The sequence below is a fragment of the Stylophora pistillata genome, chromosome 10 (genome assembly GCF_964205215.1).
Source record: "Stylophora pistillata chromosome 10, jaStyPist1.2, whole genome shotgun sequence".
NCBI lineage: Eukaryota > Metazoa > Cnidaria > Anthozoa > Scleractinia > Pocilloporidae > Stylophora > Stylophora pistillata.
The window spans coordinates 17,144,299-17,266,155 of NC_142528.1; the positions used below are offsets into that span (position 1 = coordinate 17,144,299).

General features: G+C 38.0%; 10 protein-coding genes and 1 long non-coding RNA gene across 14 annotated transcripts; 7 read left to right on the top strand and 4 right to left on the bottom strand.

Moving 5' to 3' along the window:
• The first annotated feature begins 5,399 nt into the window (after nucleotides 1-5,399).
• On the top strand, nucleotides 5,400-32,034 carry LOC111329728 (uncharacterized). Its single transcript, XM_022934493.2, is given in 19 exon segments — nucleotides 5,400-5,463; nucleotides 6,532-6,597; nucleotides 6,786-6,854; nucleotides 7,095-7,165; nucleotides 7,274-7,475; nucleotides 7,876-7,929; nucleotides 8,400-8,456; nucleotides 10,265-10,333; nucleotides 11,306-11,356; nucleotides 12,321-12,374; nucleotides 13,539-13,598; nucleotides 14,252-14,317; nucleotides 14,546-14,599; nucleotides 15,532-15,693; nucleotides 21,058-21,135; nucleotides 21,310-21,377; nucleotides 26,089-26,181; nucleotides 28,452-32,015; nucleotides 32,017-32,034. Coding segments are annotated over 19 exon segments (4,920 nt in total).
• A 1,336-nt stretch (nucleotides 32,035-33,370) lies between these two features.
• On the top strand, nucleotides 33,371-34,050 carry LOC148722038 (uncharacterized). Its single transcript, XR_015992725.1, has 2 exons — nucleotides 33,371-33,536; nucleotides 33,647-34,050. It is a non-coding gene; the product is annotated as an uncharacterized LOC148722038 (long non-coding RNA).
• Nucleotides 34,051-37,393: 3,343 nt separating this feature from the next.
• Nucleotides 37,394-38,766, top strand: LOC148722039 (uncharacterized). Its single transcript, XM_088736676.1, has one exon. The coding sequence runs from the start codon at nucleotides 37,425-37,427 to the stop codon at nucleotides 38,742-38,744; it is 1,320 nt and encodes a 439-aa protein (XP_088592802.1). The 5' UTR covers nucleotides 37,394-37,424; the 3' UTR covers nucleotides 38,745-38,766.
• A 9,391-nt stretch (nucleotides 38,767-48,157) lies between these two features.
• LOC111329692 (large ribosomal subunit protein uL3) lies at nucleotides 48,158-54,763 on the bottom strand. Its single transcript, XM_022934457.2, has 7 exons — nucleotides 54,621-54,763; nucleotides 53,528-53,720; nucleotides 51,458-51,626; nucleotides 50,804-50,939; nucleotides 49,572-50,024; nucleotides 48,577-48,672; nucleotides 48,158-48,367 (listed from the first exon to the last, which is right to left on the bottom strand). Exons 1-7 carry the CDS (start codon nucleotides 54,621-54,623, stop codon nucleotides 48,197-48,199), a joined length of 1,221 nt encoding a protein of 406 aa, XP_022790192.1. The 5' UTR covers nucleotides 54,624-54,763; the 3' UTR covers nucleotides 48,158-48,196.
• A 935-nt stretch (nucleotides 54,764-55,698) lies between these two features.
• LOC111329700 (uncharacterized) lies at nucleotides 55,699-63,703 on the top strand. 2 transcript variants are annotated; one of them, XM_022934466.2, is made up of 3 exons: nucleotides 55,699-56,046; nucleotides 56,857-57,128; nucleotides 63,154-63,703. In XM_022934466.2, exons 2-3 carry the CDS (start codon nucleotides 56,870-56,872, stop codon nucleotides 63,213-63,215), a joined length of 321 nt encoding a protein of 106 aa, XP_022790201.1. In that variant the 5' UTR covers nucleotides 55,699-56,046; nucleotides 56,857-56,869; the 3' UTR covers nucleotides 63,216-63,703. The 2 variants fall into 2 exon arrangements, with proteins under 2 accessions (XP_022790201.1, XP_022790200.1); XM_022934465.2 differs by lacking the exon at nucleotides 55,699-56,046 and adding an exon at nucleotides 56,405-56,561.
• A 332-nt stretch (nucleotides 63,704-64,035) lies between these two features.
• Nucleotides 64,036-67,233, bottom strand: LOC111329699 (uncharacterized). 3 transcript variants are annotated; one of them, XM_022934464.2, is made up of 2 exons: nucleotides 66,911-67,233; nucleotides 64,036-65,436 (listed from the first exon to the last, which is right to left on the bottom strand). In XM_022934464.2, exon 2 carries the CDS (start codon nucleotides 65,430-65,432, stop codon nucleotides 64,290-64,292), a length of 1,143 nt encoding a protein of 380 aa, XP_022790199.1. In that variant the 5' UTR covers nucleotides 65,433-65,436; nucleotides 66,911-67,233; the 3' UTR covers nucleotides 64,036-64,289. The 3 variants fall into 3 exon arrangements, with proteins under 3 accessions (XP_022790199.1, XP_088591776.1, XP_088591777.1); XM_088735650.1 differs by having other exon boundaries at nucleotides 66,916-67,232; XM_088735651.1 differs by lacking the exon at nucleotides 66,911-67,233 and adding an exon at nucleotides 65,622-65,847.
• Nucleotides 67,234-68,176: 943 nt separating this feature from the next.
• LOC111329698 (small ribosomal subunit protein uS3mA) lies at nucleotides 68,177-75,945 on the bottom strand. The gene is made up of 3 exons (XM_022934462.2): nucleotides 75,805-75,945; nucleotides 71,775-71,976; nucleotides 68,177-68,664 (listed from the first exon to the last, which is right to left on the bottom strand). The coding sequence occupies exons 1-3, from the start codon at nucleotides 75,850-75,852 to the stop codon at nucleotides 68,405-68,407; spliced, it is 510 nt and encodes a 169-aa protein (XP_022790197.1). The 5' UTR covers nucleotides 75,853-75,945; the 3' UTR covers nucleotides 68,177-68,404.
• Nucleotides 75,946-75,952: 7 nt separating this feature from the next.
• On the top strand, nucleotides 75,953-93,626 carry LOC111329694 (TATA element modulatory factor). Its single transcript, XM_022934459.2, has 24 exons — nucleotides 75,953-76,255; nucleotides 77,831-79,231; nucleotides 80,027-80,124; nucleotides 80,461-80,564; nucleotides 81,668-81,785; nucleotides 82,389-82,444; nucleotides 83,843-83,919; nucleotides 84,509-84,605; nucleotides 84,974-85,059; nucleotides 85,230-85,291; nucleotides 85,825-85,889; nucleotides 86,433-86,484; nucleotides 86,867-86,971; nucleotides 87,810-87,902; nucleotides 88,731-88,785; nucleotides 88,934-89,035; nucleotides 89,303-89,495; nucleotides 89,790-89,859; nucleotides 89,967-90,050; nucleotides 90,419-90,493; nucleotides 90,823-90,987; nucleotides 91,366-91,491; nucleotides 91,669-91,779; nucleotides 92,254-93,626. Exons 1-24 carry the CDS (start codon nucleotides 76,126-76,128, stop codon nucleotides 92,281-92,283), a joined length of 3,555 nt encoding a protein of 1,184 aa, XP_022790194.1. The 5' UTR covers nucleotides 75,953-76,125; the 3' UTR covers nucleotides 92,284-93,626.
• Nucleotides 93,627-94,266: 640 nt separating this feature from the next.
• LOC111329696 (RAD50-interacting protein 1) lies at nucleotides 94,267-107,277 on the top strand. Its single transcript, XM_022934460.2, has 13 exons — nucleotides 94,267-94,453; nucleotides 96,654-96,895; nucleotides 97,121-97,294; nucleotides 97,877-98,011; nucleotides 98,474-98,615; nucleotides 99,017-99,130; nucleotides 99,713-99,938; nucleotides 100,048-100,185; nucleotides 101,104-101,303; nucleotides 101,427-101,674; nucleotides 102,153-102,333; nucleotides 103,097-103,215; nucleotides 105,999-107,277. The coding sequence occupies exons 1-13, from the start codon at nucleotides 94,304-94,306 to the stop codon at nucleotides 106,201-106,203; spliced, it is 2,274 nt and encodes a 757-aa protein (XP_022790195.2). The 5' UTR covers nucleotides 94,267-94,303; the 3' UTR covers nucleotides 106,204-107,277.
• Nucleotides 106,859-110,070, bottom strand: LOC111329697 (glucokinase regulatory protein). Its single transcript, XM_022934461.2, has 2 exons — nucleotides 109,276-110,070; nucleotides 106,859-108,708 (listed from the first exon to the last, which is right to left on the bottom strand). The coding sequence occupies exons 1-2, from the start codon at nucleotides 109,922-109,924 to the stop codon at nucleotides 107,585-107,587; spliced, it is 1,773 nt and encodes a 590-aa protein (XP_022790196.2). The 5' UTR covers nucleotides 109,925-110,070; the 3' UTR covers nucleotides 106,859-107,584.
• Nucleotides 110,071-110,332: 262 nt separating this feature from the next.
• LOC111329729 (ATP synthase peripheral stalk subunit d, mitochondrial) lies at nucleotides 110,333-118,901 on the top strand. The gene is made up of 6 exons (XM_088735654.1): nucleotides 110,333-110,537; nucleotides 110,982-111,078; nucleotides 114,137-114,208; nucleotides 115,764-115,826; nucleotides 117,916-117,957; nucleotides 118,673-118,901. Exons 1-6 carry the CDS (start codon nucleotides 110,416-110,418, stop codon nucleotides 118,760-118,762), a joined length of 486 nt encoding a protein of 161 aa, XP_088591780.1. The 5' UTR covers nucleotides 110,333-110,415; the 3' UTR covers nucleotides 118,763-118,901.
• Nucleotides 118,902-121,857: the final 2,956 nt, after the last annotated feature.

Consider the following 121,857-nt stretch of genomic DNA (forward strand, 5'->3'; position numbering starts at 1 on the left):
CCTTAAAAACTTCATAATAAAGTAACAATCTGCGAAATTATACATACCAGTCACATGACTTATATGGAAAAGTACCGTTGTTTTTATATCTCCTAGCAACCGTATTCCAGCTTTTATAGCCAGTCATTGTAAGTTAACGATCAATCGTTGAAATTACCTAATGAGTGTGGTCATTTTCGACCATACGAAACAGAGCTGTCGTAATAAAACGATGAACTACCTCTGAAGTCTTGAACAAGTTTGCTATAATTATCAATGCTACTCTAAGAGTTGAGCGCTCTTCGAAATACATTCAAATCAAGTTCAAGAGTATGTATATATATACACACACACAGTAGGCAGCGATCAAACAAGACGACACATGGTTTCTGTTACTCGGAGTTTCGTGCTTACGCACTCATCAGACAGATGAGTGCGTGAGCACGAAACTCCGAGTAACAGGAACCACATGTCGTCTTGTTTGATCGCTATCTACTGTATTAAGCTCTGCACATATGCATTGAGCACTATTCAACGGTACCGGCTACTTCCCACAGTGCTCAATTTGGACATGAAAGCAGAGCTTTGTATGCCAAAGAGCTATATCTAACTGCAGACAGTACTGTTTCGGCATTCTGGGTCTCATCGGTGCAGTGCTGATCCTAGTTATGTGAACGTTATTTTACGTTATTTGAACCTTTGATACTCGTTTATATATATATAAACGAGCATCAAAGGTTCAAATAACGACCGCGATACTTTCACCTTGAATATATGCCATTAGGCAGACAGAGCAGACGCGATATAGTGAATCCTGTGTTCCTGGGATGCTGTGGATTGAGAATGCAGCCATCTTTCGGTGATGTTTACCAAGGGGGGCGGTGGATTAAGATGAAGTTGGAGGAGCCTCAAAGAGGACTGGCTGGTTAACGCGCAAGTATCAATCTTATGCATACTTTTCGCCTTTTCAGTGTTCTTTCATTCAGCTCCGCTGCTGTTTAAGAAGCTTTCTCGAAACCACATCGTGCGGACTGCTATTGTCTTTCGCATCATGTACTTACAGTACCCATTTGATCAACGAGAAATAAAAATTTGCATGTCTAGAACTAGTAATCTTTGATTGGTCAGCAGATTTAGCTTTGGGAATACCTGGGTGCCATCACAGATTATAGCTGCTGTCAATCAAACAGTTGAGAGCGTAAGGTAAATCCGAAGGTGCCATAGAGTTAACAATAGCGCACTAATTAAAGGCGGGCTGTACTGCTAGCAAAGCGTCTTGTAAATTTGTGTGCAGTGATATTTTATTTGACTCATTGGACGACTAATTAACTCCCGTTGGACATGTAATCTGAATTATCGAAATCGTTTCATGTCGAACAGGCGGATTAGAAAGGTTAACCTGTGATCAGGCAGGTTTGAATGCAGGTCGCTCTTGCTTGGCGCATAAGGGATGGTACTCCAGCCGTCCCTGATGTTAGTTGGGTGAACTCAGCGATCAAATGATTTTCTTTTTTTTATTTTTTTACTTTTTTTATATAAATATTCACAGTATTCGACAGTACACTGTAATGCAATTCATAGCTCACAATACTGCTTACTCCCACTGTTAATAACACACTATATCACTTACGGCTAATTACATACATTACTTACAGTATTTACAATACTGGTTACTTACACCACCGGCAATTACAATACTTTTCTTACATTATTCGCATCTCTTTTTTTCCTTAATTGTTATTGTTATTTCGCAATAACACATGATGTGAACTTCAACAATAAAAAAAAGGTCACACGAAGAGGTTTGTTGATAATATTTATATTTGACTACCTTAAATTAAATTCTCAATTTTCCATTGCATTTTTATCTTACTTAAAAATTGTAAATTATTAAGATTTTTCTCATTAATTTTACAACTGTATATGTATCTTTTTGTTAGTAGGATAAGCAAATCCAGACGGCGTGGGAGGTCATCGCTAATAGCAGGAGGGGGCTAATTCTGAAGTAAAATTTGGTCAACAGATAAACTTATTTGGGTGTTATTCAAAGTATTGAACCACGATAGGATTTCTTGATAGAATTGAAAACACATAGGGCACTCCAAGAAGGTATGTTCTAATGAATCAGGATTTTTACACTGAAAGCATCAGTCATCATTTCTGATTTTGAATTACTTGAGTTCTTTATTAGTGACTAATATTCTGAGGAAAACCTTATAACAAAATTCTCTTAACTTTTTGTCACTCGTCGTTTTGTAAGTTTTGAATAAGATCTGTTTCCAGCCAGGGTAAAAGTTCACAAAACGTCTCGACCATCTTTTAACAGCGGTAGGTTCTGTCCTAATCTTTTCCTGAAGTAATATGTGCTAATCTTTACATCTACATTTAGTTAAAGAGATAACTTTGTTTTTAGACAGATAGAAAATATCCCATTTCCCTAATATATTTCTGTTTGTTACAGCAGTTGCCTGTGCTTTTCTCTTCAAATAGTTTGGGATTGCAGCAAGAAGTTGAAAATATTTTAAATAGTTTAGTTCAAAGTTATAATGCCTTTGAAAATTTTACGGAGATAAGAACTTACCGTCTCTATTTCATAAATCCTGTACGAAATAAATTCCTTTTTCAAACAAATATTTCCAGAAAATAGATTTGCTCTCTAGTGTAATTTCTTTATTATTGTTCCAAAGAATTAATTCACTATTGTAAATATCAGGATAACCAATGCGTAATTCCTTGAAATAGTCTAACATTTCACTATAAAAAAGAGGCATTTTCTCGTCCAAGTGCCAAGAGTTGTAATTATATTTCAATAGGAAAGATAATCCTCCATATTTATTAAAATAACTATTAGGGACAACTTGCCAGGTCTCATTTGTGCAATTTAGAAACCTACCTAACCAGCTCAAGCGTAGTGATTTTACCACAGTGTGGACATTTGGGAAGTTCACACCACCACGCGAGAATGGCTGATATACTACTGCTCTTTTTACTTTATCTTTTTTATTTTTCCACAAGAATTTGAATATGCTATCTTGCATATTCAAAGTAAACTTTGAATATGCAAGATAGCTGTTCCTGAAACAGTTATTCCATAACTGTTTCAGGAACACTAAGCATTGAGGCCGCATAAACTATCTTGGATATGCCTAGGGCTTTTGTGCGACCATACAAATTTAAGTCTCTCGTTTGCCACATATTTAACTTAGTATCCATCTTATGAATTTTGACAAAAAAAATTCAGATTATTATTTCTGTCTTGGTTATATGATAAAATTACCCCTAGTGACTTAGTTGGTTCTTGATGGGGTTGAAAGCCCAAAGGTCTAGTTTTTTAGATGATCCAATCAACATTGCTTTAGTTTTTTTCTTGTTCAATTTGAGGCCGGAAATTTCGTTAAATTTATTAAAACGTTCATGATTTCTCTGAGAGCGTTTACGTCCCTGCAAATAAGGCTTGTATCATCTGCAAATTGGATAATTTGGCTTCTACTGATTGCGGTAATTTTGATCCTTGACAGCTCATAGACTGCCTTATCTTTTGAGCCAGGATCCCTACACCCTTGCCGAATACTTGATTGCACTTGCGCACTTAGATGAATAATTGGCTACTGTAAACATGAAGAATCTGAGTGTGACTTGTTTTTTCTCAGTTTTTGAGGAAATTTCGAAGTTTCTAAGGCCGAGACTTGTACAAATTGATTTTCTAGACTTTACCCACTTTTTGTTAGTTTATACTCTCTTGTTTTTTTTTTTTGTTTTTTTTTTTTTTTACACTTTGCACGGTGGCGAGAAGGAGTCGTCCGTAAGCTTGGCCATGCTAGCTGTAATCATTCTTTGTTGAGTTTATGGTGGAGTTGCCGTCGGGTAAACACTGAGATGTGTGAAAAAAGAAAGAACCAGAGCCACACAAGATATTTGTGACGATAACAGGTCTATGTTTACAGCAGATACTGTGCAGCAAGGATGGAAGAAAGGTTCTGTCATTTGCTTTCATAAACGAAACGAAGCCTCTGCGTTAAAAACTGTCAGGATACCTCACACTAAAATAGGACCAAAGTTCAATCTTTCTCCAAAATCCTTCCTTCATTGTCTTATGCATCGAAATAGTAAGAAATTTCACTATTTCCTAATTGCTTTAAGCTAGACACACGTTCGCAAATCTCTCTTATTGTTTCTAAACTCTCGTGCATGTGCAATATTTGACCACTGGCTTTCACTGGCTTTCAAGTCGTGTAAGCATAGGTAATAACTCTCCGGTATTTTTGCTGACTTTATCATCGTGCGTTATTGAATTCCTTATTATCTTATTTAACCGCCTCCCTGTTAGCTCAATGGATAGAGCGCCGGACTGTTGAGCGGGAGGTCGAGGATTCGAGCCCCGGCCGGACCAACACTCAAGGTCTTAAAATTACTGAGGAGAATGTGCTACCTTTCTATAATATCAGGAAATAGATAGCCATTCTAGTCTTCTCGGATAAGGACGAATAAAGCGTAGGTCCCGTCTCCTGCGAGATCACTGTGTGGTGGATGTCCTCCGCTGGGGTGGGATGGGTCCGCAGTAATTGGCGCAAGCTGTTGCGGGGTCCCTGCCTGTCGGCGAAGCTAATAATAAATTAAATTACGATTTTTTAATAAAAAAGCTGGTAAAGTCGCTTGTGATATCTATCCGGCCTTCCCATATAAAACAGTTTTCGTTCCGGTGGTACAAAATTTAATTAGCCCAACAACGAAATAAAATCATGACGTACGAAAATAGAACATGAAGTTCTAACTTCAGTTTCCAGCTCAATTTTCTTCGAATGACATGCAACCTCCTTATGATTTCCTGTCTGAACACTGTGTATTACAGGTATAATTCGAGACGATTACATTTTCATCTAGAGTCACAACCAGATAATTTTTGATCGACGAAACATTCATTTAAGTGATCTTCTTTGGTTAACACGGTAATTAGAATCTCTTTGTAGAATTTGAGGTAAGAATTAAGTTGTCATATATTTTTGCGGCGTGATCCAACACAAGTGTGCGTCAAGCGTTAAATTCAAATTGCGACTTTCCCTGGAAATAAAGTGGCCCCATTTAATTTTTTTTCTCTATTCGCGATGGCGACCAAGACAATCACAACATAGAGTGCTTATGGGAAGATGCTTAATTTTGAAGATTGATTTTTCTCAACTTTAGTAATTTGTAACGTTTATATTTTATTTCATATTCAATGTACTCGGTCCAATAAAATATATCTGATGTCCATTATGCTTACTTTCTCGATAGATCTGAATTATTCAATAGAAAGGTCCATTTATAAACTTTCCCGAAGGTTTTTTGACTATGATGTGTTTTCTTGTTTTACCTCTTCTTTGAAAATCGTTTTGAAACAAATAACTCAAAGTAAACGACTTCGATCTGTTTTTATTTTAGTTATGATTGAAGATAAAGTTCCGCAATCAAAGGAAGAATTTGGTCTTAATGGCAAGAGTTCTTCAGGTGAGGATAACACATTTAAATAAATTATAGTATGCATTGTTGGCAAGATGGACAATTTGCGGTTTTTTGACAAGTCGATTCTCGCTGTGTCAGATTCTTCGAAGCCTTTTCCTACGAAACATGTGACATCTTTTGATTGGGCAAAAAAAAAAGAGCTGCCGTGAAACTATCTCTGGTTTAAGGTACTGACTTCTCTGAGAATAAATCAAGTTTGCTTGACCCAGAAGCGAGCTAGCTATTTAAGTCGATTTGTATCATGTTACTAACGTAGAAGGCATCTTCGTATTGTTTTTGTTTGTTCATATGTATGTTATGAAATGTTTTTAGCTTTGAACAACAGCGCGGAATGCACATCATCATATTGAAAACCAGTGGTAAAAAATCTGTCTTAACGCTTTGTGGAATTCCTTCGTTGTGTTTGGTTTTCGGAAGCTCTTACCTGATTAACGGATACATTTGGAAAAAGTACCATTCATTTTTTATTCTACTTCAATCGTCTTCATGAAAGTTATAAACAGTAACTACCATTGAATTTTCAATATCGACCAAGTTCCACAATGCATGCTAACACTCGGATAACTTAATTTCTAAACTAAGTAAAGAAAAAACGATGAAAACATAGAAAAAAAACCATTGAAGAGCGGAATCAGTGATAACTCTGCAAGTTCTGAGCCGCATCAAAAAGCCTTGAATTATAGAAAAACACTTTGAACAGTGACGTTACGCGTTTTGTTTTGAAATTTCATTTTCGAATCTTGAGAATGTCATTTGACTCCCTCCAAACTTTCCAGCGTAATTCTGTTGATGTCTTATCGTGTGCTCTGTTAACTTTCCGGTACACTTTGAGCCGAAATCCATGTTGTCTTCCCAATTAAGGTGTCTCGTTAAGTTCCCAATCGATTTAAATGTTAACTACTTGTAAAGAATGCAAGACAGCAAAAAGACAGCTTCAGCTGTTTCCTGTGGAATCCGAAAATTGATAATAAAAATGACGTACTAAAATATATTAACGTCGATGACAATTTATTATTGTAACGCAGTTGGTTTGATTCTGCTCTTCTGCTTTAGATATGTCAGAAAGTAAAGTTTCGGTAATCCAAGAAAAACTGGATTTGGATGATGAACTTTCTTCAGGTAACAGAAATAAAACAGCAAATGAATTGTAGCATCTCAAGTTTGTTACGTTTTCAGAAGGAAGATGACCTGTAGCAAGGAGCATATGAAAATAAAGACTGAAACAAATGATCATCAAGTGAGAAGCAAAATATAAACTAGCAAAAGCCGTGAGTGAGATGAATAAGTGTACTTTATATTTTGCTTAGTATCCCTAGACTTAGAGAAATGTCAAGTTGCATATAAGGAGTCAGATGACACTGGTCACGAATCAACAGGTACAAGTAACAAATGTTAGCTGAATGTGTAGGACCCTATGTCGTAAGGAACATTTCTGATAAATTTTTGCAAATTGGTGAACGTGAGTTTAAAACTAAACAAAATAATTCACATTCGAAGCGGCTACTTCGTGGGACAAATGATTATATTTTACTAAATGGATGCTCACTATGGTTACAGCAATCGTTTTTGTGATATGACAAGAAAAAAACAAATTATCCAACCTTTAAATTGTTCAGTTTTGATTGTATTTATCTTTTTGTTTTCCTTGGACAGTCTGGAAAGGACTGAATGGACTGAGTTAGTCGCAGTAGGTTCGACAATATTGATGCGAAAAATTTAGAAAAAAATTGTTAGCAAGTTCAAACTAGCAATAATCAAGAAATCAAAGGAACTTCGCACATTTTGATTTTTTCAGTTTCAAAAAATTTTTTCGGTATTTGAAATCAAAATATTCGGGAAAAAACCAACAAATATCTTAAAAGATCAAGAATACAAAAATAATCATCAAATATTCACATTCATAGCAAATGACACTCACTTGTTATTTTTAGTTAACAAAGCAGCAAAAGTTAAAGCAGCCGATGGAAACCAAGACTATTCTGACTACAGTTCATCAGGTGAAAATGAAAAAGAACAGTTGTATCTCTGTACGTACTGTATACTTTATGCTGTAACTCGCGACAAAAGTTCGCCCTTTTGATGACAATTAATTATCTTGTCAGTAGAAAGATCAAACATAGCTTTTTCCATAAAAGACAACACACGATGAAACACAAAACAACGGAGGAGGACCTGAGACTGATATCTGAAATCTAGTAACAAGAATGATAATAATAATACTAATAAAAATATATGACAAAAGTTACGATGACGATCATAATAGCAATGATTACTATAATGGTACATGTGATGATAATAATAATAATAATAATAATAATAATAATAATGACAATAATAATGATTGTAATGAAGATAATAAAACCTGCCTTTCTTTTCTATTTTTGGACGACGGGAAAGGTGAAGATTTGTCAGCAGGAAAATTAAAGGATTCAGAGATTGGAAGTTCAACAGGTACAGAATGGATTCATATGTACAGTTTAGAAGAATACTGTGATCATAAATCTGGTTCACTGATCGAATGTTAGTGTGAATGGAATCAACAGTCAACCGATCTATTTCAATGCTTTAAAGCCCCCAAAATTCGACAGGAATGAAAAAAGTACAAAAATTCCTCGATTATTTTTCTTAAGGTAGTGTATTGGACGTCATATTAAAGGTGTGGCATTTTGGTTTACCTTTCACCATTTAACAAGGCATCATCCATTTCAACCAAAAGAAAACACTTGATCACAACCGAGTCTTATGTTTCATTTCTATGTTTCAGGCACTATAGGAGGTAAAGTCTCAGTAATCCGAGTAAAACTGGATTTGGGTGGTGACCTCTCTTCGGGTGGGAGGGATAAATAAGTTAGACGAGATAACATTTCAAATCAGTAGCCATTGCGTACAACAATGTAAATGTTGTTCTTTCCTATTTCAAGGTCAAATCGTAATTAAGAAGGAGTCAGATGACGATGATGGAAACTCAACAGGTGCAGGTAATACTGAAATGTAAAGACGGTAAGAAAGTTTACAAGCTTAAATTTGAAGGAGGATTATAAAAAAAAAACAAAACAAAATAGTCATATGTATATGAGAACGATCCTTCGCAGTAAAGCACTATTTGAGCAATAGTGGAAATCACACCTGAAAAAAAAAAATTTCAGGCCTGTACGGGATTCGAACCACTGACCTCTGCGATACCAGTGCAGCGCTCTACCAATTGAGCTAACAAGCCAACTGGGAGCAGGCCATCATATAAATTCGATATAAACCCGTAGATGATAAATCAAACAACAACAAACATATGAAACATATGTGTGAACTGCGGTTATGAGACGTATATGAGAACGATCCTTCGCAGTAAAGCACTATTTGAGCAATAGTGGAAATCAGACCTGAAAAAAATTTCAGGCCTGTACGGGATTCGAACCACTGACCTCTGCGATACTAGTGCAGCGCTCTACCAATTGAGCTAACAAGCCAACTGGGAGCAGGCCATCAAATAAATTCGATATAAACCCTTAGATGATAAATCAAACAACAACAAACATATGAAACATATGTGTGAACTGCGGTTATGAGACGTATATGAGAACGATCCTTCGCAGTAAAGCACTATTTGAGCAATAGTGGAAGTCAGACCTGAAAAAAATTTCAGGCCTGTACGGGATTCGAACCACTGACTTCTGCGATACTAGTGCAGCGCTCTACCAATTGAGCTAACAAGCCAACTGGGAGCAGGCCATCAAATAAATTCGATATAAACCCGTAGATGATAAATCAAACAACAACAAACATATGAAACATATGTGTGAACTGCGGTTATGAGACGTATATGAGAACGATCCTTCGCAGTAAAGCACTATTTGAGCAATAGTGGAAATCAGACCTGAAAAAAAAAAAATTTCAGGCCTGTACGGGATTCGAACCACTGACCTCTGCGATACTAGTGCAGCGCTCTACCAATTGAGCTAACAAGCCAACTGGGAGCAGGCCATCAAATAAATTCGATATAAACCCGTAGATGATAAATCAAACAACAACAAACATATGAAACATATGTGTGAACTGCGGTTATGAGACGTATATGAGAACGATCGAATTTATTTGATGGCCTGCTCCCAGTTGGCTTGTTAGCTCAATTGGTAGAGCGCTGCACTAGTATCGCAGAAGTCAGTGGTTCGAATCCCGTACAGGCCTGAAATTTTTTTCAGGTCTGATTTCCACTATTGCTCAAATAGTGCTTTACTGCGAAGGATCGTTCTCATATACGTCTCATAACCGCAGTTCACACATATGTTTCATATGTTTGTTGTTGTTTAAAATAGTCATATCTTATAAAACTAAGCAAAATAACTATATTGCAATTTTGGCATTGCTCCACACAATTTCTGTAACTTCAAACCAAGTTATAATTGTAAGGACTTGTTACTTCACCTTTTCACGTGACGTGAGTATAATTGTTGAAGTGAGTAAGAAGCTGTTAAGAGACAAGAGGAGTGCCCATTGGATACCAGTTGCATGGGTGTGACAAGTTCAATGTCTGAAATGTGTACTTGATCACTGGTCTCCTATCTTCTTATTTCACGTACTATGACGAACTAAACGTAAATTTGTACTAAACTAAACTATATACAGTAATAGTTCTCACCACCTCTACCCCGTCTAAAACTAAACTTATACTAAACGAAACTGAGTTAAAGCGAATTAGGCAAGCAACCATTCAGATGCAGTAATTTAAACTTAATCAAGATTTCACTTAATTTAACTTAACAAAGACACATCTTTTCGTCGTCATTTTTAGGGGCAGACAAAAGTGAGGCTACCTCAAGTGATAAAGGAGTGGATTTTAAGGCTTCTTTTTCAGTAGCAGGTAAGTGAGAAAACCGAGTTAAATTATCGTCGGTAAAGGACTGACCTTCTTTAAGATAAAATACATTCATAGTAATAAAACATATCCGAAAGACTCCATGTAATTAGTTGCTACACGACCTGGGGACGGTAGGCAATCTCATGATAATGATAACAGTTAGTAGCACTAATATCGATGAAAATGGTGACGACGATTATTGAAACACTTATTCCTTTTTTTTAATTTAACCCTCAGAGAAAACTCAGGTTTCATCATCTGTAAAAAAAAAAAGATTTAGCGATCAGCAGTTTCACAGGCACAGAATTAATTTGTGTATATTATGGGAAGACATTAAAATCATAAATTTGGGTTGAAAATTTAAAGTTAGTTTTAAATGATTCAATGATCTAATTCTTGAGAACTCAAAGGTAATAAAAAGCAACAATATTTAGCGAGAACTGAGCCAATAGAGTACTTAATAATTTTTCCTGGTTTATACTATTTGACACTCCATGCAGAGTCAGGGGTCACATTTCGGCAATTTTTCATGCGTCATTGTTGCAATGCAAGATCATACATGCTTGTTTCATTTTTATTTTTTGATACCGCGGAGGGTAAAGTTGCACCAAGCCATAAAAAACTGGATTCGAATGACGAGCTCGCATCATGTGGGAGAAATGAGACAGCAAATGAATTTACCTCTTCAAATTTCTAACCTATGACTACAAAAATACGGTGGCTTCAAAGAGACATAAAGACTTAGCAGCTAAATAGCAGCTAGCTAAGTCGCAAAAAAGTAGCAAGTCGCTGCTAAGTCGCAAGAAAGTAGCAGCTAAGTTGCAAGTGAAAAAAAGAGAGAGAAAAGTGTGTGTCCCTTTGAAGCCACCGTTAAAAAAAGACCTAGTTTTGATTTGAATTAAACTCAAACAATTGAATCATCACGCCGGACTTTTATTGCGACTTATAGTAGATATTCTCCTTTACCATTTCAAGGTCAATTTGCATTCAAAAAAGAATCACATGACAATGATGGCAACTCGACAGGTACAAGTAATTATTTCAAACTCAGAATGTAAGCTTAAACCTGTAAGAAAGTAATGAGGAAAAATTTCACAAACTAGTAAAGTTTTCCTTAGTTTCTACTTAATACCACGCAAAATGACTATATTTCAATTGTAAAATTGTGCTGCACAATTCTTATAACTTCAAACCAAGCTATTTTTTTAGTATGAGACCTAATTACATTAAACAATTTCAAAGTCTTCCTCACAACTCGTTTCATGATATTACATGTGCATTTAAGCAACTTAAAGCCGACAAGAGAAACGTTGCAAAATCAAACAAATGAGCTCTTCGAAGATTGCAAAAAGACTGAAAAAGTTTCTTTGGGCAATATTTAGGATAGAAATAAAAAGGAAATCATTTTACAGCCTGAATCTGCATGATAACCACGCGTTTCAGTTTCTAAATTTATTTTAGTATTTGAAATTGAAATAACAAGGGAAAACCCCTTAGATATATGACAGGAACAAGTTACAACAATTTTTCCGTATTGCATTTTGATACCAATAATTCTTACTATTGCCCTTTTTTTTTCACCGAAGAGGGGCAAGCTGAATTAGCAGAAAAAAAACAACTCTTTCCCGAAAACAAACAAAAAAAAAAAAGAATAAATTAATTGTTATCAATATGATTTATTGATTAAGAGTTGGTTTGATCTGAATTAAACAGTCAGCTGCATCAAATTCATTTCCCTTTTTTCCTTTAATGCTGTTATGCTGAAGAATTCAACAGCAATAAAAAGGAAACAATAGGAAAACCCTGGGCAAAAAAAAAAAGCTACTGTTTTTGTTATCGTTGGTTTGTTGTAGCCATAGACATTTTATGTCGTTTAGACAAAGGCGGGTTGTTAGCTGTCAGAAATTGTCATCCTTCATTATTTTCAAGCAGTTTCCAAAGCATAACCTAATGTGTTTCATTCTTTCCTATTTTCTTGGTACATTGGAAGATAAAGTTACAGCTGTCCAGGAAAAACATGATTTGGATGATGAGCCTTCTCCAGGTGAGAGAAATAAAACAGCAAAAAGATGGTAGTATTCTAAGTGTGTAGCCACTCAGTTTTACATAAGCACCATAAAAACAAACACATGAACAAGCTGAACACTAAAAGAGTTCTGTGAAATTTCTGTTCTTAGCCATTTCAAAAAATCAATTTTCATGCAAAAACCAAAAGGTACAAAAATTAATTGTACAAATGAATGAGTATAAGCCTAAACAAGGGGCGGATCTAGGGGAGGGGTGTAATGGGTGCACACCCCCCCTTCCCCCTAAATGACCTGCGCTCTTACAATGTAACTCCACAGTAATACAAAATCTTCTGTATCGTTTACTCTGTATTCTAAGCAGTTCACATAATATTATTGTCTAGTGATAAGCCTGCTTCTTGGTTGTTCGCTTCTACAATTTTATTGCGTCACCCTTCAGTTACGTCATTCCGTAGTGGTACACACCCACCGAAGAGAAATCCTAGATCCGACCCTGCTAAATCTCCTCGAAATCTGTTTAACCAAGCAAAACAACTCAATATATTCCAAACGTAAAATTGTTCCGCAGAGTCTTCTTAACTTCTGACCTACCTATTAAGTTTCATTGCTTTCCATACACCTCTTATCGTGAGTCGATTGGATGACTTTTAACGTTGTAGTAGTAGTAGTAGTAGTAGTAGTCTTTATTTCCACAAGATAAAAAATACATATCTTATGTTACAATATTTGAGTAAAAAGTATATATAAAATATCTAAATATATCTAAAATATAAACTCACACAGCTAAATTGTATTTAAAAATTAAGCGATTAATGAAAGAGTTCTTGAATCTACAAAATAATTGATCTACAAAATAATTGATCTACAAAATAATTGATCTACAAAATAATTATTTTAGGTAACCCTTCAAAACTGAGATCAACTGGGGTTAAATGAGCAAAAATTTTGCAACACAATTTGGCCTTTCGACAGACTGAAAACAGATTGAGTGAGTAACAGAAGGTCAGTCTTTAAGATAGAGATGAGGAAGAATTCTTTCACATCCCACTGAGCTCTATTTCAGTATAAAATATTTCGACACTGTGGGAAGAAACAACATGGAATGCATTGGAGGATGAAAAACTGAAGTTACCACAAATCCCAACTGTTTTAAATGTTAACATGTATTGGTATCTTAATAGGCAAACAGGCCGATATGGTAACTGATGGTAACCTGTCTGTTGCTGAAAACAGTTCATTAGGTGAGAAGGAAAAATAATGCTTTATCAGACTTTATTTATGATTAACGACGACTAGAATAAATATTTTGTGAACTATAATGACTGTAATGAGTAATCCGAATACTTTTGGCATATCTACTGTCTAGAAGGCCAAATGTGCTATCATAAATTTAGTCCAAGAATTCTTCTTGTGATCCAATAGCACTGAATTTGTCTATCACGATAAAAAAAGTAGCATTACAGGACATTACAGACAAAATTTAAGAATACGTGACAAAACACCAATCTGTGAGAAAATTTTCGTTGTCATTTCTTTAAAAGACGGAAGTAAGGGTGCCTCCTACTACTAAAGTGAAAATGCATCGATCTTTTTTGCTGCAAAAGACTTGCAGGTGTTCTTTTGCACCGGGAAAGGAAGAGAACCATAAAAAAATAAAAATAAAACATTCATTCATGAACAAAAGTAAAATGGTGCGGTGTACAAGGTCAGCGACGAGAAGTGGTGATGCCAAAATCACAAATTTGAACATCGACTAACGAACCATTTTGTTTACCGGGACTCTGCTCTATATTTAACCTGTGACACGATTAACGTTATATCAGAGTGAGAGGAATAAAAAAAATGTTATAGATTATTAGTTATTATACCATTATCAGTACCCGATTTATTCTAGTTATCAAAGAGACACAAACTGGGGCAGCTGAAGGTAAGGCGGCCCTCCCTGACGACAATTCACCAGGTGAGAAATTGATTGTTCATCAGCTCTTTGCTTTTTCCATAAAAGTAGGAGCACAAAAGCTCGCAACAGCGGAGGAGTTTGTCCAAAAATCATTTCAATAAAATTGATACCCTGCTAGCCAAATCAGAACAGTTGTGGAGTAGCATATCAAAATATATAACCGGTAAGTGGAAAATTATTTTCTAAGACATGTAAAAGATATCTTTCATATCTTCGTTGTGATTTTAGAGAATAAAACTTCAGGTGATGAAGATGTGAATCCCGACGATGACCCCTTAGTGGGTAAGTGAAAAAAACTGATGTGTTCCACAAGACGTAAGATAAGACAATTTGTGGTCCGCCCGTACTTGTCCTCTTACACGTGGAAGTGAAACTTACAGTTCAACTGTAGCTATTGCGAAGCAAAACCAAAGCAACCACGGATTACTTTCGACATTTAATTGAAAGTTTCTCCGTCTGGACGTTACCAAAGAGGAACCAAGAGTTAGAATATTTACTTTTGTAGTAATCAGTCGTTGTAATATCTTTGGTTTTCTTATTGTCCTTTTTTTTACGGTATCATTGTTGTCTGTTTTTTTTTTTTTTTTTTTCAATTCCTCTTTCAATCAACAGTAACTACCCGTCTACTTGTGATTGCATTAGTATTTATATTTTCCTCCATTTCAACAAATTAGAGTCTAATGAATAGTTACAAGTAAAATAAAAGGATGGAGAAGGGCATAACATAGCAAGCTAATTAGATGCCCTTTACTTAAAGTAAAGGGCATCTAATTAGCTTGCTATGTTATGCCCTTCTCCATTTCTCCAATCCCTTCTCCAATTGCATTTTTTCATGCAGTAAAAGGAAGCGATACAAACCTAAGATACAAACATTAGATACAAATATAAGAGAGGGAATAGGAATCACGCCTTAAACAACAAATATGTAAATAAAACATGGTCAGAGGAAGACATTAATCAATACTTAGAAAGGAAATTTAAGAAAAGTACTCTTTTAAAAGTTTTTAGTGGGCTTCTCCCTTATAGATATAGGAATATCATTACAATAGTAGGACCCTATAACTGTTGGAAAGAATTTCCTTACATTTATTCTGATGGGGCAAGGGTCCATAAAAGGAGCTTGTCCAGACTTTTCAAATTGCGAAAAAATATGCAGTGTCTAAGAAGTTAGTGGATCATAAACAGTAATATTGTGGTGTTCCTTGCATTTTTAGTGATCGCAAAGAATTTTCTGAAGCAGGGCAACAAAGAATACAGACAAGGAGTTTCTCATAGTGCTTTACAACTCTACACCGAAGGACTTCAGCTAAACTGCAAAGATAATCAGTTGACGGCCAAACTCTACAGTAACAGGGCAGCAGTTCATTTTCATTTAGGTATGGGATTTTAACGTAAATTAATTCATTGTTCAGACAAAATTTCTTCCGTGAAAGGAGTCATGTGGTCTCATTTTAGTCTAATTGTTCTGAACGATTATCTATCGCTTCAATTGAGTTACAGGACATCCAGTAACGCCGATTTCTTGGGAGCCACTGACGAAAATTGCAAAATTTCGTAATTCATTTTATTTTACCTAAAAGACAACTTTGATGAACCTTTAGATGAAAAATTTATATTGAAAAGGTCTGTTGCACTTAGCCTTCTCAGAAAAAATTTAAAAGTTTAAGATAATGCCTTCTTATAACCCTTTATATCTGTCGCGGCAGCTGTTCAGCGGTTCGCATTGCATTTATATCATAATGGCCCGAACTCTTTTCAAACTGGAAACGCCGTTAATGGTGGTCCAAAATAGAGAACCAGAGGAATTAAACTACAAGGATAATGCTTCAAGAGAATGTGTCTTATAATTTATAAATATATATATGGCAGACCTTGCTATGGGCCTCTCTCTCCTTTGTCCCCTTTATTTTACCTCTGCGAAAAATTCACTATTCAGACTCAAACTTTACAACATAACAAAAAATTTATATTTTCAATGAGATAAAAGGACGATTTCATAGCAGATTACATTTCAAATCGTGATTGCTTCACGTTGTGGTATACGAAGTTACCGAAGTAGAGATGCCGCGGTGTAAACTGAATGCACTCCCGATGGTTATAAGCTGTATGCCGTACATAGACCCGGCCGTAATGGTGGAGGTACAGCTTTGATTACTCGCTCAAATATAACTGTCAAGCAGGTTGTTACTCCTACGTGGTGCTCTTTTGAACTCTCAGAGTGGATTGTCATCAATGGATCTTCTCGCATACGGCTTGCCATCATTGTTACGACAACGCAGACCATTTAGAGTTTCCTTTAAAACAAATCGGTTCAGAGATACTTTCATTCCAGCAAGCGCAAGACATTTTAACTAACATTTATTACAATTGTATATGTAAATTAGTTCCCTTTTAGGTTTGATTTTATTGTATAGTTCTATTACATAATTTGTACACCTTTGCAATTCAGCCTCCAGCTGCTATTAAGGTATTCTTCTCAATAAACGTCTATCATCCATAGACCTCCTTACTCTACAAAGCATCCTGTAACAATTTCTTCCTTTGTTTCCGAATTCTCCCAGTACCTTGATTCATTTGTCTTATACACAGAGCCCATATTGTTAAGCGGTGACTTTATCATCCGTGTTGATGTCCAGGATAATCCCAATGCGGAATCGTTTCTGGATCTTATCGATTCTTTTGGACTTGCTCAACATGCGCACTTTGCAACTCACGTTCAAGGACATACACTGGATCTAGTTATTACCAGAAAAACGGACAGTATCATCCAAGACTCACCGAATTCTGGCTCTTTTTCATCCGACCATGCGACTGTATTGTTTAACTTGAAAGGTTTCAAGTCAGAATCCTCTGCCAAGGCAATGTGGTTTCGGAAAAGTAAAATCGATTAATCTTCCCAAGTTTAAGAACGATCTTCGAAACTCAGAATTGTTGCTAAACACTCCTAAACACCTTGCTGGTCTCGTTAACTGTTTCAATACTACTTTGAAGTCCATCATTGACAAACACGCTCCTTGGCGGAAGAGAACCATGATTCAAAGAGCTCAAGCTCCATGGTTATCCCGGACTAGATCAGATCTGTGAAACGTGACCGGAGGATAGCCGAGCGTAACTGGAGGTCTACAAAGTCTGCATCTGATAGGAAAACATTCAAACCTCTTGGGAATAAAGCTGTCTTTCTTATGAATAAGTCTCGTTGCGAATTCTACACAGATTTCATCAGTAACATTTCTGGCAATCAACGCAAACTTTTTGCTGCTACAAAGAAACTGTTAAATCAACCAGCTGAAACGCCCTTTCCAGTACACGGCGACAAGTTAGCCTTAGCGAATGACATGGGGTCGTTCTTTGTCTAGAAAATATTGGATCTTCGTGTTAACCTTGAAGCAACTAAGAATTCTTCCAGCTGTATCAAACACCATTCTTCTCATTGTTCTTCGTCCTTGACTGCCTTTTGCCGTGTAGACATAGACTATTTGAGGAAACTTGTGCCTAGAGCGCCAACAAATCTTGTTTACTTGACCCTGTTCCTACTGTAACATCATGAAAGATTGCCTTGATGAGTTACTTCCGATATTATCAACCATGATAAACTCGTCGCTTGAATCTGGATCTTTCCCTGACATTTGGAAAGACTCAGTTGTTACACCATTCCTAAAAGGACAAGGTCTTGACTTGGTCTTTAAAAAATTTCGACCAATCAGCAATCTTTCCTTTATTTCAAAATGGGTTGAGAGAGTGGCAGCCGATCAGATCCAATCCTACTTAAATGAACATGATCTTTTTCCCTCACTGCAATCAACCTATCGACAGCACCATAGTACAGAAACCGCCCTACTTAAAAGTCAAGAATGAAATTTTGACGAACATGGAAGATCAGTGAGTCACGTTGCTTATGCTTCTTGACTTAAGCGCCGCGTTTGATACCGTTGACCATCAAATTCTCTTACATCGTCTCCAACCTGATTTTGGAATTTCAGACTCTGCACTTAACTGGTTTGAATCATTCCGCTCTAACAGAACCCAGCATATCTGGAGTTCTATCGAATATCTTCAATCTTAAATTTGGAGTTCCACTAGGCAGCTGCCTCCGGCTATTATTATTTTCTCTCTACGCCAGCAAGCTTTTTAAGACCGTAGAATCACATCTTCCTAATCCCCATTGTTAGGTAGATGACACACAACTGCAAAGGCGTAGCCAGGGGGGTCCTGGGGTGCCCGTGATCCCCCTTGGTAGGCCTTCTTTGGAGCAAACAACCTACAACATTCAGGTGATGAAAACGCCATGACAATATCTTGGCCTGCCCACTATACTCTCACTGCTCATCCCAAAACTGTAACATTAAGTAAAACATGCACGGTGTGGAGGTCGACATGACAATCTGGTGAGTAGCCTCTGTGACCCCCCCTTTGAAAACTCCTGGCTACACCCCTGCAACTGTACATCGCGTTTAGACCAGGAAATGACATGGAGGAAATCGCTGCCTTAACTGCCATGGAATCGTGTATTGCTGATATTAGTCAGTGGAAGTATACGGATAAGTTAAAACTGAATTCGGAACTGACAGAATGTCTTTTGATTGAAACACGACAACAACTTCAGAAAGTCAGTAACATTAGTAACTTATCGGTTGGCAAGTCCCAAATGGCTCCATCAAATGAAGTTCGAAACTTAGGAACCTAGTTTGATTCGAAAATGAGTATGCTAAGTCATATCAACAGAACCTGCTCATCTGCATTCTATTATCTTTACAACATACGTAGAATTAGAAATTATTTAAGTCGTCCAGTCACTGAATCATTAGTTCATGCTTTTATAACCAGTAGAATAGATTATTGTAACAGTCTACCAGATGGCCTCCCAAATTCACATATCATGAAACTCCAACGGATACAGAATGCCACTGCTCGGTTGGTCACTGGATTACCAAGATACTGCCACGTTACGCCATTGCTTTTCCATCTTCATTGGCTCCCGATTAGTTACCGTATAAAGTTTAAGATTTTACTTTTGACATTTAAGTGTTTATATGGTCTGGCTCCTAATTATTTGATTGATTTAATTAGCATCAAAAAGCAATCCAGGTACTCTCTTAGGTCAAACGAGTCTTTATTACTCGAATTACCTAGCACCAAGACCCGTCCAACCCTTGGCGATCGTGCCTTCCAGTCAGCTGCACCTTATCTCTAGAATGTATTATCTTCCACAATTCGCAACATAAAGACATTGGACACTTTCAAGACTGCTGTCAAAACTAATTTTTTTAATTTAGCTTTCAAATAGGTTTAACCAATTTTTACTCGGTAATTGTTCCCTTCGAGTGCATAGGTTCGTAGGTTTTATAGTTCTTATATTTTTAGTTACTTTTAACATAAACTTACCTTACGATATTGTGAAGCGCGACTGAATATATCCACATAGAGGTCTGCGCTATATAAATTTAAATTATTATTATTATTATTATTATGAGGTAGCAAGATTTTTTTGCGCGGGGGAAACGGCCATCTAGGCGTATTTTGAACTTTTCGATTCTTAAGAGAGAGCAAAGTGCGAGAGAACTTTTTGATATAGCTTTTAAAGAATTTTAATCAAAAGTGTCCTTTAGGGAAAATAAAAAGTAATTACGGAATTTTGAGACTGTCGACAGATTCTCGATATTTACGGTCAGTGGCTCTTAAAGACGCCAAATCTTGTAACCTTCATCGGACCGGAAGCCACAGAAAGAGCTGCACATCACTCACGTCTCTCATTTAACGTCAGCGGCTCAAGGTATATGTCCTAATGGTTAAAAAGGGTACAACAAATGGACCAATCATCATCATTATCATCATCATCATCGTCATCATCATCAGTTATTTGCCTTATTTTAACAATAAAAATATTTAATTACAGCGATAACAGATAGAAGGCGAGGAGAACCAAGAAGCCACCGGGCTTATAGGAGAGCCACCTCACTTACAATAATAAATCAAATAAAGAAAAACTGCTGCGAATGTGCGGCTTGGCCAATTCAGTGATCATTTAAGTAAAACCTCTTGAATTTCGTCATAAAGCTGAGAAAGTTTGACGAACGAGTGACTGAAATAGGGAGAGAGTTCCAAATTTTAGGACCTTGGTAGAGAATTGTAAATTGCTTGAGATTTGTACGGCACAAATGCGTTCGATAATTACTGGCTGTTCTGGTACCATAGTTGTGAGTCTGGCTTTTCGTTACAAAAAGATTGAGAAGCAATGGAAAATATCTAAAATTCCTAGCTTGGGGAATAAAAGAGCAGAATGGGCTCGATAGTCTGAGTTGGTGATAGCCCGCACAGCTCGCTTTTGCAAATAATAAATTCTATTTAAGTTAGATAAGCATGTGGACGCCAAGGCGGAGTTACAATAGACGATATAAGGATAAACTAAGGTGTAGTACAAAGTGAGTTTGGTTGTAGAGGATAGGGAAAAGCGGGACCTAAATATAATACCTATTGATTTAGCGATTTGTTTACATACATAGCTGATATGGTGTTTCCAGTTGAGATGATCGTCAATATAGACCCCATTATTATCAAAACTTTATCCGTATATTCACTCCCTTTCCGTAAGAGGAGATTCGCATTCGTATCACTTAGCCGTAAAGGACAAACCCGTAACAGTCGTAAAGAGGCCGGTTGAAAACCAAGCAGAAACTTTCTTTGTCATCCTCATTAAACTAGTCTGACATGAAATGACCAGTCAGTTTCGATTTCCTCTTTAGGGAATTTTAAAGACAGCCTATATGATGCCACAGTTGCTGTTCAATTGGAGCCAACTGTTTCCAAAGCCATAAAGAAAGGTGATTAATGTAGCCATCAGCGAGTATCAATTGTTCTAGCGACGTTGATATAACATTTCCTGCCCCAAATTTATGTAACAACACATCAACATCATTCATAACTCGAAAAGGTCAATGTTTTGTCTTCTCAAAAAAGGCGAAGAACTACTTCTCTGAAAATATCGTTTTTTGTAGGAGCCGAAGCTTGTGTGCAGCTTAAGTTGTATGGTGAAGCAAAGATCTGGTGTCACAAAGGACTGGCCGTATCCTTTGACAAATGCAATTCAAAGTTGATTCATTCAATGATTAAATTGATAAAAATGTTTTCTTAGCTCGACTGATGATTTAATGGATGAATGTTCGGTGGTCTCTCTTAATTTGTCCGGGAGCTCGATACTTTTTCTTCACAAACGCATGATAGGGCAAAGAATACTAAGGGCAGTAGTAGCTTTTGCCACTATTTTCATAGCAAATATAGAAGAGGGGCATTAACTCCCAGAGCACAACTAACTTTGGAAAAAGCCGTCTTTCGCTAATTTTATGCTTTTAAATTTGATCTAGTAAGCCATATAACTAGTTCTTATTAACCGAGCGGGAGGTCTGTATGGGAGAATCTTGACCTAGGTCGCCAGTGCAGACCGAAGGCAGTGAGGTCTGTACCAGCGACCGAGGTCAAGATTCTCCCATACAGACCGACCTAGCTCGGTTAACAAGATCTTTATTATATGGCTGTCTTATATGCCAATTTTTTACATTCTTTGCGCCTTTTTTTCTAGACCGGTCTAGATGCTAGTCTCCTCGCACCCGTTTTTTTGGATGTCACGCAACGCTACCCCAAAAGAACGGCTGCTGACAACCGAACTACATTCCTTTCTCCGAATTGGCCAATCACAGCTCGGGTTCCATTTTCAGGAACCTTTTCGCGCCAGACTCACTTTTTGGGACTCGTCCAATCAGATATCGTTTTCTATCGCGATCCTTATGTGGAAAACACAAGACAAATGGCGGTGCTTGAAGGAACTTTTCGCAAAGCGTCGTCAAAGTTCATAATTTTCGAGCTGAATGCTCACTAGAAGCTTGCAATTAAAAAAGTTTTAGTCGAGAAAGAAGATGTTTTTGTTAAGTTGCCTACAGGATCCGGGAAATCGTTAATATATCAAGCACTCCCGCTCGTGTTTGACCATGTTACCGATGAAAGTGATCATATTATTGTTATTGTTGTTGCGTTGTACCAACGTGCAAAAACACTCGATAATTCGAGCCGATTTCCTGTACCGGTGATAAGAAGCCACGAACATAACTAATCGGGTTCGCTCCAGCTAGCAGCGGACTGGCAAATGAAGAAGTACAAGTAGTGTAGGAGACGTTGGCCGACCTAAATTGCAGTGTTCTCGAAGCTTCGCCCGGTTTGTTGACGGCAAGCAAGTGCTTTTTTCCTCCTCAACTCCATCTGTAGGTCGAAGCAAGCGTTTAGCCCTTGGTCTAGATTGAAAGGCGTCTTGTATTTCCTTTTGTTTATTGATGTAATTTACTGTTTCTTATATATTCTGACTTTTATAATCTGTAGTAACCTCTTGAAATAGTGCGAATAAAGAGTTTCAGTTCAGTTTTTAGCTTCTTCCACTTTCTCAGTTGCTCGCTGAAACTTTAACAACCGCTCAAACAATCTAGCGTTCGTGTCGTTGGCGTAACAGTTGACGTCTATGTTAAGCGTAGATTCTATAATTTCAACCAAATTGTGAGAAGTTTTCCCAAAAATATAGACTCTATCTTTACCAGGGCACAACGATGAACATGTGAAACATTTCGAGCTCTCATTGACAAATTTCTTCAGTGTTTCTCCCGACATGATAGCTAGATCATCTGCCACATCCACATTTTCGCGTGAAACATTACGTCATTCAGATTTTCTGGTATGTCATTGGTCTGTTCAATAGACCGCGACCAAACCGCAAGGACAATGAGAAAGGAATGCAGTTCGGTTGTCAGCAGCCGTTCTTTTGGGGGAGCGTTGCGTTACATCCAAGAAAACGGCTGCAAGGGAGACTAGTCTAGATGCCGGCCAAGATGGGAAAATCTAGACCGCTTTCAATATTGATGTCAGCCAATCAAATTCGTAAATTCGGTAGTTCCCAGTCCTTGAGAGACACAGCCATGTAATAATATGGCATAATAACGAATTATGATGATCAGTTGAAGGGTATCTGTCAAGGGACAATAGATTTTCTCGCCCGACAAAAACTTTTAGGCCACCAAAACTAGTTGACGGTATCTTTGAAGTTTGGTGGCTCTTACTACGTAAATTTTGGTGGGTCAAAAAAATCGTTCGCACTAAAAATGGTTTCACGTTGACAGATTTGTTTGCAAAACAAACGGAAGTTCGCGTAGTGCGAACAGGCCCTTAGGGAAAGATACTCTGGAAAAGCAAACAGTTAGACAGCCTAAGAAATATGTGACCTAATCAAACTGCACAAGAGATCAATTCTAAGCCCAGTTATCAAGATTGGCAACTTGTTTATAGGAGAGGTTTCATCATATTCCCAAAAAGGCACTCCGCATGGCAAGCCGTATTTCAGTCTCTAATGGCCCGTTTCCAAATTACTTCTAGCCTCTTTTTCAAAGCGAGTCCTGGTTCTCATCTTTTCATATGCATATGACAATAAGGGCCTATACGCACTAGCAGACAAAACTAAAATTGCCCCGAAAAAATCAAAGGACAAATTTTGTCAAGACAAATTTTTGTCTCCTCTGTTGCATCCGCACTAAGAGTTTCGAAGTTGTCAAAGCTGTAAAACTCGGTCAACAGCTAAAAATTAACACCGATACTATATTTCATTGTAATTTATTCAATGAAGCTTTTCCTTTCCCTTTGCTTCGAGTGGGCAGTTTTGGATCCTGTGCCACATCTAGCGCTTCATTGATGGACTGGTAAAGTGGCGACTGGATAATCACTCCACCATAAGGTGGGACGTTCCGGCGCCAAACCTGCTCATGAAAGTGGCGGCTTTAATTTTCACATGGATTTAAACTCTAGTTACCAGGATTCATCTTAATTTGTCTGAATTTGTAAAATACGCGCGTTTCGCAACGAAAGACAATTACTGCAATCTTTTGGTAAACTGAACTCAGTTCAATTGCAACACTGGCGTTAGCGTTTACGGCAAATGATTGACAAGTTTATCACAGTTTTATTTATTTAGTCGATTTTGCCAAGGTTTTACCCACCGACAAAATTTTGTCGGCGGTGCGTTTGAAAATTTGTCCGCCAACCTCGTTCCCAGAGTCTCTCATCTTCCCGCCCCCTGGAGCGAGCAAGGAGAGACCCTGGTTTAGGCTGGTCACGTGTTTATAGAGCAAAAGAATTCCTTAGGGACGAATCGTTTGTTTGCTCGATTTTTGCCTCATATCCTTTTTCATCTTCAAATCGATGCTATCGTTGTTCAGGTAGCCATGTTTTATAGCAGCCTTCAAGTCGGCTATATCTTGGAGTTGATATTATAACTTTAATTTAAAACCCAAAAAAGTCCAGTGTTCAGAAGCGATATATTCGGGCAGAGATGTTACGGCCGTTTTACCTATAGGATATGGTAAATCTTTGATTTTTCATCTTCTTTCTTCACTCTTCTTCAAGAAGTTAAACAGTCAAAGACCTGTACCTTCCTTGTCATTTCGTCCAGTTGTTATTGTTGTTTCGCCTTTGAATGCCTTTATTAAAGATCAAATAAGAACGACCACCGGCAGCCGTAAGTTTTTTTGTGACTAAAGTGAACACTGGCACGTCAAATTATGTAAACAAAGGAAAGCGAACAGTTACGCGCAATCACGTGCATATATTTTTCCTCTTCTGAAGGAAATAGGCACTAGAAAAAGAGAGATCGGTTAGACGAGCACAAAAAAAAGTCTGTACGAATTTTCCTAGTCATGGACAACATCTTCGCAAACACATCTGACAGCGGCTGAGTCAATCGAAGGTAGCTCATTCTGAAAGAAGTTTGTCGCACTATCGAAGATACAATTGTTTACCCCTTTTCCAGCCAAAGACTGCATTTTCGTTGGTGCTCTTACGAAATTTAGACCGCGACGGCTTCTCTCAGATTCCCTTACATCATAGCCAGGGTGCGTGGCACAGATTGTGATATTTCTGTACATCGCTTCACCGTTTCGATTTAACTCTGACTTCCACTGATCACCGTTTTGAAAGAAATGAAATTTTTCAAGCGTCTTTTCAAGGCCTACATAATAGATGTGGAATAAAATTTTTATTTTCTCAACTGCCGGCCATAAATGTCCTCGGCGGCGGTGAGCGATGCGCGATTTCCTTTTGCATAGATGTTCTTCGAGCAAGATATGTCTCCAACTAATTTAGAAAGCCCGCAACAATTGATATTTACCGTAATGGAAGATTTACTGATCTTTTTGGGCGTCTGCTGAATATTCTCAGTTGACATTAGGTTCGAAGCGCTTCACGTGTAGTTTGTTTTGATTACCAATAAGCTACGCTCGCCAGTGGACTAAGTGGAGAGAAATTCCCACTTATCTGCCCCTCCCTCAAACCGCTAATTTGAAACCTGCTAAAATCTGGAAGACACGTGACCAGCCTAAACCAGGGTCTCTCCTCGCTCGCTCCAGGAGGCGGGAAGATGAGAGACCGTGGGAACGAGGTTGTTTGTCCGCTTCGACCAAAATTGGTAGTCACGAAAAACCATCCGCACTTGTAAAGTGTTGGTGATGACAGAAAATTTGTCTAACTAAATTTTTTTCGCTAGTGCGGATTGGCTCTAAGTTTTCATTCACATGGAAATTAAACTCATATTTGCAAGAATGACTAAGCACTAGGCCTCGTTTTGAAAAAGAGGCCAAAGGTAGTTCGAAATTGGCCTATTGTCCTTCTGCTAAAAACTAAATTATGCACTCACCTTAAGCATTCGATCCCTTCTTTCAGCAATTTCACAGATTTTACTTAACGCTATGAAGATTGACGGTAATAGCAAAAAATTGCGTCGTCTATTAAAAAAGTGTGCAGGTGAGACAATCGCAAGCGAAGAGATGAAGCCACAGCAAGTAAAGGTAAACTTGACAACCACTTCATGAATGTTTATTTTAAAAAGTTGTTAGAAAACCGAAAATTCTGCCGAGGTTGAAATGTGCATCTCGAGTTCAAGGACCGATGTCAATCAATTACATCGGTTTATTAATAATAACGCAGGGGTCAATATTCTCCAGTATCGGATGGCGAATGATTTCGCGTCTATCGGGTGGAAAACGAACAGATGAAGTGAGCTCCCGAAGTCGTTTTTAACCCTTCCTGTTCATGGTGTATACATAAAATCAAAACTTACCGAATTTTGCTCAGCATCCTGGCCACTTACCTCCGTCGCAAAGAGTCTCATTCCTCTTTATTTCATCCCTAATCGATCTTTTATAACTACTAGGAGCTACAAAATAACGTTCTGTTGACAAAAATTATGATTTTTTGCTGGTGGCTAGAGCAAGAGCTGATTAAGAACTACCCATTGCCTTTTTTAGTGTTCGGCCAGGTAACTGAATCGTTTTCCAAATGTCTGCGTCCATAGCAGAATTTTTGGTGCATTGAAGATAATCTTTAAGTGGTTGAGATCCTTGTTGAAATCTCAAAACATTCTAAGTTTTGATTCTTTATATATACTTTGAGAAAATCACTACATAGTTACGAAGCACTTGTCTCCTTTACTCTTTCAATAAAAAATAGCGCATTGTGCGGAAAATCGTTTTACAAGTATCGTTACGGAACTCTACGTAGGATGGCAGGAAATTTCCCTCTCAATATATTTGAAAAGGCGAATTTTAACATATTCTGACCCCTATAAATCGGCATCGGGCGATGGCCTTAAATAGGCTTGATTTAGACGTTAATTTTTGGGATTAGGGACCTGATTGACAACTCTTTCCTACACCGCTATTAAGTTTAGACCTCTATAGGCAAACGAAGGCAAAAACCACTGTACGTTTTCGACTTTTCAAAAGTTATGAGCGCTTGAAACAGCACCTGTAAAACTATTTCGAATCAAACCAAATCCAATTTAGTTCCTTCCTGACTAAGTTTTTCAGTCGACAAAGTTTCAGGCAAAATTATTTTTTACGCGAAATTGGCCGTGTGGAAATAAGAGAGACAGCCTCTTAAATACTCACTAGACTAGTATTGTTACTTTTGGTATCGATATGCATTCTTGGCTTCAAAGGCAAACTAAGTACATAGGAATCAGTTCTCACTCGTGTAAAAATTCCCCTATATGCTGAATATGCTTTGCGCCTCACAGAGAGAGTATCATCCACCTGTCAAGGAAAATTTTGGGACAGACGAGTTGGCTAGGACGGGCCGATTCCTCTGAAGTTACATTCATCTTTAGGAATAAACGGTTCTCTCTCTCCTGAGGCGTCCACACTGCAACTTTTCGCTCAAGAAATGACATTTTGATTTTTTCTAAGTCACCTCCATTAACAAAACATATCTCTAAGCGGTTCCACATAGCATTGCTGTCGTACAAAACATCAAAAAGTGTTTAGCCTGAACGCAGAAGGCGTGGAAATATAGTTACGATCTCGAGGTTATAATTAACAATTAGTCCTTGAAGCGTGCGTTCGAGATAAGATAGTAAATAGCCAACAACGTGCGTAGCACTGATTTGGCCATAACCGATATCGTATTGAATAAGAGCGAGAGGAATATTTTTTTAGATAAATTTCATTAAATACTAAACATTTGGTTGGTTGAGTGGTTGAGTGAACCAATCAAAACACTAGAAATTTTATATATTACGAGATGAAAATGCGATAAATCGATATATTCTAAGCTCTGGAACAAAAGTCTGCCTCTAAGTCACCCCACTTTTTTGGCAACTAGTCACTTTGACGCATATGGGAGCTTTGCCAAAATTGCAAACCAGTAAAAAATTCCAAGGAACTATGTGCTTGTAGATCTTATTGATCAGCCTCAAAAATCTAAGACTTTATGCAAAACCTATCAGTGTTTAAATAAAATTTTTCAAACATAATTTCACCAGAATGACTCAGACTGGAAAGAGAAACATATTGATCTTGAACATAAAAGAGACATCCGACGATATAAATGTCTTATGGAAATTTCCAGAAAAATGGGAGACAAGGCTGGAGAAGGAAAGAGCTATGGAAATCTTGGCAACGTTTATCAAAGCCTAGGACAGTTCAAAACAGCCATGGAGTACCATAAACGTCATCTAGAAATTGTCACAGAAGTGGGAGACAAGGCTGGCGAAAGAGCGAGTTATTGCAATCTTGGCTCTGTTTTTCATAGTCTAGGACAGTTCAAAACAGCCATCGAGTACCATAAACGTCATCTAAAAATTGCCAATGAAGCGGGAGACATGGTAGGAGAAGGAAAAAGCTATTGCGGTCTTGGCAACGCTTGTCAGGGCCTAGGACAGTTTAAAACAGCCATGGAGTACCATAAATGTCATTTAGATATTGCCAAGGAAGTGGGAAACAAAGCTGGAGAAGGAAAGAGCTATGGTAATCTTGGCAACATTTATCAAGGCCTAGGACAGTTCAAAACGGCCATCAAGTACCATAAACGTCATCTAGAAATTGCTAAAGAAGTGGGAGATAAGGCTGGAGAAGGAGCGAGTTATGGCGATCTTGGCAACGCTTATCAGGGCTTAGGACAGTTTAAAACAGCCATCGAGTATCATACACGTCATCTAGAAATCTCCAGAGAAGTGAGAGAGGAGGCTAGAGAAAGAAACAGTTATTGCAATCTTGGCAACGCTTATCAGGGCCTAGGACAGTTCAAAACAGCTGTCGAGTACCATAAACGTCATCTAGAAATTGCTAAAGAAGTGGGAGACAAGGCTGGAGAAGGAAAGAGCTATTGCAATCTTGGCAATTATTATTATGGTCTAGGACAATTCAAAACAGCCCTGGAGTACCATAAACGTAGTCTAGAGATTTCCATAGAGGTAGGAGACAGGGCTGGAGAAGGCGTGAGTTATGGCAATCTTGGCAACGCTTTTCAGGGCCTAGGACAGTTCAAAAAAGCCATGGAGTACCATAAACGTCATCTAGAAATTGCCAAAGAAGTGGGAGACAAGGTTGGAGAAGGAAAGAGTTATGGCAATCTTGGAAACGCTTATCAGAGCCTAGGACAGTGGAAGACGGCCATAGAGTATCATAAACGTTACCTAGAGATTTCCAAAGAAGTGGGAGACAAGGCTGGAGAAGGAAAGAGCTATTGCAATCTTGGCAATTATTATTATGGTCTAGGACAATTCAAAACAGCCCTGGAGTACCATAAACGTCATTCAGAAATTGCCAAAGAAGTGGGAGATAAAGTTAGTGAGGGAGACAGTTATTTCAATATTGGCAACGTTTATCAGGACCTAGGGCAGTTCAGAACAGCCATCGAGTACCATAAACGAGGTTTAGAAATTGCCAAAAAAGTGGGAGACAAGGTTGGAGAAGGAAAGAGTTATTGCAATCTTGGCAATGATTATGATGGTCTAGGACAACTCAAAACAGCCATGGAGTACCATAAACGTCATTCAGAAATTGCCAGAGAAGTGGGAGACAAGGCTGGAGAAGGAAAGAGTTATTGCAATCTGGGCAATGCTCATCAGGGCCTAGGAGAGTTCAAAACAGCCATGGAGTACCATAAACGTCATTTAGAAATTTCTAAAGAAGTGGGATACAAGGCTGGAGAAGGAAAGAGTTATTGCAATCTCGGCAACGCTTATTACAGTCTGGGACAGTTCGAAACAGCCGTCGAGTACCATAAACGTCATCTAGAAATTGCCAAAGAAGTGGGAGACAAGGCTTCAGAAGGAATGAGTAATGGCAATCTTGGCATGGCTTATCATTGTCTAGGACAGTTCAAAACAGCCATCGAGTATCATAATTGTCATCTAAAAGTTGCCAAAGAAGTAGGAGACAAGGTTGGAGAAGGAATGAGTTACTGCAATCTTGGCAATGCTTATCATTCTCTAGGGCAGTTAAAAACAGCCATCGAGTACCATAAACGTTATTTAGAAATTTCCAAAGAAGTGGGAGACAAGGCGGGAGAAGGAGCGAGCTATGGCAATCTCGGCAGTGATTATATTCGCTTAGGACACCTTAAAACAGCCATAGAGTACCATACACGTCATCTGGAAACTGCTAAAGAAGTGGGAGATAAGGCTGGAGAAGGAGCGAGTTATGGCAATCTTGGCAACGCATATCAGGACTTAGGACAATTCAAAACGGCCATGGAGTATCATAAACGTCATCTTGAAATTGCCAAAGAGGTAGGAAACAAGGCTGGAGAAGGATTGAGTTATTGCAATCTTGGCAATGCTTATCAGGGCCTAGGACAGTTCGAAGCAGCCATCGAGTACCATAATCGTTATCTAGAAATAGCCAAAGAAGTTGGAGACAAGGCTGGGATTGCCCAAGCTCTGTGCAGTCTTGCTCGCAGCCTTGAGGATCTAAGCTGTCTTCATAGCGCTCTCGACTACTTTGTTTCGAGTGTTAAAGTCTTCAATGAAATTCGGGCTAGTCTTCAACCTAACGACGATTGGAAGATATCATACCGAGATGCTAACAAAGCAGCATACAAAGGTATTTTGCGCGTTCTATTGAGCCTGGGTGAGCATGTTAAAGCTCTTTTTGCAGCCGAGGAGGGACGTGCCCAAGCTCTGAGAGATCTTGTCCATTTGAAGTATGACTCTGGTGAAGTTTACTTTTGGCTGAGCTCTGACAAGTTCTCTGATTGCCTTTCGATGAAGAAAGTTTCATCACATGTTGTTTTTATAGCAATGAGTGGACCTTACATTGCTTTGTGGGTTATTCTGAATGGGGAAGTCGTCCAATGGAAAAAATACCACGTAAACAACTTTCTGTATGAAGACGATTTAGAAGTTTACATTATGTCTTTGAATAGGGCAGCTCTCTCGCAAATTGGTGCAAGGGCTGCTATTGAATGGAAAAACAGTCCTACTGAGGTGTGTCGAGATGAAAAAGAAGCAAACGATGGTTCTCCACGAGTCGCAACTACAAATGCCTTGAGGAAGCTTTATGACATCATAATTGCTCCTATCGCAAATCTGGTTGATGGAAAAGAGCTTATTATTGTTCCTGAAGGTCCGTTTTGCTTAGTGCCCTATGCTGCATTGATGGATGCAAATTCAAGCTATCTGTGTGACTCTTTCAGGATTCGAGTTGTTCCATCCCTTACTACTTTGAAGTTAATCACTGAATGCCCACCAGAATGTCACAGTAGAACCGGAACGCTACTTGTGGGAGATCCATGTTACAAAGGAGCCCTATATCAGGGTAAACCGTTGAATCAGCTACCGGGTGCTAGGAAAGAGGTAAAGATGATTGGAGAAATACTTTGCATTACTCCTCTCGTCGGGGAAGAGGCGACAAAGTATGAGGTGTTGACGCAAATCTCCTCAGTTTCCTTAGTTCACATTGCAGCACATGGTAAAAAGGAAACAGGAGAAATTTTCCTGGCACCATATACAAAGAGGGCAACCTGTGAAGCTCAAGAGGAAGGCTATCTGCTGACAATGAAAGACGTCTTACAAGCTAGACTGCGAGCAAGACTGGTTGTGCTAAGTTGCTGTTACAGCGGTCGTGGGGAGGTTACGGCCGAAGGTGTGGTTGGTATTGCGCGAGCATTTCTGGGCGCTGGTGCTCGATCCGTTCTGGTAGCCCTGTGGGCCATTGACGACGATGGTACTCTGGAGTTTATGAAATATTTCTATGGCGCACTGGCTGAAGGAAAGAGTGTCAGTGAAGCTGTCAATAAAGCCATGAGGTGCATGAGAGAATCTGAAATGTTTACCCAAGCGAGGTACTGGGCACCCTTTGAACTCATTGGGGATGACGTAAATGTGGAATTAAAAGAAATTTAGGTGCTATCCATCGTAAGTTCATCTAGCAATTTTTTTTTTAAGATGCCGATTATTTATTCTTCCTTAGTTTAAGAACACTTGAATTAGGACTTAGGCGTTTTTCGAATTGCCCTTAGGTCAAACTCAGATCTATGGTTTTGAGATTCTTTTTGTTCTTTCAGAGATAGATAGTGCACAAGCAAAAACAAAAAAGAGACTTTTGTCACGCATTGATGTATTGCACTGGATGCTTTTAATGCTACAATACAAACTTTTTCTTTAGTAAAACATTTATTACCCAAGGAGCTGTTGAAAAATAGATTAAGGATTTTAATGTATCTCCAAATTCTCGGCTCATCCATTTCTCTTGCAGGTCAGTTCTTTTGAATTTCTGTACCGACAAGACGAGATCCCAGACGAGTGGGATCTACCTGTGAGTATCCAAACCAACATAAGGAAGCAACAAATTCAATGTTACTCGGTGTTAAATCAGATCAGTGAAGTCGTTAAAAAACTTGCCGTGAGGCTATGTAGATAAGAAAATTTAGGTGTAATAACATCAAGAAGTTACATGCATATAAAGTTTAAAACTTTTTTCGGTTTTCCATGGCATTCAGTTTTGTGAATTTAAACTAATGAAGTCAGATGACCGACTTGTGACAAAGACATTTTATTTACGGAAAGTTAGTGGTTTTAAACAACGTTTATGAAAAGATACGCGGAGAATGCGTTTTTTCAAATGATCTTCGTAGGCATTACAGAACAAAATTTAACTAAATAATAAGTTTATTTATGAGACGTTTTTGTCATGTAATCATATATCGAGTCACGGATTTGAACAACTTTTTTATATCTTTCAGAACAGCTCCAAGCATCAGCTTGATATCAACTTCAACTTTAGTGTTACCAATAGTCTAAAGAAATGCTATCTTTGAATGTTTTTACTCGTTGTTAGTCGTGCAAATCCCTACCCTGTTTCATGCATTTGGATTATAAATATATTTGAATATGTTCTGACTTGTTGATGAATAAGTTAATTTTAAATCTGTATGCCTGTGCCAGTTTCGAAGTAATGTACTATTTCATCGAAGTAACAATTTGATTAAATCATAAACTGTCATAACATGGAGTTCATTTTTTATCAATTTGGTATACACCGAATGCAAATATGGCGGACCATTCGGGCGGACCTGCGCGAAGTCGGGTCGGGTTTTAATATTTTAACAGTCGAAGTCGAAGTTGGGTGTTAATATTTTATAGGGGACCTAGAGTCCTATTATATTATCACCTGCCCGTGGGCGAATCATTAAATAAATAAATAAATATTGAAGTCGAGGCTAGTTAGGCCACGGCTTTTCCTTGTTGTTTTGGTTGTCACGAATGGCTGCAAGTGTGCTAACCCAGGATGATATCCCGGGAACTTCTCTCGCTAGAAGAGAGCCTCAGGCATTAAAATGCGAGGAACTTCGTTTTTGGCTCAAATGTAGAGACGATTCATCGAAGGGGTTGAAAAACGGCAAAGGCAGCGCTAGTGAAGAGGTTAGGCGCAAGATCGCTTCCTGTTTCGCAAGACTTGTCAAAATATCACACCAATACATGTGAAAAATCAGATTTTACGAGCTAAAACTAGCTTTTTTTCGTTTTTAAAGGGTCGAATAGTATATCAGAACTGGCCGAGACCAAAATATAGCTCATCCTGATCCTCACAATTTGTACACAAAGCACAAGGAACGCAGAACAGCGAGTGAAGACAACATTTCAGGTACTGCTAATGAACCGCAACCAAACTACTCTTCGAATGGCTGTTTTGGCGATATAAAACGAATGCCTTTTTTTACCGAGATGAACAAATTCTTCAGCAAACTCTTCAGCAACGTCTGAGCCGATCCTGGAGCGTATGTTTTCACAATCCTCACCAGGATTCAAAAATTCAAAAATACTTATGAGTGGCATAATTGGGAAGGCCAGTATAAAATTAACATCCGCATCGGACTTGAAGCGATCAAGAGAAAATAAAGGGGAAGGCATTGTCTCCTGGTGCTGTTTCTTTTCGGGAACTTTCTTTCCAGTCCCTCGTCCTTCTTTCGAAGGATCGCAAGCTCTTTTTCAGATTCTAAAAGTCTAGCCTGAAGATCCTCGACTTTCTTTCCTTGATTCATTTCCACGTTACCCTAAACGCTGATATCGGGTTCATTTGTTTGGTTGCCTCGACTTGTACTGGGAAATATTTCATTTGAACTTTCAACAGCTGAAGACGCGATGTTGATTTCAGAAGAAGTGTCGGATATAAACAAGTGCTTCTTCGAAGTCAAGAGAATCGGCAAAGGCAGCCTTTCAGTTGGTGCTTTTCTTTTCCTTGGGGAGGGAAGAGTGCATACAATCACAGATCATTTCATCAACACTTTCACTCCCAAGATCTTCATATCAGTTTTCCTCATTCCTTTCTTTTCCCACTGTTTTTGCAAACAATCTTAAAACCCCGCGGTGCTGGGGCGAAGTCTCTCGAGGCTGTTGTTGCGCTTGCAATAAGAGAGTTTAAGCAAAGGTGTCCTAAGCTCACATCTCGAGAAAGACAAAAAATTATACTCGGACACGTATGTATTCATTCGTGAAAGCGTCACGCGTTCTGTAACGCCGCGTTGGGTTACGAAAGGAACCGTTGACAATTTGAACCAGTTAAAACTTTACAAGCGTTTTGTTGAGACTACTAAGTAACTTCAACTTTCGACAACGGTTTAAATCACCCCTTTTAATCCAACGAAAAGACTGCTAACTTTAAGCGAAAAGCACATGTTCCTATATCCCATAACACTAACGTAACAAAAATGTCCTTAGTAGGGTGGTCCCATCACAAGTCCAGTCTCACTGGGGGGCGTGATATCCTCCCACTGCGGGTCCGGGGCCCGAACGATAAGGAATAGTATGGGAAACATATATTGTCGATTTACAACACTAAATATTCCGAAATGTGAATATTTTACACATTCCTTGTGTGTCCGTAGCGTTTTTTGGAGATGTCTGCCGTTTTGGGCTTGCTTTGAGGTCACTCTTATTCCTGTCATAATCCGCCCTATGACACGATAATTATTTTCCTCTAGGATTTTTGCCAATACTTCGATAACAATTGAATAGTGTTAGCTTCAAACTAAAAATGTTAGTAGATTGCTTCCGAGGTTTCTATTGCTGAGAGGACGTAAAAATCGATGTTTCAACGTTTTAGTTCTGTGTGGGACGGCTAGGAAATGTTCAAAGTTTTGAAACACACATGTTTCACTTTTGAGTTGCCGCTAGATGAAAACGAAGCATTCGAACAAACGCTACTCCACAACAAAGCTTCCTGGCATGAATCGTGTAGAGATCTGTATAATAACACAAGCTAGGGCGTGCAAAGAAACGAAAATTAGCTGAAGCTGCAGCAGAGGAAATAATTGATGAAACAGAAGAAGAAATTCCCTCTAGCCCTGTGAAGGCTAGGAGATCTAGTGTAGAACGTTATAATCCCCAAAGGCAATGTTTTTTCTGTGACGAATACGATAGTTCTGGCAATCTTCATTCTGCATTGACCCTTGATGTTGACAAAAAGGTCAGAGAGTGTGCCGCTGTTCTGAATGAGAGAAAACTTATTGCTAAACTGTCTGTTGGTGATTTAATTGCCATCGAGGCAAAGTACCATGCAAAGTGCTTGGTTGCCTTGTATAATAAGGCCAGACCTTTTAAACAAAAGGCTTCAAAACCTGCCGACGACACATCAGTCCAGCTGGATGAGCTTGCATTTGCAGAGCTGCTTGTTTATATTGACGAATGTCTCCAAGTAGAAGAGCCTGCAGTACTCACTCTTTCAGACTTGGTGAGATTTTATACCTCTAAAGTACAGCAGCTAGGTGCTGATTGTGGAAAGGTGAATGCAACACGGCTTAGGGAGAGAGTGCAAGCAGCAGTTCCTGACCTTACGGCGCATGCCGAGGGCAGAGAAATTCAACTTGTACCACAGCATGAAATTAGTGGGATGCTTTCAAAGGTTAAAAAGATGGATTTAGATGCATGGTATCTGGCGAGAGCAGCACATATTGTAAGAAGACAGATCCTGAAAGTAAAGACTCCTTCAACGGCAACTTTTTATCTGAATGTCAGAAAAACGCTGTTCCAGTCTCCTTGCTAACGTTAGTTGGTATTATTATCAAAGGTCCCACCACCACTATCGACCCTTCTGATAGTCAGGCCTGTCTTTCAATCGCACAACTTATTGTATTTAACAGTATTTCAAGACCTCGCGATAGACCTGAGGCCACTGGGAGCACGCACCATATAAGATCAAGAGAGTGCCCGCTGCCCATTTATACAGCTCTGAAAATTCATGGAGCCACCAGAAACAGGTCTCTCATCGATACCTTTTATAACCTAGGTATGTGTATTTCATACGACAGGTTCCTCACTGTGTCTACCGAAATAACAAATAGCGTCATTGAGAGGTATGAGCGTGAAGGAGTTGTGTGTCCTTCTAAACTTAGAGGGGAACTATTCACTACTGCTGTGGTTGATAACATCGATCACAACCCGAGTTCCACCAGCTCCCAGAGCTCGTTTCATGGTAGAGCAATTTCTCTTGTACAACATCCTTGCAATGACAAATTAGGAACACCAAGAGACACCGACGTCTTTGATCCTTCTAAACCTTCAACCTCCAAGACCATTTCTCGTCTTCCGTCAAGTTACAGTAAAGTTACACCTATGGCACTACCCACCGGTGATTTAAATGCTCCCGAGGTACCACAGCAGTTAATAACATCCCGTGTTTCCCTTCCTGATGAACGTGGCTATAATGAGAATGACTGGCTCAGCAATACTCAGGAACTTGTTGCAAACGAGAAACTTCAACCCAAAGATTTTGTATCGTGGGCAGCATATAGAGCTTCTCAATCGTTACCGTGTAGCTACAAGCCTGCAATTATCTCTCTGCTGCCGATTTTTGCAAAGAATGCGCATTCCTTGGCCATGATAGCGCACAGTATGTGTGTGATCAAGGCTGCTGTGCAGCACGTCAACCCCTAACAGACTCCAGTCATCGCATTAGACCAGCCACTGTTTGCCTTAGCAAAGCAAATTCAGTGGACACTTCCCGAGTTCAGTGAAGCACAATTCGTCATTATGCTCGGGGGACTGCACATAGAGATGGCATCCCTCAAAATGGTTGGTAAGTGGCTGAGTGGCAGCGGGTGGGCAGAGGTCATGTGTAACGCAGGAGTAGCAACGCAAGGGGTAGCAGAGTCATTTCTGTCGGCAAGCCATGTAGCCCGTACACGACGGGCACACCAGGTGACGGCTGCAAGTCTACATATTCTGATGAGTAAAGCCTACAGTATATATCAAGCCAAATCAAGAGAAAATGAGCAAGAAAACCTGTTGTCGAAAGAAGAATGGAAAGATGCAATGTCGAAAAAGTCCCCGCAGTTTCATTACTGGTCAAAAGTACTCCATCTTGAGTTGATCTGTCTTCGGCTGGTAAGAGCTCTCCGAGAAGGTAACTTTTCTTTGTACATCGACACCTTACGGCAGATACTGCCATGGATGTTTGTGATGGACCATTCTAACTACGCCAAGTGGCTTTCTGTGCACTACAGAGACATGTGTGTTCTTCAATCCACTCATCCAAGTGTGTACAAATATTTCATCGATGGCTCTTTTGTAGTACACAAGACTACCAAACTGTTCTCGTCCATAGCGCTAGATCATTGTCACGAGCAGGTTAATGCCGTCGTTAAAGGAGAAGGAGGCGCAGTTGGCCTTACCGAGAATCCAGCGGCTCTAAGAAGATGGATGGTGGCAGGTCCTGAAATATCCAGAATGGTTCAAGAATTTGAAGGCGGAAACTCTTCGATAGAGGAAAATGTGACCCATCACGAGCAGAAGCCGGCGGTCCAGAATGCATTCTCCAAAGACGTTCTAAATACTGTATCTTCATATGAAGAACTTGGAAACCCGTTTTTGGAAGAAGGTGAAAACCTGATGGCGATCCATACTAAGAATATCATGGATGATGCTGTAGTCAGAACTGTCCGCTATGCAAGAAAGATTGGAGAAGAACAATTAAATTTGTTTATTAAAGAGCGCTTCATTGACAGAAGGAAGCCAGTTACATACCCGCTTAAGAAGAATAATCTCCCTACAATAAGCACTCCGAACAAGAAGATCGTTTCGAAAGACAAGACGAAAGTGGAAGTTTTGAAGGAGGACTGTTCTCTGTTTTCGAGGCTGTACATAGCTTGTCAAATCCGGGATGGAAACTTGGAAGATTTCTTCAAATACGAGAACCAACCATGGCCGCCATCACTTTCACAGCTTGGCCAGCTCAGGGGAGGACAGAAGGCAGACTTGCTGAAGGGTTTTCCGAGCACCTCAACCAGTTATATCGCACCTCAACCAGTTGTTGATGCAGTCATTATTGATGGAGCTGTTATCGTACAGATGTTACAGCCAAAAACAGTGCGCACATTTGATGAGTACTTCAGTACTGTGTTCACCCCTTACATCCTGAAACACCTTGAAACAGCGAAAAGAGTTGACCTTGTATGGGATGTCTATCAGGACGATTCACTGAAGAGATCATTGCGAGAAAAGAGAGGTTCTGGACAACGGCGCAAAGTAATGGCATCAACGAGAACTCCCGCTGACTGGAAAGGCTTTCTGAGAGTTGACGACAACAAGGACGAGCTGTTCAAACTTCTAGCAAACAAGGTATGTACTTGGTAAGATTTCTTGAGCACAAGTGGGGCTTTTTAGCAGTTTAAACATATCGATAAATATATCTTATTCACAAATATTTGTATCAATTGTATTGAAGGTGGTTTTACTGGAGGTTCCCGAGGGTAAGGAGAGCTACACTTCCTATGGCGAGAGTGTCCTATCTACTACCAAGAGAATGGATCTTGGTTTTCTTGCACCCTGCACCCATGAAGAGGCAGATACCCGCTTAATGGTCCACGCCCTGGATGCAACCTCGCGCGGACATCGACGAATTAGGATAAGAAGCAACGATACAGATGTGGTTGTGCTTGCTATTTCAGTGGCTAGCATTCTTCAAGCAAATGAGGTCTGGGTTACCCATGGATCTGGAAAGAATGTACGAAATATTCCTGTGCATGTCGTAGCAACGTCCTTGGGCCGTGATAAAGCCTCGACCTTACCAATGTTTCATGCCCTAACTGGATGTGATACTGTGTCGTTTTTTAATGGGCGTGGAAAAAGGACGGCGTGGGACGTGTGGGGGGTCTTTCCTGAACTAACACCAGTCCTCAGAGTCCTTCAAGCATCACCGGAAGAGATCACCGACGATTGCATGGCTGTGCTTGAGAGGTTCGTTGTCCTTTTGTATGACCGTACGAGCAGCCTTGGGAAAGTTAATGAGGTGTGACAGGAGCTATTTTCAAAAAAGTCGAGAAATCTGGACAGCATACCCCCTACCAGAGCCTCAGTTGAGCAGCATGTCAAAAGAGCGGTGTTCCAAGGGGGGCATGTGTGGGGCCAAACCTTCCTTCGTCAGCCAATACTTCCAAGTCCATCAGACTGGGGATGGCAGCAACAAAACAACCTATGGTTACCGTACTGGACAGCCCTCCCACAAGCAAAGGACCCTTGTTATGAACTCATCCGATGTGGATGTAAAGCATCATGCAGAGGAAGGTGCAAGTGCATGAAGGCCAATTTGGCATGCACTGGCTTGTGCAACTGTGGCGGTAACTGCTAACTATTTACATTGCTGCAATTAGAACTTGGTGCATGTCGACCAAACTTTATTAGAACACTAACCGTTTGCTTAATTTGGGTAATATACATGAATGTTTGTCAGTTCCACCAAAGAGAAAGTTTATTTCAATAGTTCAGTTCCCAAATCAGTGAACAAAACGCTTATTTAGGATGATTTGAACAGCGTCCTAAAGTAACATGAGAGAATATCAAATGAAGGAAAGATATAACTGTTTAATATTCTGAGATAAACTAGTTTTACCAATATCGTTCTTCAGAAAGCACTGCAAGCATGTATATTCAACGTTTCACCACTGGGTACCCAAATGCTTCGATAAATATAAAGGAAGATAGTCACGTGACAGCATTAAATAAATGTTACAATCTATTAAATGACTTAGTGGTTCATGTTTGAAAGCTTTTGTGACATATTGCTCCAAACATTATCGTTTAAATAGGATTTTTATTCTCAGCCTCGTTTCCATGTTGGTTAATTTCTGACATGCGTAGTTCTTGTCTCCAGAAGTTTATTTGAAATGGCCCTATATCACAAAATGTTAGTCGTGGGGTCATTAGTAATGTGGTCAAGTTTCATACTTTTATCATCAAATTGAACAATTTTGGTCGATAACCACTACACTATAACAATCAAGACAGCAAGGACAAATGAGTGCACGAGATAGTAAGGTAACAATCTGATGACAAGGCAGCGCTAATAATGCAGAAGATACTAAAGAAACAATCGGATAACAAGGAGAACAAAACCTGCCGGAGAAACTAATGATAGGACCACAAGGAAAACTAAAACGCACGAGAACGATCACGTAACGTAACATCTGGAAAATAATGAAAAATAAAAGTGCACTAGACACTAAGTTAAACGTAGCTATCGGACAAGAGAGATAAGTAAAGGTGCACGATATACTTACGAAACAATCAGAACATCAGGAAAATTAAACATGCACGCGATTCTAACGTAACAACTAAATAGCAAGGAACACTAGTAGCGGTGTACCCCAAAGACACCAAGTTTCGAGTGTTCCGCGGTGGCAAAAACCTTCACAATCAATTTCAAGCAAATTATTGCCTAATGGTAATAATATGTCTGATTGTAGAGATGAACATATCCAGAATTTATCTATAAACTGCAGCCCCTGATAACTTTTTCATTTCATTGTTCTGATGTGAAATGTGTCTTTAGCAAGAAGGAAATATTTTAGGAAAAACCTATTAGTAGCTTTGAGGCAATTGAATACAATTGAACAGATGAAGGATCAAAACATCGCAGGATGATTTATTTTAAAGGATTAGCTCAACAAACTTTGAACAGCAACATCAGTTAGTGATGACTCCTATCAAAGGAATCCATGCATTTTAAAAACTTAATTTAAACCAGAAATTAATCAAACGAAAATCTCCTGCTTCAATAATAAAAATTGAAAAAAAGCACTAATCGTTCCAACTTACATTTAAATAATTGCGAGTAAGAAATTATGAATGTTCATATTATTATACTATTTGGAAAATTTAAGTCACAATCACAAGTTCCAGTCGAAAACAATCGGTGTATTAAACCCTTTACGTCTCAGCGTTTGGACCCAGTTTTTAGTGTGTTATTGCTGCCTCAGTAACATGTCAAATGATCGTAAATCTGAGCAGCGATTGGTTACTGTTTTGTTTTGGTTTGGGTTATCAAATTTGATAACGATCCCGAACTGTTAGAATTTTCTGTGGACTATTTGTTTACCTTGATTCGAATTGGATTTTTTCCCCAGTTTTTTTCCCAAATTAAAGAAATATTTTTTTTATCTACCAAAGTGGTAAATTTTGATAGATCACACTTAATTACTTAAGATTATTAAAAAAAAAAAAACATTTTCGAAATAATTTTACCCCTAGAAGTATTTTGTGTAACTTAAGACACTTGGTTTTGTTTCCCTTTTTACAATAACAGTAAAAAATTCCCACGTCCTTATTGGTCTTCCCCCGTCTTGACTATGGATCTGGCCTTCTTGAGGCTCGGTTGCAACCTCTCGTGGTTCGCAGAGCTGAACTGTGTTCCAGGTTCATGGCTTGGGCGAGGAGGACTGAACCTATAAGTTACATCCTTCCTCGCGCCACAGAGGTCCCCCATGGTTATTCTTTGCGAGCTGGCAATGCTCGAGTAGATCAGTTTAGGGGGTCCACAGACAGACTTAATAATTTTGTTATTGTTCGTTATCAATAAGATGTACATTTAATGTAGTACCATTGTAATACTGACCCATACTGTAATTCAGCCTTAGCTGCGAGTATGCAATTAAACGATTATCATCATCATCATCATCATCATTGTTGATAAGGTTATAGATCATAAAAATCACGTATCATGTCACGCAATGCTCGTGCATTGCATCGCGGGTTCGTGATTTTCCGAAAATTTGGCCGCGTAAGTTGGTTTAATAAAATCATAATTTCATTATAAAAAAACAAATTGACGTCAGTTTGTTAAATTTACGGTCAGATAACATACTGGAACTTTTCCCAAGGAATCTTTTACTCAGGGTAAAGTGAAAATGAAAAAGCCAATCATTATGTTAGAGGAATTATGATATTTACGGATTACGAATTATGATATTTACGGAAATCGTCCCTTTCATTTTTTACGTTATTGGTGGGAACATGGCAACGAGAAAAATACGAATAAATTAGTGGAATGAAAAGCGTTCGTTGATCCCTGTGGGATTTAGACTGCCGGTTTGAAAGATAAGCTTTTGTTCAAGAGTTTTACGGCTTTCCGTGCTACCTAAGTGTAAGGAAAGACCGCAGATTGCCATATGTTGCTTAGAATGATTAGGTAAATTAAAATGTCTTGCGACTGGCTTCCATGTTCCCACCAATAACGTAGCTCCATTTTCTGCCTTTAAAAGCACACACAACCCACAATTCCTCTATTCGCTCCGACGAAGGGCTAACGCTCGAAACGTCAGCTTTTGTAATCGTTACGGTGGCCAATTTACCATTTCAACTTTGTTGATATATCCAAATTAAGGTCATTGCAGTCTATGCGGTGTCACAACAACTCACAGTATTTTGAGCCGAGAAACAAAACTTTCCATGAGTATTTTGAAATATAAAATTTGAATAAAAATAAACCAACCTTTTCGGATTTCAACTAAAATCAACAAATTAAAGTAATAATCACGCTTTCAATATATCGTGTACTTAGTGAAGACTTCTAGCGGAAATTATTTTCCTTGTTACAACATGCAGATGTTTCAGTCCCAAATTTCAATTTTTTCATCATTCAAACATCTTAATTAATCAATAATTTGAAAATTTTCGTCAGTTTTTCTCGTCAGTGTTCACAAGCGTTGGTCGTCCTGTTCCAAAGGTAAAAGAGCTCAACTTTGCAGCGTAACAAACACACATGGAAAACATGTCAAATGAAGAGGTAGCTGAAAACCATGAGATTTCACAGAAATTTTGTACATCACCCGCAGGGGATATCCATATTTTGCGATTTCTCATAATTGTTGGGATTTTACTCAGCCTATCGGCGACATTTAGTAATATTCTGATCCTCGCAGCTCTTCAAAGGGTATCGTCCCTCCATTCGCCTTCCAAGATTTTATTACGCTCTCTGGCGCTCACTGATCTATGTGTTGGAATCATTGTGGTTCCGCCCTATGTAACATTTTTACTGGCGATTGAATTTGAAAACCAAAATCTTTGTCACAAAATAGTGACTGTCCAAGCTTTTTTAAGTCAAATTTTATGTTTAGCATCTTTGTTCACAATGAGCGCAATAAGTGTGGACAGACTTCTCGCCCTGTTGCTGGGACTGAGTTATAGAATAGTTGTCACTTCAAGGCGCATGCAAGGCATTGCCATTTTTCTTTGGTTCATGGCAATTTATAGCACCACTCTGGTCACACTGGATTACAGAACCATTTTAGTTTTTGACACTGTTTTTATCGTACCGAGTGTTGTAGTCTCAACCTTCTGTTACCTCAAAACCCAACAAAAACTCCGACAACGTCAAATGCAAGTACATGGAAACTTTCACCAAGGGCAAGGAAACCGACATGAGTCATTGAACACAGCGCGATTTAGAAAGACAGTGTCCAGTGCACTGTGGATACAGATTTCATTAATTGCTTGTTACCTGCCTGGGACAGTAGTGTACACACTGGTGACCATCAAAGGACTCACTCCTATTTTGCATTTATTTTGGTCCTTTGGGATTTGTTTTATACATTTTAACTCCACTTTGAACCCAATGCTGTATTGCTGGAAGATAAGAGAAGTGAGGCAAGTTGTGGTAGGAATTATGCGACAAATGCTTGGCCATCAAAAAATAATCAATATTTCGAAAACATAGAACTCTAAATATGTATGAACTTTTTATCATATTACATTAAGAACACAATGTCAATCAACATTTGCAATTCTCTATCGATGAAAAACTCATGTGAGGTCCGTTTCTACATTCGATTGTGTGGTGAAACACGGCTACTGGAGTATAACTCAGCTTCGATGAAGAGGTGAGTAATCCCCAGGGCGTGGGGATGCTACTACTTGGAAGTCTTTTTAAGGGTGTGCCTCGTGGTAAAACCGGAATCTATTTTAGACCCGGCCGTGGCGAGGGAATTGTTTTTTACTTTGCGAATCCATGACTCTTTGCTGAAACGTTATTATTCTAAGTATCTGAGTCAAAGTCAAGAGGCAGTAGAATTGACCAGAAAATTCAGCTCGAATGGTATATTTTGGTTATTTTTCTTCACTACCTCCTTTTGGGACTAAGCATATATGTACAGCTTCTATAGGGGAGTATACTCCCTTTTCCAGGTAAACATTGACCTGTCTCCTAGAAGTTAATATGATGTTCCTCTACAAAAATCTGTTAGACTTAACCGAGTATCAAATCTTTGGTCTAAGCCTGATTCATTTAAAACAGATATTGAGCCGATGGATGTTTTTTCGAAGTCTCCTGGCACTCCTTGTTGACGACGATGCTTTCGAAAAGACAAAAATGTTAACTTATTTCCGCGACTGGTGACTCCAATCATACGGTATGTTTCTGTTTTCTTACGCTAAAAGCTGTCAATACTTCAAAATGCTTCCCATCATCTCACGTGATCTTCCCGAAGAAGTACTCGTGAGGTTTCGAATAGCAAGATCTTAATAATAATAATATAATAATAATAATAATAATAATAATAATAATAATAATAATAATAAACAGTTTGACGTGGAGAAACATTTAGCTAGAAGCTAGTTTACAGATTTTCCACCAAACTGAAACAAATAATTCAAATTGAAAATAACATTATTAAGAATCCCAACTGGCCGAAGGTAAACAAACATGGCCGAGGATCTGAAACTCGGGGCTACCGTGAAACAAATCCAGGTAGTGGTCAGGGCGGGACTTGAACCCGGGAGAGGCGGATTCCAAGTCCGACACGCTGACCACTCGACCATGCTGCCTTCTCAATCTTCATCGAATGAGTGGAGAGCCATTAAAATGGGACTGTATTTGGCATTGATTTCGGGATTAAACGAAACACAAGTTGAATCTGATTCATCTTGAGATCTGAGTGTTTGTACGACCAGTATGTTAGCTTCGGGGTAAATATTTCATTATGAATTAGGCAAGAATATGTTGTCATTAAATCAGTTACCTGATGAGTCTTCAGTAATTGCCATCATATTAATTTCGAAGTTTTCCCCTAACATTTTCCGAGTAACAAAGTTCAGCGCGTAAACTGATTTGTTTTATTGAGTGAAGAGTCAGCTACCCAAGTGACGTGTGAACACTGGAAATGTTATCACGTGAAGACAAGTGGAAACTGTATTGTACCAAAACTGTCAGTGGGTAATTTGGATAAAACTTCCTATATCAGGAAACGCAAAATGAACCCGACTAAATTCAATCGCGTCAACCAGTGCTCAGGGCCAAAGCAAGCAAAGATTGTCAAAACAAAAAAGATAAATAGAATTGATTTCTCGTTTCCTGTATTCATATGTGTAAGTGTTATTTCAGTGGTCGCTCTGTAGGTAAACAGATAGCCTTTTTAACGTGCAGATTAATTTTAAAAGACTACCGCTTTGAAAAGAGAACAATTGAATCTTCCGCACCATTTCGAAATAAATTTTTGGACAAATACTAAATCCGCTGTTATGGGTTAAAAGTACATTTCAGAGGCAGGATTTTGTAAACATGTGTTCTAAAGGAGTATGTAATAAAAAATACTTACGGAAATTAAGTACTCAATTTTCCTCAGTATTTTAGACTGGCAGATGAGTTAGATGTTTCAGAAACAAAAACTCACAGCTCATCAAAGGTCAGGTGTTTTGTATTTCGATCTTGGTTTAATTCGAAGCTTCTCGTCAGGTGTCCTAGTAGACATAAGTCTTGATCATCCTGGACAGGAGCTTGCTCTTTTGAGCAAAATACTTGAACTCAGTATTATATTTCTACATTGTTTAAAAATATGCTGAATGACGGAAGAGCTGAACACCTAACAACTAAAATGTTTTGTTCTTCGCCTGTTGGGGGAATCCTTATTCTGCGATTTCTCATAATTGTTGGCATTTTTCTTGCCATCTCGTCAACATTTGGTAATATTCTAATACTTGCCGCTCTTCGAAAAGTTTCATCCCTCCATCCACCTTCTAAGATACTCTTATGCTCTCTGACACTCACAGATTTATGTGTAGGGATTGTTGTCGATCCACTTTATGTTACATTTTTATTCACGATTGAGTCTCAAAAGTGGAATCTGTGTTGCCAAGTTATCAGTGCCACGTATCTTTCAGCTCAAGCGTTATGTTCAGTATCTTTGCTCACAATGACCGCAATTAGTGTGGACAGACTTCTCGCCCTGTTGCTGGGACTAAGATATAGACAAGTTGTTACTACAAGGCGCGCTCAAGGTACTGCCATCTTACTTTGGTTTATGGGAGCTGGCAAATTATTTGGGACTTGTTTGGGTACAGAGCTACGTTATTTTACGGTTCCTTTCTTATCTTACTGAGCATCACAGTCTCGACTTTCTGTTTTCTTAAGATCCATCGAAAACTTCGGCGACATCGGGGGCAAGTACATGGAACCATTCACCAAGGACATGCAAACCGACCTGAGCCATTGAACGTAGCACGATACAGAAAAACAGTATCTATTGCACTGTGGATACAGCTTTCTTTAATTTCTTGTTACCTGCCCGGATTGTAATGATCACATTGGTAGCCATCAAAGGACTTACACCAATTCTTCTTTTAGTTTGGATCTGTTTAGCTACTTTCATACATTTTAACTCCGCTTTAAACCCTGTTCTCTATTGCTGGACGATGAGAGAAGTAAAACAAGTCGTGAAAGATATAATTCGACAGACATTTTGCTTATAACAAGTTTCCTCCCTCTTAAAATCCGAGATATATTTGACTCAGTACAATTATATTTTAAATCTACATTATTTGGAACTATTTAGAGTGAGGTGATTGTTGCCTCAATAAATCGACGAAACTGTTACCAAACAGAACCACTTGCTTGATGTTCGAAGCCTTGCTTTTAACTGCCCCTCATCCAGGTTAAAACTGCACCAACCACCTAATCCGAACCTAGTAGCTCCCAACAAATTTGACCACAGGCACAAACGAGACTTGACATCCACTGCTGACCCGCGAAAGGATAAAGCGATGTTCCACTGGACAACGAAGGCCTGGATCTCTCTGCGTGGTTTAATATATGGCCATACCCAACATTTCAAAAACAAAAGTTTTTAGGCACGGATCTTCTTGATGAATTCGATAGCTTATAACTGCAGTTTCATTCCAAGTTATTCGAATATTTCCTTATCTTAGTAAATTGTTAATATCTAATTCTGGTACAACTACTTCTGTCCAAATTCGATAAGTATTAAAAATGCAGGGCACCACATGGTCTGTTGAAGTATTTTTCATTTAGATTCCCCTTCGCGGAATAACGTGAAGGACTGATCATTTCGTCCTAATTTCAATTGAAAGAAGTTCCCCTCAAAAACGGTTCTCCACTCTTACCAGATCAGCTGGTACTTGAAATTCTGAACTTCAGTTTGTGCGATGTTGACTAACTCCATTTGTGTCATTATTTTGTTCACCGGGGTTATGTTCAGTTTGGAACTGCTATCGTTTTGATATCAATTTTCATCTACCGTTTTCTGTCACTCGTTTTCCCTTGTAACAAAACAACGATGTGAAACATCAGATGTTTCATATTTACTTACATAATCAGTTTGAGGCAATGCTAGCCGTGGTGGTGGTGTTGGAAAGGAAAAGGGGCGGGAGTATGGTGGAGATAAGATTACCTTTTTCACTAAATGTTTGTCAGTATTCTGATGGTCAAAATTGAATGTTTGCTTTACACATTGAGGAGACAAATCAGTAAGAATTCGACTCTCGTGAATTCAAACCAAACTTTATTAAACTCATAAACAAGTTTATTCTGCACCAGCAGTAAGCTCCCTCTCGCGATCTTTTTTGAGGAGACCCATGAATGCTCTCTTCTCCGCGGGATGCTGGAAGCGTCCATGGCCAAACTTTGATGACGTGTCAATGAACTTAAGCTGGATCTTCTCCAGGGCAGCACGGTTTGTCTGGACAAGTAATGACTGCGAACGAAAGACATGACGAAACGATCATAATCAGAATAAATACTCTAGCTTCTGGAGCTTTATTTCATATTTATGTCCAATTCTGAAAAAATTAGACCTGTGAACAACTTAAACTTAAAATTTTACTTTAATGCAGCCAACACCTACATTCACACACAAAAAACACAAATATTAAGCTGCTTGTTGTTATAAGATCCTTCTCTCACCTTGCGCAGAGTTAGGACACGTTTCACTTTGCCTACAACACATCCCTTGACCATGACGTAGTCTTCATTCACTTCACCGTAGTGAGGGAAAGTGCCCTGAGGTGAGCCAGTGAGAGAGTTATAGCATTGGTAAGATGCAAATAATATAATATGCGTAGTTCTTAACTAAATTTGTAGAAAGTTTTCTCACCATTCAGCGCTCTAAGCTCAAATTTTCAAAAAGTCGAAACCGCAAAAAAAATTCAGTCGCCCCCCTTCCCCCCCTAAAAAAAAACAGAAGGGAGGACACTTCATGATATATTACATGATGAGCTAATGCGCCGAACGGCACGTTTTATCACTTAGGTTTGCTACTGTAAGAGAAAGAAAAGAGTCTGTCTAGTAGCAAAAACGATTTATTTCAACATTACAAAGCTGCTGAGACCATGCAACATTGCCAATTGCCCCTTCAAATCGATCGAATTTGCCATTTTTTTACGCAGTCGAGTTTCTGAACGACGAGAGGCGAAAAGAGAAACGCAGGTGATGCCACCGCTTGTACAATTGATTAAATTCGTCCTATTGTGATAATTTTTCAAGCAAGTTTCTCTTTAAATCTGTTGGTCGCCAATTGGCGACTTTCGCCAGAATTTTTGTCGCCAAATATTTTTTCACTCGCCATGGCGACCAAAATGGTCGCAGCTTAGAGCGCTGCCATTTTAAACAACCATGAGAAAGACTTAAAACAATTTCTGCTTTCTTCTCTAGTGTACAAATGTCAATCCCATGGTACTCACTCAAAGTGGAGGGGGTCCTCACCAAATGGTGTATTAGGATGCACTACTTGTAAAACTAAGCCCTTGGGGTGTCAAGATTTTTTTACAGACTTGCAAAATGTAATTAAGCCACTCTCGCACAATGCTTGGAGTGCACCCTATTTTCTCCATTTTGAACTTTCTTTTATTTTATAAGACTTCAAATATTTCTCAAAATCATATTCTATAAAATGAACTCACCATTGGAGTGATTGCCTTGTCAGTCAGATCATACTCAGTACTGGCATTGTTCTTCACCACCTTTCCATCTTTAGTGTGAATACCACGACCAATGCGGTAAATCTTCTTGTTGATTTCAGTACGATGATGGTAACCAAACTGGCCTGCACGTGCAACCGAGTATGAAACACGGGCTGGATGCCACGCTCCGATACAAGCCACTTTACGCAGACCCTTGTGAGTCTTGCGTGGCAGCTTCTTGGTGCCCCATCTGTAGGTGACACCCTTAAATCCATGACCCTTGGATACACCAATGATATCAATCATCTCATCCTGTGCAAAGACTTTGCGAACAGGTGCAGGATTTTCAAGGCGTTCACGTGCCCAGTCAATCTTCTCTCCTACATCCTTCCCGCCATTTACTTGGATCTCCTTGATAATGGCCTTCTTTTGCCCAAGTTTCACAAGTTTTTGCTACAAAAAGGTTGAGACGATTACATTAAGTACATTTATTTTCCATAAACTGCATACTACTTACTAAGGAAAATTACGATGAAATGTGATGTCAGGGAAAAGCCAAACTAAAGGCAACAGCTACTCACTAGATTAAAAAAAACCAGTCTGCATCCAAAATGTCAAGTTAATCGTTTCTAGGTGCCATTAAGGGGATTATGCTCTTCCAAATTATAAATATTAATGACCTTCCATGGAAAGTTTATAAGGCATTTCCCATTACCTAGTGTATTAATTAGTTTTGAAATATCCTGAAACTGAAAATTCACTAAGGGTGACGTATGCTTAATTATTCTAAGAAAGACATTTTCATGGCCCGCATTACAATTCTGTGATATATCAACTTTGCTTGCCTCTTAGGGGAGGATGAGTGAGAGACTTGCATCAATTATTTATGTAGGCAAAGAATGAACCTTTTTTTAATAATGGCAAGTACATGTATGAATGATATTCTTTTATGTACGTACAATGCATCCCTTTTGGTCTCCCTTTTAAGAGAAAACTCTGCTGCTGTTGTTGTTCAGAATAGAAAGGCTAATTTACATGAACAGGATAAGAAAGCAATTTGGCCTGTCATGCCCTGTATGGCCTACCAACTGGTAAAAGGCAATTTGATACAGGGAATGACCTTGATCTATACCACAAATCAATGTCCACAACAGCTGGAAGCCAATCAAATATGAAGAATTAGGAAATAGCCTGAAATCATATTTTTCAAATACATATCATGAGATATATACCTGTGTGTGGCAAATAACACGGATGACTTTGCAGTACTTCTTCATGGTGTTGAAATCATTCTCAATAGCACTTTTGCCATCCTCGTCTCCCCATCGCTTGGAAGCCTTGGAGAATGCCTTCTTCTTAGACTTGCACCTTTATGTACAAACCAGGATGGGCATGGTTGATGAAACAGAAGAGAGAAAAGGGAAGCCAGATCTCATCGGTAATGATATACCGAGCGGAGAAAAGGCACTTCATGCGCAACTCTGGTTAGAAGTGCTCCACAGAACACAACATTTCAATAGTCTACCAATACTGATAATTAAACATGCTATGTTAAAAAAAAAAAAAAAAAAAAAAAAGAGAAAAGAAAAAAGTGCTACACTATGCAATTTTCGTACTAGAACACATGCATACTCCAAATATTTGGTTCGTTGGATATACTTCAGGAGATTCCTTAGTTAAATAGAAATACTTTTTCCTTGATCAAAATGATCGAATCCCATTTTTTTGTGTTAAAAAATATGTAAAATCTCATTATAAAGGTCTTGTCATTGAGGAGCTTCTTTGATTAATATACTGCACTGTTTAACTGATTTACTAGAATAAAGTAGTGCAAAAGTGTCTGCCACAAATCAAAACAATTAACTACATTCATAATGAACACATACCAGTTCTTGTAGAAGCGTCGCCTGCATTCCTCACTAAGATGTTCAGCCCAGATTGTTTTGAGGACACGAAGTCCTCTGGGAGTCTCAATGTACCCAACAACACCAACTACCATCAGAGGTGGTGTTTCAATGATTGTTACTGCTTCAACCACTTCCTTCTTGTGAATCTCTATACAGAAAGGAAAAGGTAACATAATTGAAGTTCATTTGCATACAAAATTTCACTGTCATTAAAAATACACAAAGATGCTTCCCTTGGAAAGCAGCAGTTTGCCACAAATTCAAAATAGAGTCCCAAAAAGTATATGGTAACTTGGATTTAAGTTTAATACATGTTACATTAATGAGACAACAAATTTGTCCAAGCCTACTAAACTTAACCAGGACTGAAACATTACCCGATGTTCAGTGACTAGTCATACTATCAGAACAGGAATAAAAACAGGAAAGTCGAGGATAACTTACACTGCCTAATGTTACAAACCGTATTCATCTGTGTACAAGTTGACCTTTTATGACTGAGAAAATCAGCCCAGAAAATCACCCTTGACTTACACACAGGTCATATTCAAAGACCTGACTCAAGCAATCCAAGAAATTAACATAACAATTGTGTTCGAGTTTCGTCCATTTTCAGTGCATTCTACATGGATGAAAAAGTTTGAAATAATAGAATTTTTTGTGGCTTAAACAGAAACCTACTGGAGCTGATTTTTATTCATCTCCTGATCTATAGAGCAGACATTTTTTTCCTAACAGCTTTGCTGCTTTTCACTGTCCTCAATTCTCATTTTCATCGAACGATTACAGTAGCTTAGTGACCTGGCGAGTGCTGGCAAGTTTTCCAAGATAGCGGTGTTTTCGTAAAGCGATCCTTTAAAGCTCTTCAATGTTCCTTCCGTCTACTAAATCTCCTTTCAAACTCAACATTAAGACAAAAGTTATTTAAGTGCATGAAGACTTCATTTTCAAAGCACTTACAAAATATGGTAAATTACTTCTCCAGTTAATCAAAGTGGTCGTATATCTTTAAATCATGAAGATGTAAACAAGTGCTACTAAACTTCACAGCACACGGTTACATTTTGCTCTGCAGTTTTTTTGTTAATACACTGTGTTTTCAATACATTCTCAGAAATAAGAGATCAACCATTTGGAAAACTTCTATCATTCTGAATTGTTCTTTAACTAGAATGATGAAAATTCTGATTTTGGACCTTGAAAATGGGGGGGTCAACTTATACACAGATAAATACAGTAATAGAGTCCTACGAATAGTTACTTAAAGGAGCACTCTGATGAAACCGCCCTATAATTTGAAAACCCGAAAAATTCAGTTATTTCATCATAATATGAATTTTTAGTGATAAATAAAGCCTTTTCAATAATAGTTTTAGTTGAAAGTCAATTCTAGGGCAAGAAATTACAATTTGAAAACCGTTCCGACATTAATTTTCATAATCACTTCGCAGGCTCAAGAAGACTGGTGTGAGTTTAGAGATTACTCATTTGACACGCCGTGCTCGTGGCTAATTTTCAAAAACAGTATTTTGATCGTCTATATTGCTTTTTATAACACTAAGACTATTTCGCTAAATTTCATGAGGTTTCTGTATAAATATAAGTGTGTTGAGGTCTCTACGTCACAATGGGAGGGACCGTGACGTAGATTACTCATTTGACGCGCCGTGATCGTGGCTAATTTTCAAAACCAGTATTTTGATCGTATATATTGCTTTTTATAACACTAAATTTAAGACTAATTCACTAAATTTCAGGAGGTTTCTGTCTAAATATAAGTGTGTTGAGTAATCTGCATCACAATGGGAGTGACTGCTGACCGAAGATAAGTTGGCCATGATTACGAAAATTAATGGCAGAATGGTTTTCAAATCGTAATTTCTCTCCCTAGAATTGACTTTCAACTAAAATTATTATTGAAAAGGCTTCATTAATCACTAAAAATTCATATTATAATGAAATAACTGAATATTTTGGGTTTTCAAATTATAGGACGGTTTCATCAGAGTGCTCCTTTAATGAATCTTGCAAGCAGTTCAATTCACATACTTGATCCCGGTTTCTCCACTTCTCTCACAATGTGGGTCATACCAGCTTTGAAACCCACAAAAGCTGTCAAGTGAGGAGGTAAGGTTGGGTCATCCTTGGGAAAGGACTTTATCCTCCCATTATGATGCTTGCACCTCTTACGAGGCAAGAAGCCTAGGGAACCGTGTCTTGGTGCTCTGAACTTCCTATGAGACTAAAGATTGTGCAAATATAGAGTATTAATGAATCTGACAAGGCACCATGAAACAACAAGGAAAGGCTGAAGCTTGCTACTAAAAGAAGGAATGAGTTACTGAGGGAAGGATCAAGTTTTAGAGGGAAACCTTGACTTTAATGGACCCCATATACATAAATATTTCACCTGGTACTGTTGCTCATCATTTAGGAGGGGTGGATTTAGTTCACTGAACAGCAGTTAAAGTTATAACTATCAATTCAAACAAGACCCTACAGAGAGCCTCCAGTCATAATTTCAGGAAATATCTGCAAGGTATTTATCTTTTTCTCTCGACTGGCAAAAATTTTGACGACAACTCAAATTCGTTCAAAGTGAAATATTCACCAATACAAAAAGATTAAATCTTTCAAAGTTGTTCCCTTCCTTCCTAACACCAACAGCCTGACATAGCCCAAAATGAGGGATCGGTCACTACAGGTTTATTTAAAGGAAAAAAACTTTTGATTTAAAGAAAATGGCGTACGAACCGACCGACGAGAGAGATTGCGAAGAGTACGACCCGATGGGAGAGATGGATAGAGATATACCACGATATTTAAAAAATACAAAGTCAATAACTCTATGAGTTTGGTGACTTTTCTATGATACATTAGGAGGGTTTTGAATATCCAAAGATCTGCTGTAGATTACTACATTTACACTCATAACTCGTCCACACGAGCTTGTTAGCCACACGTTAACCCATTGCATAAACCCTTACGATAAATGCACATTTTTAAAGAAATGAAAAAATATCTTATTTTCCATGAGCTACTAACATTTATCGAGAGATACAAGTGCTATTTTGGACAAGATGGTCATCTAATGACAGTTAAATCGGCTGATTTTAACCACATATCTCATAGATTTACCCACCATTTTCTACGAGCACAGGGAAAGAGGCCGTCACCACGTGATCCATCAGCTTTGTCTTCACACAAATGAAGAGGGGGGTACGCTGATTCATTTTGTGAGTCCACGACATCCGCGGAAGTACCCAGTTTCAAGACCTGCTTCAAATAAGTTTCATCAAATATACCATCAGGGATGTCTAGCAGAGAGGATATAAGATAGCTCACTTTTCTTTCTTTTGCAGCAAAGTTCATTTATGACTCTGCGTGTTGCATTTGATGGTTTAGCTATGCCATTTTCAGCTTGTACAGAGAGGAGGGGGACATTGGGGGGGTACCCAATACCACAATACCGTGCGAAAAAATGGCAAATACCGAAATACCGCGTCGCAAATCGACTTGATACTGATACCGCATATTTTAATTACATTTATCATCGGTTCCGCATACTTATGGTTGCTTCCATCTAGCGCGTTTAATTATCTCCGACATTTATGCACATAGATTTTTTTTTTTTTTTTTTTTTTTAATATTTTGGTAGTTCGCAAATTTTCACTGAAAAGTAAACTTCATTCGGTCAACCTTTTGGTAGGAGTATACAAAACGGAAAACATGAAGAGAGGTGTGATCCCTAACACAGTCCTAATAGTGAATAACAATTCTCTTACCTTAAAACGGTTTTCTAAAGGGCATTTGGATGATGGCGTCATTATTACTACAACAGGTCTAGACTGTTCACAGTTCCCTATTTTTCCGTGAGACCATCGAGATGGAAGACTTTGCGTTACCTCCTAAAATCTCCGACACCTGCATCCTCGGTACATATGAAACCAAGAAGGCCGCCAGTAACGCAAAGCGCTCGATCTCGACGGTCTTACAGAAAAATAGGGGACTGTGAACCGTCTACAACTACTACTACTACTTGAATACATTTAGTTTTCCCTTTCATATTAAATTTGTTCATTCCAAAGCTTTATATAACAAATTTAACGCTCTAACTTGCACAAAACAGGAAAATCGTAAAGGATTCTGGTAGTAGTGGTAGTGGTAGTCAAAATACGTCATCACGCATATCGCCCAATTTCCGGTCAAGTGTAGGCCAGTCTATCTGTAGCAGCATCGGACAAATACAACCGTCTTTCAGTACAATAGACGATTATTAAATCGAATAACTCTGCCAAATCGAGATCGTGCACCAAGGAGGAAGTCTGCTGCGCTTCTGATTTCCCCTTGAAGAATTCCTTGAAGTACTGGCGCACTTTCATAAGTAGTTTCCTCAACTTCCTCATCACTGCTAGGATCGAACTCATCCACCAATTCCTCATCTGCTGTATCATCTTCTGCTGTTGGGGCATCCTCTCTTTCGGTGGCCTTGGCACCTGCATGTTGCGCAGAAGTGATGGTGACCGGGTTGTCTAATGCGACGCACTCTCTCTGATGCAGGAATTCTGGTAGAGTACCATTGTCATTGGATACAACAACAATCTCATTGTTAAATGTCACAAAATGACTCACAAATGGTGTAATAATTTACCATTAGGTCTAACGACTTCTAAATATTAACTTTTATTGACCTTTATGTCTTACTGTGTTTTGTTTTGCGTATTGTATCGAAAGGAAAGCGCAAAAAACTCTACCGCAATACCGTAAACAATCATATTTCACCGAAAACCGTCATGAAATACCGCAAGGCTAGACGATACCGCAATACCGCACGGTAAAATTTAAATTACCGCATGAAAAGCCCAATACCGCAATACCGTAAACCCCATGTCCCCCTCAGAGAGGACTGTGCAGTTTCAGTGGAGAAGCTTTGCATGTGTGTGATATTACATTGTCTCTTACATGAAGGAATTAACAATCTGTTCTCGGGCGATCGGCCATCTTAAGTCCGGAGAGTTTGTTGATAGAGGTTTTGCCGAAAAAAAGAGAAGTCAGACTTGTGTTTTATTCAGCTTACGAGGAGGTAAAAGTGAACTTGTAGGCTTAAGAAAGATCTTTAATGCCTTATAATTATCCCATTGGGTGCTGAATCTCTATGATAGCCTAAAACATCTAAACAACCTTGAGGTCTCAATATCCGATCCTTTTTTAATTTTGAAAAAAGTCAACTCGATCTCTTGTTAGGTACTTTGCTAATCTTATCGCTGCTCTACTGCGACAATTAGTCTTTTTTGACTCATTGAAACGCATGCGTTTTATGTAGTTTATTCTTAATGTGTTCCATTTGGCGTTCTCTAACGGATTCCCTTATATTTCAGCTAAGATTTCAAGATGTCTGAGAAGTATATGACGAGGTTTGATGAGAGGATGAAATCTCCAACATTTGACGAAATTGACTGCAGTGATCCTGTGGCGTTTTACAATGCACGAGAACGTTGGGCTTTAGAAAGGCTCATTGAGTTGGAAACTGTGAAGATATACCAAGAAAGAGTCAAGGAATGTTACAGAAGAGAGGAAGTCAATGCCAAACAATACTGCAGAAAAGTAGTCAATGACTATAGGAAAGCATTCAATGAGTACAAGAAGAAAGGTATGTTAATCTAACTCTTTCATGGATGAGCTGTGCAATGTAATCAAAATTTCACAAGTTAGATTGAGATAAACCTTTTGTGACCAGTGATTCTATTAATTCTGCATTATGTGTCCCTGACCCTTGAATATCCCCTAGGACACGTTACATAAGGCATGTGTCCTACAGGATCAATTAAGAATGAAAGTCCAAAACTGAATAAAAAAAGTCATTAGTTGACCTGCAAATGAAATACAAGTAAAGAGTTGATCCTAGGGATGGTACAAAACATGAACCCCCCTTCTGGAACGCCTTCTGGAACGCCTTCTGGACCCCCTTCTGGACCCCTCTAACTAGATTAAGAAAGGATGAAAACAATAAATACCTGGAGCAACTTAGGAGGTCATCATCAAAGTGGCATTTCTTACTACAAACATTTGCAATCTTCAAAAAGTGCCACTAGCAATGTTTAATTCTCCCGTGTGCCATTGTGGAATCCATTTTGTTTCTAAGTTAGAGTGGGGACCTCGACAGAAGGCTACAAAACTTCTGGTCTTTTCCTCTGATCAACGGATCAGATTATTCCATCATTTTGATTGCATCATCTCATGTCCTTGGCTACCACCCCTGACCACAAAAATTGTGGACACCATACACAGAGCTCTATGGTAGAATGTTGAAGGTAAGGTGTGGGATTGTTTGGCAAGAAAATGTCGTGATTGTCTATCACTGACTTCAGGAATGTCAAGATTGGATACAAAATGTGAAAAAATCCCATGCCTACCTTTAACATTCCACCATAGAGCTCTGTGTATTGATGACCACAATTTTTTTGGTCAGCGGTGGTAGCCAAGGACATGAGATGACGCAATCAAAATGGCGGAAAAAATCTGATCGGAGTGGTTGATCAGAGGAAACACTGGAAGTTTTGTAGCCTTGTGCCCAGGTCCCCACTCTAACTTATAAACAAAATGGCACCCACGATAGCACATGGGAGAATTAACATTTCTAGTAGCACTTTTTGAGGATTAAGGAAAATGGTTGTTACATGAAATGCCACTTTGATGACAACCTCCTAAGTCGCACCAGGTATTTATTGTTTTCATCCTTTCTTAATCTAGTTGGGGGGTCCAAAAGGGGGGGTCCACGTTTTGTACTGTCCCATGATCTTAGCAGGAGAGTTCCAATTAAACAAGGACCCTGACTATAAAAGGACTTTTGCCCTGGGCAAGCCGTCAGTCATTTCACCCCTGACACCGAACTGTCGACATCAACCAGTCCGTGACCGTGCGATATCGGCAAAACTATTGTAACTGAAAGGTCACTTGCAGCCAGTGCATATCTCAAACTTCTACGAATTTTGCCATTTTCGTTTACGGCAAAGAAAAGATGATCGGCTCCACCCAGTTGGCTCCACGGAATGTACACCCGCTTGCGATGTCATTTCTGTAAGGAAGGCAAACGGCCAGAGGGCTAGCGGTGAGGACTAGCTTTTATGACCTTTATTATCTTTCACAAAAATCCTCTTCTCATACCGGTTTTGTATTGTTGTAATAAAGTGGTTAGTTTCTTCGACGTTTTGTCTACGGGATTTCATGTGACACTTATACAAGAACTCTGCAATTAAACAAGAGATCACGTTGGATAGAATTTTTATTTGAATCGCGCGCCATTTCTCCAACGGAATATGTGGTGTTGAAATACGAATCCCGTGGGTGCTCATATAAAATAATTTCGGTCACGGATTGGAAACATGTCTGGTTGACTGAAATCCGATGGAAAACAAATTATCATCGGCTATATTGCCTAAACAGGCCTCAAGAACTATTGAAAACCTCGACCTTTTCATAAGTAGCTAGTGAAATAGGCTTCTCGTTGCAACACGCGTCTAAAATGTTCAGGCAAAAAATATCCTACATAGTGCCGTGTCAAAATACTTAGAAAACTATGTTCCTTTCAAAGGGACCTATTCTTGAACTTCGCTCTATTTTTTTTTCCTTTTTTGAGGCTTTTTCTCTCCATAACTCAAAACGTGCAATAAAACATTGGACCCGTTTATGTCGGTTTGGGTGGCCGCGTCGCTGGCGAGATGAGAAGCCTGAGTGAACGAGCAAGATGTAAACAAAGAGGAGTGACTTTCACTTACCATACCTCTTTGTTCAGACCATTCGAATAAGTCTAAGAGTCGTTCCATCAAAATAACATTTGCCATCGGTGTTCAACTCGCTAAATGAAGGCGTTCCTTCAACCGCTGAATTCTTGTCTTCACGCTTTCCAATCGCTCTTCCATTCCGGGTTCGACCGCCAGCTCCAGTGTATAACGGACTCGTAGACCTCACGCCGCTATTTTGGGTTTTTTTGATGGAAAATCCACCATGGCAAAATAAAATGCAATTTTAAAGCTAAAGACTAGTTAGTGCGCGACTGTAGCAACCGTAAAATGGATCAATTCGAAGTGGAAGATGAGTTATGTCGCAACATACACGTACACACATTTACATACATGTACATAAATGTATATATATGTACATGAAAACCACTCTCTCTGAGCATGTCACAGTACTAAGATCCTCTAGTCAATGATATCGACGGCTCAAGAAGTTGAGGCAAACGGAGGGGAGTCAGAGGGCCAGTACAACCATCTCGCAATAGGAGGAGCCGTTAGGAGCGCGAAATTCAAATTGCGATAGCCTAATTTTTTGAGTTTTGCAAATGAAGATCAGTATTTCTCCATTCGTCCCTTTTTAATCGCCAATAAAAACATTTTCAAGTGGAAATCAATTGAAATAAGACTAGGATATCGGTCTTCGTGTACAAATCTCTTTTTCCCCCTTCACCTTCCATTAGTCAGCCATCTTCGATTAGCCATGGAAGCAAAGATTGCGTTACAAGACGGGGGAGGAGCTATCCCTTTTATAGTCAGGGTCCTTGTTTAAAGAAATTGCAGAAGAAGCCTGAAAAAGTTGAGGCTTTGTCTTATGGTGATTTGAACTCCATGCCTTTTAGATACCAGAAGGCACCACTACCAACTGAGCTATACAGCCACATTTTTGGAGGAATATAAATTTCAGCAGGTTCTTTGTTCTCATGAAGGAGTCTGATTACAAACATATGACCCTGCAATTTCTGAAATTTCCCTAATTGCTACTCAACTGCAAGTATTATTTCTTCACTTGCAAAGTGAATCCTCTTATCATCATAATAACCTCAAAAGGAAATTTAAGTTGAATTTCTTAAATGCAATAGGCCTTTGAGAAATGTTTGAAGGACATATGCAATAATGCATTCATCAATCAGGATGAACAAGTTACTGTCTTAAAGAGATTACATGGAAAGCTAGATTGTTTCATATTCTATTCAAAGCTTGAATACTGATCTCTCAGTTGAACTCTACTGAACCAAAGCTATTAACCAAATAAGCAGTACTCCCCTCTTGTCACATTGTCTCAAAACCCTTTACACCTTAACACCAGTATCCATATTTCCCATGCTCTTCTCTATACATTTCTGTTGGTACTGACAAGGGGAATTTGTTTAACAATCAAAGTTTTTAGGTTGAATGGTGATCATTTTCTTTACTCTCACCATTTTAATGAATGATTCAGCAATATTACTGTATGGAGAAATTACACACTAGTCACTCCGAATTACAGTCAAGTCGCCGACGGTTCAACTCGCCAACGCCAACTCACTGACGTCTAAACTTAAGTAGAAATGTCGGCAAGTTGGTCTTCAACCCAGTATAACATATCAGAAGTCAAACATTTAGAAAAGTAAACGATCTTTAGTAAAAAAGCAATTTTTTTTCTTCCAACAAAGTTTATAAGGATCTCATGGCGAACAAGGAAAGGTCAACATCAGCAATTACTAGAACAGCTCCAGACGCAAATGAGTTATCATGTGACAACAGCACCGTAAAGACTCATCAGGTCGATTGGTCAACTTGGCTTTCTAGTCAAGATCTTTATTAAAAACAATTCTTTTTAATTTCAACAAAGTTTATAAGGATCTCAAGGCGAATAAAACAAGATAAAGATCGGCAATAACTATAAAAGCTTCAGACGCGAATGAGTTATTGCGTGACAACACCATAAAGACCCATCATGTCAATCGGTCAGATTTTTCAAAGAACACTTGGCTTTTTAGACAAGATCTTTAATAAAAAGCAACTATTTTTATTTCCAACAAAGTTTATAAGGATCTCAAGGCAATAAAAGTAAGACAAACATCTCCAATTAGTCTAACAGCTTCAGATGCAAACGAGTTGTTGTGTGACAACGACACTGTAGCGACTCATCATGTCAATTGGTCAGACTTTCTAAACAAGATCTTTGTTAAAAAGCAATTCTTTTTATTCGCAACAGAGTTCATATGGATCTCAAGGCGAATAAAGCAAGGCGAACATCGCCAATGAACAAAAAAGCTTTAGACACAAACGAGTTAGTGTGTGACAATAACACGTACTGTAAAGGCTCATCATGTTAATAGGTCAGGTTTTTTTAAAAAAAACTTGACTTTCTAGGCAAGATCCTTAGTATACAACAATTATTTTTATTTGCAACGAACAAGTTATTGTGTGACAACAACACTGTAAAGACTCACTCGCCTCTACAGCTTTTTTGTTCATTGGCGATGTTCACTTTGCTTTATTCACCTTGAGATCCTTATAAATTTTGTTGGTAATAAAAATAATTGTTTTTTTACTAAAGATCTTGTCTAGAAAGCCAAGTTTTCTTAGAAAATCTAACCAATTGACATGATAAGTCTTAATGGTGTTGTTGTCACACAACAACTCGTTCACGTCTGAAGCTGTTTTATAACATAACCAAAGTAAAATGCGCGCTCTGATTGGTCAATTTAGCGTCCCCCATTTGTCCATGGGTGTACGCTGCTGACATGAGCAAATGCAAAGACTATTTTTCCGCGCGCGCTTGTTTTTTCTGGTCGCGTAAGATTTGATAAATAAAAGGGAACTCTTTAGCTACAATGTATCAATGTTATGTCATAAAACAAATGGCAAACACCACAGGGTACACTATTGAGTTATGGATGCACTTGGGAGGTTTGCTAAGCACTCAAGAAGCTAGAGTCGCTCTCGGCTATCGCCTCGAGTGACTCTAGCTTCTTGAGTGCTTAGCAACCTCCCACGTGCATCCATAACTCAATAGTGTACGCTGTGATGTTTACCATTTGTTAAATAGCAATTGGTGATGTTTATCTTGCTTTATTTGCCTTGAGATCCTTAAAAACTTTATTGGAAATAAAAATAATTGCCTACTACTTAAGATCTTGTCTAGAAAGCCAAGTTTTCAAAAAAAATCTGACTGATTGACATGATGAGTCTTTACAGTGTTGTTGTCACAATAACTCGTTCGCATCTGAAGCTGTTATAGTCATTGGTGATGTTTATCTTGTTTTATTCACCTTGAGATCCTTAAAAACTTTGTTGTAAATAAAAATAATTGTTTTTTACATAAGATCTTGTCTAGAAAGCCAAGTTTTCTTAAAAAATCTGACCAATTACATACACTTTATTGATGCTCCCTAAGTCAACTTTTCAGCCCAATTGACATGATGAGTCTTTAAAGTGTTGTTGTCACACAATAACTCGTTTGCATCTGAAGCTGTTAGTCATTGGCGAGGCTTATCTTGCTTTATTTGCCTTGAGATCCTTATAAACTTTGTTGGAAGAAAAAAAATGTTTTTTTACTGAAGATCGTTTACTTTTCTATAAGTTGTACTGGGTTGAAGACCAACTTGCCTATGTCTCTACTCGATTTTTATACATTGGCGAGTTAAACCTTCGGCGACTTGACTGGATACTGTCACTCCCATGGCTTAAAGGTTGAATAAAGTGCTACAATACTTTCACATGCTTTTCATTATATTATGAACTGGGGTAATCTGACTTCTGATTTAATAACCTCATGGAATCCTGACTTAACTTTTTGTCAGTCTGCATCAAAAAATAAAAATATGTAGTAAACAGAAAAATAACAAAGAGTTTGTATGATGACCTTGGATGTCTGTTTATCTTCTATTACAGCTTGGTTCCATACTGAAGGTGGTGACTGGACCAAATACAAAGTGGAGATTAGTGGGGAATGACATTTTATAATTATAATGTTTACATACTGATGGTAATGATGCTCTGTAACACCTGTGATACACTTTCAGTTCCTTAAATGGAGAAAAAGTGATTTGAAAGTCCCTATCTATGCCTTCTTCTTCTGTGTTTGCATTGATTTCAATTTTTCCAAGCATTTTGGTTCTATTGTAAATTGTATACATTTAAAGGGTGAAGAATATCATCGAAAAAACCAGGAAAGATTTATTACTCGACGTTTCGGGGTCATCGTGACTCCATTATCAAGAGACTAGTTTAAAAACATGCAAATAAGGAAAGGTACAAGAATAGCATAAATTAGACTGTAATAAATCTTTCCTGGTTTTTTCTATGCCTTTGCTTTAGCAAATCCCTGCTGATCAAGAATATCATCACAAGGTAAATTTAACCAGTTTAGATCCACAAAACAGTATAAACTGTTATCAATGTACTTGTAAAGGTTCTCAATAAAGCAGTTTTTGAGAAATTATTTGGATTTTTGCTTTTTGTCTCCTAAGAGAAAAAAACGTGGTACACATTAATTTGTGAAATTGATCCGACTCGTGTGCAGACTTCACCCACCTGTTTAGTTGAGCATGGCTCTGTAGACTACATCAATATAGGTCCATCACAGGTGAATGAAACTTGGCACAAAATTTGTGCTATGAGAGCATTCATGTTGAAATCATATCTATTTTAAGACCATAAGGGCATGGGTAAAGTGTTAGAAAATCCATGAAAGGATTCTTTGGGGTACTGTGATGAAAAATACCCTGCTTTGAGTTGGTTTTTAAATTTACACATTCCACAGTGGCCACAATCTGGAGAGGACAGTTTTATTTTCTAATGATTGTAAACATGAAAACACTTATCAGAGTGATTACACATTTGTGAATATCTTAAAAGAGAAAGCATTCATTCTGACTTAATGACATCAGTTTACCATTAGTTAATGTGGACTGTGCACTGTAATACCCATAGGCTACTGTATAAAATTACACCCATGGACCATTTTGACTATCTCTCTAATATTTATGAGTTAGTTGGCCAAGCATAAGATCAAGGTGAAGGTCTTGTCACGGGCTCTTGATTTGACAATCAAATTCTTCCCAATGTGTCACTTGGCCATCTAACCCACAATGCGCTCCAAACCTACATCCACGGTTATTGGTACCTTCAAAGACACCAGGTGGGTACCATTCCCCTTGATGGTAACAACCTTTGGACTGAGCTGGAGGTTTGGGTGCAGGTGTAGACTCTGTTGCACAATTAAAGTCATCCCACATCTGGAGTTGACCATCATCTGTACAATACAGTCCGTAACACCAACCTTGGCCATCTGATCCTCGGCTGATCTCACTGCCTGGGGCATACCAGATACCATTTTGGAGGCAACCTAATTGTGTTGGTTGTGGAGGAATTGTAGTTGGAGCAGAGCTTGTTTCTTTAGTGGCACTAAGGCTACAGTCCCAGTTATCTGATGCGATAATATTTCCATCATAGTTGCAATATGTTTCATAACACCATCCATTTCCATCCGAACCTTCACTGATTTTGCTGCCAGGTGGATACAAAGAACCTTCATGGTTGCATCCAAATGGTGTAGTGTCAATGGGAGGAAGAGATGAAGGTTTTGTTGTTCTTTGGTGAGTCTTTGAAGGAAGCAAACTTGTTTCTCTGGTGGAGCTTGGAGGGGTTGTAGTAGGAGCAGAGCTTGTTTTTTTAGTGGAACTAGGGTTACAGTCCCAGTTATCCCAAGCAATAATGCTTCCATGGTAGTCACAATATAATCCATAGCACCATCCATTTCCATCTGAACCTTCACTGATTTTGCTTCCGGGAGGATACAAAGAACCTCCGTGGTTGCATCCAAATGGTGTAGTGGTGAAGCTTGGAGGGAGGCTGGGTGGGGTTGTCATTGGAGGGGTGGGTGTGATTGTTGTTGGAGGTATAGTTGTAACTGGACCACAATCAAAGTCATCCCATGCAAGAGCATGACCACCATTACATAACAGTCCGTAACACCATCCTTCCCCATCTGATAAATGAGTTATCTCTTCTTCGTGTGCATAGCATTTGGATTCATACAGGCAATTTGGAGGTAAACACGTTGTAGTGGTAGGCTGGATGTCTTTGTTAAGTTCATCCAAAGGGCGTGACTGAATCCTGGCCAATGAGAGCACCAATAGAACAAACAACATTTCAAGTGCGTGATGCATTATCCTGCAAAACATTGTGTATTTGTAGTATAATTGGTAAGAGCGGTTTTATAAAAAAAGGAAAGATGGGTGGAAAGCTTCGAGAGAAAATAAACAACAAAAGGAAAAACAACGCATGGTGGATGAAAGTAGAGAAGAATAACGTTATTGTCGAAATGATATCCGAGAATTCAATCTAAAGATGTTTACCGGAATTCTTCGCGACAGCAAAATGAATGAAGGTTCAAAGGGTATCAGTGAGGTAAGATGCATGCTGTAGTTGTATTCGATGACTTCCGTACCCCGTTCCCGCGTTCTTTTTGCGGAAAACGTGAAGTGTATCAAGGCGGACTAACCGCCTTCTGGTTAGCTCAATTGGCTAGAGCGCCGGATCGTGTTGTGCGGGAGGTAGAGGGTTCGTGCCCTGGCCGGACCAATACTCAGGGTCTTAAAATAACTGAGGAGCATTTGCTACCTTTCTATAATATCAAGAATTGGATAGATAGTCCAGTCTTCTTGGATAAGGACGAATAAACCGTAGGTCCCGTCTCCTGCAGAGTTTAGGGGTAGGAGACGTTAATTTCCCACGCACGAGGTTACTGTGTAGGGGATGTCCTCCCAAGCGGGGGGGATGCGTGGGTTTGTCTTACGTTTTCTACATGAGCCTCTGGGTCGGGCAATTGGGTAACCATGCCTCACGCAAAGACAATAAACTTGAATTGACTACACCATCGCGCTCCCCACAGCAAAAAAAAAAAAAGAATGCTTGATCGCAAGCAAGCGTCTTGGTGTGCAGTCGGATAAAGGAAAAAGCCCAAGTCTTACTTCTTTCCTTTAAAATCATCTAGAGTTCATCTTACGCCGATATTTTACCTCGACGGAGTCATAACTGTATTTGTTAATGGGAAAATTTTGGTTTCTTTACTGGTGATGTACCCCATGGAATGCAATGCGCGCTTACGTCATGAGGGAAAATGGAAGTTTTCATTGTCATTGGATCTGACCTCTGTTAAAACTCGCGTTTTTATCTGATTGAGGAGCGCGACGAAAATTTGCTTGTATTGCCGAAAACCTATGAGACTTCATAAATAGATACTCAACAAAGCTTTTTTACGTCTTATGGAAATTTTCAGTTCAAACATGTTAGCCATCTGTTTTGTGTTTTTAGCAGCAATTCTGCAAACGAGAACTCTGATCCCTAAGCTATCTATCTATTCGTGTTGCATTTCACGATCCACGTAGCTGAACATTGTGCCTGTGTAAAGGAACACTCAGAAGAATTCTGCTCTTCCCGCGCTTTTTTCGTGTTGTTTAGGGGTTCAGTGTGTGAAAACTCGTAAGCGCGATCTTATGAAGAACATCTGAACAGGACAAACGTGTGCACACTCTGGATTAATCGTTTCAACAAGACTTTCATTTCAAGAGGTCTTAAGACACTGATCAGTCGTAATCTTGCAGGACGAATTGGATGCTCAATAAAGCTATAAAATCGAACTTACCGTACCTTTCCGTTCGCTTTTCCTTTGGTCACACGCGACAAAGATGCTAACCTCTGTCTTGAGTTTTCACGCCGGGAATTCGCGATTCTTCTAATTACAACATGACCCAACAATTTTTTTGCAGGGATCGGATTTCCTGAACAGACCTTTCATGGCCCTTTTCCCAGACTCCTGCGTTGTAAGCTGTATTGCCCAGAAGTAACAGACTGCACTCATTTTAACAATTTGCATGACCTTCGAACAACTATTCCCTGACATTGTTTCACTTAAAAACAACTTTTAGTTTAATCCTGCTCCCGCTCCTTCGAGAAAAAAAGATGTTGTCCTAATTATATACAATGATTAGGTGTTAACAAATCTCCAAATTGGCAATTGTTCAACCAACGTCGCAATTAAAATTACCACATACCGGTAATTGGCGAACGTAATATAACCATCGGCGTTTAGTAGTCAAAGAGAAAAGGCAGTTTGATATCCTGTTCAAGTTAGCGCGTTGGACCACAGGCTGTCTATCTCCGCGAATCGTTAAGAGATTACCCTTTCAACTCTATTTTTGCGTCAGGATTAAGCGAAGTGTATTGCTCATGCTTCGAGGGCGCGGTACTTCATCATTCACACTGCGCCTAATTCATATTTACCACCTCACACAATTCATGGATTATACAACATGTTTGGGCAAAAATTTAAACTAAAGATAAAGGGTTAGTGTAAAATTGCTTTCGATGAATTGGCATGAAACAGGACCGCAGCGGGAGCATTTTACCCAGCCACTTAACATGAGCAGGGAAAGGATTCCGCTTTTGTAGAATCCTGGCTTGGCTTGTGAAGAATGTCTCCCTTTTTCATTCCTCACTGGTGTGAAACCACACTATTGCATACTTTCTGGCAACTTTCCCAACCTAGATGTCCACACGGCGTTTTTTTTCATTTTTCAAGGGAAACCAACACACTTAAAATTCAATATATTCCTGAGCTTATTAATTATAATTAAATACAGGCACAAAAATAGCCACGAGGATAGGGCACGGATGTGTCGTAATGAAGCGTGTGCAATGTTTGGACTTTTGTGTTTAAAAAACTGGGCGATGACGGGCTTCTACTACTTTTCCTCGCGTGGATCCGCACTCGCAAGTATCGCTCTCAATCACTCACTACGCTGTACGGCTGCCTCCTGGTCGGGGAATTTAAAGCTAAGGATGTGATCAAAGCTAAGGATATGATCACCACATAAAAGACAGAGTTGATACCTAATAACCTTGAAAGAACTAAGGACAATTCATTTTTATTTAATCTATCAAACGTCTCGTTTTGGCTCTCGAGGGCCACTGCTGAGTTTACTAAATTTTAAAGATGTTGGATTGCAAGAGAGCGCACAAGTTCGTCACAACTCAAGTGTTACAGTTCTTAGAAAGGGTTTGTTCCTCATTCTTGTGTCAAGCACGTTAAGACGCCCCAGATTTGAAGATTGAATTAAACACATGGAAAACAGGTGTTTTACATGGAAGACTGACATTCCAATTTCACAACACACTCAAGCATTTCAGTAAGCAGCGTCTCTGTAAATCCTACTAGGAAGTAAAACTTTGGCAGGTTCACAACGGCGGGCACAAGAAAAACAATGTTAATGCGATTTGCTCTTCGTTTGATGACAATCTCAGAAACCAAATATTCATGCATGACTCCTTCCACAAGCTTGCGAATCATGATATCATCCATCATCCTCTCTGATGCCCACAAACTTCCCTTTAAATTTCCTGAAGAAAATAAATGAACTTGCTGTCAATTTGAAAATATTTCTTTCTTGTATTGTTTTTTTTTTCTTGGCATAATATTAATGATCGAGTTACAAGTGTAAAGAAAAGGAAAACTGACAAAAGGTGGTGATGAAGCCCTTGAGAAAACACAGGACTTTACATGATGGGCTCCCTCTAGCAAATATCAAAATCACAGTTTAGGGTAGGATAGTGAAGAATCAATGGCAGAGTAGAAATTGAGAAGGGCTTAAATGTTCTATTACCCCTTTCACCCCCAAGATCTCATTAGTAATTCTCCTTACTGTCTGCCATTAAATCTCATGATGTTAGTTTAGAGACTTTAGTATTGGATCAACTAATTATCCCCTAATTCATATTATTCTTTATTCTCATCACTTGCCTGCTTGATATTATAAGGAGAAAATGTGTCCTGGTCACTCACTGGGGTTACAGGGTTAACTTACCAATACAATATATAGAGAGCATGATTAGTCTAGGAAAGTGAAAGTGTGTCCTGGTCACTAACTGGGGTTACAGGGTTAACTTACCAATACAATATACAGAGAGCATAATTAGTCTAGGAAAGTGAAAATGTGTCCTGGTCACTAACTGGGGTTACAGGGTTAACTTACCAATACAATATACAGAGAGCATAATTAGTCTAGGAAAGTGAAAATGTGTCCTGGTCACTCACTGGGGTTACAGGGTTAACTTACCAATACAATATACAGAGAGCATAATTAGTCTAGGAAAGTGAAAATGTGTCCTGATCACTCACTGGGGTTACAGGGTTAACTTACCAATTAACAATTGGTTCATGCTTTAGCGTGCACTATCGAGTTATGGAGCACGCGGGAAGTTTGGAGAGCACGAAAGAAGCGTAAGAGTTGCCCGAGGCGATAGCCGAGGGCAACTCTAGCTTCTTGAGTGCTCTCCAAACTTCCCACATGCTCCATAACTCGATAGTGCACAGCTGAAAGCATGAACCAATTATTTTAGAACATAGCCGGTGGAATTGTGCATCAAATGCGACGCGAAAAACGGACAACAATATCAGTTGAAGCGAATTGTGACAGCGCTGATGCCAAGTCTCCTTTTCCTTTGTTTTTCTCTTTTTCTGCCTCATTTAAGAACTCTAGCCCATGGGAAAAGGTCGAAACATTGTCTTCGTTTTCGGACTAGCAGGCCGAGTTTCTGTTTGTATCCTTTATTGTCGCGAAATGTATTATTTTTCCCCGCACTAGCAATGGAAGCTCGCGCGAAAAAAAAATTTCTGGCGAAGTCGGATTTGCTGACGCTATCAGCGTGCACTATCGGAATTTTGAGCACGCTTACGTATAATGAATTTGATTTCGCGACTCTGCTAGCTATGTATATGTGCACGATCCTTCGCAGTAAAGCACTATTTAAGCAATAGTGAAGATCAGACCTGAAAAAAATTCAGGCCTGTACGGGATTCGAACCACTGACCTCTGCGATACTAGTGCAGCGCTCTACCAATTGAGCTAACAAGCCAACTGGGAGCAGGCCATCAAATTAATTCGACATAAACCCGTAAGATGATAAATCAAACAACAAACATATGAAAGACATATATATGAACTGCGGTTATGAAACGTATATGTGTTTTTCTCTTTTTCTGCCTCATTTAAGAACTCTAGCCCATGGGAAAAGATCGAAACATTGTCTTCGTTTTCGGACTAGCAGGCCGAGTTTCTGTTTGTATCCTTTATTGTCGCGAAATGTATTATTTTTCCCCGCACTAGCAGTGGTTCGAATCCCGTACAGGCCTGAATTTTTTTCAGGTCTGATCTTCACTATTGCTTAAATAGTGCTTTACTGCGAAGGATCGTGCACATATACGTTTCATAACCGCAGTTCATATATATGTCTTTCATATGTTTGTTGTCTGCTAGCTATGTTCTAATACAATATATAGAGAGCATAATTAGTCTAGGAAAGTGAAAATGTGTCCTGGTCACTAACTGGGGTTACAGAGTTAACTTACCAGTACAATATATAGAGAGCATAATTAGTCTAGGAAAGTGAAAATGTGTCCTGGTCACTCACTGGGGTTAAAGGGTTAACTTACCAATACAATATATAGAGAGCATAATTAGTCTAGGAAAGTGAAAATGTGTCCTAGTCACTCACTGGGGTTACAGAGTTAACTTACCAGTACAATATATAGAGAGCATAATTAGTCTAGGAAAGTGAAAATGTGTCCTGGTCACTCACTGGGGTTAAAGGGTTAACTTACCAATACAATATATATAGAGAGAGCATAATTAGTCTAGGAAAATGAAAATTGAAACAATAAAAGAAAGAGGAACAGAGGAAGTTTTGAAGTGAAGGAGATGTTAGTAGAAGCACTAATACTCTAGGTGAATATTTCTAAATTTTTGAAATTCTGCAATAAAAAATATCAATCCCTTGAATTGAATTTATCATTTATGAACTAAATTGGGGTAATTTCCAGAACTCAGAAAAAATGAAAAAGAAGAATGTTTTTTCAGGAGTGTAGCTGAAGTTCACTAGCCATAATAAAACAGGTGTCTGAATACTTTAAGGGTTATATCACCTTAAGTAGGTTTTTATGGGGGTTAAAACAAGATCACAAAGAATGGATAACTAAAGATCAGCACATCTCTTGTAAAAGAGTTTTGTAGTCTCACCCATGGCAATACGAGATTCTCCTGGTACTGAGTGGGACAGACTGATATTACCCTTTTTTTAGACTTTTCAGTTATCTATCTTTTCATTTTTAGCACTCTGTACGAGAACATGTTTTCTGGTCAAGGCTGTGTTCAAAGAAAAAGTGAAGAGAGCCCAGTGCTCTGAAACTGTGAAATCCAGGGTGCCTAGCATATGCTTTTTAGGAAAAAACTAAGATTCCTGAGTCACCCAACAACAAAAGTAAGGAGCCTGGGGCCAATAGGCGCTGCTAGACCACACCCCTGCTGGTACGATGTAATAATAATAATAATAATAATAATAATAATAATAATAGTAGTAATACTAATAACAATAATAATAATAATATTCAATATTTATATAATGCAAATTAACATACAGAAGGATATGATGATTGTATTTTAATATAATAACACCTGTATGATGTGAGTCTTGGCCTTTGGTGACTCCAATTCTGTAGCTTGGTACAACATCTTCGTTTTTCTGTTGTCTTGCTTTTGGTTGATATGCATATCTGACACCAAGAATCTTAGTGACAGGGGGTGCTACCCCCATGGCAGGGAAACATGTCACACCATGACTACCTAGAACTCCTCTTTGTCCAACATGGCAAACACCCTGTAACAATTCAAGAATAAAACCATCAATAGTCATTTAAATCAGTGAAGTTATGACAATTAGGATTCCCAAAGGAAACATGAGAAAACTATTATCAACGTCCTGGTTATCCCATGAGTGGGGTTACAAGAGAAGTGAGAATTAGAGTCATTTTTTTGGTCTTTTAGTGTAAACTACATGAAGTATGTATTTCTTTGGTTGAAAAACCCACAGTGTTAGGGCAGAAACTAAAACAGACCTTTAAATATAAGGCTTAGCATATTTTGAATTAAAAGACTACCTGGACATAAACAAGTGACAAGGATATGCTATAGCAGCTTGAAACAAACCCATTTAGGTTGTAAATTGTTGTTGTCGCAAAAATGTTTTTGTAAATTCTTTGGCAAATTTCGGTAATAGCACACAATGATTTGAGAATGTACTTTAATTCTTACATAAAGTTGATGAAATGATACATATTCAGTTTTACTTCTTGGCTAATTAGACACTCGATAACCCAGACTATTCAGCCTGGTTCCCACAAGTCCAGATTGTCAAGGTCCAACTGTAACCAATTGCATTAATAAACAAGAATAACAAGGATAAGGGAGCTTATTAGAGAGTCTAGTTGTTTGAGATTTGAAGCTTTAGGCTCAGGCATAATTAGGTAGGCCCTCTCTATATTGTGGAGCTTCATTATGACGATGAAGCCATTGTCAAATAACCATCATTTTTGGATCAGACATGACGTACCCTGACAAAGCTATAAATATAAGGACTGGACTTGAGGACATTGAGCAAAAAAATTAAATGAAATTACTTGGAGTATTGATAGACAGTGATTTAAATTTTAGTAAACATATTGCCTAAGTATGTAGGAAGGCTAGTCAACAAATAGTTGTTCTATCTTGTCTGAAAAATTTAGTACCTGTTCCAGCAAAACTCACATTATTGAAATCGGCTATCCTCCCACACCTCACATATTGTCAAAAAGTCTGGCACTTTGCCAGGGCTTCAGATAAACATCAATTAGAAAGGATACAGGAAGGGGCTTTACGCTTAATCTATCTAGACAAAACCTCATCTTATGAAGACCTTTTAAAAAGGGCTAGTCTAGATACATTAACCTATTGATGTCCAGTGCGCCCGTATGCGCCCATGCGGACCTACACCCTTTCTACGCCTCGTGACATCATCACTTTTAACCCTGGAGCACGACTTTGAGCACGCACTTGAACAAGTTGAAAATATCTTACAAATGATACCAGAATGAGCGCAATTGAGTGAAGGAGATTGGAGAAATAGCCAAAAAACCATGTAACTTTGACCTGAAAATCTGCACAAAAATCTTGTTCCATTACCCACCTACCTTTCTGAGCATGTGCTTTGAAAATAATGAGTAGTTTCCTAAAACTTCTCTACACCAAAATGAAGCCTACTAAATTTCCAGCAAGTGAGGAGAAACTTCAGGCAAGGAGAGGGGAAACAGAGGGCAGGAGAAAGAGAGAAAAGTAAAAGTCGTAAGTGGGGCATTACTTATCAACCCAAGAACTATGTCGAAATTTTGCTTTCTGCGCATGCCCGAGATTTTCAGGCCGCCATTTTGCATTTGGATCAAAAGGCCGTCGAGTGTACGAGCTGTCAAGGGGTTTTTGGTAAGTTTGAGCTTTTAAAACCACAACAGTAACCAGAAATCTGCTGGACTAGCTTCAAAACACAGTTTTCCACAAAAGCTGTGGCCATTAATGGGTTAAGGGCCTGTTTACATGGAGATAAGGTGACCCTCTTAGGAGGGTCATCCTTCTAGAAGGGGCAAAAGATAGTCCCCCTTTGCATGCAAAGTCTTGTCCCTAGGGCTACCACGATTAATTGAATTTGGCACCGAGGGAGACAACTGCACGGTTTCTAAGTACAAAACAACCTGTGACTTCTTTGATTTTTCACGTGGCAAGCCCTCTTCCATATCTTTCCGAGTCGAGCGGCTTTCCATGGTACTCTCATCGACAACTGGTTCATGATCATCAATGTCTTTTTTCAAAATGTCGACACTGTTGTCCTCGGACTGTTTTGAACTCTGTTCAGATGATTTGGCCACCACAGAATGGTGAAAATATTCCTCGGGCTTATACGCGCGCAAAACCATTACAGAGTTTCACGGCAATCTGACAGTAAACCGAACCCACAAAAGTGGACCCCTCTAGGAGGGTGACCCTACCTCAAGTGTTTACAAGGCAAAAAGTTGGTCCTAGCAGGAGGGTTACCCTACCAAGCAGATAGGGTGACCCTACCCCTAGCGTGACCCTACCTTTCATGTAAACCAAACCGGAAAATGCAATAGGCAAGGGTTACCATTCTAAGAGGGTGCCCCTTCAAGAAGGGTCACCCTATCTCCATGTAAACAGGTCCTGAATGAAAGAAGGTTGAAGGACATACCATTTCTGACGTATAAGGTTAAGCACCAAATGGTGCCAGATTACCTTGAATATATTACAAAAAGAAATGATTTAAGGCCATACAGCCTCCGAAACTCAGACTATCCTCCCAAGATAAAATATTGTAAAGTATGGAAGGCACTCCATCAGGTACTTGGGCCCATTGTTATGGTCCAAGTTGTCTAGCTCTGAGAGAAATGCACCAACTCTTAAAGGCTTTAAACGAATGATAAGCTGTAAAGATATCTCTGCATTGGACAACAGTAGTTGTGCCTCTTGCTATTTATGTAATACCTAATATGATATGTAAATTTATATGATATTTTAAAAATTTTACATTCTACGTCTTAATTATGACAACTTTACTTTATTTTAACTAGCTTTGTTTTCGTAAGTGTCCCCAATTAGTACTGTCCTGTACTAGAATTTTCATGACACTTAAATAAAGGTTCATCATCATAGTCATTTGAATTAAAGTAAACATTAAAAATTAATGCAGTAAATGGTTTGAACCCGGGGGTAACATGTGAAGGTGTAGTCTGATCGTCCGGGTGAGTGTAGTCCTGAGAAGGACTGTTGTCAGTGGTAGTGACTGACGTTTCGACAACCTGTGCGGAAGTCATCATCAGAGTCAAGTGAATGATTGTTGTCAGTAGAATGTTCTTATTCCAGTTCATGTGAAATGACCGGTTGGTTTTGCCATGATGATATTGGCTGTAAGACTCAAGTGACGTAAGTCGGTCATGATTGGTCTGTTTTGATCTGTCGGTAAAGTTAGGTCATTCTTTTTCGGTCGTTTGTGATGTTTATGTCGTGAATGAGTCGTTTGTATGGAGCGGGTAGTTGTTGACATCTGTTTAGGGGAGTCAGTCGTTGAAAATAGTCAGTGCTGTAGGTTAGGCATTGCGCAGAGTCCCAGTCAATGTTGTGGTTGGTAAGTCGATGGTGTTCAGCAATGTGATTGCTGACATCACCTTTCCTCGTCACCCGTCTGTGTTCAGTCAGTCTTGTTGTGAGGTTTCTGCCAGTCTCACCGATGTAAGAGGCTTGGCAGTCGGAACAATTGATCTTATAAATCGTTCCCTGTCTGTTCATCAGTTCGTCTTTGTCTTTAACGTTGGTTAGTAACTGGCGTAGTGTGGTGATGGGTTTGTGGGCGACGCGGATATTGAAGGGTAGTAAGACGCGCGAGATGTTTTCAGACAAGACTTTTATGTACGGTATGGTTGCTGTAGTCGTAGGGGTTGCGGTGTCGTTTGTTTCGGTAGTGGTAACAGGGTAACAGACGGATAGCTGTCTGCTGTGCGCGCAATAACAAGTTTTTATTTTCCAGTTAGATAGGTTTTGTAAGATCTGAATTTTATCTCTTGTGTATTAAGAGTTTTTTAAGAATCTTCTCTATTTGATATAGACCTACCTGAATACTAGCCAGTCTCAGGAAGTTTCGACAGTTGTTAGCGGCCATATCAAGCTAGCTTTTCATATAATCTTCCCAATTTTTTACCAGCTACTCATTACGAGCTTCTTTGATCGTGTCCGCCATGATCAATTCTTCTGCCCACAATGCTTCACATTCGGCCCCAGTGTACACCTTCGTGATGATGTCAGTGGTAAACAACATGGCGGTCGCATTCATACGTGGATAGTGTTTTAAACATTTCTTTTTTGTCTCCTTGGAAATATTTCAAAATTATCCCTTAGACAAGATGTATAGCTGTAAGAACTCTAGACTATAGCCATGAGCTGGTTTGATGCTTCGGGGTTTTCATCTTTCGCTAAAACAGCTTTATCTCAAGCACAAAAATCCATTGATAAGGTCCTCGATATCGAACAAGATGAAACTAGCAGTGCTGCTTCAAAATCTTCGGGTAAGTTTATCCTTTATTATTTATTTGATAAGCTTGCATATGCATTTTATATTGCTATTGGAGTGTTTAAGTTTGGGCCCAATGCTATCCTATACTCGGGGAGTTAGAGTTAACGACTTGCATAATGCAATTTGTTGAATGATGTCATTTTGAGTTATATTATCACACAGGTCTGATTATCACATTTGGTTGATAAAGGCAAATTATATTGTGATCAGTCGTAAGTCTCTAATCGAGAACATTGCTTAATTGTCATACAATTGAATTTGACGTTACCGTAGTAAAAGTATACTTGTTTACTTGAGGTAGGTCAGAGTGACGTTAGTGCAGAATTACCGAGTAAGGAATGATTAGCCCTTTGGGGAAACAGTGTGCTTTGTTTTACTGAGACCTTAACTGTTTGCTTTAGGGTCAAGGGAAAAAAACTCCATGAATGCTATGGAACCAGTCAATACAAGTTTTTTCTACCTCCCAGCTAAAAAAATAAGACAAATTGTGTACCAGTATCACTTTTTGACCCAATTGCAAAATGCAACAATCTTATTTGAAAAGGAAAAATTTTAAGTATCATGAATGTGAAAAATTTCAGTGAAAAATCATGACTACACCTCTGTTTAATCAGTACATTTTGGGTTGTTGTCCTGAATAATCTGTGATTAAACTTCAGAATAACCAGCCACTCAATATGCATCTTTGAATAGGTCCTCCTGCACTCCCAAAGTCACCAAATTAAATAGAACCCACTCAAATATACATTCTTTGTTCATCAGTAAACTGAAATCCAAATTGTAATTGAGAATCATATCATAATTCCTCGTTCTTCAAGTGTCATTCAAATTGGATATCACCGCGCATTTCAACTTCAGTGGTGAATGAACTGACAAATTCAAATATATAATCTTCATTCCTAAATCGAACCAGCATCAGGAGTGTGGGACAGCAGGAGCACTAGTTTAACTGCCCTATTTCTTAATTATTCTTTGAAATCAGGATCACAGGACTGTGGGAGCACTAGTTTAACTGACCTCTGTTGATTATTCTTTGACTTCAAGAGGGTGGAATTGCGTGAGCACTAGTTTAACTGCCCTCTCATTTGATTATTTTTTAACTTCAGAAGCGCTACTTTAACTGCCCTCTCTTTTGATTATTTTTTGACTTTGGGAGCACTACTTTAACTGCCCTCTCTTTTAATCAATTTTTGACGTAAGGAGCATGGGAGCAATCAATTTGTTAATGCTAAAAAGTGGCCAGGTATTTTGAAGTTGCTCTGAATCTGATGAATTTCTTTTTCAGTTCTTGTTTGAAAATTTGTAGCCAGGAAAATATTTTTTCTTAGTGCAGGCTGACACACTCCTGTGAGTTGAAAGTTCAAGTTTTTTTTCCCATGGGAGTTAGTGATTTTGGTCCCTTGGTATACTATATGTTTTCCTCCGATCAGATGAAAGATTTTAGTTTCGAGGTGCAGCAGTGAATTCTATTTTCTTGTCTAAAAGCTATGTTCCAATTTAAGTCATCAGAAAGAAAATTTGTTAAATTGCTTGTCTAATCTACATAGTTTTCATTGTTTCAATACAGCTCTGAGTGCACCAAAGTCTACCCTGCCGTCATCCTTAGGCACATCTCCAAAGGATACTTTAACACCTAAAAAATCATCTTCCTCTTTATCTGGGAATTCTACTTCAAAATCAGCCAGGAAACCATCTTCAGGTGCGAACAATTCAAAGGACAGTGATAATGATGGAAATTCATTTTGGTCATCCTTTCTTGGTGATTCCTTTTCATCAGCAACATCAAAAACATCAAATCGTAGAGCTAGTGGACAGAAACTTGGTTCCCAAATAAGTGGTGGAAAAATGAAAAACAATGATGACAGACTGGACACTGAGGATGCTAAAATGTTGAAAGGCGAAGACAAAGTCTCATCTCCAAGAGCACTAAAACAGCAGAGAAAGAAAGACATCAACATGACTGACAGTAGCACAAGGTCAAGTGATCAATCCCAAGTACCCCAGACTTTATTACCTCTGAAGGAAGATTTGACAAATGCTGAGGATATTTCTGAAAAGAATGAAAATAGCACTGTTGTTGTATATCCTCAAGAGGCTAAGGATCTTACAGATAGTCCTAGAAAGGAAGAGTTGAACACACATGAATCATCTGTTGTACCTGCTCTAAAAGGGACCAACTTGAAATCACAGCATTTGAAATATTCATCTACCAGTAAGGGTAGGAAGGAGAATAAAGAAGTGCTTAGCACTGAAAATAATGTGTGCAAAAAAAATGTTGAAAATGTTGAGCTAGATGCTTTGATTGTTGCGCACGACAAAACACCTGACGACAAGTTAGAGTCTGTTCATGAGCACCTTAATACAGAAACTGGGCAGTCTGTTCCAGATAAAAGTATTGCAGATTCACCAGATACAGATGAGGAGAAATTGGACTGCTCTAAAAAGACATATGGTTTTATGACCTCAAATGAAACTGGGGAAATAGCTCCTGATTTAGGTAACAAATTGGAAAGCCATGACTTTTCTAAGTCATTGCTAAAAGATTCAACAGGAAGCAATATTGTGGTAGAAATTAAACAAGAGGAAGTTGCGCAAAATATACCAAGTGTTCAACCTGTGGCCAGTTCAACACCAAAACATGTTGCCAAGGAGCAGAAATGTACACCACTAGATATGGCAATGAAACCTGAAATGGAACCTACTGATGAAAATGAAGAAGCTTCAAATGACAAAGGAGACTTACAAGCTCATGTGTGTGATCCAGAAATTCTAATTTTACAGAGCAAAGAATGCGAGGCATTGTCAGAAAATGTTGTAGAACTGTTTGCAGAGGCTGCATCTGTTGTTCAAGACAAAAGATCAGTGGATGACAAATCACAACAGGAAGTTAAAGAGCATACTTGCATACATTCACATACAGGAAAGATGGTTGATATGTTGTCATTACAACAGTCAAGTGGAAATGATGGTGAGTGTTACGAGAATTTTAGTGGTTTCTTTCTCTTCTCTGTTGTGATTACAGATTATTGATTACACAAGACACAATGGTGAGTACATCAGGTGCACAGGGTTCGTACGCGTCTTGAAAACCCTTGAATTTAAGGAGGCCGATTTCAAGGCCTTGAAAGTACTTGAATTTCGTTTTGGGTCCTTGAAAGTCCTTGATTTTTATTGAACAACATCGAAAAATATCTGCTTTTGTTTTGCACCATCGGTAAACCCAAAACATAGATATTAACAGAAACATTTTTCTTGGTTTTGAGGTAAAATTGTCATTACAAAAAGTCCTTGAAATTTCTAAGTAGGGTCCTGGAAAGTCCTTGAAAAGTCCTTGAATCTTTGGCCTAAAAAAGTGTACGAACCCTGGGTGCACCTTTGAACTGAAAATTAGGACTAGCTCGTTTAGGGCTCTCTGTAGGTTAGAGGTACATCATAGGTGTAAATGGAAAGGTTTATTAATATCTTTATTTAATTTTTTTTTACCTAGTAGGTAGTTTACATGAACTTCAAAGGAGGAAGAGAACATCTTTTATTTGTTTTTGTTGCTTCTCAATGGAGATGAGCACCAGTGTGGATTTAAACTCAACATTGTTGACCTATGTTTGCCAAATGTTAAATTTCCAAGCGATCAAAATTCCTCTTTGCTCTTACAATTGTTCATTAATTTTGGTAAATATAGAAAAAACAGGCTTGTTACTTACTGGTGATATACAATCTAACACCATGACAACACTATTCGTTTGCTGTTATTTTTTAATTCCAGATGAAACAAGGCAAAAGAAAATGAATTCAATGGGAGATGATCCAAATTCTACTGAAAGCTCAGAAGACACAAAGAGGAAGATAGAAGAACTGCAAAAGGTGAGTGAACAACAGGATGGTTCAGACTTTGTTAATATGGGCAGTTTAGTTAAATACTCTATTACTAGCAGTCTAATATTCTTTTATTAGAAAATTATTATTATAATTATTAGAGTCTAGTTAACTCAATTTCTAGTAGTCTAATGTGGGCATTTTACTTAATAAAATAATACTCTTATGCCTGCAGTCTAGCTTAATTGTTAATGATAGCTTTAGTCTGCTTCCCAGCAAGATACCTTTGATGAAATTAGAATAATTTTTCAAGGATGAAAGATGATATTTAATAATCCCCAATCCTGGATCTGTGTTGAACCTTTTTCTTGTGGCCATTTACAGGAAATTTCTGGCCTCAAACATGTGATTGAAGTACGTGAGAATAAGCTGATTGAAGTTAGTAAAGAAAATATAGACCTGCAAGAGACATGTGCTGTTCTGAGGAGGTTTGTATTACTATTACTGTATAAAATACTTAACGATAACAATACTTAAAATTAAGGGAAAAGATTGTTAGTAGAATGTTGAGGATTTCCAGCAGTGATTGAATAACAAGTGGAAACGATTGTCAATTTGATCCAGTAATGAGTTCTAAAAGGTCTCATGAGTTGGGCTATAGCTGCCTGCTAAATTCTTTTTGAGAGTTTGTTGGTGGGTCATACTTAATTCCAGTTATTTTGGATTAAACAATTAATCATTTCAGCTGAGTGTTCTCAACATGGAGTGATGCAAGAACTAGAGTAGGACTAGCATTAAAGCCCAAGTACAATAGTTGCAAGAAACCAAGCATATCATACACAAATAATTGTAAACTATGCATTGCAAGTTTTAATTTTGTTTCATTATGGCTAATACACTTGTTCTTTGGTTTAAGTTTATTCTTGTTTTCGCCATTTTGCAAAGCCAATTGAAAGTTTAAAGCTAATGCTCATGTGTGTCAAGTTAGACCAGGCTTTAGGTTAAAGATAAATTTGCAGGAGATGCAGTGTATATTATGGGTTGCAAATGCTGATTAAAAATCAAAGACTTACTGAGATACAAGATATTCTTCTCTTGCACCCTGGACTAATTGGCAATGTTCCTGGGAAAGAAAACTGGAAACTGTTATGATTGTATATACTTCCACCACACATGAACTTCCGGTGCACATATCATACAGTGATCCTTTTCAATCTTCAATGCTTTTTCCTCCACCATCTTGTAAAACCCATACGAATAAAGAAGTGTTGCATTAATGAGAGTACTCGCAAGTCATTCAACTACAAGAAATCATTATAGAAACAAAAGACACCATGATGTTAATGAAAGTCTTCCAAGAGGAATATTCCACTAACCCAGCAACTCCTAGAAGTGATTAGTATGTAACTTCTCCCTATAATATCCATTCATTGTCAAGCAGACAGGTACCAGTAATAGAAATACTCAAACTCACTACTCAAGTTGTACCTGATCCATTGATCTATCTTTTTATCTATTGTTAAAATTTGCATATAGCTAGGTAGGTAAGAGGATGTACTCTAAGACAAATGAATGTATTTCTTACCTTCAGTCAGCTGAAACAAGCTGAAGATGCATTTAAGGGAGAGAATGAGGAAATTGAGGAAGTGAAAAAAGAGTTTACTGTTCGTGTTGCTGCTACAGAGAAGAAATTTCAAGCTGCAGCAAAGGTACCATGACTGCTCAATCTTAAGAACTGTTTACTTCAGTGCTAATGTTCCTTCACTGATCAGTTAAATGTTTTCTTGACCATCATTGCATAATGCAGTTCATTTTGTTTCATTTCACCTCCTTTTCTATCAAAATAAAGTGCTTGCAATGGTGTATTCATGTCCATATATACACAGGCAGCCCAAGCTCACTACTAGAAAAGCGGACGTGACTCTTACCGTGTTGCGCAACATTTTATATTTATAAAGGTTTGTATGGGATGCTATCGGTTTTCCTTAAAAGAGAGAAAAAAATGTCTTGTTTTGAAATAAAATTGGCTTACCTTATTGCGTTGTTGTTTTTGATAATTCTAGCGTCTCAGGCCATTTTCAAGCGTTTTCGGCGAGTTAGCGCTATGTTGGTGTTCAACTGCTAAAAGAACTTCTTATATAACATCCCATACAAACCTTTATAAATATAAAACATTGCGCAACACGGTAAGAGTCGCGTCTGCTTTTCTAGTAGTGAGCTTGGGCTGCCTGTGTTATATACTGAACTTGTGTGTTAATGCATGTCATGTTAGTAGCTAATGGTTCAATGTGTTTTCTTTGATTTGTTATCAGGAAAGGGATCATTTGAGGGCACTTTTAGAGGAGACTGAACATTCTCTTTCCTCCAAGTCAGTTAAGCTTTCAACTAATATATATTTTCAATCTACATGCAGTTGAACCTCCCTTTGTGACCATCCCTCATGAGTGACCACCTCTCGTTAGTGACCACTTCTCAAAATACCAAAAGTTTCCAAGTCAAGTCACTAGTAATGGAACCTTTTGAAAGTGACCACCTCTCACAAGTGACCACTTTTAAAGATTCTTGTTTTCATTTTCAGTTGTTTTTAACCTCCCATAGGCAACCACTTGACAGACAACCATCTTTATCTCTCACAAGAGGAAACTGAAAATTGTTTCAACAGATCTTGTTAAGGGGCATGTACTAAAACACAGACAATAGACAATAGATGATAGACAGTAGATGGTAGATGGTAGATGATAGTCATAAATGCAACTGAATGACAATCTTGAATTTCATGATTATGTTCCATCACAAAACCATTGTCTATTGTGTACTCTCTAACTAGTTTTGTCTATTGTCTATCATCTATGTTCTATGTCTATTGTCTGTCATCTATCGTCTATCATCTACCATCTAATGTCAACATGCCTTGTAAAATTGGAGCCACTTGAGGTGTTTCCCAAAATAGCTTTTCCATGTAAATTTTTGCTTGTGTTCTGTTTCTGTAAATATTTGGACAGCACCACTTGGAAAAACAAACAAGCCAAGTTTCTTTCCAGTGAATTGTTCCAAACATGCTGTATTAAATAGTTTTTGCAATACTAAATAATCATGAATAAACTTGCTAAATGGTAATACTAGAGGTTTTAGTAAACGCTCTCAAAAGAGTCCAGTCACGACATATGCAAATTCCCCAAAATATGGACCCCCTGTGGCCTGACCTCTGGTAAGTGCCACCTCCCATAAGTGACCACCTCCTGTATGAGACCACCTAGACTTGACACTAGGTGTGGTCACTAACAGGAGGTTCAACTGTACTGATAATACAGGGATTATTATTTTTTTTGGTTTGTTCTACAGGAATTGAACAATCATCTGACTTATAAATGGTTCAAAATTTGTCATAATTGAGTAGTAGCTTGCATTGCTGGTGGCTTTGTGTGTGCATTTGTGTGTGCGTATGTTTTCTTTTTTAAAGGGATCAGTGAGGAAATGAGCAAATTAGCAGCCAAGCAACCTGTTTTTTCTTTGTTTGTTTGTTTGTTTTTTTTTTCTAGACTCAGCCTTTAATGCTTCAAAGCCCCACACTAAACTGTGGCACACTGGGTTTAAACATTTTCAAACCAGTTTTGTTTCCATTTGCCTTCCTCTTTAATTCACAGTGACAATCCAAAATGAAGATAATGACAGATCAAACAGGACTTGAGAATTGTAATTCAATAACAATATTGAACCACAACATATGCACTTATTGCTAAAGCTTTATGTTGGCTTTGTGAAATAGGAATGAACGACAGTCTGAAGAGTTTACAACTCTACTCAAGGAAAAAGATGATCAAATTGCTCAGTTACTAGAAGAAGGTAATAATTACTCACCAAATTGTAGCTGGTACAATGTATTTGTGGTGAGAAGCAGGTAGTTACCAATAGGTAAATGGGCAAGTGAGCAACAGGGCAGACATGAGAGTGAGGAAATCAGTAAGGAAAAAATTGAAAACCTCTCTCCCTTTGCATGATAACTCTGACAGGTACTGTACTTGTATAACCCTCAGCCCTGCCCAACCACCCACTATTCAAGTCTTACCTGGTGGTGACCATAATGATGATACTTCATTTCACCATTAATGCTCAAGTGTCTCTAATTCAAAGCTTGTTTCTGGTTTCAACCAAATCATTTGAATCTGGACACATTCGTGGTGATGGTTTTCACAAAAATTCAGACACAGAGGTTCACAAGCTTTTGAAACCATCAAGATATTTTATGAATCATGGGTCTGGTTCAAGACATAATAAATTTTTTGAATTGTTTTTGTTCGATTAATTGTAGCTGTTGTTTTTAATTGTTTTTTTTTTTTCTCCTCAGCTAACATTTAGACAAAAGACACTGTTATCCAATGTTTGCATCTTGCAATCAGTTGTTGATGAGGACTATTCTCTGGATTTTCAACAGGTGAAAAGTTGTCTAAACAGCAACTTCAAAGCAACAATATTGTCAAGAAGCTTAGAAGTAAGGAAAAGGAGAATGATGCTTTAATCAAGAAAAATAGGTAAACAGGTGTACTTCATTGATCTCATCAACAATCCTGGGGGGGGGGGGGGGGGGAGGATGTAAAGATAAAGACGAGGAATGGCTGCTTATACTCCTGTTGTAACCCTTCATTTCTGCATGAACCTTTCACCAAACTATTCAGTCTTCTAGTCTAGACAAGCTTGGTCAAGGATATTTGCAAGAGTTGCAAAAGTGTCTGTCAAAATTTGTATTTGAGCACCCACTTGGCTGAGTTCCTCATTTAGAAGGTTTATCCAAAGACATATTCATGTGGACAATAAAGCAATTTTGCACTTAATCATTATTAAGTGCAAAATTGTGCCCAAATTTTAACTCTAACATTGTCTTTCAATGTTTTGTTTACAGCAAGTTATTGGAGGAAATGACAGCTGAAAATACCAGGCTGACTGAAATCCTGAAAGTCAAAGAAGAAACAGAGAGAAAACAAGCAGGTACCACATGTGTCTAGTGACACTTTTCACCTCTCTGAACTGCCTTAACTTTATCTATCAGTGTGCCATTTTAGCCGTTCTGAATAAGAAATCATTCCATGAAAGGTCTTTAGTTTCTTAGAGCAATGTCTAATAGATTTCACTCTAAGCCTTGTATTTCTGTTTTTCAGATGCTATAACACAACTTAATAGCTATGTTGAAAAGCAAGACACTCAAATGAGTAAACTGAAGGTGAGCATTCCATCAAAGTCATTGTAATGCAATAGTAAAATCGAAAATGTTGTAGAGGGAGGAACTCCCACATAAATGGAAGGAGAAATTCATCATTGCATGAATGGGTGAAAATATATTTAGCCTTTAAGATATTGGGGAAGGTTTTAGACACACAGAGAGAAGAATAACCATCTTCATTTGCATTATCTTTGGGAAAGAACAGTATTGTTCTGGTTTTAAGAGCAATAAGAAAAACATTTTCTGCTGTCTCAGCTGCAATTCTTTTATATTTTTCTCATATGTGATTTCTTTTCCACAAAGCATATTACTTATAATTCAAATTCAATGATAGTTCTTAAGTAGTAAAGAAATATTAATAAAATAAATTACAGGGAAACCTATTAAAAACTAACAAGACTTATAAGCACAGAAAAGATTTCCTTCCATGAAAAATCAGAGGTATAATCCAGACTACACGTATCATACAGAAATCCCCTTGGGCATGGCAATGACTGTGATGTCCCCAATTGCTCTCTTTTTGTTCATTATAGTCTGAATTAGATGATTCAGCTGAGAAGATAAGAAGCATGCAGGCTGCACTGGACAATGCATACAAGTTAGTGCTATGAAAACAACAGGCTTGATAATTCTTATTATGTCCCTCATGCAAACCTGTCTTGTTCAACCCACTTTCCCCCCCTTACCCCATGTTTAGGGGAGGCTATGTAAGCATGGTAAGAGTCTTCGCTAAAAAAAAAACCAACACTTACCAGAATAAGAGATTCTTAGCTTGGACCCTTTGAAAATCTCAAACCTTTTTTAAGATTGAGAAACGTGTGTCTTTTTCCAACATCTGGAAGAAATCTAAAAACAAAAGCTGAGTTTGGATCATAACTTTCAAAGACCCATGATTTGCCAGACATCAAGAATTTTTAGAATTAAAGTATCGTACCGTTTGGAAGCCCCTAATTCAATTCTAGAAACTTTTTAGGGACTCATAATGGGGACACGAATGGATTTTTGTTTAATGTTTTTTTTTTCGGTGATACATCATGTCAAAATACTGCACAAATATTTTCTTGTTAAAACGGACAGGGGGGGTATAGAGCTGCGATCATATTTTTGCGCTTCCAGCAACTTGTGCTTATTTTCCCTGCAGACAATTGGCAGACCTACACAAAGAAAATGCTTCTAAAGATAGCGCCGTGCAGGTAGGTGGCACATTAGCTTCTTGTCTGAGTCCACAGGTTCACATTAATTTTTATTTCAAGCATTCTTTACTTCAAATGAGCAAGTCTCAGGAATATAAAAAGGTCATATCAGAACTACAAGAGTAAGAAATGTTATCTTAAGCGTTTTGGCCTGAAAACTGATCGATAGGTAATGTTTGCTATGTTTCAGTCTGTTGTTTGTGTAGTGTAATCAGACAAATGATGGTTTCATGAAACGAGTGCTGTACCTGCACACCAGCATCAGTTGTTGATCTCCAAACTGAAGATCTGAGTTAAAAAGTTGATTTTCGTATCATAAGTAATGCACAGATAACCATAATGCCCTTTTCAAATGACGTTAGTTTGTGGTTTGTACTCTCAGGAAGCTGCTCTCAGTGCTGAAATGACTGCCAAAGAAGGACTGAGGATTGCAATGGAGAAAAAAGAAAGACAGTTCAAGAGTGAAACTGAGGCATTAGAATTCCAGGTATTCAAATCATATCTGTCAAGATGAATTCTTGATTGATGGCTTGGTTGATCAATTCATCCATCAATTGGTTTTTGACTGGTCCACTGGTTGGCTGACTGGTCCACTTGTTAGCTGACTGGTCCACTGGTTAGCTGACTGGTCCACTGGTTAGCTGACTGGTCCACTGGTTGGCTGACTAGTCCACTGGTTGGCTGACTGGTCCACTGATTGGCTGACTGGTCCGCTGGTTGGCTGACTGGTCCGCTGGTTGGCTGACTGGTCCACTGGTTGGCTGACTGGTCCACTGGTTGGCTGACTAGTCCACTGGTTGGCTGACTGGTCCACTGGTTGGCTGACTGGTCCACTGGTTGGCTGACTGGTCCACTGGTTGGCTGACTGGTCCACTGGTTGGCTGACTGGTCCACTGGTTGGCTGACTGGTCCACTGGTTGGCTGACTGGTCCACTGGTTGGCTGACTGACCGATTGGTCAAGTGACCGACGGACTGAATGACTGCATGGCTGACGGAAAGACGGATGGAAGGACGGACAGACGGACCATTTATACCGGCTAACGGACCAACTAAAGGATAGACCGACGACAGACCAACGTACAGCCCAAGCCATAGACTCACCGACTGACTGACCGACCCACTCACTAATTCATTCGCTCCCTAACAACTGAGTAATAGATTGATTTATTGACTCACTAACTGACTACCTGCTTTCCGCTCTGACGAAGGGCTAACGCCGCTCGAACCGTCAACTTCGAAACTCTTTACGGCGGCCAATTTACATTAACAGCTCAGTTGATAAAACCAAATTAACTAAATTATTCTTTCGTTGTTGCTATTTTAGATCAGCGACCTTCAAACTGGGTTCCGTCGGGCTGAACAACAGGCCAGTAGAAGGGAAGACAATCTACGTCAAGAAATAAGTGATCTACAACAGGTTAGATTTGATAAGAATGGCAACGACAAACGATATGATCCGAGACCTACGAAGACGTCTTTAGCCTTGTTTGAGCTCAAATAATGAGAACTACTTGAACGGTAATGAAATAAGGCCTGAAAAAAATTCAGGTCTGTACGGGATGTGAACCCATAACCTCTGCGATACCGGTGCATTGCTCTACCAACTGAGCTAACAAGCGAACTGGGAACTGGTCATTATGATGGTTCGTAATAGACCCGTGAAGTGAGGAATAAATGATTGTGAATAACGTAACCGTTGCGCGGACTATATTTTCACATGCTGAAATGGAAGAAAGTGAAAATGGAGTTCGTGAGATGTTCACGGAAGTGTAAAAGGTTGGCGTATATTTGTTTTCAATTGTCAGCTAAGGTAAAAAAAAATGGTTTTGATCGCAACTTGGTTGTCAGTGCAACTAAGCAAACTAGTCAGTTGAAGCATACAATTTTCTGGAGTCGCGCTCATTCCAAGACAATTCAAATAAGTGATACTCACATGTAACTTTGGTCCTGGTTAATTTATGGACTTTTGGGATAATTGCCCAAATTTCATGTTATTAATGATCTTGACCAAAAGGACCGTTGCGACTGACTTATTGCATAGCCTTTATGAGGATCTTAATTGGATTCAAATTTCCGAGAACGGTGATGTTATAAGTATCTATGTGCAGTCCGTCATCTTGAAGAGAAAATATGGATTGGATGAAGTGGGTGTTTATTTGAACGACGTGGTGTGGTGATTTGTATTTCTTGTCATAATTATTTCCTGTTGAAAATGACTAGAACAGTCAATTTTTCTATCTTACAGAGGTTGCAAGAAGCAGAAGCTCGTAACCAGGAACTCACAGAAAGTGTCACTTACGGTAATTTCAATGTGATTGATTAGTAAAAGACAAGATAATTCTTCTCATTATATCTGCTTAAAAACTTTGGGAGAGAGGAGGAAGTAAAACCATGAAGATCAAACTGATACCAATTTTAAGTTCTTTCTTTTGACTGACCTACCCACAGCCACAAGACCACTGTTAAGGCAGATAGAAAACCTGCAGAGCAGCTATGGAAATCACACGCAAACTTGGGAAAGAGTAGAAAGGAACTTAACAGAGAGGCTGAGTAAGTTAACCGTTTACTTCTAAACCGTCACTTATCATATCATTGTTAACGCGTTAAAAGTTGGACCGAAAGGTTGGTACATTACTCCTTAACACGCAAAGCTCTCGAGTATGAATATTTTATGCTTCCAGTACATGTTACGTTTTCTGTAAAAACAAGAGCCTTTCAAAAAAGAAATTATAAACACAATTTTTTGAGTATAGTCGTTTCCATGAAAGAGGCTTTGCGTTTTTCTGACTATTCTCTAACAATTGCTTTTCTTGTCAGATGAGGCGCAAGTTCAACTGGTTGAGGCTCAGGAAAAGGAGCGCGTTGCCACAGAGCATGCGCTGGAGTTGAACTCCCGCTTGACAGCTGTGGAGTCACAGCTGGCGACATACAGGCAGGAGAAGACGCGACTGGAGGCTACACTGGAGATGGAACGAGCGAGACTGGAAACTGCTGAGGAAGCGAAGAGCAGGTACTGCTGAGAAGGTTGCAAACTGTGTAACCTGGTAACTTCCTCTTACAGTAAACAAATGTAATTTTTGTCACGAAGTGTATTTCAGAAGTCCTGAGTTGCATTTCCAGGGATGAAATAAACCAGTATACCAACCTCGGTAAACCTATAAGATGTTTTTGTTTTATTAATCTTAGTGATTCTTCAAGAGTTGTTAGAGTGTGTTTCCCGAGAGTCATGTTGTTTCGTGTAATTTACAGTGCTTTCTTTTGATTTCAGAATTGTTCATGCTAAACTTTGTGTTTATATGTTCAGGGAAACTGCTAAGATAGAGACATTGGAGATCAAATATAGAAAAATGATGGAAGACAATAACTTGGAGAAGGTAAGAATCGCTGGCAGTTCTTAGCCATTGCTGTGCCACTTATGCTGAGCTTTTCTCGTTATGACTTGCTCAAATTATTTTGAATGTGTGTCATGTTTGTTCTTCAGGCTTTACTTGAACAACAACTCGCCGTAGAGAAAGGCAAGATGGAAACCGAAAAGAAGAAGTTTCAACACGCCATGGAAGAAAAAGTAAGTCTTGTACTTTACGAATTGGAGTTCAAATGTTCAACTGCTGAGTTACAAGGAAGTCTAGGTTGATATGTGGCGAACTGTTCGCATCAGCATTATCGAAAGCGTCCTGTCTTTTAAAAAAGGAAAATCGAGAGGAATATGTAAGGATTTTTCGCGTATTTCATTGTGTGTTACTGTACTTCTATAAAAGTGGGTCTTAATTCCGTAAAATGTGTACTTCCTTGACATGTCTGACTAGTGAAAACATTAGAGATATGTTGTATGGACCTTGACTGTCAGTCGCTTGCTTTTTCTCGCAAGTTAAGGAGATCTGCAGCTTCTCTTTCCATTACTAAACAAGGTTTCGTATGCAATCCTTTTTCTAGGAGAGAAGTTTACTTCGACAATCCAGTGTTTCGGAAGCACCTCCATCTCCTACTGCCAGAGACTACTCTTCACAGGTTTGTAAACTTACTAAAGGAAGAATTTAAGAGTTCTGTAATGTCTTCCCCGGTAAGCGTAATCAATTCACCCTCACGAGTTTCCAGGTAGCATGCATTGACTGTCCATAAGTGATTTGGAGACCCTTTTTTTCTACCCGCGCGAAAGTGACCAGTTGTGAATTCCTCTTTTTCGGTAACTGCGAAACATCACCTTTGATTACTTTCTTAGATTACTCACTCAAGAACTTTTAAGTTCCTTTAAAATTGGAAGTTTTTTCGAAAGAGAATTTCTTATCATAAACTAATTTGCCACAGCACACGTCATGTTGTTGTGTTTTATTCTTTAGGACGAAAATATCGATAATCCCCATCACAGGCCACTTGGACGTCAGGGTAGCACCAGTGGTATCATTGATGGCATCTCAAGGGGAATCATGGGAGCTGGCACCGCCATGGTCGAGAGACTGCAGGCTCAGGTCAAACAAAAAGATGGTGAAATTCTGCTTTTACAGGTATCGTTTTGTATGCAACCTTTTATTGTCTTTGACTCGGCGACTGTAATCTGAAATTGCCCTAAAGACGAGACACTACTCGCCATTATTAACTCTGACTTCACAAACTTTATTACCTCGCTTCGTCGATAGCTGTTAACGGTCATGTGTCGAAAGCAAGCTACGTAATTTGAAAAGTGCAGAGAACGCAACAAGTCAATAAGAATTTCAATGCTTGGGAATTAGGCATCCAGAGTCATGCGCAGTTAAACATGACATTTAGATCAGGCGAGTTATATCAGTTCTTGAGTCAATTGTAAGCCATCTGACGCAAGTTCATGCAGTACAGTATATGAGGGTCTATTTTAAACTAACAAAGGGGAACTTCTCTTATTACAGGAAGAGAGAACTACGCTACAAAAAACACGCGATGCCGTCACTGAAGAACTAGCAACACTCACTTCTAAAATGGAGGGTATGGAGGAAGACAGTAGACTTTTAGCTGATCTACAAACACGATACAAAGTAGGTTGTCTTTACCAAATGTAATTCATACGTCCCCTCCCATCCTATCCACACTACTGTGTGTTGATCCGCTCATGGGCACTAGGAATCCATGAAGATATACTCGTGTAAAACATTTTGTATGTAGAAAGCAAACGGTCGTTTGTAATTCTGTTATCATACTTGGTATTTACCTAGGAGCTAGAACAGCGTCATAACGCTGTGCTTCAAATGTACGGTGAGAAAGCTGAGCAGGCTGAAGAACTGAAAATGGACTTGGAAGATGTCAAATCCATGTACAAGCAGCAGGTAAACATGCACAATTTAACACTGACTCCAGTGATCTGTTGTAAATGCAACTTACGAACCGTCGGAGCGTACATGACGAGTATTACTGATATGGAGAAAACACTCTTCTGTGCCAGGAAGGTTTTCCCCTTTGATCATTTTTCTTGTGATCTGTATTTGATCTCGAGTTCTATAACCTTCAAGTGATGCCCGAAGTCGTTATGTTACATTTTTCAACCAAGAAAAAAATATTGCCTGACCTCTGTCCATTGAGGAATACGCATACTGACGAGAACTTTTGGTCTGACTTGGAAAAAAGCTTTGGTTGGTGTATGAAGAACTCTTTTCTCATCCTTGGGAAGTAGCAAGAATTCAAAATCCTTTCTTCTTATTCAAACGAGATTAAAGGTTTTGGTCATTATCAGCGTAGAGCTCTATTAAATGTTCTTTCGACTTTAAAAACACAGTTTAAGCAAGAATTACTTTTATTTTCAGATTCAGGAACTCCTTGGAGCCGCAAGATGACACTATGAAGTAGCGGGTTCATCTACGATAAGTCCGGCACTCTGTCGAAGACGAAAAATCACATCATACTAAAGTGCGTTTAGTTGGAATCAGTCTGGGTTGAGAATTATTGAGATATTGTTAGGAAACATTAGTTTTGGAGTTTTCTCGCTTCGAAATACTTTGATTTTCATCTTAGCTATTCGGCCAAGTCACATATTAATCGCTACATTTATAGTAATGGGAACAAGAGTATCATCATTTACGGGCTAATTCATCTAGGGTAGGGTAGGTAAACCATACGCGTACTGTTCACATCTTATTTTAATCCCAGTAGTTTTCTGCGCAAGAGATCTCCTCTAATTCTTAAACAATATATTACTGACAACCGAAAGTACGATGAGAATTCCCTGGTATTGTTGGTAAATTACTTTCGGTGCTTGTATTAGTGAGTTGAAAACATGTTTTATAGCGAGGGCGTTCCTAGAGACCGTAAAATTTTTCTGAAATTTTTTTCTTTGGTTTCCAAAAGTAACGCAAAACTGAGGTAAAATAAAAAAAAAAGTTTTTTTGCAGACTAGAAAACTGTAGCAGAACAAAGCAATCAGAAAGACAGAAAAAGTGCCCTTGAAGTTGAAAATTGTCATGAATTTTACCAGCAACTTAAGTGTTTGTTGAATAAGGTATAATTATTGAGTAATGACATGTATTCAGCGTCAAATGAACACACCCGCGGCTTTTGGACTCGAAATAAACTCGGAATAAATGAGAAATTCAAACTCGTCGATGAATGCTGTCACTCATTTGATAGCCTGTTTGGCGTTTATTGGCTGTCAAGTTACAAAGAAATCGTGAATGCTTAATAAAGTCGTGAAAGTTCAAAAGTGTTCTGGATTGATCCAACGACAATTTTTAGTGGAATAAGCGGCTGTAACAGTGAAACAGTTCCTCAGTCTGTTGTCCACTGAGCGAGGTAAATGAATCGAAATACATTTTAAAAGTAAAAATAAATACGTCAGTAGAAGAATTTTAAAAAGTTATTTTAGTTCTTAAAGGATTGGGAAGGAAGGATAAAAATCGTTGGTTACAGGCCACTAACACACTTTGGCGAACCAATTAAAATCCAGAATTTTGCACAGCACACGAAGTGTGAATAATACTGGGGTTCCAGGTGCGATCAACAGCAGGAAATACGCAGGACTAGGGTAGGAAACCTGTACTGCAAGCACGAGCGAATTTTACTTGAGTCTGAAGGTGGCATATTTTGGAGAAAAGTGTACAATATCTCGCTGGGAATAATTAAATAGATTTTAAATTGCAATAGGTGGAAGGCACTTTTTGTAGAATAAACACTGATAACTGTGGATATATGAGTAGTCGTGAATTCTTGTGTTCTTTTCTCTCTTTTTCTGTACACCATATCAAAATCAAGACTCTTACGTTATCATTCGTAACTTCTTTCGAGGGAGATTTTACAAATGATAAGTAGTAAATTACAGCATTCTTCTCGGTCTTAGTATTCGAATTAGTGGGAGGTCCCATTGTAGAGAATGGACTATGTTAACAAGAATCATGGAAATGCTCAATAGAAGCCTTTGAATAGGCTCCTATTGAAAGGACCGATAACAGTGGACTCCCACTTCCAACTCCATTCGTCTCTTCGTTCTTTTTGTTCCCCCTTTTCGTGACGACCTATTCTCGACTGGCGAGTACGTTCACAGGCTACACGTACCCAGCCGACCCCATTGCCTGGAAAGTAGTATGCAGTTCAAAGGTGGAGGTCCACTAGCGGCTACATCTTGAAGCAAATGATAAAACTTTATCCCGTGTGTATTATCTACGACAAATAACCACCTACTTTCATGTGAGTGATAAGTTTTTAGATCGCGCAGCAAATATTGATTCTAAGCTACGAGACTGGAAATTTGACCGGAAGTAGTGACCCTCAGGAAAATCATTCTCCGGAAGTTGACTGAGGAAACGGTGTATCTTATCATTTCCAGTCTCTCTCCGTAATTAACAAAGAGCTAAGGTGTTTAAAATGGCGAGCGAAATTTTCGAAGGCGAAAGTTTGAGCCTAGAACTAACTAGTTTTCTGGACAAAAATGTTGGAACCGAGAAATCGTCGGCAGCTTCTATTAAATCTCTTCTTCAAGATGTTTTAAAGAAGAAGAAATGTTTGGAAACGGAGGTAAGCGACCTTGGTTAAAACAACATTTTTTGGTTTGCCCTAGCGATCCATCTTTTCAATACTTCACGTGAAAAGAATTCAAAACTTAGAGCTACTGTAAGCTTAATATACCTAAGGAAGGAAATCAATTAAGCGCTAAAAGTCATATGTATGAAAGGCTGTCTTCCCCACAAAGGGAAACTATTTCTGCGGATATTAAAAATTAGTTTTCGACGGGAAATTGATTGCTGTCTTGCATATTTTAAAATCTTATTATAAAATTGAAATAATCATAGTTCTCACAGTGAATAGGTAATGAAAGGTTAGTTGTGGTTTCGATGTAGCCATTACTGTGAGAACGTTGTTTCATTTTTACATTTGTCAAACAATAATGGAGGTGATGCCTATAGAAGGGGATTTGATGATATTTCTGTTTGTGTCTTTTCAAGCCAAAGCTGGCCACTTAATTTAAATCAATTAGCAATTTGAGGCAAAGTATGTCAATTATTTATAATGGCATTCTTAACTTTACAACAGCTGTCATTAACAGTATTATTTTGCTCTCAATGAGATCTCTGTAATTCTTCAAACAGAACATGTTAAGTACTTCTATTTTAGAAATTTACATGTTAGTAGTTGTTGTTGTAGAAAGTAGACATTAATGTAATGACTTTACAGTTATGAATAGTTATCATGGCTGAACGGAAATGACAGTTTGCGTTAATTATCGTAAGAAATGTAGATCCTATTTTAAACTCTCTGACCAAGCTTGTTGTGGGTTTTATGTAATTAATGAATATTTGTTTTGGAATTTGAAAGGAACATTCCATTTACTTAGTATGTACTTAAGCCATACATGTTTGTTAGGATTGCTCAGAATTTCTTTTTTCCAATTATGTCTGTCTCTGGTTGAAAAAATGATCTTCCACTTTCAGCAGGCTTAGAACATAGACCAAGATTTATGATCTAGCTGCACTAGGAAGAGTTTCTGTGTAGCTTATTGATGGACCATCCATACTAGCAATTAAATGGTCATGGGTTCAACTCCTGTTGGAAGAATAGGAAATTCTTTTCCTATTATGCCTACAGTTATAAGTGATTGAAAAAGTCATCCTATTTTATTTGTTTTGTCATGAGGGTAGACAAAGTAAGGTTTGCTCAAGGAATTAACTCTTTTACCCATGAGCAATTTGCATCCAAATTATTTCTCCTTACAGTATCAGCCCTGAGTCTTGTTTCAAGGTCACAAGAATAAAGGAAATGACTAATAAAGTTGTGGTTATTGAACAAATTCTCCTTGTCAATATCTTAGAAAATGTATAGAGAACAGTATGGAGAAGATGCAAACTGATGTCAGGGTGTAAAGGGTTGAACCCGGACTTTGCAATTTCATTTTGCAGTGCTCCTTCAACGAGTTTCAGAGTAACCCATGGTGATTTAGCTTCATAAATGAAAATAATCCTGCATATTGCAAGGGTCAACAGTAATGAAATCATGCTAAGAATATGCAAACTGATGTCAGGGTGTAAAGGATTGAACCCAGACTTTGCAATTTCATTTTGCTGTGCTCCTTCAATGAGTTTCAGAGTAACCCATGGTGATTTAGCTTCATAAATGAAAATAATCCTGCATATTGCAAGGATCAACAGTAATGAAATCATGCTACCCTGTAAATGGAATATAAAAGATTTTTAGCTTGGCCATCAAAAAAAAAGGTGTTATTTGTTTCTTCATCCTTAGCATCCTTTATTAATTATTATAACATAAATGAACGTACTGCGCATTGTCTGATTGGTCAACCTAGTTTTGATCGGTGACAACTACTTATGTCCTAAAAGCAATTGAAGATATTTTTCCCAGGCCTAAGTAGATTTTAAAAGATTACATCTGTGACTTGAGAATTACTAACTCTAGTGGAGTACAAGTCAGTTAGAGATATTGGTAACCTTATGTTCAACATGGATTGCGAGTAATTGTATTTCCACAAGGGTTATATAAAATATTAAAATAAAATGTTAATAAATGTTACTAAAATGTTATGATTTTAGAAATTTCTCTGTTGTTCAGCTCTGAAATTACACTAAAACAATTATTCGCCTCAAGTTCGGTGAATATTGTCGAATAATCCCCAAGACAAAGTTGAGGGGATTATTCGACAATATTTACCCTGCCTTCGGCGAATAATTGTTAAATAATGTTATTGCATTGTTTTTCCAAATAGTTGCAAGAGGCCCGGAGTAGAACACCAGATAAGATTCAGGATGTACTTGACAAAGGTTGTTCAGCAGTTAATGAAATAAAAAATCTTCAGCAACAACATGAACAGCTTACATCTAGAGTTGACAGCCATCTCAAGAAACTTCACCCCCTTGCAGAGCATTTGTCCAGTTTAGTGAGTCAAATTGCAGAGGTTGAGAGATTCCGAGCATACGTGAGTTGGATACAAAAGATTGAATCTGTCAGGTAACTTCAAGCTTTACTTTTGGTTGTAGTTGTTATTAACAATTACACTACTCTAACTTATAACAAGAGTTTTCTTTATTACTATTTGAACAGGCATAAGAAAGTTTTATATCAATTGAATGCACCATCTGTTGTTTAAGGTAGAATACTTAGACTAGTTGTAAAGATCAATGGTTAAAATTTATTTCATAATTAAAGTAATAGGTGTTTGTGTCTTGCATTCAGTTGTCGGATTCATCAGTTTGTTGAAGCTGGGCAGTTGAACTGGGCAGTGGAACAGTTGTCAGTGCTGTCTGAGCTTGCACAGTTACTCAGTGAATCAGCCTGCTGTAATTTGACCAAGTTTGTGAAGGAAATGCAGTTACATTGGCGAAACATTCTTCTTAATAAGCTAGCAAGGTGAGTTAAACAAAAAGATAAGAGTTGGACCACATTTTTATTAATCTTGATTTAAGATTGGAACATATCAATCAGCTATGATCTCACACTTTGATGTTTATCAACTGACATTAAATTTTTTACTTTTGAGTTACCCAACTATAAAAAGTTTGAGTTGTTGGTAAGGAAAAAATTTGAACCAGGGGAGGGTAGATTGAATTAGTTTAAGTTATCAGGAAGTTTGAGTTAATCAAGTCTGAAGTAGCTGGTAGTAAATGGCTGGAAGAACATAATTTTATTTAATTTATTCCAGGGTCATCAGATCCTTGATGAAAATGCATCTGTGAAGTCTAAAAAGTTTAGCGAAACAAAATGTTACAAATGTTGAATTTTGGAATTGCCTTAAGGGTATTCCAAGCTATTACTCTTTAGTCCCTTGTATTGTCAATATGTCCGGTGGTCACCTTAAGAATTCCAAATTGATTGAAACATACATGACTTGTTGAGTCCCTATAGATTAGAGTTAAACTGGGATCCCATTGGCTACAGGTCAACTGCCCAGAGTTTTTTTTTTAAATGAGACTATTTTTTTTTTTATTACAGTGAATTTGATGAAATCATGAAAGCTCTGAAATGGCCTTTTACTGCTCTCTCTACTGCACCTCCATTATCTACAACATCTGATGATTACAGCAGACTAGAAACTGTGTTCATACTTTTGCTCAAATTACAAAAGTTGTATCCTTTTACAGCAGTATTTTAAAAAGTCCATACAAATTGGGTTACTTGTTAGTTAGAGGGTTGTAGTATTAATGTAGAGTACAACTGTACAATTTTATTGCTTTAGATTGATTATGAATTAGATGACTTCCCTCTGCTGATTAAAATTTCTTATGTAAGTGCAGAAATTAACCCTGATAACAGAATAAGGAAATGATGCTCAAACATCAATTCCCTGTGGATGCATGGATACAGAGCTTGGGTTACTTATACAAGAAGAGGTCTACAATTTTCAGTAATCGACCGCTGTTAAGATTATTATCAAATACAGTCACTGTCATACTATTTGACTATTTAAAACTTATTTGAGAACTTGATATTAGACATGTCTTCTACTTACTCTTGAATGAAACTAATAAGATCAGCTGTTAAGAACATATTTATTTTACTTGACTTAAACATTTTACCCCATTTTTTCAGTAAAGAAATATCTACAGGAAATACTTCTCTTGATGAAAACAAAAGTGAAATACTTCTGCCACTTGACTGGCTTTTAAAGCCCTTTAGAAAGAGATTTCGCTTTCACTTTTATGGGAATAAACAAACAAACAACCCTCAAAAGGTAAATAAAACTAATGTATCATTTGATTAATAACTAAGATAACTACAAAATCTATCATTATGAAATAACCTGAAAAGGAAATTACTTTTAATCTGATTGGTCAAAAACCTATTGACTGTGGTATATCCTGTTAAACACATGGCTGTTTACTCATTATAAGTGGTTAAAAAGCCTCTCTTTCTATTTATTTTCTGCTGTAATAACAGACTTGGGATGGTAAAAGAGTAATCAAGAGTTTGTCCAGCATGTACCACTCATTAGAAAGGTGGAACATCAAAGCTTTCTAACAAGAATATTACCTGTTTGGCAAGCTAAAATGTTATGCCATAGCAAACAATTACAATCATTCAAGTTTTTCAAAGGATAGAACGACTCATTACATGATTTTTTTATTCTTTTAGCCTGAATGGTATTTTACACAAGTTTTAAATTGGATAAAGAACCATAGTGACTTTTTAGAACACACAATTCAACCCATTCTTCAAAGGACAGAATATGATTTTGTTTGTGCCAAGGTAATGTGCCAAAAAAACCATGCATGTTAGCTATACACAGTTGTGTAATTTTACCACAATTGAAAGTAATGTTGCAATCTTATTGAAAAATGAGAGTAAGAGTACAGACAATGCTACAGGTGTCAAAGTGTCTGGGACTGAGAGAATCATTTTATTTGACATTGATATTCTGGTAAAAAACAAATGGACAGTGGTTTAATGTGGTGTCTGGACTCTTACCAACATTGATATTTTGTCATCATAGTGGTCAAAGCCCAAAATATGAGAAAATTGTAGTTTTCCTAGTAATAAAGTTGTAGTTGGTTTCATTTTTGTATCTGATCAGTCAAGCAGATCAGGTACATTATTTGGACCAATCAGATCAAAAAACCACTGTAAGTGAGTTCAGAATACTTATGACTCTGAATTGAAAATTGTTGTAGTATTTGTTAAGTTGAAGCTTTTCTTTTCACCAGTCAGATGCCAAATTTTTAAGATGTGTGATTTTATAGGTAGACCCAGTGTAACTTATTATTGTAGTCTTGAAAAGAAGAGAAGTTCCTTAATTCTGATCCTCTTTGGTTTTCTTTAAACTATTTTCAGACTGAGTTTATATCTGGGCTATTAAAAGTTGTAGTGGAGAAGTTGGAGCACAGCATCCCATTTATAATCGATGATGATGGCTCTTTTTCTCACTTTGTGGATGAATTGTTATTATTCAACAAAGAACTTCATGTGGCTCACAATTACAGCTCTACTGAGTATGTCTGTTTGCATGTCCTCACCACAGAAGCTTGCTTGCAGAGATGGGTACATTTAGAAAGAAGCTGTAAGTATCAAGCTGGGTTTCAAAAAAATTGCCTCAAAAAAAATTAGTCCTTTGCACACCCAGCAAATGCTGTGGTATCATATATTTTCTTTCTTGATATATTTCACAGATGCTGAGTCAAACATGAATTCAATTCTGTCCTCCTCGTCAGCATGGACACCCAAATATAAAGAGGTTGGTGATGTAGATGACACACGGACCCCTGAGTGTGCAGAAGGGTTCATCACCCTTCTCTCTGTTATAACAGGTATATACATGGCTGACCTTAGTACGGTCCCAGTCATTCTCTAAATAGTAATTATTATATTATCATCATGTTGTACAGAGCTTACACATGTGCATTTGGATCGTTGAACAATGGAATAACACAGACAAGCTTAGATTTTCAGTGTTACCTACTGGAGTAAGCTGAAGCTGTTGGAAATTAAAAAACAAATGATTTAGGTTGATTAAAAAAACTGGCATAAGAAAGAACAAAGAAATATGATTGTGAAAACTCATGCTTGTCTAAGCCTGAAACATTCAAAACATTCAAAAACAAAAATTAAACAGAATTGTATAACAGAACTTTAAATCATGCAAAGGTTTAGTCAACCTAAAAATTACAGTGTATTGAAAAACATTGTGTAAGATCTAACATGAACACACACCTTCAAAACAGAACTTGACACCTAGTTTAATGATTAATGTCATGACCTTTGATTATCACATTCGAGTTTCTAAGTTGGCATAACATAGTCTGTGTAGCAATGGTGTTGGCTGGTTTGTACACACAACGAAAAGGTTATAACATCATGAAAATCAAATTCTCCCCACTGTCTGACATACAATTTCTACAATGTTAGCCGAAAGAATTTGTTATTGGATCAACTTATCATCCTCTAGTTGATAATTTTCTTTTTTCTCATCGCTTTTCCCCTCGGTATTGTATTGATATTGTAAGGAGAAATTCTGACTTGATCACTCATGGGAGTGAAAGGTTAATCATCCACAAGTCAGTCTCTGAATTAAATTTTTGTTGCTGAGGCTGTAGTTGAGATGTTCTCACTGATATAAAGAGTTTTAAATGTTTGCATTTCACTGACATTAAGACTATTAAATATAAGCATTTCTTAAATAAATAATACAAATAATTTTAGTTCATTATCATTTACCTTGTCAACAGATCGATATAGAAATTTACCAAATGTGAAACATCAGGAGCGGTTTCTAGAAGTCCAGCTGTTTCTTCTAGAAAGTTTTATCTCCAGGTTGAAGCTGGAGGCAGGAGAAACATCATCTGCACCTGCTGGACTGCATTACTGTTCAGTTCTCAATACTGCTAATTATGTTAACCTGATACTTCAAGAGTGGAGTGAGCAAATGGTATTTTAATTTTTTCTTTTATCATTGTGTGTGGTAAGTTTATTTTATAGCAGCTTTTCCAGCTACAATGTCTCTGAAACAACTGTCATTGAAGGGAAATCTTTAATTTTTTTTTGTTTCCAGCTTTTCCTCAAACTCTGTGAACATCGCAATCAATCTAATGGCTATGTAAAGTCTGGTGATAGTTTAGGCATGGAAAACCATGAGGAAGACACTGAAGTCTTTCAAGAACGAGGGATTCTTTCAATGAGAAGTGTATTTGAAGAAGTGACACAATCTTTACTAGATTTACAGGAACATATGATCAGTGATCTTGTAAAGCATGTTGTACAAGGATTTAGGATGCTGAGTAAACCTTACAAAAAAGAAAAGTAAGTCTGACACATTGATTGTTTATAAGAAGTATAACTCTATTGCTGCAGAAATGTTTTGGTCACTCATTGCATATGCAATGGACTCTGTGCATGCTCTAAGTCCATTGCAAAGGCAGCATGCTGACCATAACATTGCTTATGTGTGTTGTTTACATTTTTGCACATTGCAGTTGTCGTATGCATGTGTTGTTTTGGTCATACATGTTGCCTTTGCTACTGACCTAAAGCATGAAACTTTGAAGATTTCATTAAAATTCAATCAGTTCTTTTGATATAGAATGTTTCAGTATTCTCTCAGCATTAGATACTACATGTTACATTTAGCCAAATTATACTCAGATTTGTCAAAATAAGTGAATGTTGGAGAATCTCTTTTATTAATTATTTGTTAGCTTTTTGTGCAATATCACAGTGAGGGGTGATATCATTGATGGAGGATCTATCGTTATCAGTTTCATTGTGATTTACTCTACAGATGGCACACATTTCCATCTCCAAAGGATGTTATTCTTCTCACCCTGTCCTCCTCGGCATGTGAGATGTTATTGTTCTTAAAAGGAAGGTTTCAAATTCTGCGGGAACAGCTTGCAAGCACTATTTTCAGTGTGATATGGAAAAATCTTGCAAAGGCTCTTAACAAGTTTATATACAATGAGGTAGGGAATTTTTTTGTTTTTTTTTTACAATTCTAGACCAATCGTATGGGAAACATTCAACCTAAGAATGTTTTATTCTTGCTTTTCTTAAAAGCACTCTTAAAGTTAATCTTCTATGATGCAAGTTGTGGTTTACTGCCCAGTGAAGTTTATAGAGTTTAATGAGACATGCTACAGATGGAAATAATGTTTGATAAACTGTGGTGTTTTACAAGGATTGCCAGCCCTTAGATATAAGCTGTAACTGCACATGTGTGAAATTAAAGTAATTTTTTAAGTGTGTTTGATATCACTAAACTGCTGCCACGTGTCACTCACCTTTCATGCAACATAATCAGGTTGATGAATGGGGAAAAAATGAACAATAGCTTCCATGTTTGGCTGTCCGTAACCTGCTGGCCAACTGATGGCCAACTTGATAACAACACATTACCTCCACAGTACCTACATGTTATTATAACAACACGCTGACAGTGTTAAGTTTGCCAAACATTGACCCTAAACATGCACATTGAATAGTTGAAAACAGTCAACAGACATGCTTGCTAGAACATTTACCATTAATAAGGTGAACTCTTCCAGTTAGTAATTGCCTTCCATGTTTACATATTATGAAAAATAAAGTATATGATGACTTGTAGATACTATGCTCAGTTAAAAGAGCACTTCCTCATCTATGCATGCCCATATATAATTCTAATTAATATTTGGGGTTTAGAGGTGAAACTGTAATTAATATTTTTTGCTGATGATCATCCCACAGATTATCCTAGAGTGTCATTTCAATGAAGGAGGTGCAGCACAGCTACAGTTTGACTTGACAAAAAATCTTTTCACATTATTTTTGGAATACACACAGAAACCAGAGAATTTCTTTAAAGAGTAAGTTTCAAAAACATGACCTACATTGTTGAATTAATGACAGTGAGCAAGTGCTTGCAATTAAAACAAATAAATTCAGTATTGAGTAAATGCTAGGGTTGACAAGTATGTGGATACATTAGGGGATTTGAAAAGGCAGCTTATGGTTCCCAGGAACTAGTCTACCAAAGAGTAGCTTGTTTTTACAAAATACCATATTCTTCTAGGGATCAAGAACTCATTGCCGTGCAGCAAGGTCTTAATGTTGGAATAAACTTTCTACTTTTTGAACAATAATCATTGGATTTTAAAAATTGTCAGCTTGCTATTATTTGAATCAGTACTGGGAAAATAGAAGCATCAGGCTCATGGTTTAAAAAGGAACTCAAAGAATTACATGATAGATAATTTTTGCAATTTGTTAACTTTTAAATCCTAACTTTGACCGCAGCATTTTTGTTACAGTAATACTGGTCAATCAGTTATGAGGATCATGAGATTAAAGGAAATAATCACCAACCAATGAAAGTTTAATGAAAGTTTAATGATATATTACAATATTACAAAAAATATGCACTGCTTGCAGTTAGCAAAGGCTAGTCGAGGCGGGCAGTGTTAAGTACGTATGTTATAAAATAAAAAGATTTACCGAGCAAGAGATTAAAAGTTCTAGACAAATTACAACTACATTAATACATTTAAGTTATGGCAAGAAAACAGAACAAGCTGGGGTCTTATAGTTGTGCTATAAAGTAGACAAATCAATATAATCGTCATATTTTTCGAGTCTCTGGAGGAGGAAATCATGAATTTTACTCTTGAAATTGTATTTTGATAGCTGGTGCACTTCACAAGACAAGCTATTCCAGATTCTAACACCATTTCTTGAAAATGTCCTTTTTTGTATATCTAATCTTGAACTTTGAACAAAATAGTCGCCTCTTGAAGATGATCTTGTCTTATGGGGATGAATATTAGCTTGATAAGTGAATAAGTTAGATATTTTAGAAGGTGACAAGTTATTGGATATGTCATGCATCATGATGGCAACTGATTTAAAGTAAAGCATATCCAGAGGAAGAAAACAAGAAGAACCAAAAAACTGGATTGCATGAGATCTGTAGTCACCAAAGTACATTAAGCGAAGGGCTCCTTTTTGAAGGATTAGAATTTTATCTTTATGAATTTTTGTACCTTGACCCCACGCGACTATACCATACAACAAATAGGGTTGGATAAGTGACCTATAAATGTGGTTTAGAGTACTAAGGGGTAGAAAGTGTCTTAATCTAGAGATAATGCCAATTGATTTACTTATTTTGGATGCAATATGAGCAATATGGTGACCCCATGAAAGAGTTTCATCAATAAGCACTCCTAAGTATTCAATAAATTCCTTACGTTCTAGAGAAATATAACTGTTAGTAGGATGGTCAAAGATTCTCAAATTTATTTGGTGATTCAGTTTTTTCTGTCTAGGCCGGAAAATAACAAAGTTAGATTTTTTTTATATTCAGTGATAACTTGTTAGCGATTAACCAATCATAGATGTTACAGAGTTCAGCATTAACTATGGTTTCGAGTAACTTAAGATTTTTATCAGCATTTAAGAGATTAGTATCATCTCTGAATAAGTAAAATTGAAATCGATTAGAGCTAGTAGATATATCGTTTATATAGGTGGATTCATGTCGACGTCATTGTTTACATTTTTGCTCATTTGCATACGGCTTTGCGTAAAGAAGGAAGCATGTTAGATACAAATTGACTTCAGGCAGCTAAAGAGCTAGAAAACCTTAGTACATCATGTAATTTTTAGCTCTTTGGGTGTAATATTCAAGGAGAAATAGTCCATCAAAAACTGCAAAATTTCTGGGTGGCAAAAGCGCTAATGAGCTCATACATTCTATGTAAAATTTAGAGTTTTTAAACCCGTGTTGCACAAAAAGTAATCAATGCATCAGGCTCGTATTCATTGGCCGAGTTAATCGTACTTTGATCTTTCGATATTCAGAACTGATTTATTTTTAGCTCCATCAGAAACTGAATTGCTTATGCTAATGAGGCAAATATTGTAAACAAGGATTCCCCTATAAATGAAGAAAAGTAGGGGTCCTAATACCGACCCCTGTGGAACTCCTGATAAGATTACTTCCTTCTTGGATATATTTTTAACACCAATTTGTGTTGTTTGTTGTTGACCTACTAGGTAAGAAGCAAACCACTTGTTCACTATTCCACGTATTCCATAATGATTCAGCTTTTGCAATAATATTGAATGGTCGACTGTGTCGAAGGCCTTCCTCAAGTCAATGAATATACCACATGAATACATCTTTTTGTCCATGTTATTTTCAATTTGACTGATTATGTCCAGGATAGCGTGTTCAGTAGATCATTTCCCGCGGAAACCATAAGGGAATCATTAAGTATATTACGTTTCTCAAGAAAGCATTTGAGAGGATGAGACAACCAAAGAAGCTTTGATTGATAAACAAATTCTCCTTGTCCAGTGCTCTCAATAAGATTTGAACTAGGTGGCTACTTCGGTACAGCACCCACCGGAGAGCGACTTGAGTGCGACTTGAGCGTGGTAACCGCGACTTGAGCATGGTGAAAAATACCCGGCGATTCACAACAAAATACCTGCCTGAGCGCCGGCGGGTGCCGGGTCTTATTGAAAGCTCTGCTTGTCAAGACCAAAAGCAATGTATATGGAAAGTATGCAGAACATGGATACTGATTTTAAGGTGTATAGAGTTATGTCAACACTCTCAAACTGAGTAATTATTTTACTTATCCAGGGTCAAGGAAGCATGTATCTTGTTAAATCTCTTACCTGGATCTGCTGTGTTGTTGAGGGATTTGCTCAAGTCTTCAAGGGGTGAAATCAGTGAAGAAGGAATTTCTCCAGCTAGTGCTGCTCTACAAGACACAGGGGTGTATAGATTATCAACAGAAGAGGCACTGAAAATTATCAACCTTAGAGTGCAGTTGCCAAGTGTTTAATACTTGGGTTTTAAATATAATTATTCAGGAGAAGTTTGTCTTGTTTGAAAATATCCATTCCAGAAGATATCTCTTGGCCCATGACCATTGCTAAGAGGATTTTGTCTGCTATAGAAGCTGACAATGAACTGGTACTTGATTGTGAAAAATAAAAGATCAACAACTCCTGGGTGTTCAAACAGCAAAGGCAAAACATGAATCTAACATTGCAAGTACAAATAGTCAATTTCCTCCTAACAGCTTTGGCTTATGAAATCCTGTGATATGTTAACCGGAGAACCTTCCTTTGGCTAGGTATGAATATTTTTTTCAACCACAAAGGCACATTTTTGGCCTTTTGTTGGTTTGAGAACAATCTGTCAAAGGAAATTTGAAAGCAATAACAAACAGTTCCCAAGGGGAAATAATGACAGGAAATAAATCTCTTTATTTTTGTTCATGATCAACAGCTGCAATTATAGTCTTCCACATCTTAAGCTAATGTTATAGTATCTCATCTTTTTCCACTGTTCATTTATAATGAGAAACTTTCCCATGAGAGGAGTAATTAGATAATGCAGTCTAATGATGTATAGAAGCCAAATGGGCCCATGTTAAGACGATGTCAAAAAAAGAGGTTAACGTCAACATAGAAAAGTACCTTTGAGCCAGCATCCATGATATTGATATTTATTGTAAAACAAACATTTCAAAGAGTTACTTTTATTGTATCTCAATTCATATACCAAAGTAATGTTTTATGCCTCCTTACAGTGAGCCACAAGAAAGAGTTACTAAAAATATTGAGGGAAATTATTTTCAATTTGTAATTACATTGTATACAACACGAATTTATCATTCAACTATAAAGTTATGAAATGAATTTAAATAAAGTACATTTAGCCTATAAAAGATAGAAATTATTAAATATACCTTGCCACAATTTCTCAGACTGTTTTCAAATTAAGGTTACTTCAAATGGATATTGTCTTCAGTGGTAAAAATACATGTATGAACAAGGTAACATCAGAAATTACCTTAAATTTGCAACTGGAGTTAAATTTCCTTGTACAATAAAGATTATTTTGCATTACATATGACAGTCTTATTTTTGATTTGTTTATAACTTTAATTTAATAATACTTGAGTTATTTTAAAATCTGTGTTTTACAAGTATTCTTTTACGAAGTACAAGATCATATTTCACCTTGCATTTTCATTGTAATGATTTTCCCTAAAAAATAATGCAAAATTGACTGGTAAATTGTCAGTAATGATAAGTTCTCTACTAGCTTTGAAGCCAACATGAGATACTTAGAGAATTTAATCATTAAGAGTTTGTTCAATTATTCTTCAAGGTAATTTTTAAAATGGTCATCTTCCATCCTTTCTGTACATCAGATTACTCTATAAGTCCAAGATCTTTAAGAATCTGGGAAACTGTACTTGTCTTCAGCGCATACATGGCAGATGCAACACTGAATTTGCCTGTGGCTATTAGCACAGCCACTGGTACCACCTGATCCATAACAGTTCCTCTGGCTACATGCTCAGAAATGTGTAGACTGAAAACATCATTGATGGAATCCCTTCTGTATATTGCCTTGAGAACAGCATGCAAAGCACATTCCTGGTCAGTTCTAGCAAAAGTAGAAACAATAGATTTTGCTCGATGGAATAACTTGCTGTTACTAACTTTTACATCAATCATGAGACCTCTTAGGACCTTTCCTTTCAACACATGGGCTCCTGTTGAAATTGCATTGAGAATCCATTTAATAGAAATCTCTTGGAGACACTGGTTCAAAAATTCACTGAGTAATACTGTATTTGATGAACTCTTTTCATTGAGGCATCCTGTTGGATGATTTAGCTCCACATGGATGACATGCTTGAAAAGATTCCACAATTCACTTTTTTTCTTATGCATGATGCCAATTAATTGTGTGCCTTTCCCTTTAATCAGATGAATCAATTGAGTAACTTGCCGAAAGGCCTTGTTATCAGAAGAAATTAATACTACTGTGTCATTTATGGTCAGTTCAGGTAAAAAAATGCTTTGAAAATCCTCCAGGGAGATGCAAAGCTTTTTGGAACCATTAAGCATTAGCTCTCCTTCTCTGTTGTTCAGAGCATTGTACCCTTCTGCTATGAAGCCTCTCACATCATCAAAGTTAGCACTAAATGTAGGGACACACTCAGAGGCATCCAAAAGACCCATAAATCCTTCTGATCCCCATCCAATATAGAAAACATGGCCATTAGACTTGAGGCTCTCTGCAGCTAGCTCAAGAGCACGTGCAATACTAGAACAATTTAAGTAAGTTCTTCTGTACATGTTCTCATACATCAGAAGAATTTCAGGCAGTGTGTTGAGCATTGATCTTGGCTGGGAGACTGAGGCGTGTGCTTTAACTAAAATCGACTCCAAAAGTATCTTAGTGGCACTTCCTCCTTTCATACGCGATGACCCTGTAATGGCTTCTGGGCCAACAACTGGATTAACAATGATCCCTTTGTCATTGGCTGTGAACATAATTAACCAAATTTGATCAATACTGACAACACAACATATAACTGGTTATGCAAAGCAGTTGCTGAGATAATGTTTTGTCTAGATGTGTTTAAGCAAGCCACGTTCATTATTGGAAAAGTATGCCATGCCTTACATTAGTATTAAATTTTAGTTTCACCCTTTAACTCTTAAGAGCAACTGGCTTTTCTTTTCTACCAACAATATCACCCCTTGATCAAACATGAAGGTCGCAAGAATGAAGTTAAAAAAAATGATGACTACCAACTAAAGCAGCTCTTGATTGTTAAACAAGTTCTCAGTACCTTCCAAAATGTATAGAGAACAGTATGGAGAATATGCATATTGATGTTAGGGTGTAGAGGGTAAAGCCTTAAGCCTAAAACTCCACAACACCTTAACAATGCTTAGGCAGTGCAATACTACATTGTGTGAGGCTGAAAATTGACAGGGTACATGCACTGCTTTAGTTCATAAGGTAACCGTAATTCTCCAACTATTAAATGTGCAGAAGGGGAGCTGGAGGAGAAGAATCGAAGAATCGTCGGGAATCTCCTCACCTTCTAATGCATTGGCAACATCGAAGAACGACTTATCCCATTGTTCTATTGGGTTTTTCCTTGCCTGGTGTACAGGATTGAATCCCAAAAGAACGGGAATAAAGATATCACTGTGTCTCATGCAGCACTCTAACTGTCCAGCTACATAAGGCGCAGAAAGACCACATGTTATACCGATAAACAATACTCGTTTCTTATGACGAGACAACTGTATCAAATCTTCTTCGCCTTTTTTCCAGTCATCTTCTGGCGCTTCTTGTGATGTAAACAGGGAAATGTCGCCACCTGCAATAAGATAATCGTAACACGCTGAGATCTGCTGGGCTTTGGCGAGCTGGGAAAATTTGTGAGCCAGAAAATAGGCTAGCCTTCCAGATGTACCACAACCGCTAAGAACTATGGCTTTGTCGCCACTGCTGTCTTGTATAATCTCTTTCGCTTTCTCCGCAACTTTATCCATCGCATATATAGTATTCTCGTCAAAGACACTTGGAAACTCTTTCCAGCCGGAAAATATCTGAGCGTCGCATTGACGAAGAGTTCTTGCAATGTCACTTGCAGTGCCAACATCGATGTCAATTGCAAGCTCATTTCGGAGTTCAGTGATTGGTATTATACCCTCTTTAGAATATTCCTTTCTTACACTCATCTTTACTTGCTAAAGGAGTTTATTCAAGATCTCCCACAAAAAAAAATTTGGAACGATTAAAAAGGAGATCAGCTGACTTTTTCGCGGATTTCGAAAGCTATCGGTAAGAAGTGTTACGCTCTACAAGAACCAAATCAGTCAGGCATTGTCAGCAGCCTTGGGTCTTTACCCAGGGAGGAGTGGTAGAATCAGTGGTTTAAAATGCAAGTTGTAGAGAAAGGTGAAATTTGAACAAGGATTTTCATTACTCTTTTCCGTGCCTTCACATCAATTTTCAAAATTTAAAAAAAAAAATTACTTTAAAGGAAGGAAAAAAGTCAACCTATAAAAGTCATCTTCTGCCAGCAAGAAGTACTACCCCTCCTACCCCTCGAGCCCTGGAGGTTTTGGACCGCGACTTCTATCCCAGACAGCATTTCAAGCACACATTGTACAGCGGCCATCTTGGATCGTCGTCTACCCGGTTCGTCAGTCTGAAGTTTTATCGCGAAATGGCAGCAAGAAGGATTGGGAAGTATGTTCCAGACTGGATTAAACTGGCGACAAAATGCCCCGAGGAAGGGAAACCTGTTTTCAATAGAATGAGAACCAAATATGAGAATTTAAAAACACGGTGAGTTGTTACAACCAATACAATATGTCTTGCCTAACTTTTGCAGTATGAGGTACATTGAACAAGCTTTGAAGAGTAAAGTTGACATCGACGTTAATTGGTATTAGAAGAGTCAGGAAGACCTAAAAAGTTTGACTGTTGTGTTAAATTTTATTTAAAACACAACGTACCCTTGCAAATAGGCCATAATGCCATTTTCACATACATGTCATGGCTTGTATAATATTGTTAGACTGAGCCTTGGCAAACGGTACTTGATATTGCCTCGAGATCACAATTAAAAGACATTTTAGGAAGAAATTTCCAAAAATTGCAAAAAACAAAAACAAAAACAAAGCAAAATACAGAATGCAAAATACAGAAAGCAAAATACAGAATGCAAAATACAGAACGTATTTAATTAGTATCTATTGGAGTTCTCTCTCTCTCTCTTGGCCCCCACAGAATTGATACAGTTGCACCTAAACCAGAGCCAATTCACTGGGACTGGTATGCCAAGAATATAACTAAACCAGGAATGGTTGAAGCCTTCAGGAAAGCTGTAAGTAACATTAAAATCAATATAAGGGTTAAGAGAGGCTGACAAGGATATAATTTGTTATAATTCATCCACATTTCCAAGCCCTGGTCATCATCTGCCATCTTCAGAAATACTTTCATTGAACTGAATATTTAGGAAAGCTATGAATGTTGAAGAACAGTTTGTGTTGAAAGGATAAAGTAAAGTGTGTGGATTTACAAATTTGTACATTTTTTATACTGGTGGTATCTGTTTGATATATATATATATATACATTAGTTGAAGAATCAAAGAGGTCACATTGATTCTCTGTTACTCTGAGTTTCGCGCCGAAGCACTTGTCAGACAGAATTTTATTCAATAAAGAACATACCTCCTTATATATAGTAGTTAATTAATTCGCTGGTGCAATGAAATAAATGAATGAATAACTATTCTCTGGGGCTATTGTTGGCGGCTTGTGAAATTTGATAAGTAAAATTTATTCTCATGTCGGCATTTAGAAATAAGTTCTGTTCTTTTGTTTAATAAAGACAGCTTCTTAGCTCTAATTAGATAAAGTTCCTCTGTGAGGCACAAGTGGCACCACTTGCTTTTGTTGTTGTAGGCCGGGGCGGTTGCTAAAATACTCCAGTTAATTGTGAAGTTGGTGTTGCTGTCTTTGAGTGTCCAGATATACTTTCATAACTCCGTGCTGCTTGATTATTTTCTGTTTCGAAAAGAAAGCTTGTGCTGCGTGTAGCGTTGTTTAAAGGTTCCTTCTGTTGGTCCAATGTAATTCTTTCCGGTTGTCATTTTCAGTTGATACGTTGACGTTGTAGATGACACTTGAAGTGAGGCAGTTGTTTTTCAGAGGGCAGTCGTTTTTTTTCCTGCAGTTACAGTTGTTTTCTGTAGGGGGTGTCTTGCTTGTCTCAAGGATTTTCCTGTTGTGTTTCTTAATTATGGTTTGTAGGTTGTCAGTGCAGTTATAGCTAACTTTTATGCTGTTTTTGTTGAAGATACATACATACATACATACATACATACATACGTACATACATACATACTTGATTGTAACTCCCTAAAAAGGGTTTTTCAGTCACGAGGCTAGAAAATCTTGTTGTACCGGTGATTTTTTGGAAAATGCTTGCTGATGAGGTTCAGAAATTCTCTGCCGATGTTTGTTTGCACTTCATGCTGTAGGGCAGATTAAACCAAATTATGTTTCTTTGTCTGCTTTTGTGGTTGCAAGTTTTAGGTTTCTTGTGTTGGTGTAGGTTAGTTTTTAGCCATGTCTGCTTTGTTTGAGTGCACTTTCATAGTGTGGCTTGGTTTTATTGAAGAGTTCTTTACTTGAGGAGATGTCGGAGATGCATCGGCCGATTGCTGCAGGTATGTGTTTTATTATTGTTGGCGGGTGGTTTGAATTGGTGTTGATGTTAAGGGTTTCGTTATTGGGCTTTTTGTATGGATAGTGGCTTCTGTCCACGAGGTTTAGGGTGACATCAAGGAAGTTGCAGATTTTGAGGTTTGTGCTTATGTTGATGTTCAGGCCTAGTTTCTTGAATTCACGTGTGATGTCCTTTCTGGTCCTTTCAGATTGTGGTCCGCTTGTGTTTCGTAGAAGCACTAGCCCATCATCTCTGTAGAGTCCTACGTTGTTCTTGCTGTATTTTTCGCCAGGGTTGTTCAGGAGGAAAAGTTCGATAAGCTCGCAAATTTCAGCTCCGTCAAAGCTGCCCATGGTGACGTCGAACATGCTGCTTTGGTTTTTTTTGGTCCAGGTGGTCTTGTTGTCAAATAAAAGCGATTTTCAGCAGTGCATGATTATTTCAATGTCTTTGTCGCTAATTGTGGTGTAATTCTTGGCAAAAGAAATTGCCCTAGAGAGAAGAGATTCTGTGATGGATGGGTAGAAGCTGTCGATGTCGAATGAGGTGAACGAATGCTTTTGCTTGCTGGGTATGCCAGTGAACCAATTAATTACATCTGATGTGTTTTTTTACTGGTTGAGCTTCATTGTTTTTCTGATTTTTGAGTTGATGTTGGGGAGAGTTTGTTTGCTGACTTTTCCAAGTTCACTTTTTGCGGGGTTTATGAGGCAGCATGTAGGGTGGCTGGCGAAGTTGTCTTTCTGATCTTTTAGGGTGATAAAAGCTTGTAGTTTTGGGATCTGTTCTGCGCAGTTATTGATTTTGAGCTCTTGGGCGATGGATTTTGCTTGTGAGTCAGTGACGTTAGCGGTGTCGGTGCTGGCTTTCTTGTAGGTGGTTGTGATGCTGTCCCTCAGGAGTTTGTCGTGATGCATCTTGTCAAGCTTGTAAAAGTTTGAGGTCTTATCCGCAGGGATGAAGGCTTTAGTTGATTTCTTGATTTTGTTGATGTCTTGGTTGAGATTGTTCTGGAATTTGTTATTGACGTTTCTAAACTTTATACATATGATGCACGATCCTCGCAGTAGATAGCGCTATTTAAGCAAAAGCGAAAATCAGACCTGAAAAAAATCAGGCCTGTACGGGATTCGAACCACTGAATCCCATACAGGCCTGATTTTTTTCAGGTCTGATTTTCGCTATTGCTTAAATAGCGCCATCTACTGTGAGGATTGTGCATCATATGTATCTAATACCGCAGTACAAAATATATGAACTTCATATATTTCATTGTATCTCTAAACTTTATGTGGTGTACCATGTCGAGAAGATCTGCTTCAAACTTGTCTAGGTCGCTGTTCTGCAGTAGGCACTTTCTTGATTTAAAACCAAAATTATCGCTGTTTGCTGCATCATTGTTGCTTTGTTCATCGTGGTCAAAGAAAAACGCTTTCCATCTCATTCGTTTGATGACACTTTCACTTTTCTCTATCAGTCTTTTCAAATAACTGTTCCTTGGTGGTATCGGTTTGTTTTTAGTTGAATAATCGAATCGAACTTGGTCCATCTTTGGGTGTTGCGGTTAGACTACAGTGCTCAACTAGTCGTTTTAGGAGCATTAATATTCACATTATTTTTTATATATGTTCACATTTATATATATCTATATATTTTTTTTTTTTCGACTGACTTACTGGAAGGTTGAATGATTGATTGTTTTGCAGTATGATGCAGTAACTGTACCCTACCCAATTGATACAGCCACACCAGGCATAAATGAGCAAGAGAAAGAGTTTGTAAGTAATGTATTTAGAAAGAAATCTGGGTACTGAAGGAAGGCAGATTTAGTGTTTCCTTTTGGCTGACAACATTTTGCCTTACAGTCTCAAAATTCCGACCACTTCAAGTTTTACTAAATAGTACAGGTTGAAGTCATGATGACAGTTTGCAGAAATATGAAAAAAATTGAAGTTTTGATAGAACATCTCTTTGTTTAAAATCACATTTGTGTGCTTGTTGGAAAAATCAATCTTTCAGCATGATGACTGTGCACTCATTGGGGGGTCTTTTCAATGTGATCAGGGAAGAAGAGATTGCTGAAGACAGAATCCTGTTGTGTAGTCCTGCCTTTTCTTTCTGTTTTGTTTTGCTTTTGTTGTTGTCTAGCTGTTTTCCAATTGTCTTCTCTCATGACCAAACTAAAAGTCCAAACTTATTAAACTTATTAAACTTATTAATGAAACTTATTAATGAAAGGAGGTTATCTTTCATATAATTTGAATAGCAGGGGTATTTTGTGGCAAGCAAGTGTTAAATATTGAAATGAAATGTTAAAGCCACCTTACTGGATAGGTAAGAACAAAGAGAGCCTGAAGGGAACAAACCAGTGAAGTGGAAAGGAGGTCAGGAAGTAGTGAAAGTTTTTCACTCTTGCTGAAACCTAATAGATATAGAACATATTTTTGCAATAAATCCAAGCTTCCCTCAATCATAGAAATCTAATATGGTGGCTTCAACAGTAATATGGAATATGTATTCATCAATTGCTGGAAAATATATATGTAAACAAGTCATTGGTAATATAATTTTTATTATTAACATTATTCTCATTAATAAGTAGTTTCTTAGAAATCGACTTTGAAATAAAAGATAGCGCTAAGAAGTCACGATCTTTCGACCTCTCTGAGGTCATTTTCAAGTGAGTAAGTTTTCCAAATCAGCATAAATATGTAGAAGCAAGTTGAAGATGATAAAATGTGGCGAACACTAAAATTATGAAAAAGTGTAAACAATATATAATGGAAGAGAATAAAATACACATGTTGACACTTACACCAACGAATTGAAGAACACAAAGGATCGGCAATTGGACACCACCTCAGAGAGCAGCACGACCTGGAGCCAGAAGACATCACACAGAGTTTTTGAATTTTAAGGAAGTGTCAGAACAAATTTGACTGTCTTGTTTTTGAAATGTTTTTTAACAAAGAACTGAAACCAACACTAAACAAACAGTGGGATTTAATTCGCGCTAAACTATTTGTTTAGAACAATTCGTGCTACAATTATTTTATTCTTTTATTCCTTTATTCTTTTATTCTCTTCCATTGTATATTGTTTACACTTTTTCACATATTTTAGTGTTCACCACATTTTATCGTCTTCAACTTGCTTCTACATATTTATGCTGATTTGGAAAACTTACTCACTTGAAAATGACCTCAGAGAGGTCAAAACGTTGTGACTTCTTAGTGCTAGCTATTATTCTCATTCTCATCATTGTCATCATCATTTTTTATTAGGTTTGTTTCATAGTTTTATTAGTTGAATAATTATTTTTTTATTTGACAGGAGGAATATTACATTGAAGGTAGGAAGGAAGCAGATGAATTGATTGCAGAGTGTGAGGCTGAGGTATGTTTATAAGTGAATAAAGGCTGATAGTTTCGAAAGAAACTGTTTGGGGTTGCCTCGGTGGGGGTAACGAAATAATTTGGATATATCAACAAAGTTGAAATGGTAAATTGGCCACCGTAATGATTACAAAAGCTGACGTTTCGAGTGTTAGCCCTTCGTCGGAGCGAATAGAGGAATTGTGGGTTGTGTGTGCTTTTAAAGGCAGAAAATGGAGCTACGTTATTGGTGCCTTTAAAAGCACACACAACCCACAATTCCTCTATTCGCTCCGACAAAGGGCTAATGCTCAAAACGTCAGCTTTTGTAATCGTTACAGTGGACAATTTACCATTTCAACTTTGTTGAAATATCCAAATTATATATGATTATAAGTGTTTCGATAAACACTTAATTTTTTTAAAGCAAAAATTAACTTTCAGTTGATATGAGCAATAAATTTCTTAACACTTTCCAAAAAGTGTTATTTTGGTTTTGCTTCAATGGAAAATGGGGAAAATCCTGTTTTACCTTAAGTGAAAAAAAAATTGGCAAAAAAAATTAACAAATTCCCCCAAACTAAAATTCAAGCATGTTTAAGGACTCACGAGTCTCAAGGACAATGTAAATCTAATGAAAGTACCCCTGGTAGCTACTCTTTCAGTGATGAACCACATTTTTCATTGGATTGGCAGCTAGTACACCACGCGGAGTGTTGGGAGTGTTCTCCCAACATCCCAAGTGGAGTCTTTAGCTGGTAAAGTGATAGAAGGTGAGAAGAATACTTCAATTTGAATGGGAAAAATGCTATTGTTGTGGCCAGAATTGGCTTACCATTGTGATTAAGATCTGATTATCTGTAAGGGAATTTTTTTAAAGTGTGCCATCCTAGGAAGCAGTTTTCATATTATCTCAAGGTTTTCAGGGAAATGAAGGTCAGTTGTAAAATTGCAACTGGTGACATTTATTTTGATTGTGTGTTAACAGTAAATTCTTTAACAACAGTATTTGGAGTGGCAAAATCAAAAGACAATTAAATGAAAGCTGAAATTGCAGATAACAAAGAGAATTGCAATGAATCTTGAGTATACATTCACTTTGCCAGTGCTTTTTTCTCTCAACAGTGGGTAAGATTTTCAGTAAATATCTAAATGAAAATCCTGTCAGAAAATCACAATTTTCTTGCAGCAAAAACATGCCAACTTTTTCTTCTTGGCAAGCAACTTGGGGAATTCTAGAAGAGAATTTCTGAAGTTCTCTCACTTAAACAGCCCGGTGAAAAATAAACGCTTAAAAGAGAGCAACCAGTTTGTCAAACTGAGTTTGATCATGTTAGAACAATAAAATCTTTGTTGTGGTTTTTGGCTTTTAAAGTGTCGTACATAGATTCATCACCTTTATTTCACCTCAAATTTACAAGAGTAGCTATATAGTTAATTTCTCCAAGAAAGAGAAAGAAAATTAAGTAAATAAGTAAATAAAATAAATAAAAACAAATAGTGTCTTATATTATATACAGTACATTACACTACTATTTACTTAAGTAACAATTACATTTATGTTTGAAGGAAATTTAATGTTCGAAAGAAATTTGAAATATTTTTTTAGTTCTGAACTCATTCAACCACGTCAGTGACCTCAGGTTCTCTGTTAGTTTGTTCCACATGTTTGCAGAGTTGTATCTGAAGGAGTGGAGACCATAAGTGGTGGTAGTGACATATGGGATAACAAGTTTCCTTGATCCTTGGAGGTTGTATTCAGCACTCCTCATTTGAAAAAGACCACTTATGTACTTCGGCATCGTTTCGAACTGAATTGTCTTAAAAACTGTTCTCATCATGTCTTGGCACCTAATACTATACAAATCACCAAAGGCCTCTACCAAATTAAAATCTGGGAATTTGCCTTGTGTGGTGCCATTTCACAGGACAGGAAGGTGTTTTAGTTTTCCATGGGTATACAGGCAAATATACAGTAGATCTTTGACCAGTCAGAGTGTACGTTGTGTCCAAGTTATGTCATAATTACATATTGATTTAGGCCATCCTTCAAAATTAGTTTCACAATGAATTCAACATACTTTTCATATTTTTTTTATTTTTATATTCAGCTCGCAAAAATCAGGAACATGAAACCCTTTGAGGAGATGTCTGTAAGTCCAGTAACTTTACCTTACGAGGGTTCGCTTTTGTCAGCTGTAAACAATCTATGTTACATTGAAATTAGTTTAGGATTGAATGGGTTCAGAACTGAGGTCGTACAGTATTTCACGATAGGGTTAGGCAGCTTTCTCAAGTCCAGTTTTTGGGGGAAAGTGAACTCATTCAATAGCCATGTATATTGAGCCCAGGTGGGACAAGCTGGACCAATGTTTGTCATCTGTACATTGTGGTGCATGTGTAAATCCCTTTTATTATCTAAACTGCAGTGTTCCATAAGGATCTCCAGTCCTAAGAAAAGCCGTCACTGCACACATGTAAAATTGTGATAATTGGTTATGTGTGTTTGATATTGCCAGTCATCAGCTGACCTATCACTCGCTTTCCATGCCAGTTTGTTAGGTTGTTGAATTCAGCTCAATATCTCACGCATTCACCGCACTTGTGAAATATTGAATCAAATGCTCAAAGAAAAATTCCAAAGTTATGGGTGCTCATATATTACTCTCTATTTACCTAATGACCTAAAAAACCTGCAATTATACTTCAATTCCACATTTTGGAGGGGAAAGAGGCATATCTAACGACATGGTTGATACTAAATATGTTGACAAATCTATCTGTATTTGATCATTATCACTATCATTATTATTATTGATATTACTATTATAATTATTACTTATTGTTATTTTTTGTTTTTGCTCACAGATTGATGAGTTTTTAGATCTGCATCCAGAGATCAAGAAAGAAGTAGAAGCAATGGAGAAAAGTGGTGAATGGCCTGACAGGACAATGTGATAGCTGGCTTGAATTGGGTGTCCATGATTTCTGAATCTTGCCATTTATAACTGTTATGGTTGAGCTTTAGATGGAAATGTCAACTGAGTTTGTATTTTTATCATTGATAACAAGTAAAATTTATGTGGTAATTCTGCAATGGTTTGTTTTTAGCTTTATTTTTCCCCTGATAGCCATTTTCGCTCACAGGCTAATCTGATGATCTTTGCCATTAGACAATAATAGAATCCCCATAATTATGTATGTACTAAGTACAGTCAATTATCGCTCGCTCAGTGTCTTTCAAATTTAAACCTTGCACCCACCCAAACCAAGATCGATTTGGAGTAGAATTCTGTCATACATTTACATAACTAATTGGCTTCGGTAATTCTAACCCTCACTAATTTGTACTTCTGTTAACTGAAACCAGTCTCGTTTCCCTCCAAGACAGTTTCCATATGATTTTACCCTCAAAACTCAACCATATTTGTCATAACCAGACAAGTGAAAAAAGCAGTGCTGTAGTCCAAAATATTGAATGACTTTGAAGCATCTCCTTTTTCCCCTTTTATTTTGCACTGATCAAAACCTGGAAGTCCAACTTTGATTTAGTTGGGTCAGGGTTCATTCAGCTGCAGCTTCTTGTGTCTTATGACTGTGCTGTTCGCGAAAACCTAATAACGTTCCATTTTCAACCGTCCTGTTTATCTCGCGGAATATGCCGAACAGCTCAACAGACACTGATAAGGAGGGGCGGATACCGATACCAAATATTCGATACCGGTGATACCGAGGTTAGATCGGAGAAAAGCGATACTAGTGAAAAGTATCGTGCTCTCGATACCTGCACGCGCTTTGTCATACGCCAGACGACCAACCGCTGACAAGAAGCTAGAAAGACTCTGACCTCGAGATTGGGCAATGGCCACCGCAGTGTACCAATCTTAGTGGCCCTTGGGCGTTACAAGAGTGAACTCTTTGACGACCATGAGTTTCGACTTGAGTACGTCGTTAATCCAATTTTAATTTTTGACTGTCTATAGAGCAGATAACACTGCATTAAACAGTGTGAGAAGACACTATTTCGTCGGTCAAATCACATGACTTACCAGTTAAGAACCTTCTAAAACAACGTCTTCATAAGAACTTTAATAATAATCTTAGCTTTTTGAAAGAAGCATGTATGGTCTCCCATAAAGAATCAAGAGTTCAAATATTTTTAGTATTGTAATGTTGATCCAATTTGATAGTAGTATACCTAGATAGCCTTAGCTGAATTCCGTTGATAATAGGTACTGCCTCTGGCTGCCTTTAATTTAAGAATCAAGGTTTTAAATACTTTTAGTAGATGCTTTTTCTCCTACAATCTACACTAAAACTTCTGAAAAATTCTGGTGAAAATGAAGGATTATCGGTATGGTTTGATCCGAACAATAGGATGATGCATCGTTTTGAGGAAGAGTTTGTGGGAAAGCTGATCGACGGTAAAAATCTTGTATTTTTTGACGAATGACCACATTGAGACCGTCTTGAAGGGGGGACGAAAGTTCTCAGTTCCATTTCAGACGAGTAAGCCTTTTTTCAAGAAGAACGAGCGGGTATATAAGTATAGGGAATCGCATGGGGCCGAGTAAAAGTTAGGATTAATATCACGCGTGTTTTCGAAAGTTGCTGAAATTGCCCGAGTCGTGCAATTAGGTTTAGTTAGGTTTCTACAACTGATGTCAATACTAGCGAACTTTGGTACATATCTAGCGAACTTCTGTACATATCTAGGGCCTGCTATTTGTCCGGTCAAATGAACTGTTAATAAGTTGTATTGCACAGCAAAATTTGAAGATGAAGAATCAGGCTTAGCAGTTAAAATTTCAACTTACCAGGACTTGTTAATAGAGCCAGAACTCCCAAACCTATCAGTGTGGAATAAATTTTGTAAACTATTGTAAACTTTGTGTTGTGATCTTTTTATCCCCTATGATTAGACACAACTCGAAAGCTATGGAGAAGGGTGGAGGGGGGGAGCTAGAGCCCTAAATACGAAGGTAAGATTACCTTTAATAAATTGAATCAGTGACTAATCTCTATTATAAGCTGAATTTAGAACCGTGCTTTAAAGCGTCACCCTCTTACAGAGAATAGTTGTCAAGAATACTCCATTCCCATTTTCTGGGAGGAAAAATAAGCCCAATCCACAATCTCAAAACAAAATTGAAAATTTCTAAAAAGATGGTTTTTTTCGAAAACATTAATGTTCAGAATGTATTGGATACAAAAAATAAACATTATATGTTTCATTATACCAGGTCATTTAAACAAAGTGTAGCTGTTGTTGAACAAAACTCCATTCTAAACTATTTTGAATCTAGCTGAATCTTTTCTATGAACATTTATTCTTGGAACAGCGTCACAAGGGCCAAAAGCTAACAGTGGAAGGACATTTATTTGAAAACAACCCCTTTTACAGAGAATATGTAAAGCCCTCCACTGCTTGTATAAAACCACTGTTTGGTTGAGACCTGTTTTAAATAACCGGTCCTAAAATTTTTGCTCTCAATATCCAAAATCAACTCCTTCTCACTGCCTGCCATACATTAGCTTCTAATTCTAAAGTAGATAGATGAAAACAGAGCTGTAATGCGACAAAGCTTCCATCAGCATTTTAACCCCTTTAGTGCTAACGATGGACGAAAATGATTCAAAACCTGTCAAAATGTATTTCAGTCGAACAATGCATTCGTGTGGACTGGTGAGAATAAAAAAAAACCAAGGGAGGAGGATAACATTTTTGCTTCTTTGTGACTCTGACGGAAAACATTACTTAAAAAACGGGAGATTTGTTTGAAAGTTTGGTTCATTGGACTAGGGGGAGTCTTAAAATATATAACTGACGCCGTTAAGGTAAATTAAAGTCGTTAAACTAAAGTTAGCTTGATCATGGTCTATCATCACCGTCAACTCTGGCAGCAAGACGTTAAGACGCTAATGCAACCTTTAAAGTTGGGAAAGGATTCAGCTTGAGTGCTCCCAAACATAAACCTTGCACTGGACTCTGACAGTTGTTAGAACTTTACAACTTCATTGATAACATAAGCATCTTTTGCAGTTTTAACTGA

What these genes read in the sequence shown, in the direction of transcription:
- LOC148722039 (XM_088736676.1), top strand. Translation starts at nt 37,425, where the DNA reads ATGTCGAAAAAGTCCCCGCAGTTTCATTACTGGTCAAAAGTACTCCAT.
- LOC111329692 (XM_022934457.2), bottom strand. An exon ending in CGACGCTTCTACAAGAACTG is followed by an intron (nt 50,940 to 51,457) that starts GTATGTGTTCAT and finishes TTGTACATAAAG; the next exon opens with GTGCAAGTCTAAGAAGAAGG. An exon ending in GTGTTATTTGCCACACACAG is followed by an intron (nt 50,025 to 50,803) that starts GTATATATCTCA and finishes ACCTTTTTGTAG; the next exon opens with CAAAAACTTGTGAAACTTGG.
- LOC111329700 (XM_022934466.2), top strand. Translation starts at nt 56,870, where the DNA reads ATGTCTGAGAAGTATATGACGAGGTTTGATGAGAGGATGAAATCTCCA. An exon ending in CAATGAGTACAAGAAGAAAG is followed by an intron (nt 57,129 to 63,153) that starts GTATGTTAATCT and finishes CTTCTATTACAG; the next exon opens with CTTGGTTCCATACTGAAGGT.
- LOC111329699 (XM_022934464.2), bottom strand. Translation starts at nt 65,432, where the DNA reads ATGCATCACGCACTTGAAATGTTGTTTGTTCTATTGGTGCTCTCATTG.
- LOC111329698 (XM_022934462.2), bottom strand. Translation starts at nt 75,852, where the DNA reads ATGGCCGCTAACAACTGTCGAAACTTCCTGAGACTGGCTAGTATTCAG. An exon ending in TGAGACTGGCTAGTATTCAG is followed by an intron (nt 71,977 to 75,804) that starts GTAGGTCTATAT and finishes GAATTGTTACAG; the next exon opens with GGTGTTTGCCATGTTGGACA. An exon ending in CCAAGACTCACATCATACAG is followed by an intron (nt 68,665 to 71,774) that starts GTGTTATTATAT and finishes TATTTTCTTCAG; the next exon opens with GAAATTTAAAGGGAAGTTTG.
- LOC111329694 (XM_022934459.2), top strand. Translation starts at nt 76,126, where the DNA reads ATGAGCTGGTTTGATGCTTCGGGGTTTTCATCTTTCGCTAAAACAGCT. An exon ending in CTGAGGCATTAGAATTCCAG is followed by an intron (nt 86,972 to 87,809) that starts GTATTCAAATCA and finishes TTGCTATTTTAG; the next exon opens with ATCAGCGACCTTCAAACTGG. An exon ending in AAATAAGTGATCTACAACAG is followed by an intron (nt 87,903 to 88,730) that starts GTTAGATTTGAT and finishes TCTATCTTACAG; the next exon opens with AGGTTGCAAGAAGCAGAAGC.
- LOC111329696 (XM_022934460.2), top strand. Translation starts at nt 94,304, where the DNA reads ATGGCGAGCGAAATTTTCGAAGGCGAAAGTTTGAGCCTAGAACTAACT. An exon ending in AAACCTTACAAAAAAGAAAA is followed by an intron (nt 101,675 to 102,152) that starts GTAAGTCTGACA and finishes TTTACTCTACAG; the next exon opens with ATGGCACACATTTCCATCTC. An exon ending in CCAGAGAATTTCTTTAAAGA is followed by an intron (nt 103,216 to 105,998) that starts GTAAGTTTCAAA and finishes TTACTTATCCAG; the next exon opens with GGTCAAGGAAGCATGTATCT.
- LOC111329697 (XM_022934461.2), bottom strand. Translation starts at nt 109,924, where the DNA reads ATGAGTGTAAGAAAGGAATATTCTAAAGAGGGTATAATACCAATCACT. An exon ending in TGTTGCCAATGCATTAGAAG is followed by an intron (nt 108,709 to 109,275) that starts GTGAGGAGATTC and finishes TTATGTTCACAG; the next exon opens with CCAATGACAAAGGGATCATT.
- LOC111329729 (XM_088735654.1), top strand. Translation starts at nt 110,416, where the DNA reads ATGGCAGCAAGAAGGATTGGGAAGTATGTTCCAGACTGGATTAAACTG. An exon ending in TTGAAGCCTTCAGGAAAGCT is followed by an intron (nt 111,079 to 114,136) that starts GTAAGTAACATT and finishes ATTGTTTTGCAG; the next exon opens with TATGATGCAGTAACTGTACC. An exon ending in ATGAGCAAGAGAAAGAGTTT is followed by an intron (nt 114,209 to 115,763) that starts GTAAGTAATGTA and finishes TTTATTTGACAG; the next exon opens with GAGGAATATTACATTGAAGG.